General features: G+C 41.8%; 6 protein-coding genes across 10 annotated transcripts; 2 read left to right on the forward strand and 4 right to left on the reverse strand.

The window, feature by feature from the left end:
* Positions 1 to 2,312: 2,312 nt before the first annotated feature.
* trabd2a (TraB domain containing 2A) lies at positions 2,313 to 56,865 on the reverse strand. 2 transcript variants are annotated; one of them, XM_076758242.1, is made up of 8 exons: positions 56,821 to 56,865; positions 56,201 to 56,710; positions 54,689 to 55,249; positions 32,159 to 32,305; positions 31,412 to 31,586; positions 11,536 to 11,626; positions 7,926 to 8,198; positions 2,313 to 3,953 (listed from the first exon to the last, which is right to left on the reverse strand). In XM_076758242.1, exons 2-8 carry the CDS (start codon positions 56,303 to 56,305, stop codon positions 3,755 to 3,757), a joined length of 1,551 nt encoding a protein of 516 aa, XP_076614357.1. In that variant the 5' UTR covers positions 56,306 to 56,710; positions 56,821 to 56,865; the 3' UTR covers positions 2,313 to 3,754. The 2 variants fall into 2 exon arrangements, with proteins under 2 accessions (XP_076614357.1, XP_076614358.1); XM_076758243.1 differs by having other exon boundaries at positions 2,313 to 3,950; positions 56,201 to 56,842.
* Positions 56,866 to 72,634: 15,769 nt separating this feature from the next.
* hook3 (hook microtubule-tethering protein 3) lies at positions 72,635 to 91,746 on the reverse strand. 3 transcript variants are annotated; one of them, XM_076757354.1, is made up of 24 exons: positions 91,586 to 91,746; positions 85,553 to 85,638; positions 85,258 to 85,330; positions 85,101 to 85,151; positions 84,817 to 84,949; positions 84,640 to 84,707; positions 84,274 to 84,336; positions 83,861 to 83,944; positions 81,421 to 81,584; positions 81,195 to 81,335; positions 80,739 to 80,826; positions 80,458 to 80,571; positions 80,205 to 80,315; positions 79,970 to 80,054; positions 79,784 to 79,853; positions 77,567 to 77,707; positions 77,074 to 77,161; positions 75,718 to 75,752; positions 75,541 to 75,623; positions 75,314 to 75,414; positions 75,132 to 75,236; positions 74,923 to 74,994; positions 74,366 to 74,502; positions 72,635 to 72,796 (listed from the first exon to the last, which is right to left on the reverse strand). In XM_076757354.1, the coding sequence occupies exons 1-24, from the start codon at positions 91,640 to 91,642 to the stop codon at positions 72,781 to 72,783; spliced, it is 2,166 nt and encodes a 721-aa protein (XP_076613469.1). In that variant the 5' UTR covers positions 91,643 to 91,746; the 3' UTR covers positions 72,635 to 72,780. The 3 variants fall into 3 exon arrangements, with proteins under 3 accessions (XP_076613469.1, XP_076613470.1, XP_076613472.1); XM_076757355.1 differs by lacking the exon at positions 72,635 to 72,796 and adding an exon at positions 74,045 to 74,189; XM_076757357.1 differs by lacking the exon at positions 72,635 to 72,796 and having other exon boundaries at positions 74,228 to 74,502.
* A 462-nt stretch (positions 91,747 to 92,208) lies between these two features.
* rnf170 (ring finger protein 170) lies at positions 92,209 to 98,697 on the reverse strand. 2 transcript variants are annotated; one of them, XM_076757359.1, is made up of 7 exons: positions 98,475 to 98,682; positions 97,583 to 97,746; positions 97,358 to 97,433; positions 96,664 to 96,778; positions 96,352 to 96,425; positions 96,002 to 96,133; positions 92,209 to 95,606 (listed from the first exon to the last, which is right to left on the reverse strand). In XM_076757359.1, exons 2-7 carry the CDS (start codon positions 97,720 to 97,722, stop codon positions 95,337 to 95,339), a joined length of 807 nt encoding a protein of 268 aa, XP_076613474.1. In that variant the 5' UTR covers positions 97,723 to 97,746; positions 98,475 to 98,682; the 3' UTR covers positions 92,209 to 95,336. The 2 variants fall into 2 exon arrangements, with proteins under 2 accessions (XP_076613474.1, XP_076613475.1); XM_076757360.1 differs by having other exon boundaries at positions 93,982 to 95,606; positions 98,459 to 98,697.
* Positions 98,698 to 98,901: 204 nt separating this feature from the next.
* gpn3 (GPN-loop GTPase 3) lies at positions 98,902 to 101,512 on the forward strand. The gene is made up of 8 exons (XM_076757358.1): positions 98,902 to 99,107; positions 99,265 to 99,373; positions 99,762 to 99,929; positions 100,076 to 100,200; positions 100,351 to 100,466; positions 100,743 to 100,839; positions 100,934 to 101,062; positions 101,161 to 101,512. Exons 1-8 carry the CDS (start codon positions 99,060 to 99,062, stop codon positions 101,224 to 101,226), a joined length of 858 nt encoding a protein of 285 aa, XP_076613473.1. The 5' UTR covers positions 98,902 to 99,059; the 3' UTR covers positions 101,227 to 101,512.
* A 60-nt stretch (positions 101,513 to 101,572) lies between these two features.
* Positions 101,573 to 104,921, forward strand: arpc3 (actin related protein 2/3 complex, subunit 3). The gene is made up of 7 exons (XM_076757361.1): positions 101,573 to 101,686; positions 102,077 to 102,176; positions 102,815 to 102,891; positions 103,279 to 103,347; positions 103,657 to 103,783; positions 104,174 to 104,268; positions 104,661 to 104,921. The coding sequence occupies exons 1-7, from the start codon at positions 101,681 to 101,683 to the stop codon at positions 104,721 to 104,723; spliced, it is 537 nt and encodes a 178-aa protein (XP_076613476.1). The 5' UTR covers positions 101,573 to 101,680; the 3' UTR covers positions 104,724 to 104,921.
* A 180-nt stretch (positions 104,922 to 105,101) lies between these two features.
* ube2g1b (ubiquitin-conjugating enzyme E2G 1b (UBC7 homolog, yeast)) lies at positions 105,102 to 108,281 on the reverse strand. Its single transcript, XM_076757231.1, has 6 exons — positions 108,056 to 108,281; positions 107,554 to 107,656; positions 107,359 to 107,456; positions 107,001 to 107,179; positions 106,440 to 106,550; positions 105,102 to 106,259 (listed from the first exon to the last, which is right to left on the reverse strand). Exons 1-5 carry the CDS (start codon positions 108,096 to 108,098, stop codon positions 106,464 to 106,466), a joined length of 510 nt encoding a protein of 169 aa, XP_076613346.1. The 5' UTR covers positions 108,099 to 108,281; the 3' UTR covers positions 105,102 to 106,259; positions 106,440 to 106,463.
* Positions 108,282 to 138,684: the final 30,403 nt, after the last annotated feature.

The raw sequence follows: 138,684 nt of genomic DNA on the forward strand, positions 1-138,684 counted from the left end.
GCAGGTCAACTCTCACATTTCCAAGAATTGTCCATAACCAAAGGAATAGCCTGGACATGATTTCACGTGGTGTTGGAATGATTGGAAAAATGAGGTCTTGAATGGGAAAATTCACATCAACAACATGTCAAGTCAGAACAACAACTCAACAAAAATTTTGGTACACAACTTATCAGCTTTGACATCGTATACACAGAAACATGGTGGACGAAAGTAAATGTTTAGCTGATGATAATTCATGTATGCGTCAGTTTTTTCGCTCACATGTACTTTGTAATATGATATTTGGTAACCATTAGATGCTGTCTGCGTATGAGTGACCGAGATTGAGATACAACACAACTTCTCTATGTTGTTTCCACATTCTGACTTCGTGAATACACAAAAGTTGAAAGCTGGAAAATGGGACCGTCTGAGGAGCATCTGCATGCATCTCTTGGTGGAGGGAAAAAATAGAACAAGAAATACATGAAAAAAATACCAAAAAACATTGATTATATCCAGGAGTTTAAGGTAGATCACCTGTGTTCTCTCGCAACGTTGTAATGCAAGAAATCAAACAAAGCAGACAGAGAAAATACTCAGTTACATCTTAGTCAAGACGTTGTGGACCAAACCGCCTTCCTCTCATACCTCACACCTCATTTACACCGATAAATCTCGTGTTTCCTGTCTCAACGTTGCTTGTGCACATCAGTTACACACAGACCTCTCTGGCCTCTTCCAGCACACAGTCACTCCTAAATCAAAGCCCAAACTAGCAAGTCAATTAGCTTTCTTTTCCTGTTGATATAACAAATCAATTAACTCTCATTTCCTGTACATCTAAAGAATCCCTTAGCTCTCTGGTTTCCTGTTTGTTGCCTGCAGGATCGACGTGCGCTGGCCGAGCAGCTGCCTTGTTTTTGGCAGACCACATGCACACATCAAACAGTCTCTAATAGCAGCCTTATCACAGCACATTAACCTCGCATAAACATGCCATGAACCCTGGGTCAGGTCAGGAGGGAAGGACATGCGTGTGTGTGTGTGCGCGCACCCACCCACACATTTGTTCAGGACAGCGAGAACACACGATCAGTGTAATGCTGTTGTCTAATGGCTTGTATTAGCTATTAATAATCTCTTTTAAAGTGTCCTGAGACACATTACATCATTATGTGATGTGTGTATTTAATCTCCTATGCTGTTAACGTGTATTTGGGATTTAAAGATAAAACTCAGAAGACTTTTCTTGCACGTGCAGGGTCGCACTTGTACAATAAAACAACCTGCTACATCGGTGATCTTTAAATATTTGTATCCCCACCATCTTGCTAATATGTGCAGTCTCACCATGATGGATTTATTGTTTTTCACCCTGTGAGTCTGTGTGTGTGTGCGTCATCATGGCAAAATGTGGTCCTGGAGACACATATTGCAGCAGGAACTACCACAGAAGTGGTTTCAGGTGTTTATACGTCCGTCTGCCTGTGGCCAGATTTTGTCAAGTGATAGCATCACAACCGTGCAAGATACAGTCACAAAACGTCAGAGGCGTGTCGTTGAGATCAAAGCGAAGGCTGAGTCCGAAGATGGATTTGGTCAGTGTGTGGTGCAATGGAACGCATGACATGCATGAGAAGCGAGTTTGGCCAAACATGTGAGCTGTGTCAGATGCCTAAACATGGCCAACTTTAAATCAATTAAAAGTGGGTTGTCGTGAACGTAGAATGTGTCATTGCGGGCAAGAGTTACGATCAGTTGTTTGACAAGAATATTGAATGTCCAACAACACCTGAAAGCTGTTCATGTGTGTGTGGGTGTGTGCGTGTGTGTGTGTCAGAGGCCAAAGTCAAGTAAGTAAACATTCATTTCCAGTAGGATCAGTGCTGTATTAAGCTGTGATAGCATAGCTGGTATTGTTTTCGCCTTGGGAGTCTGTGTGTGTGTGTGTGTGTGTGTGTGTGTGTGTGTGTGAAATTGTGGTTCTGGAGAAACCTACTGCCTCAGTGGTGCAGGGAAGTACCAGTGAGGCAATATTCAGTACTTTGGCAGATCTGTCAGTCAAGAGGCTTTGCAGGTGTGTAGATGAGATCAAAATGAAGGTACTGAAATTAATAATGTACACGGGTCAGAACGTCAGCATGGTCACTCCCCAGGAGACGCCATGGTAAAACAGCAATGCATTTTTCTAAAAACGCAAACAGAAATGTAATGACTCTCAAGGGCAGGTCCTCAGTGACTTCTCACGGAGCCAAACATGAGCAGTAAAGTCCGATTTTAATCTAGATAAATATTTTATTGTTGTCATGGTAATACTATTACAATCATCTCATGCCATAAGTGAAATGTGAAAGACCTAAAGCACTATGCTGTATGCGGTCTATCTGTGTAGACAGCTTCCTGTACTGAAAACTGAATTATTACTGTTACCGTCATATGCAAATGGGTGAAATCATACTGGAAAACATCTGAAAAAACACATCTGGACATCATAGTGACTGCAAAAAAACACAAAAACAAAAAAACTGGGAATGTTCCATATGGCCTACAGCAAAACTATAGTAGTTAAATAAATTAAACAAATGATCTCTATGTGGAAAAAAAAAAAAAAAACACGCACACACACACATAATGTATCCTTTCAGCAGACACATACAGCAAAGCAAGTGATAACACTGATACATAAAGTACAATACGATCATACGTCCCTTCCAAAATGTCATTTCAGTGGGACAGATGACGCGGGCTATGGTGGTTAGTTCCTGATTTTCTTTTCAAAAAATATACTGCATATCTATTTATATATTTATATAAACAACCACAAAACTTTTGATAATTTTCATTTTTGTTTTTATAATTCTAAAATACATCTATAATATTTAGAAACAATATGTACAATTTCCCCCCCTTCCCCCAGCAGGCTTTTCAGGAATTCTTCTAAAATGGAAGAATAAATTAGGGTCTGACGAGGAAGGCCTCTGCTCGCGAGGCCGGGGGGTTTAAGAGCTAATAGACTTTATCTCACACTCACACACACACACACACACACACACACACACACACACACTCGCTCTCTCTCTTTCTCTCACACACACACACACAGACACACACACACACACAAAGGACATATGGTTCCAGTTGTACTTATTGAAGGTATTTGATATTCAGCAATGGTTTCTACAACGTTCTCGTGTTCAGTCACTTCAATGAGCTCTCATATTCTCAGAGGTTTGATGAGTATCTACTGTAACACTGTAATCCATCAGGGAACCAGCATGTTCTGTAATGTCAGTGAGATGTCCCAAAACACTTCCTGTTTTCTTTCCTGCTGTATTCCGTCTACTCGCTCCTGCTGTGTGTGTGTTTGTGTGTGTTTGTGTGTGTGTGTGTGTGTGTGTGTGTGTGTGTGTGTGAAATAATGGAAACCTTATGAAATGTTCCATTGTTGTATAAACTTGCTCATAAAGGCCTCAATTTGTGAGAGACATGCCCTGTTGACACGATTTACCATCCAGTCCCAACAACATAACATCATCACACTTAACATCCATGGAGTGCGGCGTTACCCGACAGCTAGAGCTGATTTCACATCGTTTCTCCATGCTTTTTTTTTTTCTGTGAACAGTCTGTGAGACTCCTTTGCAGCCTCCTCTGGATACTCTGAAGCATGATCAGACCTCGCTTTACATGAGCTGATACACGACACCACCATATGTGAGAGTTTCTCCTCAAGGAGGCTGACTGTTTTTCTAGAGTCCCAGCTGATGATCTACCAGAGGAGCGCAGCCCACGACTGCACCGTGAGCAATGCGCAGAGGAAGACGAGGGCAGGCGAAGAGGACGAGGGGGTCGATGGCGAAGATATGTGATGGTAGTTGTAGTGGCTGTGGACTCTGTCAGGTGGCTGCACTGTGATGTAGCCATTGATGATGCGAACCAGCGGGGGAGGTGGAGACTGGAAATTACTACTGTGGAGAGAAGAGAGCAGAGATGATGACTTTATAAAGAATCAATGGGCTGAGACAAACAAGGTGTGTATTTAATTTTTCTGGACCTTCACCAGCCTTGAATTTGTGTGTGTATGCGTGTGTGTGTGCGTAGACAGTATAGATGTACATATACACACACACAAATTCGGCATTCTGCTCTGTTTGCACTGCTAAACCACAATACAGTTGTTTGTAATTGAAAGGAAAATCATGGTGTAATCTGTGGAAGAACAGGACTCTGTCTACATCTATCATCCCCTTCGCCAGAGAAAACATGCAGACTGCAGGAGAAAAACAATGGAAATATTAATGATGGTGAAGCCTGCACGGGAAAATTATCTTTACAGAGGAATCCGCCGCAACAACACTGGCGAATCAGCAGAGCTTTCGCGAACACAAAACTCCTGGGCATACGACTCATTGATCAGCTCGTGGCTATATATCAAAAGCCAATCCGCCCGCCCGCTTCTGCTCTCTTTTTCTTCCTTTCCCAATATTATACAGTCTGTCTGCCATCCTTTGGCTGTCTCTATTTCTCTCTTTATCTGTCCTTTTCTAAACAAGTCTGGCAATTAAATCATTTCTGCTCTCCTGTTTGATGCAGGGACTGCAGTGCTCGGGTGGTTTTGACTGGGACGAGGCCAGGCAAAACAAACACGCCAGTTCCTGAAGTCAGTCCTCATACCAGTGGGCTGCAACAGCACTTTGACATCGCATTATAACATTCAATATTAAAGAAAAGCGATTGCAAGGTAGTGTTTCCATCTTGCTGGATGTATGTTTTGTTGGGCAAGATATTTGACAAGCATCGATATGAAGAAAAATGAAAACACGCCTATCATAATTTTTGAAAATGGAATTAAATCCTGTCCCAGTCCTCGTCCTGACTGCAGACAAATGGGAGTACGCTTAGAGGCAGACTGCAAACTCTTTGGCTGAAGGAGGGACACATTTGGAAACGTTTGGAGAGTTTCGTGTCAGTCAAAATTAGATTGCCAAAACATGCTGCGTTAGAGGCAGTGATAGATGAGAGAACCAACACACAGAGAAGCAACAGCGAAGAGATCCCAGTGACAAGCTTCATCGTGTAGTTTCTAATAGAAAGGCATCGTTTTTCTGCTCAGACAGAGGCTTGTTAATGTGCTAAACTCTTTTTGGTGCTCAGTGTGAAATATTTCCTGCACAATTTCTTGAATCGAGCTGATAATTGAACCTTTTTAGCAAGACTTACAGCAGAGTTTCCCTGAACAGATACTTAAATGTTGAGAGAATGAGGTTCTGAGGCAGGTTTATTTAGCTTTGAGGGCAAGCAGAGTGGAAGGAAACCAGGTGTGACACATTGCTCTGCCGCCCTGCATCAAACACAACAGAGGACTGTGGCGCTGTAGTCGCTTCTGTTTCCTGGCCTCCCTCTGCCTTTCTCACTCGGCCACCTTTTCAGACGTTAAAATATACAAAGATGTGCACCGTGTACACTTTGTAGCGTGTACACAAACAGTCTGTTTCCTTTCCGTTCAAAATGCAGAGTCTCTCAGAAAGAGAGAAAACATCTCTGCAGACATAATGTACACAAACGTTCACAAACCCCCTCTGTTCCAGTGAAGAACAGACGCTACATGGTGGGTTTTCTTTCCGTCAGTAATTTGGAACAGTGTATACTGTACATGGAAAAATACATGTTCATACAGGGGTAAATGACACGACATGTCTACGACCAGAGTTCTGCACGGGTCCAAACTCTTACCCACCTTAGCTGCAATTATTCCTAATCCAAACCATTCATAGTGCCTGATACTGATAATTTAGAAATCACTGGTACAATTGTAGACTGTCCATTTTATTCACCTCACTGATTCTGTTTTTTCACACTCATGGACCTCTATGCATTATGCTGTTTTATGTGGTGTATTTGCCGTTTTGTGATGCCCAGGGACAACAGATGCAAATTAGCAAGCTAACAACGGTGCAATTACTTTTAATTGTGTGCTGTCGCTGCAAAAATAAACATTAAAATTAATGAATTAAAAAAAAAAGACAGGTTAGAATTAGAATAAAAAAATCATCTGTTTCTTTCATGCACGCCCAGTGCAGGACTCTGCTCAAGGGTCTCATAGCATCAGGAACTGTAAACGAATGACTGTATTATATAATGTCTCTAAAATGCTTTCAGCAGTCTTAGCCGAGGCCGATCCCAGCATGCAAGTCAGGGAAACATGCTTCAACTTACAGAGAAATACTGTGTATACACACCAGCGGATAGTTGAGATTCTGTGGGAGCAGACTACAGCACCCACAGGAAAATGCAACCAAAGGCGAAGAGAATTTAAAGCAACGTGTATCAGCAGTGGAAGACGGAGTGTCGGGAAAACTAACATCAACACAGAATGAAAGGAAAAAAGGTCTGCATGGGATGCGCAGCTGGTAATTCAAGGCCATGTGCAGACATCTTGGAAATGTGAACCACAGATTTCAAATATTGGACTGATTGTTGTCCTGAGTTTACGCCCCTGTGTGAGCACTCCAAGTCTCCGTCTGCATAATGTTAAAACTAGCCATAGCAAACAAGCTCTGTGTTCCACACGAATTAAGAGCCTGGGAGGTTTGACTCCAGCATGCAAAGACATGCTCATTCGGGAGACAGATACAAGAAGTACACACATATATAAAACGGCAGAATTTAAGGACCACTGTGTAAGATTTAGAAGCATCTACTATTATAATTATAATAATTATCATTATTATTATAATTATTATTATTATTAGTGGAAAATGACATGAAAATAAGAAGGGTTGTGTTTTTGTTGCCTTAGAATTAACTCTGCAATCTGCAACCTCACTGCGAGAAGCCACTAAATCCTACATACTGGTCCATTAATTAGATTCATCTAAGAAGCTAAATCTGATTTTCTGACAGTATTACTTATCAGCTTTGGTAATTCTTTGATTAATTAAGATGTTACCTTGACCTTTAGGCTGGTGATTGTGCAATTATTTCAATTTCCCTAAATTAGAAAATGGCTTGTGAATGTAGCTGAAGCGTGGTGACTCAGTGGTTTGCTCTGTCTCCTCACAACCAGAGGGTCCTCCAGAAGTTTGGATGTTCTCCTTGTGTTTGTGTAGGATTCCTGTAGGTGCTCCGATTTCCCCCCGCAGGCCAAGGATGCGCAAGTCAGGTGAAACTCGAAATTGCCCGTAGGTGTGAATTAATGTGGCTGTCTGACTATATGTATGCGCCTTGTGTTAGACTAAATCCTCTCGTGTGCTGAGATTGCCTTGAATGGATGGATGGATGGATGGATGGATGGATGGATGGATGGATGCAAGGTCGAGTAAACCTCTTTTTTCCTGCTCACGTGCGGAATCACATCTATGAATACAAAATATTTTGCCCTTACAGCAAACTGGGAGAAGTTTCAACACAGCAGACCACACCTTGTGCAGAGGTCTCCATTTTGTCTGAAAGGTGAGCTTGTTTTGTTGTCCGGTTAGTCCCTGCCTGGAGCTACTGTGAGACTAAAACCGGATACTTAGTAGGAATTCCCAGGCTGCTATTTTCACATCCAAGACACTTATACCAGTTAGGAACTAGTCTGGACGCATACCACACTGCAGGGTGTGTGTCTGTGTGTGTGCAGACTGCATGAAGAGTGTGGTGATGTGATATGGTGGCTGTTTGAGCCCGCGGCGCCACACCAGGAAGTGTCAGTTTTATTCTATAGACAAGTGGAAAGACTGCATTACACATTTCCAATTTCCCCTCTCACATCCTCTCTGTCTCCTCTTGTACTCCTTTCTTTTCTGCTCACCTGTGACCTAAACTCTCACCCTTTTGACATTTCTCCTCATCCCCTTTTCACAGGACAAGAGACAGACAAGTCACTGATGACAGATGTATTGAAAAAACAAGACCCCGTGCACCCTCATCGTCTCATCCCCCCGTCCTCCTCTTACCTCTCCTCGATGCGAACCCAGAGGTCGTTAAAATGCCGGTGCCTCTGCTTCTTCTGCTTGTTCCTCCTCTTTTTCTTCAGCATTTTCCTCTCTGCTTTCTCCAGCAGCTCCAGGCTATCCGGTGGCAGAAGCATGTGGGGTAACAGGTCATCCTCTAGGGGACGCCCCTGATCGTCCTCTTTCTGGGGGAGCTCGTGGAGGAAAGGCTCCAGGAGAGGGGACTCATCGTGGTGCTCCTCTGAGTCTGCCGAGGCAGCTCTGGATGATGACCTCCTAGAGGATGCACATCACAGGAACTTAAGATACTTTCAAAACGAAGAGGAACAGGTAGATTTTTACACTTAGCTGTTAAATGTGACCTTTGATGCAGCATATGTGTGATGTAACCGCACAAAATCATCAGTAATTCTTGGGTAAAATGGTACGAGGGCTTCAAATAATTTAGTGTTTTCAGCTTTTCTTCTATAGAAGCAGCCTCAGGAGTTCAGCAAAGACTATAGATGTGAGGCTTTTGTTGCTGGCATGCACAATACGGCAGACAAAGCCATACTTGTTTTCCTCTCTGCATGAAGAGAAGAATCCTAAACCAAAAATCTGTCTTTTACATATCAGCTGCCTGTGAGTATTAGACGCCGAATCATTGACAGAGAAATGGATCATGGTGCAGGAGTGGTTTCTATGGATGTCATTTAACATTTTGGCATGTTTCCTGTCTTGTCTTTTCTTTCCTTTCTTGCTGCGACTCTCCCTTTGAATCCATTGTAACTGTTGTGAGTCTGGCCTGATTATAGCTGCCATTCTCCATTAAGGAGCTTTCAGAACTGCAGTATCTTGAAAGTCTAAAGTCAGTCAGCTTTAAATGATAGATGTTCTGTGGGCCTTTAATGTGGCCTGGTGAAAGCAGTTGTGACATTGAAAATGCCATTGGTGTCCCATTCAGCCTGGGAAGGACAGGTGAAACCACGGTCGAATAAAATCAAAGGAAAAGCAAGGAAAGGAAGGAAGGAGACGAGGAATCCCTGCTATGTAAGAACAGGATGCTACGGACCTTCCCAGAACCAATAAGCAGTTTAATGGAGAACACATCCAAGATTTTCTGGAAAAACAAATTAAAGCATCGGAATGGGAAGTATGGGAGAAAAACCGAAATTCATCTTTTGATTAAAGACACTCTCGCTTCTGATGAGCTGCTGGCCATCTCTAATGAGGTCAGCTTGAACAGTCACCGCGCACGCGGACGCACACGTTTGCCTTGGTTCAAATGCAGGTTCATCACAGACCCGTAATCCTGCACTGAACACGGACTGTGTGTGTGTGAAAGTAGATTCACTCCCTCATTCACTCACACACACACACACAATAGAACAGAGATTTGCAGTGAGATAGCCACCCGCACAGTGTGCCATGGTAGACTGCACTACATGCTTCACAGCAGGAGGTATGAACTCTGCAGAGGTTGGCCTTTTCAACAACACTTCAGTGGTGGCTGGTGGAGATTCTGTCAGATTTAACTGTAGTGCGATCTACAGGTCTCAGTGAATAAGAGACATAATAATAAATATGAGGTCCTTATGGCAGTCGCACTACCACACCACATGCCTTGACTCCACATACTCAGTCAAACATACCTTTACAAAAAGCTCGAGCTCGGTTTATGATAAATGTTGGAGTTCTGCAGGTTCATTGCCACAAATCACACGACTAAATGTTTTGCTAATGTCTGCTAACACTGAATCATTTGACAAATGTTTTAGTCAGTGCAAAAGATACTTTTTTATGAAGGCATTTTACTTTTACCGCCTGCTTTACTGCCTCTTTGGCTGCACACACATTTTGAAGCTTCTCGTTGAAAGAAGCCCCACCCTGCAAGTTTACGGGATTGGTTCCTTACGTATGTAACGTATGAAACCCTGGCTGTCTGAACTTGTCATTGATAGAGGGCCGTTCTGAGGTGGAGATGCTCAGCCATGGCGCTGACTGCTTATTTCACTCATTATATATTTGTTAACATGTCCATATGATGTTTTTTTTATATGCTACAAGGTTAAAAACTTGATTTTCTTTGGGAGGGGTCTTTAACATCCAAATTAAGAATGCATTTTTTTGAAGCAGCAGCAACATTAAAAGTCAGGCAGCAGTAATTTAACACAGCTCTGGTGGTGCAGTGAACAGAGAGGCTGATATCAGTGACATAAAATTACAAATAGCACCGTGTGCATCGTTCCTTTGAATCCCTTGTGCATGTGAGTAAAATCAGAATCACGCACAGGAAGGATGGGCTCCACTTACAAAAAAAAAATAATAATACTGTTTATAAAGATGTAAACACACTAAACGGCTATTGCTGAAGCGTTTGATTGCATGAAAATCTTAAGGATTGTATACAACAGTGAAGTTTATCATCCTAATACTGAAAGTTTAAAGGCAATGAAGATCCTTTTATCTACTGTAATAATGAGAGTTCTCATAATTTGGGGATTATGTATCTTCTTTTCTGTTATTACCAACTTCCACATTAAAATGAACCTCTTCTGTTGTTCGTAGAGGAAGTGGTTCAATACCAGTAAATCAACAAAAAACTGACTCTCCAGTGCCAATAGTGCTAGTAAATTAAAAGACCTCACAAACTGAAATAAATACTCTCGTTTAGGGACATTTGGAGAGAGTGCGTTCTCAAAAAGGGAGAATCTCTCAATGGATGACTTGTGAGTGCAGTTTTTGATTTGCAGACAACACATTTCTCACAACGGCTGAGGCAGAACTCGAACATCTGTTTTGGGTCTGCAAATGAACACAGACCAACTATGGATTTGTGCTTACTTGGAAAATGATTTCCCATTTGAAATCCAGTCAGTGAAAAAGCTGAGAGAAACATATATTCCTGTCAGGGCCATGAGGCAGCGGTTGCCCTGTATCATGTGGCCGGGACATGAAACCTTACACCCATTTAAGTGATAAAATATGGGCCTTTGAGTTCGACAGAGTTTTTTAAAGAGTGTTTTCGGAAGAAACCATAATGTGCAACAACTACGGCGAAACATAACATTTTCTGTCCAGTTCTCTATCCGTCATCTCAGTGTTTCTCTGCTGTTTTCTTTGTCAGTCTTCTCGTGTCTTTCAAACATTTCTCCGGCATTTATGGGAAATTAATACCTAAAAATGAAAAGGTCCCAGACCGATCTTTACTCCGAAAACTTGCTGAATCAGGAAAGGTCCTGAGAAATGTACTCCTTTATCTTTGTCTCCTGGAAAAACTTTAGCTATTCCGGTAAGACTTTCATAATGAATCATCTAAAGAAAACTCGGTCTCAGATTCAGCAAACATCCATCTGCACTTCAAAGTGTCTGAAGGATTTTTGCCAGTTTGACTCATGAGCAGAAAAAAGTTGCGTAAAAGCAACATGATAAATCATTAATATATAGAAAAACATTTTGATTTCAGAGGAAAAACTGCTGTAATTTTGTAAAATTAGAAGCTCATATGATATTGCGGGGGGGCTCATTAAACTTGCACAGTGTGCTGTCATGATAAATCACAAACTCCAGTGTGTTAAATGTGCCACTGGATGATGTATGTGTGTGTTTAAGGCTATTTTAGCAGTAAATTTACCTGTTTATGGGCTGCCCAGCAGGGGTGTGCTCCACCTCGAACCCCTGGCGACGAAGCACATCAATGACTGTATTGTTGCCAAGAAAGTGACCTGCGACCAAAAAAAAAGAACGAGAAAAGTGATGACCTCCATGTCTGAATGCAAGTGATGAGTTACTGCCAGCAAACTGAAACAGACGTTTATGATTCCTCTAACTGCACTTTCTCGGGAGATGGTAGGAAAAGTCCTCTGTGTGGTTTTAATACAGAAATAAAGACTGTGAAGACTCGAGAGGACACTTTGTTCTGTGCTGGAACAATGGCACTCACACACACACACTGAACTCAGGCAGGGGCCATGAGTGTCACTTGACTAGCAGAGAGAAGATACTGGTGGACGCTTTACAAAGCTTTCTGTTTGAAGGGATGAAAATGAAATGAAAGGTTTGAGATTGTTTAACACACAGACATGAGAGCAGTATCGACCTTCTCGTCTAAGTCTTCCAAGAAAGGCAATCTAAAAGGCAACCATCATCAGCAGGGTGAAAATCAATAATCAGTCCACAGTGTAAGGAAACGTATTTGGGACCGCTGGGAATATAAAGACCGTCTGTGCTCCCGTTCTTGCCATCAGATGATCTTTTCCTCTTTCATACTTCTGCTGCCTCCTAAATGCTTCGGTGCTAAACTTTTCTCTGCACCCATCCTCTCTTTTTCGTGGACTGTCCTTTGTTTCGTTCCTCCTCACCTCTTTATCTCTCTTCCTCCATCCTCGATCATATCTCAGCTCCTTTCTTCCGCTTCCATTTTCATTCCTCCATTCTCCCTTCGCTTATCTCTAACTTCCCCTCTTCTCCCTCTTCCTCTCTTTCTCGCTCTGACCCTCTCAGCTACATGAAGTGGGGGCATTGAGGCTTCAGGTTGCCATGTCAAGAGGTCTCCATTCTTCCCCTCTCTCTGACAAGGGGGAGCAGGGGCCCATTGTTTGGGCCTGCTCAGCCGTGGCACCACAGAGCTGTGTAAACAATGAGCCCCGGCACTTTAATTTGGCCCTGAGCCATCGATAGAGAGAGGCTGGCCCAGACGCAGTATGGATGCCATGATGCTGCCTCATCTCTAGAACTAATAGGTGTTGGCTTAAACTATGTCCCAGTATGTAACAGCCATGGAAAAGCGTAATGTCAATGCTTGTTCTGGTCGAGTGATCAACTGAATTTTGTCCTCCAAGTGGCTCTGAGAGGAAGACTGATGGAGCTTTTGAAAAAACTGACAAACTTTGTACATGCTTTTGCCTTCTATTTGACCTGTGTGTATGTTTAAATAGGAAAAGTTAATGTGAGTCTCTAAATCATAGGAACTCCTGTGTGAGAATAACTGTTACCGTGCAAAAGAGCCTTTATGCCTTTATTCTTACTCTGAGCTGAAATCATTATCAATACAGGTGGTCAGTTTCATGAATACCCAGCAGCTCTTAAACTCTCCGTGGGAGTTGAAAACCGGAGCGAGACAGAGAGACAGAGACCGAGTTTTCCAGCCTGCCCACGTTTAGAAACAACTCAGTGTGATTTATGTGAGTTTACGTCAGGGGATTAAGGTGGGACAAATGGAGCTGTTCAGCACAATGTAGGGCCACAGAGGGGTGGGCGGGCTCCAGGAACTTCAAAGGGTCATACACACACACACACACACACACACACACACACACACAGAGACACACACACACACACACACACACACACAGAGACACACATGCATGGAAATGCACAAATTCTAGTAGGAGGTAAACCATCAATTCTAACATGTCCCCAAAGGCTTCAGTGTGTTTTTGGGGACAGAGTGTGTGAAGAGCTGGGGAAAAAAAAAAAGGTTTGAAACGAACGCTGAAGAAAGAAGATATTTATAAAAAAAAAAAAAAAATGCCACAACACAAAAAAAGACAGAAAAAAGCTAAAATCTGACATTTCTATGCACCGCAAAAATCTAAAAATGAGATCAAGCTATGATGAGAACACAAACTCTTCTTATAGTGCACTTCCTCCAAATACGTATGCTTTCAATTTTTGGAGCAGTCTGAGTGTCATTAAGCAACATCATAGAAAATCATAGATGGACTACACCAGAGTCACAACATGTTTCATACTTAGAAAAAAAAAATGTTTAAAAAAAAAAAAAAGGCCAATCCTGCTGCTTGCCGGTGCAATGAAGTCATGGAACTACAAACAAAAACATCTTTAATTAAGAATGATTGACGATGCAGAAAGAGGCAGAGAGCAGGAACAGAAAATGATGTTTTATTAGAAGGTCTGTACTTTCCTAATATATGATGTAGCCTTTGGAAGCTGACCTAAATTTTGAGGCCACTTGATTTGTGACACTATTACGGACATCAATAATGAAGCTCAATATCATATAATATGTATTTCTTAATGTGAATTTAATAATTAATATATAGAGGTGCATGCTTTTCTGCGTTTTCCGCATTGGAGGTGAATTCATTTTCTCTGCTGAATGCTCTAAAAAGACAGGTCCATCTTACATGTCTCAATCCCACCGGAAAAAACTTATGGTTTCCTCAGCATTTCTAAGTTTTACATATGCCGTAAAGCTCTAAATGGGGCTCACAAAACAAAGAAAAGACTTAGTACTGCAACACAGAGAGCATCGAGTGAGCATCAGTGTCTGGGTAACACGCGACACTTTTAGAGTTTTGGCACTCGAACGCAGCAAAACTACTTCCATATTACATTTTCAATTTCTTCTCCCATTCTTCAATATTTGTTTTAAAACAAAGCACACATGATAATTGGGAAGAACGCTGTCGGCGTGGCGCTGACACATAAATATTTAGCATTCTGTATTAAGTCTGGTTCTGCCACGCTGCTTTCACACATGTTTTCATTTCAGTGCATGTTGACTCACACAATCACCATCAGTTTTTGTGCATATTGGTTGTCTCACAGCAAATCCAAATGAAAACATTGCTTTCTTTGATAATTTCATGTTCTTACTGAGTCTAATTCTACTCCTCACCATGCCACTTATTACAGTTTTCCATCCTGAGGACTCACCTCAGTGCTGCTTTAGGTTCTCTACATAAGGAACAGTAGTAGACATGTTCATTTAGGCTCCAGCTAGAAACCTGCAGGCCATGTTAGGCCCCCAGCCCACACTTTAGAAGCACACTTCTGGAGTAACATCTGGAGTGACATCTGACAGAAATTTCCACAGACTATTTATTTAGGGCAATTTCATACATTTTAAATCTATGAAACGGGCCAAAAGTATGTACATCAATGCACAATATGTTGACTGTATGTCTTTCCAGCGGCGCTGAGAGAGGGGAGATGGTAGAGATAAAGAGTGGGGACGGACCTGAAAGCTCTCATTCACAGCTACCTGCCCACATGTAGTGACATTCACACATGGGACCACTGAGTAAGAGGGTCACAGATTAGCTCGTGTCACGGTTATAAAAACTTACAGAGTTTTTAAATGCTTACTGAGCTTTTCAATGAAGTGATGGCCGCAGGGTCTAATGATCAGGTGGCACAGTTTCGATGTCTATGCTGAACGGGTGCGAACTTTGAGTAGGGACGGTTTGCTACTTGTTGTGTAATACAAACACAGCAATAACTACATCTCCTAGAAAATGGGTTTGTGAGCTGCTAATTTGCTTGGCCAAATGTATTTTGAAGGAAACACAACTTGATCCAGGAAGTGGGCCGTTCTTATCCTGAGAGGAGGAGGAGGAGGAGGAGGAGGTAATGTTGTTCAGTTATGGGTCCTAAAACATTTGATTAAGGTCAACATGGTGGCTTCAAGTCAACGTCCTTTAAGGTAACGTAACCATAAAATCCTTACACAAGAAATATGCTGACCACAAACATTTAGATACTGTACATTTAATGCAAGAGTCTCCTTGTTATGCTGTTCCCAAACATAATCTAGTTGCATTATGTTTCCCACAATTTGCCAAATCAGAGTTGTTGTATATGAAAGGGAGACAGGTTCGCTTAATGCAAATAAGGCAGCTGCTCTTAGTCCTCCTCTTTTAAGGTGAGAGAAACCTTTCTTGCACACCTGTACTTGGTCAGAAGAACAGCATCCTTCAAACGGCATCCAGTCTCCACAATCAGCGGCTCACGTTATTAGAACATATGGTGAGCTTTAAATGGCGTTCCTTTTCCCCACACATTAATATTTACATTACAAGTTGTAACCAGGGCTCAAGCAGCAGTTCTCATAACATTACAGCATGTTGGATAAACAAACGCTGTACAGGCAGCACTGAGGCCATTCTGCCCCATATAGCCTTCGCTAGCTGTTTATGTACACACGCTCCCTGCGAGTCAGCTGGGCTCAGCAGCACATAATCGCCACTAAGAAGTGAATGAAGCCTTTTATTGAGGAAGATGACAGAGAGGTGTCTGGTACTTTCTTTAGTCTGTACTATGCAGTGTTTTAGTTTGTTACTTCCTGGAAGTAACTCTTATTGCCAGTGACATAAAGCCACAAACACTTGGCTTGAACGTACCTTGCAGCTGGCCAATTTTTTGGGGCTTTCGCTTGTGTAGATATTTGACACGACAGTGGTTTTAAGAACAGCAATGGGGCATAAATTACAGCACACACAAGCAGAAAAAGAGTTATTAAAAGAGAGACTTAAGCTATTCAAACTATTGTCAAAACTAAATAATGGACTGAGTTTTAGGACTTGACATTTCTAGGACAATGGAAGCACTAACCAGGCAAAGATCTGAGTGGAAAATCACTGTTTTGGCTCGCTGGGCTGCTAACAGACAAGCAGTCTTCAACAGCGAAGGAGACGCAGCAATCCATAAAAGTGACAGTCATGTCAGAGACAAATAACAGGAAAATTACTGGTTATCCACTGGTATAAAGATCACACAGCCGTCCTGGTGTTTTGCACACAATGCCAGATCTATATTAACACACATATCAAATGTCTGGAAACACAGGCTCTGCTTACAGAGCACTTCTTCATGTCCATTTTTTAGATCACACTGCGTTCTGTCTGTGATGGACAGTCAGTTCCTCCCTGTATTAAATTCAAACCACCTACTATACTAATCTATTACCAGTCAAGTGCAATTTGTTTGAAAAGAACAGGACACTCAAAACAGAGACAAACGTGATTAAATGCTGTCAAGCTGGTTGAGAATAATTAAATGTGGTAGCTTTTGTTTTCACACGTGTAGTGTACTGCTCAAATATTCAGGAACATTTCCTGCATGGGGTCAATATTCAGGGAAATCCATACCACCAGTTTCCCAACTCAAGGCAGAGTAACATTTCAGGGAAAATGCCGGGACGTCTGTTGTGTGAATGAAAGCAGTAATATTGCAGGAACAAGCACATAAAGGGTTTCGTCTGCGTGCTTTCAACGTGGAGCGAACGAACCAATCGCAAGATTCCACTGATGACGTACATGAATCCGTGACTTGTTTATGGTTAGAAGATCAAGAAAAACATCGTCTTGCCGACTTGCTGAATATTAAATACATCCCTCGCTCCATCTAATCCAGCACTGCCATGGCATGTGTGAAAAGCCACAAGATGGAACAAGTACAGCTGCATGCATGGTTCACCAGTCAGTCAGCAGTAGGATTCACCCTCCTGGGATCATGAGCTGTGGTACAAAATTTCAAGGAAATTTCAACAACTAGGCCTAGTTGTTGTTGATATTTCATTCTGGACCTCCCAACCGACTGCCACCAGCACCCCCAGGACCGCATTGCTCGAGTGGCTAAACGTTAGAAGGGGGCGAAACAGGAACGCAGCACAGCACTGTTTTATTAAAGAGATCTTTACCACAATTCAATTACTGGACAGCAGCAGCTAATGTTGTTTTTTAAGCGAAACTTACATAATTTATGTAGCGTAGCCAACTTGTGGTGTTGAGTAGAGCCTCTTAATGTTAATATAATAGTCATCCTAGCAGGCACCAAGATTCTTTACCACTGGATGAGCCATGGAAAAACAGCTTCAAAAAATGGCTGTTCTCGCCTGGAATCAATTTACTATGATGTTACTTGCAGCTATATGTTGTCATTTTCATCCAAACTCCCTGCAGGATGAGGATACTCTTAATATAATAGCATAGGAGAGAAAGTCAGTAGCCAAAACCAAGACACGTTTGGTTAAATGCGTCTGCATACAAGCCCACAAATTCAACTTGAGCGCCCCCCTCAAAAAAAAAGAAATCTCATCATCAATGACAAAAACCAGTCCAAAACCTATAACATATTATATTTAGTTCCAATCTGCTGCATTTCTCAATTCTTCTTCCTCTGTCTATATCATAAAAATAAATGGTACGCTCTAAAAACACAACCACATATGATTTAGCCCACTTATGTGTAGAAGGATAGAAAAAAAACATAGACTGCTGCAGGACCAGAGAAGTCCGGTTTAATGGTGAAACCAGCGACTGAGCCAAACCAAACCTCCAAATGTTGTTTTAGTGCTTCTGCTGCTCAGCCGTTAATGACCTACTGTACGGGCCTTGTTTGTGAAGATGATGTCATAATTTCCTTCGAATCTATGCAAGAGTTAAAACTTCGAACCCACATTTAGGCTCGATCCTGGATGAAATGTATTTAAAGTATCTGTAAGCAATTTATTCTGAGTTGTCCAGGCTTAGCTGCCAATTCTACGTTCAAGAAATTGTGATCCAGTGTCCACGACATGATGGTTTGCGTTGTTTTCTTTATATTGAAGCCTTGAATGACGAGAAGAAATGTCTCTCATAAATGGCAAAACGAGCCGTGATGTGATTTCCAACAATAAAATGCATTTCACCTCCTGTTACGACTTCCCCGTGGCCCCAAAGTGTTAAAATCACTGTTATAGTTATTGGCACGTCTTGAAATGGTTCAATATTCTTGACAACTTATCATAAGGATCGGACAGCTTTTCCATTCCAGTTCCTCCAGGATATGGTTTTGAGTGTAAGACACCAGTGATGTGAGAAAGCTGTGATAAAAGACAGCTGTGATATGGCTGTGTGAATTTGAAAGACACAAATACGCCTCTGTTTCATGAAATAAGGCTTTCTTAAGTCAAGCCAAAGAATGCTAACATCTGAACCACCACCAAAACATTTGTCTTTCTATCTCTCTCAGCCAAAGTGAGGCGCACAGTTCAGAAACAGGAATTCAATAGGTCACTCCTTTATTGTTGAGTTGATACCGATCGCCATTTCGCAAACACGCACAGGCTGGCGAAGGAGAGATGGAGGGAAGACGAGGGAAGCGGAGGCAGAACAGACAACAGACAAGACGTAGTTGCGGACAAAAAAAAACGAGACAATTCAACAGAAGCGGAGACGAGGGAGCGGAATGAGCGCTGATGTCAACTGCTGCATTTAACGTGGAAAGAAAAACATTGAGACAAAGGGAAAAACATGCAAAACAAGGCAGGAATGTTAAGTCGTCAGATGCCAGACTGTGATTGCTGAGGATAAGAGCATCCTGTGAGGCCTTCAGTGTAAGGCTAAAACACGTCTCTGCTGAGACCATGTAGACTGTATCTTGACGTGGTGCCCATGTAAAGTCTGCCACATTAAACAGGAGCGGAGCCTCTTTCAGCCAAGCCAGTGAATCTGGGTGTAGAAAAGGCAAATCTTTGAAGACATGCAAGCCAAAGGAGGTGAGCAACTCCTCCTCATCTGCCGTAATCCTCCATGAGAAACCTCAAACATACAGTAGTTGGTGTTGCGGGAGAGGAAATGTGAGCTGTGGCTTTCATCACTTGCACCTCATCTGTAACTTTCACCCATCAGGACAACCTGTTGTCTACCTGAGCGAATTTATTATCTCACAGCAGACGCGTCTCAAGGCTTCTGGCACTAATGTCACTGCCCCAGACAGAAGTTTAAGACTGATGATCTGTTAGAAAGCATCTATTAGAGATTTATTAAAGATAGTATTTGGGGGGGTGTGACAGGAATGATGGGAGAGGTGGTTTGTTGCATGCAAAATGTTTAATTTGCGTGAAAAAAAGGATTAAAAAGACGGATGATTAGACATGCACACATTTTAATTGCTTTATCCTGCCCCGGGCCTTTTCTTTTTACATGATTTACACTTGTCCGTGTTTATCGTTAGAGTAAAAAAACGGCTAAACTGTCTACACGAGTCTTCTTGGGATCGTGCTGAGCAGCTTCAGCTTTGAATTTATGCTGAGAATAAATGAGAAACAGAGCACATAAGAGGCCTGTGGTGTGAGGTTGTTTTTTAAATAAACCCTCACTCAAACTTTGTGGTGGCACACAGCACTTTGGAGCCGTGTTAGGGATTACATCTGTCAGGCTGCAATAGTCTCTACACTCCCTCTCAGCGCAATGCTCAGTTTGGCTCTTTCTGCCAAGAAATTACAGCATGCACACACACACAAACACACACACACAAACACACACGCACACACACTGGCTCATTCGCTGTGGTCGTATGAAAGAGTGATCAAAGTTTGAAAATTCTGTAAAAGTGAGCAGTTTTGACTAAATAAACACGGGCACCGCCAGCTCCGAGTGTCCCCGCCACTGAATGTCTAGAATGACTAGAAATACTGTCTCAGAGAATATTCTTACTATAAAAGCAAGTGAAAAGAGATTTTATGCAAAGTTTAAGGGGGGTGGGGGGGGGATACCTGCCCACCTGACCTCAGGTTGGCTGAAAAGAGTTTTCCAGGTTGACCATAAATGTACCATATAAAAGCATCATATTATTTGTGTGTAAAATCTTAATTTTCATCGTAGCTGTAGTTGTCAAATAAATGCAGCGGAGCAGAAAGTTCAGTATTACACTCTGAAATTTAGCCAAATGGAAGTTTAAAGAAGTATAACTCCTCAAAATTGTACTACACAGAAATCTATTGGACTACAACTTAACCTGTAAGGGTAACTATTAGAAACACAGGTAGCATTCTTATTTCCTGTAATACAATGTCATTACTATTATCATCCTTATTCATACATCTGGTTTAGTGTGTTTTCGATCTCAGCAGCGTGAGTCAGCAGCGAAGAAAGCAGAAAAACACATTTCTGTTCCGCAAAATTCTGTTTATTCTCTCTGACTTTAATCTGTGCATTTTTTCATGTGAATTACTGGATAGCTTTTACATCTTTTAGCCCAAATAAAACAATCTGAATCCATCTGCGATAAGGGACCGCAAGCAGACAAAGCTTTGTTTTAAGGGGTCACAAATCAGCATGGTTATGGACCCCTGTGACTGGCCATACTGACTGAATGAGACCATATGGGCTCCACTTAGTGCAGAAATGAGGGATGAATTGTTGGTTTCGCAGCAGTTTTCAATTGTTCAAAGACAAATTCATCCAAAGAGGACTGAAGTAGGAAACTGAGATTGGTTTCTACCAAACAGCGCGACCGGCCGTGTTGTACTTTAGATCAGTTGCAGACTGTTGTGAAATGGGGGTTTGATCACGATCATTCCGCTCTTTCACCCAGCAGGAGCTCTGAAGCTGTAACAGCGTTTCTTTTGCGTTTTTTTTTTTTCTTCCTACAAATGCGTGCTTTTGCTCGTCCCGACCTGCCAAAACGTACTCCTGCAGTTTGCATACTGCGGCCTCGACACTGCTTCCTCGGAAAACACGCGTACCCCTGCCAGCCTCGGATCCTGCTGCGAGTCTCTGCTCAGCCTTTCAGCTGTCTCGGTCCAGAGAAAGGGGTTTCGGAGGGGAGCCGGGTGCCCGCTCACTTCTTAAAAAGCATTCCACGTCGTGCTTTTTCTCCAATGTTTTCTCACAGAGCTTCCATCTTAAACATGTGGCTTAGGGTGCAATTTTGTGCCTATTTAGTTTGAGTAATCTGCGAGAGATCTTGTAGATGTCAAATGAGGCCTGTGCATCATCAGTGATTTAGGTCTAGGTTCTAACTAGGAGCAGATCCACAGGATAGAGGCCTGTAAATTCACACAGGCTCTGTTTTTGGCTGTCTTATCTCACTCTATCTCTCCCTACATCACTGTGTTAGCCTTTGTCTTCCTTTATTCCTCTATTTTCTGCCAGATTTCTCTCTCTCTCTCTTAGTTATCGAGCATCCGTTAATCCCATTTCATCCCTAATCATTCGTTCCTCTATCCCTCACTGACTAGTTAACCGGAGTGTGTTGTGGATAGAACCGAGGGCTTCGTTTTCCAGGTCTTCTGCCTCCCTGCAAATACTTCAGTGTCACAACGAAACATGGCCAACTTTTACATCTGCACCCACTAAAGCATCTGAAACAGCCTCAACAAAATCGTGTTTTTTATGATTACAATCTCTCATTTGCTCCAGACCTTCAGTGACGTAAAACAGAAGTTACAAACGGTCATTTCAGCATGAGGTAATTAAACCTGGGTCTGTTTGTGTTAATCAAGAAGATTATTTTGTTATTACAGCATCAGTGGATAAAGAATTTCACAAAGCTTTCTTTTTCTTTCATTTACTTAATAGACGGATAAAAGCTGAGATATATGGATATAAAATGAGTTCAATCATTAATTTTAGGATTCTTGCGAGATATGAAAGAAGATATGATCAAGAAAGGAAGCTGCAATTTCAAAAACATCCATTTCTGTGCAGACATACACCAAAAAGCCTATATCTAAAGAAATGATTCTTTAACATGCGCTCTCACCAAGACGCCAAACAATGAGGTTTGGATATATGACTATAATAAAGCTCGTTTGAGTCTAAAAATGGCTGCTCTGTGACATCCCAGAATCCTGCACTCTGGGTACTCACGCAGCTTGTGTGACAACGCACAAACGCTGTGTACGGCCAACAACACAGGCTCATTCATACAGTGAACCAGAGCACGCCCCGCTCCAGTGAAACAAAACAGTATCCAATAACTCCACAGTGAAGCAGAGGGACAGGGTGGAAGCCGCGAATCACACAAGTCATGTTTTCCTCTGTCTCCTCATATCTTCATCCCCTCTGGGCAGTGTGCTGCTCTCCTTTATGTTCTAGCCCCCAAAATGAAAAGGGACAGCTCCTTCATAACAATTCCCACTCAGGATCATCAATAGATGCATTGCTGCTCACCAGCCACATGTATAATTTTGCTTCCCCTTTCCCTTTCATATAGGAGTGAGGTATTTCTGGTGCAAATGAAAGTTTAGCCCCCGGGGCAGGCATGTTAACGTTCCAGGTGCATCAGGAAATACTGCTGGGTTTGAATGGGGTCAGGGGTGAGGAGTTCAACTCTTTCAATAAATCACAACAGGCTGTTGTGACAAGCATTCACTGCTGTGACTGGGAGAGAAGTGTGGGCTCTATGAAATATGTCTTTCAAGTACAGAGACTGAGGCCTTTGACCCGATGAGTGCAACAAAACGTATATGTTTAGGTGCTTTTCACTCAGCAGCTTAACAGACAGTTAGTTATTTGGAGGGGCTGACAGGTTTATCCTCCCATTTAAGAAGAGACAGAGATGTACCAGATGATGCATCGCAGACGCTCCTGACATGTTAACGTTCCACCGGTTTCGTGATTTTCATGTTTATCTGGCTTGTAAGTAGGATTGTAAATATGGGACATTACGCTTGAAGAGGAGACTCCGAACTGAGGAGAGCGGCAAACAGCGACAGGTGGTCAGTAAGTCAGTGTGTCACATCCCATAAAAGAGAGGACGACCGACGCTGTCATCGCAACTCTCCATCTGTTGCGAGCAGACGTATTTTAAAGCAGAGCGGTGAAGAGTGGACAGCCGCTGATAAGCAGGGGCGGACACTGACAAAGTGCATTTACATTTCACTACATTTTTCGAGTATCTGTGCTTTACTTGGAAAATTATGACTTTTCTCACTATGTTTCTATGGTTCTTGGTTCTATTGCCACAGTAATGAACAGGCCCTGGGGCTAAATTATCAAACGTCTGCCTTTTTTCAGCAACAGCCATTCAATGTGTTTACCTTAATATATGGCAGTTTTCATTGTTAGTGGCAAGGTCCGCCATTTCCCCCGCTGGACTCAAATGGCCTTCACATGCACATGGCATTCATCTTTCCCACCGATATCACAGTTTACTTTCACTCTCCTACAGCTGAATAAGTCACGTCATTTTCTTTGACTGTTAGTTCACATTAAAAGCACTGAACTGGTAAATCACCAGACTTTCACCGTTTCGCAGTCACCGGAAACTCTGTCTATTTGAGTCTGTATTAACGTAATTGATGGATTATGGACCCACATGTTTCTAGGATATGTAGTATTTAACTGACCTTGCTGTTAGCATCAGTAACCACGGGTGTTGGCAAATCAACCTGGACTGAAATCTTGAGAATTCTAACTTCCGACCGATCGAGCACATTCTTCCAAAACCTTCCAAAACCATTACAAATGACCACGACAAAAATGAGTCCCAACTGATTTCTGAAATGCCGCTTTCAATAGTTTAGACACAACAACTGCTTGGTTAATGTCAGGGGAAGATTGTGGTCATGGCTGAAGGAAAACAGTTGTGAGCAGCGGTCTTCTGTGTCAACCACGTCGCGCGTCGCGTTCATCCACTCTGACCTCCTGATTAGACGTTGCGGCTTCACGCTGCCTCCATCTGTTCTCGTTTCCAGTAGAAATTAATCCTACAAGATGTAACTTTTCAAATTGAAAACCTAAAGAAAAAGCTGGAGCATAAAGGTGTCATTCAAATTTAAATGCGGGCCTTAATCCAGGTTTGGCAGACGCTTCGCCGCCGCCTGCCCGCTCCCTTACCAAGCGTGTGGTGGGTCTGCTCTGGATTTTAATGGTGCTGCATGACATGTGTGTACTCATGTCAGCGACTGCCCCAAACAGTTGTAAACTGGCTGTTTATGAGGGTGAGGTGCTGTGAAAAAACACCACATTTTTGACTTTCACACCATCTGGGGAAGGAAAAAAAAAAGGCGAAGGAGGGCAGCGACCGCAGTGATGTAGTGCTTGGTGTGAAAACACACTGCAGGGATGTGGGCCAGGTATGTGTAAGGCTTGGCCTGGCGATTTATGACAGAATTTGAATGTCCCATCAATCAGCTATAACTCCAGAATCCAAATATTATGCACACGGGGGTAGTTAAAGCATAGTTTGTATACAAAAGACATTAGAAAGATATTCATTTAACGTACTTTCAAATTCCCGGAATTCTATTTAGATTCTTTAATAGGGTTGAAATGATCTATTTCCTGTCTGACAGTATTATTTACTGTTCTGCATCAGTTTGTTCCAGCTCTTTACTGACGCTGTACGATGTTTACACTGAGGGAAATACTCCATGTTTTTTTTTTTTCTTTTTCAGTGGTAGAGAAAGCTCTCCACACTGCAACCGAAGAAAACACATTTAAATAGACAGAACACGAGAAAATGACAAAACATCTTCATCAAACTGATGACACATGTGCTACAAATACACACAACATAACCAAATACACAAATGCGCCGCAAACACTCACAACACTGCCTGCATGACTCAGATATTATTGCAGATCTGCTTGTTATTAGCCTGCCAATTCACATAATCCAGGTTCATCACTCATTTCTCCCCTGGAGACAGATCAGTTGCTGTCTGAGCTACTTGCATTGCGTTTCTGTTCTCGTCTTTTGTTTGTGTTGCGAGTATTTGCACAACATTTGTCTATTTGGTTGTGTTGTGTGTGCTTCATGTGTTGTCAAAATGATGAAGATGGGTTTTTTTTTATCATTATTTGCTTGTGTTTTCTCTATTTGCATGCGCTCTCTGAAGCTGCAGTGTGTCGAGCTCTGTCTGCCACTGTACATCGTCCAATCCAATGGAGTCATTCTAGATGTCTTGGGCATCCTTTCAAACACATTTCCCAACACTTTGGCCTGGCATATTTGGTATCTTTATAAACTTTGAGACCTCCAGTAGAAATCAAACCAGAGTTCTGTGGGTTTGAACAAAGTTTGGAAAAACGGTTTGTAATGATGATATGCAGGATTTTGTGACTACCGAGCTTAACTTGGTAGGTTTTGCTGTCGTTTTACTTTTAGCACAGTTTACCATGGTTGCTAATAAAACCCAATTTATTGTGTTTCCTGGGTATGTTTCACCAGTGATGGACAGTATGACGCAGTACATTAAAGCATGAAAGACTAATGTTTTACTGTCTTTGCTTCTTTTGTCCCATTTATATGATCATATTTGCAGATAACATATGAGATCAACCAGGAAACACTTAAAAATGTACCACCTTTGCCAGCCATTAAGTCAAATTCCTTCCTCAGTATTAAATGTGGCTCTGTCAGCACACAGTGCTGGACTCACTAAGTACAGTGTATTAAGTGACTAATTCCCCGGTCCAGTACCGAGAGCTACCCACATACTGACAAGGCAAGGTGCTCCGTGTGAGTTATGAGTTCATGTCAACCTCTGTCATGAGCCACAGTGCACGGGCCAAGCCATCCATTTATTGCAGGCTACCCACCGCACTAAACAGCTCACTAACCGAGGGGTATTCACTTTAGCGTGGCCATACCAACCTAAATAGCAAAAGATCCAAAAGCAAACCTTAATTGTCTGTGAAAAGAGTCAAACATTTCAAAGTACAGTAACCGTTAGAGCCTGTCAACCACACTGGCAATTACACCACTGCAAATATTTAAATTTGTGGTTTGGGAGCGGAGTTTGAGGGGAATCATGATGTGCTAAGCAGCTTGGGGCTGAGACTGAAACATGGATGCATTCAAGCTCAGCCTGGAAAAAGACAAGAATTAGTAAGAGCCTGCAGAAACGGAGCCCTCAGCCTTCAGCGATATGTAAACACATCATTTTACTAAAGTCAAGAGTGCCAGGGCATGGCAGAGATTATAAAAGGGAACATGGGTTCATATTGTATACATGGATTGGGTTACTGTACCTATGGAGCGCAGCAATAACCGCTTCCATATGCCTGTCTGAGCATATGGCGCTTTTTCAACATCATCATTTACGCTGAGTGATGGCCGTGGTATTTCAGACAAACAGATGGGGGGAAAGACAAATTTCTAGGAGGTATTTACTTACAGTACAGCAAAGTATAGCGAGGCATGACAATACCTTAAACTCAAAGCAGGGTGAGGCAGGGCAGCGGTTTAGTTACACATTGAAAAACTGGGAAAAAAAAACCCTTCACATCTCTACCCTCACCGATACGACTGAGCACTTTATGTTAAATTTTATCGAAGTTACTCTGCAGGCCGGCCGAGATTCAAATGCTTCCTGACAGAGTGTAACAACGGGCCAATTTTATCTGTCAGAAATACAAATCCAGCCAGCAGGCACGTCTTGGAGTAACACTGCCTAACAAAAATAAGCAGATCTCTGAAATCTTGCCAAATTCCGAAAAAATTGCCATCACAGCATTTTTATTCACAACCTTTTGAATGTGTCAGCAAAGGTGGAGGCAGCGGTTCTGTTCTACTGACCCCCTTTTGTTTCATTTAACACAGAGAGGCTGAAGGCTCTTCAGAAAAATCTAAAAAAAAAACAGATAAGAGACTTTGTGTGGCATGTTAAGGTTTGTTCTTATTCCATTAATCATCTCCCGCCATGCTATCATCACCCGCCGTAATCAAACAAACCGGGTGGTCATCGCGGGTGTGCGCTACATAAACATGACATTATTGTAAGCAGCCCTTATCATCTCCCAGTCTCTCTAAAGACTCCGGAAAAGACGACTTCATGAGATCTTAGACAGACAAAAAAAAAATGACGAGTGTGCGGCGTGCAGACGGAGAGGGAAGGAGGGATCCAGAGGAAGATGTGTGTGTGTTCCTCTGGGCTGACCGGTGACCACTTCTGTTTGTTTGACTGCTGCCTTCCTGACCACTACTCCGACCAGACCGCTGGAAAAACAGCAGCGAGGGCTGGGAGGTGAAGCTGCTCACGGGCCTCATCCAGGCCAGTCTGGACACAAGCAGGATCAATATCTCAGAGCTGGTGTGACGGTAGTTTTCTAAAGGAGGTGTTGACTAATTGAGTGCTTGATTTCATTGAGAAATCTCTCAAATAGCGTCGCATAAACAAACTGCATCCTGCAATGTGTTATTCCTCTTCCAGTGTGTTTACTGACTTGGCCTCGATGTGTAAATGACTCTTGATTAATGGCACATGGTTTCAGACAAAAAAATCTCATCGAGGGCGTGCTGCCTAACCAGGCGCAGCCCTGACTTACTTGGTAACAAATATCTTAAGGTCACGGGATATCGAGACGTATTAATTCAAGATTTGTTGTTTTATGCTTTTTAAGCCAGAAAGAGAAAGATTCTTATCTAATGATGGGTCGAGACTTGGTCCACCAAGAGGAGACACTTGTAGAAAACGAGACAAGACAGAGAGAATTTGTGTGTGCGTGTTATTGTGTGTGTGCGCATGCTGTAAGCACATGAGAAATCATTTAGGGTTAGAGAACGTTAGCTCTGGTTTGGCAGTGTGTGACTGTCGGCCATTAATGCTTTCTCCATAAACAATTTCCAAAACCCCCCAAAAAATCACTAAATATTTCTTCCCCATAAACACAGAAAACAATGAAAAGCAGCACATTCACTTGTTTTTCTTCACTACTGTTTCACTTTTAACGCTCGAGGATCTCACTGTTGCAGCCCGAGTTTGCAGTTCAGCTTCTTTCAATTACGATTTTCAAACATTTCTGCGAACACGGAGAAGCTATTCAGCTACAGACCAAGATTGATGATCTTCTGGGAGCATTTTGCTCTACTGCAGCGGCAACAAATACAAATCTATTTTAATTTAAAAAAATTATTCACCATGCAGGATCTTGTTTATATGATGGTCTATGCAAAGAAGTTTATAGCATTTGCCTTAATGGATTAAAACTTATTGCAATGTACTTATTCAGATGCTTACTGTCATCAATCCCGAGACAAACAAACACGAACAAGGCTTCCATAAACATTAAATCACCCAGATACCAAAACACTTTTCTGTCATATCTTAAGTTTCTTTTGGCAAAGCCCAATCCGCATCCGACCAGGCAATTTGACAGGGGATAAATTACTGTGTATAAACTGTTTTGTTAACTTGTTGTGGCAATAAAGCTTATTACAGGGAAAAATGAAAACCCTCAACAATTTTCCACATAGGTCAGTCAGGAATCTGCAGGCCAACTCCTGCAGGCTAATGGGACCATTACTCGGGAAGAGAAATATGCTAAATATGTGGTCGCTCTTTCAAAAAAGCACAAAGCTAATTCCACTGAATCCGATTTGAAGTCAAGCCTGGATGACTTTCAAGCAATCGTGATTTATCTAAAGCTTGCGGGACTGCAATTTAAGGGCCCGGTTCTTTCCGAGCTTGCAGCACGTCACCGGCAAAATGAGCAGACAGTCGTCGCTTCCTGAATGTGTCGAGACGTCGTTCAGTGCGGATTCAGAGAGACATGAGATGGTCACTGATAAGACTGCTCTCACACCTGATTGGAGCAGGGAGGTTGAGTACACTGACATAATGGGCTTCATTGTAGATTGTGTGTGTGTGTGTGTGTGTGTGTGTGTGTGTGTGTGTGTGTGTGTGTGTGTGTCCTCTGACCCCTCCAGGGATAATTAAGGACACATTTTACCCAGGTCTGTCTTGGGTATAGCTTGGGGGCTGGTGAGTGTCTGTCTGTGTGTGTGTTTGTGTGTGTGTGTGTGTGTGTGTGTGTGTGTGTGTGTGTGTGTGCATTTTTGTGTGTTCGTACATATGCACATGTGCATGCACCCTAATGTGCCCCATCCCGTTCCTTGTACATGCCGACCCAACCTGCCCTCCGTATGTCTAAGACTAGTGCTTCTGGGCTGATTGCCCATATCACTTTCACTCAGCAGCGCTCACACACACACACACACACACACACACACACGTAAATACACACAGAGACACACACCTTTTTAGCCCTTGTAAAGACACCTCCTCAGGGACACGCCGTGAAATGTAGTCCTTGTTAGGGCTGCAGTGTGTATGTGCATGCTTGTGTGTGTGTGTGTCTGCTTTTCCTCAGCTGTTTCCTGCCAGCTCAGAGACCAACAGACTGTGAAGGCCTCTCTCTCTCTGCTCAAAGTTCGCTGCTTCGTTGCCTCTAAATGACCAAAGAATCTCTGGATGAGGACCCTTCTGACGATGCCATCGCAAGAAATATCTGGCTGTGAAAGTGATGGCACTTCAGTTCCATCCTCTGTCCTCCACACATATCCCTTAATGTACTAAATCAAACTATAGAGGAACAAATTGTATGCGTTTGTGCCCTTCACTTTAAAAATATCATAAACTTTTTTATGGCTTTTCTGGTTTCAGTGATGATAAATTGATTTGGTTAGCTTAAGAGTCCATATTGCGCCATTTATGAGTGTGTTGAACGACGAATTTATGACAAGCTAAATGGACATTTTCATTTAAGCATTTAACTGCAGTACATTTTCATTAAATAAGAGTGTTGACACGATTGTTTTTTTTTTTTACATCTAATGATAAATTTATGACTGATGGTGACAATTGCTTGTTCATTATGTATAATATGACAAAATTAGTAATTCAGTTATACATTAAAAGTGTTGGATTGTTCACAACAGAGGCATAAATGCAAACAGATTAATAAATGAAAAATAATCTGAGCTGCGACGATTGGTCGAGTAGTCGGCCGACAATAAATTAAGTAACACTTATTTTTAAAATCAATGTTTTTGCACATAAAAACGGTACTTAAAGCATTCAAATATAGAGTTATGGTTGATGTTTTTCTTCTTGTTTTGTATGTGTGTTTAGACATGTAGGGAAGGGTTAAACATTAGAGCACATCATAAAAACTAACTAACTTAATCTGGACTGAAAAGCCACCTGAGCCAATGATTAGAAAATAGCCTCGTCTTTATTAGGTGTGAACAATGCTTTGATTAAACAACCAGAGGACACACAAACCAACACGACTCCCCCAGGACAAAGACCGTCTGCCTTAGATACACATCAAAACATGACTACGCACACACACACGGAGGCGTGCATGGTTAAGTAGACAACTTTGTGCAGTCTTCTTTGCTGTTATCTGCTCTCTTTATCCTCCCCGCTTTACGCCAAGTCTCTTACCAGGCGGCTGCTACTTATGAGGTTGCTGCATAGTTATAGAGGAATTTTAAGTATTGAACTGACATGTCTAAAACTATGTGAAAGGGCTCCACATGTCTGTTTCTGGTCAGTCCTCAACTGATAAAAGGATGTTTTATTGAGCCTCTGCTTCAGAGAAGGACCCGACACAACTGTGTTTTATTTGGACCCTAAGCTGATAAAGCTGTAGATCAATGGTTTAGTCGAGTCTGCTTTAGTTTAGTCGGCTAAGCCATTGATCAATTGCAGGGCTGCGTATTTCCCAAACTGAATCCACAAACAATCAGAGAGGAAACAGAAAAACAGGAATTTGTCATAAAAGTTAAGTAAAGAAGCATCCTGGGAAAAATCCTGAGAGACAGAAAATCCGATTTGTCACATCTAGTGCAGAAAAAGGGCGATTGTGGAAACGTGCTTCTTCATATCTCCAGTTTTATTATATCTGACTTTCTTTATCTGAAAGAAACTGTGTTGCCATTCTGACTAGAAAGACAAAACTGATCAGCTGGGATTTGTGTCCTCGCAAGTTGTCTTTGTTTCCTCTTTCTCTGCACGAGTTTGTTAAGCTGCTCAGACTAAGACGCCTTCTGTCGCCTTTGCAGAAGTGCTCTCCAAACAATAAGCGGAATTTAATTCACTTTGCTCCAAGGATAAAAGTAATCTGAGTGCTTAATAAAGACCTATTTTTTTGTCTGACATTTTAGGTCGAAATGTGCGGAGATGACACTTTAATGTCACAGAAATGTCGTGTTTTGCTTCTTTGTCCTTTTTCATGCCTTTATAGAGTGTATTTAACACCAACCTGCTCCAAAGGCGAAGAAGAAGCTCTTGTCGGGGTGTTCCTCGAGCAGCGCCTTGACCCTCTTCCCCATCCTCTCGTTCCTCTTGTAGATGAGCTCCTGTCGAAAGTAGCTGTCTATTTCCTGGGCGGTCACCTGCTCGCTGGGTGGCAGTGTCACGTTATTGAAGTTAGGGACCTAAGGTGGAAGGGGCGATGGTTCAGTCAAGGCACGAAGGTGAAAAGGAGAAGAGGGAGAGGGGGTTTCTTTTGTTTCGTCTTCTCCAGAGCTTTCATTCAGATTTCACAGAAGAAAAGGGAGAAATTCTGACAATACAGTCCTCAAAATTCCCTCAATTTTCTTGCCAAATTACAAAATTGACAATCAAGCTTAAAAAAAAAGGGAAAAAGAATAAATGTAAGTATGTGGACTGGCCAAGGATTGCAAAAAGAAAGAATGGCAGATAATAGAGAGAAGGTCACAGCAAGGATGATGAAGGGAAGAGCTGAGCAAAGAACAGAACAACTAAATTGGCAATAGTATAAAGAAGCTGGAAGAAGGGAGGGTGTAGGAGTTGGTGTGGGGGATGAAAGGTCAGTCAGAGGGTTAGGGGGTTAAGGCAAAAGGTCAAGGGTCATGTCACCGGGACACTCCAAAAGGTCAAAGGGTCAAAATGACTTTTAGCTTATTAACTAGAGTGAAAGTAGCTAAAGTCCACTCCTACATAACATAAGATAAACTAAGATGAGATAGGATATGATAAGGCTGACCTGTGAGGTGTCATGATTGAAGATGATGGAGTTGAGGTCTCCACAGTTGTAGTGCCTGATGAGGTCCTCGGTGGTGTAGGGGACCTGCAGGCTTCCTGCTCTTAAAGACTCCTGCTGCAACAACGTCTGGTTCAGGGCAAAGATCACCTGCAATGGGACAACTTGTTGTAGATCAGTCTGTTTCCACCCTGATGGAAGATCACAGCTGTACTGATCGCGTGCATGTATGGTAGAAGGATTCATCCTGAGGGGAACATGAATGTATGCACAAAATTTCACGACAATCCATTTCACTCATAACCTCGAGTTTGTACCACATGTTGGAAAAGTCAGGAGATCACCAAAGTCATCAGGATACATCATCTGGGGACCATGACTGTATGTACCAAATATTGTGCCAATCCATGTAGAACATGTTGAGATATTTCCAGGATCAGTGAAAAGCTTGAACAGCACCAAACAAAAAATAAGGGGATCACCAAAGTCGGTGGGATTCACCCTCTGGGGACCATGAATGTCTTTACAAAATGTCACATCAATCCGTCCAACAGTTCGGTCTAGATATTTCAGTCTGGATCAAAGTAGTGGACGCATGAACACATTAAGTTTAGGCAAGAACAATGAGAGTTCATTTTTAGACATTTTGACTTTCTATGTTTTCATTAAACCTTCTTGACTGACAGAAACAAAGACATGAGCTCAAACCCAAATAGCTAATTAACTGAGTGAAAGACTTCGATTGACTGAAGCAACTATTACAGCAAAAGACAGTTTGAGTTTCCCCTGCCAAAACGCTCCGCTGCAGAGATTCAGCTTTTGTGCGAGCGTGAAATCAGCCAGTGTTCGGTGAGAGGGCCGTGGTGAGCCTGCCACCTATGATCAGCACCGCAAGGACACGCATATGCATACATGCACACCGACACACATAAACACACACACACTGAAGGTCCTACGGGTCCACACACGGAAACCACTGCTACTCACCTCAGCACATGGTCTCCCTCTGATCTCTCCACCAAACACACACACACACACACACACCCCCACACACCAACACCTTTCACCCTGCGAGCCATTGATGTTGATTCCCATAAAGGAGGAAAGTTTGTATGGTGTATTTGTTTCTCAATGGGAACAATCAGTCAGATTGAAGATGTGTTTTGTCAGCTGTGGAACTATGTAAATGTGTCTACAGTATGTCTGCACGTTTTTACAATTCAGTGTGCGGTGTGCGCATATGCGTGCGTGCGCTTGTGTGTGCGTGCATGCGTGCGCTCAGATCTTTGTCGGATGAATTCTGTATTGATATGCATACCCCTACGCCGACCGGGCCGACCCAAACGGCTGCTTCTTTTTCTTTTCCATGTTCTGTTTTCTAAGGTGCTCTGATGACACTTTTCTCTCTCCGCTGGCCCATTGTGGGAGGCTCGGTAATGCAGCGGAGAGGAGGAGAGGAGGGCAGCGTGGAGCAGATGCCTTCTTGTCAGGGGACAAAGAACCCCTCCGTCACCCTCTCTTCTCCTCTCCTCTGCGCTCCCTCCAGCTTTCATCGGCCGCGCATCAAAGTGGCGCTCTGCATATGAAAAGGGCCCCGTCTTTATGCCACGCAAATTAGCCTATCGCCGCCCCTCCCCGACTCATTTCACAAAAACACCCTCACATCTGTGCCATGTCCGTGAAGGAAGGCCCTCATCTGCAGGGTCTCCCCTTTTTCTCAGCTCCCTCTTCTCCTCTTTCTCCACTCGCCGTGCCTTTCAGCCCCTTAAATTATGGCTGTGAAGGGAGGGAGGGGGAGGGAGACGAGGAGCGGGGGTAGAGGGGGGGTATCAGTCATAGCCAGATAAAAAGAAAGAGAGTAAAAAGGTTTGGGGAAGGAAGGAGAAAGACGGCAAGAAAGCACAAGCGAGAAAGTGAGGAAGGATACAAAAAACAGGAGCACAGAGGAGGAGTGGAAGAAAGAAAACCTTGATGAATGATTTCTTTCTTTCCGCTATGATCCTCCTCTTCTGTTAGTGCACTGTGGGTCAGTGGGTGCATTTTCCCACTCGGCTCCTTTCATCAGGTCCCCCTGTTTCTTCTCCTCTACTGCTGCCCCCATCCCGCCCCCTCCAGCACGCACACACAGACACACCCCTTGCTGATATCAAAGCAAGCGGAGCCAATGAAAGTCAATAATTGTCCTTTGTCATGGAAATGCCCCCTCTTGTTGAGATGGAGTGGGGCGGGTGTGTGCATCCAGAGCAAACATCATCACAGTCAGATTCCCACATGTGGAGATCTGGAGTGTTTCGGCGGCTCGGCTGAAAAAACCCTCGCTGCTCTCGCTCTGAAGTGTGTTGGCTTAGTTTAGGATTAGCAAGAAAGAAAGTGGCAAGCATGCTCGGTGGAGTGTCTTTGAAGAGAGGTTACATTAATTGCATTTATGAAACGGCGGATCACTTTCCAATAGTCCTAAAATCAGCCCGTTGAGAACTGTAATAAAAAAGAAAGATGGCAGCAATTGTTTGAAACTGTAAAAAACTGTAAGCATCATCAGAAATGAGGCATTTCAACCTGTTTCACTCAGTTCCACAAAAGCAGACTATGCACCGAACACAAGCACCTACACCTATCCTGCATTTTTCTCTCACACACATGCAATAAAAATGACTGAGCTGATATCATCTTTGACGGCGGCATGACATTTTCATCGCCAAGACAAACAAATCCAAGGAGTCACCTGTTCCGTGAACGAGCAGGACGACGGCAGTTTGGCGACACAGTTTAGAATCAGGGGATTACGGGGTTATGACTCTACTGTATGTTTTAATTCCAGTTCATTCAAACTAGCTTGCTTCACAACTGACAGCCCCATGGAGGTGAGGGGGCCCTTTTCACAGCGGGACGGGATGACGGCATGACAGCGCGCAACGTAAACCGCTGCTCGACATCGGCTGCTTTTCAGTTTCATCTCCACTATATTTCAAGCTTAACGCCGCCGTCTTATTCACCATAGACATAACAAGGGAAGATAAGACAGCCCGAGGTATTTAATCTCGGCAAGAACGTGTCAGCAACACATTTCGTGTGTATATGAATGTATAGTGTGTGTAAACTGTATGTGAGGTCCTGTCACCGGACAAATCTGCTGCAACGTGAGCAGCCGGTAAACACCGAGATAAACTCCTTGTAGGGTAAAGCTCATTGATGTTACAGTGATCGTCAGTGCTGGCACTGGAGCTGGGAGCGTTTCAGTAACTTCATTATAACCGAGTTTTGATTAGAAACTAAAGAGGAGCGTGTGTGTGTGTGTGTGTGTGTGTGTGTGTGGGCCTGCATGTAACTGTCTTACTCTTGGTGTGTGTGTTTATTTCTGGCTGATGTGTGTGTGTGTGTGTGAGTAGAAAAGCATGTCTCTACATTGAAACAAGTATTTGAAGTGTAGCCTGTCCACACTGTTGACAGACCATGTGCGCGCGTACACACACACACACACACACACACACACACACATACACACACACACACACACACACACGCACACGCACACGCACACACACACACACACACACACACACACAGCACTTGCAGCCAATTCAATGAGCTTTGGCCATCTCCCAAGTACAAATGAAGACTTCCAACAGCTCTTCTGTTTCCTCCTGACTCCTGATGTTATCTGAGTAACACAAGTCTCTCTCTTTCACCCTCTCTCTGCCTCTGTCACACACACACACACACACACACACACACACACACACACACACACACACACACACACACACAGTGGGAGAGACCTGTCTACAAATTCTACCAGAAATCAGCACAGAAAGAAACACAACAGGCAAACCAATAAGAGGGCGGGAAGGACAGAAAGAAAGCAGACAGATAAGGAGAGAAATGGACTCTCGGTGCTGATGCTATCAGTGAAATCTCAGAGGAGGAGAGCACAGACAGAGATGAAGGCAGACAGAAATAGACAGAGATAAGGATTCTGAGTTACTTATGTGTGATGCTATCAGTGAAACCTTAGTGGGAGCAGTCAGCCCTAAAACAAGACCCATCAGGAGCACAGCGGCACTGCCAGGGTTTACAGAGCAGTGACTCTGAAGATCAGCCTGACCTTTACCCACCAGCACCTGCTTACTGGACTACATTGTTTAGTTTGAACTGCAGGAAGCAACTTGTCCTTTATCTCATCTTCCAGACAAGTTTTGATGTGAGTGATTTGTTTAGGACTGATTTTTAGACTGATTGTAAGAAAAAAAAACCTGCATGGGACCCAATGACTGATGAGGCCTGAGGTCACAATTCTACATGTTGACAGTTTTCGAGCGCCTTCATGTTTGCAAAGGTCTCAAGAGAATCACGCTGTCTTTGAGTGTGGGAAGACGTGACAAATGAGTCGGTTTTGTGGTTGTTCACCTTGTCAGAAAACTGCAAAAGTACTTATGAAATAATACTAAATACTACACCTGCCAAGGCACGGCTGATCCCTAGTTTGTCGCATTGGGACCCTCAGTGCAAATGCTGTTCAACTGTCTCCTAAATGAATATTCCACTGAAAATCGGATCGAGGACAGCAGCTGTGGCCAGCCTGGATTTACAGCAGGAAGCAGTGTATTTAACTAAGATGTGCTTGAACCGCACTGAGCATGCAGATAAACAGTGGAGAAGTTGATTATGCTGCACAAGTGCTTTGACATTTTGATACATTTTGCCATTTTTTTTGCACTGATATTGGGGTCAGCACTGGAAACCATTATCATCTAAACTGACTGCAGAAGCCATCCACTGCAGAAACATCTGTCAGCTGCTTATGACGCCTACAAATGATCTGTGAATTTGCAGTTCTACATACATTTCGGGTGGAGCATTACTTTAAATCCACAATCCAATGCCATCGTTTCCCATGCTGCAATGCAAGATCAGTGTTTTCATGTGTGCGGACATTTTCAAAATTTCAAAAAACTACTCTTTTTGGTGGTGGAAATGCTGGAAAATTTATCAAACTCCACATTAATACAAAAATAGCTGTTAAGAGATGCTAATGGCTACGGCAGCTGCAAAAAAATGGCCACAGGTATTCACTGACACTCCCCACACACACGCACACACACAAACACATCCGCACATACATAAATCTTTCACCACTGCACAAGTGAGCTTTCACTTTCTGGCAGAAAACTCACTATCTTAACACAGCCACACACACACACACACACACACACACACACACACACACACACACACCTGTCAGTTTGAGTTATCTATATTGTTTTTGTCCCTCTATCCTACCTCTACCTCCTCTTTTTCCCTCCTGTCTTCCCTTTTCTCTCTTTCCAACTCCCCCTGAGCACATTTTCTCTTACTCCCTCCCCCTACCTACACCTCCAATCTCACTCCTCCATTCATCCTCTCATCATTTCAGTCTCCCTTCCTCTCCCCTTTGATCCCTCCCTCCCTTTCCTACTTGCATCTCTCTCTCTCTCTCTCTCTCTCTCTCTCTCTCTCTCTCTCTCTCTCTCTCTTTCTGTGTCCTTTGATCCCATACATCCCCTCTATCAGCCAGGTCTTTAAAGATTTGACCCCTGCATTCCTCAGGTCACTCATGACCTCCTCTCTGCATGTGTGTGTGTGTACGTGTGTATACACCTGTACAAGATTAGATCTTTTCTCTGTGTGTTTGTATGTACATGTATACAGTGTGTGTGTGTGTGTGTGTGTGTGTGTGTGTGTGTGCGTGTTTAAATGCTTCATCATTGTGGATTACTGCAGCCTCTGCAGACCTCTAAGCCCACCTTTGAAGAAAGCTTTATTAATTTTCCAATATGAGACAAAAGAAAGGAAACATGGGGACTAGATTTCCCACACAGAAGAGAAAGCGAGGAGAGAGTGAAAAAGACAAGAAGGAAGATGAGGGCGTCTTCGCCAAACCACACAGAGAAAAAATCCCCAGGCCTACATCTTTGACAATGATGACGACTAAAAAATAGTTTTTCCCCCGTTTTTGAAAAGGAAAATCCATCCTCTGATATAATTGATATATCTTATTCCTTTTGATCTTGAACAGTTCGATCAATGAATGCTGACATGAACAGCTATCTCATAGAGCCAGACAGCTGAGGTCTGTGTGCACACAGAATGTTTCTTTCTCTTCAAAGTGTACATGAAAAAATGTGTTTTCACTGGACAGGATAAATCTAAGCAGGGCTCATTCGTATATGTACTTTACCGTCTACAGCGGCATTGACATGGAGCTGCAGCTAATGATTGTTTTCAACAACTGTTCCCATGATTTGATTAATCTTTTAAGCCATAAAATGTTAGAAAACACTGTCACAACATATCCAAGAGCACACAGTGGTGTCTTCAGGTCGCCAGTTCTGACTGATCAACAGCCCAAAAGATAATCAAATTACAATGAGAGGAAAAAAAGTCACAGCTCTTGATATTTGAGAAGCTTGAACCACAGCATTTTGTGCCAACAAGGTGGGAAATTATTGAAACCCCTATGCCATCGAAATCTTAATGCTCATGATGTGTCAGATATAGAGTCAGGTGTCGACCACACAAGACAGGACCCCAGGTGCTGGCTGTGCAAAGGTGCCCCTGAGACAGTTCAGCACATAGTAGCAGGGTGTAAGACGCTGGCAGGAAAAGCGAACATGGAACGCCACAACCAAGGCGCAAGCATGGTGTACAGGAACATCCTAAAGTGGTGGAGAATGGCCAAGCCAAGATCCTGTTGAATCTCCAGATCCCGACTGACAAGATGGTGGTGGCGAACCAACCAGACATCGTGTTCATAGACAAACAGCAGAAGAAGGCAGTAGTGATAGACGCAGCGATCCCGGGCGACATCAAGAAGAAGGAACATGAGAAGCTCAAAAATACCCCGAACAGTTCGATCAATGAATGCTGACATGAACAACTCCCTCATAGAGCCAGACAGCTGAGGTCTGTGTGCACACAGAACGTTTCTTTCTCTTCAAAAAGTACATGAAAAAATGTGTTTTCACTGGACAGGATAAATCTAAGCAGGGCTCATTCTTATACCTACTTCACACTCTACAGCGGCATTGACACGGAGCTGCAGCTAATGATTGTTTTCAACAACTGTTCCCATCATTTAATTAATCTTTAAAGCCACAAAATGTTCGAAAACACTATCACAACATGCACAGTGTGCTCAGTAGGGTGGGTCTCCTACAATGATCATTTGATCCAGTGGATCATACTGAAGGCCAACACACAAACCACATTTATATGAAGACATGGATACAGTTCATCTTTTACTGTGTTGTCTGTGTTTCTCTCCCCTCTCTCTCTCTCTCTCTCTCTCTCTCTCTCTCTCTCTCTCTCTCGCCCTGTAAAAACATTCTTGTGGGGTGCATTTACCTTGGTGCCCGGACGCAGCCAAATATTTAGGCTGTCACAGGGAATCAGCCTCAAACCAAATGGCTGGAGGTCTGTGCTGGTGTGCATGTGTGTGTGTGTGTGTTGGGGATTGTGGTGATTGAAATGTCAGTCTCTCAAACCCCCCACTCTATCCAGCTTCAATACACCCCGAACAAGCTGTACATGAGTCCCAGCCAACTCACCCTGAGACACACACATGCCACACCGGTACATTAAACGCTGGACGACGAACGAGTGAAAGCTGAAAGAAATAAAGGGTCGGTCACAGTCGGTGATTCGCCGATCAATCCCACCAAAAGAAAAACGGATCGCCAACAATTCCAAATGAATCATCAGCAAAAATGCCAAATATTTAAACGCTAAATATTTGCTGGTTCCAGCTTCTCAAATGTGAGGATGTACTGTTTTACATCATTGAAAATTGGAGTCTTTGACAAGACAAGCTGTTTTATGATCATCTTTTTTAGTCACATTTCATTAGACTAAACGATTGATCAAAGTTCAAAAAAATCATTGGTCGGTCACTCACACACACACAGAGAAACTCACAGACACTCTGACCAAACAGGAGAGAGTTTGTGAGAGCTGGCAACCTAATACATCCAGATTCCCCTACCTCTGTCGTTCTGTTACACTCCCTATCTCGCTAACACACACACAAGCACATACAAACCCCACAGAGCAGCCACTCAGTCCATTAGTCCACTAAGAAACAACACGAGGGTCTTGAAATCGCAGCGGGCCACAAGGAAAACAGCCATCAATCTCTACGACTTGTCTGTTGACTGAAGGAACGCTGTTAATCTTCAGGACAGCGCGAGTCAAGAAAAACACTGCTGAGCTGTTTCATGCCGAGATTCAAACCAATACAGCTGCGAGCACTTAGTATGGATACACACTGACCGTCCGCGCACACACAATATTCACACTGTGTGTTTTATCGTGCAAACAGGGAGAGAAGTGTCAATAAGATCAAGATTTTGTGCAAGTAGCCTCGTTCAACATCAGCGTCACTGCATTGACTCTCTTCATTGCATGTGTCTTCAGAGCAGCACATGAATGTCTGCACCAATATCAAACATGTGTGTGTAAACCTGCTGTCTCAGTTTACTGACACCGCATTTTCCATTTGTGTTTTTCTTTGTATCTCACACACTCCCAAAAACACACAAAAATATACAGCTTGAGGCTCTATGTCCATCTGTTCCCTTGTTCTTTCTGAGGCTGGGCATGGCCCTCCTCCACTCTCTGCTGTCTCCTGCCTAATTACCTGCGCACCTGCTTCGCATCAGGCTCATCAGACCAGCAGTATGTAAGCCTGGCTTTCTTCTTCACCTCTGTTTGCCCGTTCGTCCTGATTTCTCCTGTGTCAAAGCGTATCCCCTTTGCCTGCCTGCCACGTTTCCAAACAGCTCACCAGGAAGTTTGCCTTAAGTTTGAGTTTTAAGTTTTATTTTGGCCAATTTTCAAAGAGTCAAGGAATGACCTATAATAATGCAATTGATCAAACTGAATTAAAATCACATAAAAGCAACATATATCATCACTGTCCAATGAAAGTCAGACATAGGATCTGGAGCTTTGATGATTTTTAGGTCTTTAGTTAATGAAAACCTCTTGCATTTTGATTTAGGAGATACGTGTTCTTTACTGTGTTAAATATTTTCTAATGTACAATAATACAAAGACATATTTTTATATATGTTCATATTATATTCATATTCTTTTGTACATAATGTACATAGCCTCAACAGTTGATTTCTTTTGTGCCTTCTTGTCATCTATTTGTTCTTTTTCTACCTCTCCTTTTTATTTCTTGCTGTTGTAACGTACATGTCTCCACCATGGGATCAATTAAGTCTTATCTTTTTGAGGACATTTGTCCTTTTGGAGGTTTGAAAGATGCTCAATTGTATCAACTAAAACTTCGATTAAATTCATTTGCATGAGTTATTGATACATGATGTTTGTTGGATTTATATTTCATGCCTTACATGATCCTTTAATAATCCTTCTGCGCAGGCTGATGGGTACAGTTTTGTTCGGATGCGTTCTCAGCGCTGGACAACAAAAATAGCAGACAGCAGCACCAGGAATAAAACTCTAACTTTTGACTATGCAGGAGTCAGATAGAGAGAGACAGCAGGAATCAAAAACCCACACAGCGCTATTTACGAGTATCTGCAATTCCCTTAAACCACTGGCCCAAACTCAGAACCAAGGCATCGCTGGCGGACCAAGCTGAGCAGGCCGCGCACACACCAGCACACAGCCAGGGACGTTCACATTAATATGCATGTAAACAGTTTTTGTCAGCTTGCATCAATTCCCTTGTTCTAAACAAAAACACAGACTCAAAGCACAGTATGCTCACACTGGACCTTTAACTTACCAGTACAACCCCTAAACCTCACACGCACATATACAGAGCGAGTCTATGTCATGGAAAATTGGACTTAGGCTCTAAACCATCTGAGAAACGCATGTGTTTGTTGTGGTGAAAGACTGATCAATAAAGCAGACAAAGGGGATTGAGAGAGAGATCAACAAAAGGCGAAAACAGCGTTGAGAGACAGACAGTGGGAGGAAAGATAGAGCGATGCCTGTAGGGAAGGAAGAAATGACAAAGTGATGAAGAGATAGCTGGAAAGATAGAGAGACAGAGAGGGAAGAGAGAGACAGTTGTTGTTGTGCAGACGTCTGCCGCGACCCACAGCCTCACAACCACAGACTTATAAACAGCCGACAAACTATGAAAAACATCCAAACATCCGAAATGTGTTGGGAGTTCAGTTTTTAGAAAAGTGTCCCTTTCCATTCACTGGGGATGGGACACGCATAAACATGCTCCTGTCATGTGAGGTTAAGACCAAAATAACAACTGTCAAAGCTACACAAATGGTGCGACATGCACTAAAAAAAGATTTCTGCTGAGAGGACGAAGTGCTGTGGCGAGAGAAGCAGCAAATGAAAGACACACACTGAGAGCTTTGGGGACAGACAGCGGTTTGCCTTTGATTTGAGATCACAAATTGGGGATTCGGCTGCAGACCAGGTTTTACAGTCCTCCCCAAACCCGAAGATATTTCATTTGCAATACAAAACCTCACATTCCACAAGCTGGAATGTGAGAGTACTTTGCATTTTCTTTTGATAAAGGAATTCAAAAATAGATTCACTTACTGTCAATCACAGCTAATCAATTAACCCAGTGTCCTGTTTCGGCACTAGATTACACAGAACTTTAAAGGTGCAAAGTCTCTGTTTTCTTTTAGGAAGGGGAGGCTCAGGCAGCTTTCACAAGTGATGCAGCTGCAGATTTCCCCCTCAGACGATTTGGCTTCTTTAGCACTTTGCTAGTTGTCTCGAGTTTCAGTGGAAACTCGCAAATCAAAGTGCTGACTGTCCTGAGCTCTTTGACAGCTGAACATTCCTGTTGATTAGCATTACAGCTGATACGATCAAAATTTTTGGCAAGAAATGCACTCATGTACAGAAACATTAAAGTTTTGGTGCATCCATCCAAGTGACACTGGACTTGTTTAAACCCTGTAAGGTCACTCATGTTTGCAATGTCCCATGCAATCCAAGGTAAAACTGAGTGAGGTGTGACCTTGTATCTGCTGAGTGACGTTCGCACTCGTGTCTCTGTGAGGCTATGCTTAGGTACAGCAATTCTTTGAACTAAATGCTATTTACAGCATGCTAACATGCTCACAATGACAATGCTAACACGCTCATGTTCAGTAAGTACGCTGACCATGTTCATCATCTTAGTATCTTAGCATGCATTTGCTAATTAGCCCTAAACACAGTGCAGCTGAGGCTGGTGTGAATGCTCTTAATTTTGTAGGTATTTAGTCATAAACCAAAGAACTGGACCAAGTCTTGGCCTGATAATGGCACTTAAAATAATTAATTTCACTATCTCCTGATGGCACTACAGGAAGTCAGGGGATCACCGACGACAGTGTGATTCCTACTCTGGACGCACCATGAATGTTTGCACCAAATTTCATAGCAATCCCTCGAAAGGTTGTTGATGTGTTTCATTCCGGACCAAAGTGGCGACCAGCCAACCGACAAACCAACACCGCCATCCCTAGAGCTGTGAAGCTTGCATGGTTGAAAGGTTATCATATCCAGAAATGGTGCCCAAAGCTGTGAAAATAACACCAAGGTTGTAAAAACCTCTGTAAAAGGATCAAAACACAGAGAAGACAGACAGAGAGAAAGAGAGAGAGAGTGAAGCAGAGTGGTGAAATGCGCTGGGAGGCCAAACAGTGGCGTTGCTGTTAAGCTCTCACAGGTTTTATGATCTCAGCTACCGCAGGCGGACAAAACCCCCAAAACACAAACAGTCTTTGGGTTGAAACAACCATGAAAACCTTCATCCACAGCATGGAACTGACTCTGGGTGGTGGGAGGAATCTGATACACATGTTTATGTATGTGTTGGTCTGACGTGTGCGGACGCCTGCACGAATGCTTAAAAGCATGTGTGCATGTAATAGCTTACATACACATCTGTGTGCTCTTGATTGTTAAACGGTGTGTGTCTGTGTGTGTGTGTGTGCACGCGCGCATGTGCCTAGCTTGAATCCAAGAGAGAATGAGATATAAGCTAACTATGCAGCAATGACGCCCTACGGTCATTTTTATCTCTGCAGATTCAAGCACCCTTCCTTTGGTTTCACACTTAATTGGGTTTTTAAATTCCATCTACATATTTCATCTAATTTAACACAATATAGTTCATTGTATGTAGTGGAAGGGAAGAAGCAAGAAGATGAAAAAAAGATATAAAAATGTCTCTATCAGAGGTCATGAATATTATTTGCTACTACTTGCTTCATCGGAAACTTCCCAGATAAAAGACCACAGACGCAGACACACGGAGTGCCAGAGAGATGGACTGCCATGCCGACAGAAATGCATCACACACAAAAACACAACCACACACCACAGGTTTATACAACTTCTCTCCTTTTCTCTCCTTTATGGATGCAAAACAAGTCCGAGCAGCAGACCATCACATTTCCAGTTGTGTTCAGACCAATATCTGTCAGTCATCCAAGGAGCAACAGCTATTAATCAAAATGAAATGTGTTCCACTGAAAAGATCTTATCTGGAGGCTACAACTACGGGCTGTTAGAGCTGGCAACACTGTTTTCTATGTGCTGCAGGGAAACGGCGTGTGGAGCACGTGATATTAAAATCCTCAATTAAACTGGTGTGTTCTCTGAGGCAACAGCTGATGAAAGATGCAAAACGGATCTATGACAATGAGAAGACTGATTTTGTTATCGGCCCGATCAGACAGATGCAGCCACACCATGAGGTGACTGGTAAATGCTGTAGGTGGCCCTGCTAACCGTCATTTCGCTTGCCGGTCGGGCTACTGCTAGTCAGTCAAAATAGCTGAATACCTGATTGAACTCCTGGTTTGTCCAGGCTAATACACCGTGTCAAAGTGACCTCCATCTGCCACTGCAGTACATTAAAATTGACCATTGTCCTGTAAATCACCTTAAAAGCACAGACTAATTATTCAAGCAACCTGTAGTAACGAACACTAACTGGACATGATCATATGAGGAATTGCAACGTGTAGGTTGAAAAATTAACTGAGCTGAAAGAAACTCTTGTTGCTGTTAAAGTTGACTCTCTATTTTACTGCCGGTACATGTGAAGATATGTAACGCTGTCGGGATATTTGCTTGTCTGAGTCTCACTCTGGTCAGAACATCTGTGGAGAACAGCAAAGGCTCACAAAACCCTCCTGTGTGGCGCTCACCTGTGAAATTCCACTAAAGCCACCAAAAATGTGGACCAGAGCCAGAAAGACACAAGTGGAGTTATGGTGAAGTTAGCTCAAAAACTATGTGGTCCTTCTGACTCTAGTTCAGCTCTCTATGGGCTTAAAGCCGGGAGAAACAGTTTAACATTGTTTGCATATGTTTAAATATGTTTTATCAGCGTCTGCACAATATGTGAAATCACTCTGTTTTTTGCTATGTCTTGTTATTCTTAATATTAAATCAATGTTGCTATGTAAAAATAAGGTTGCCTCAAAGTAGGTAATAGAAAAATGAATGTTTTTTGAGATCATAAATTAGAAAACCAATTTAATCCCAAATTGCACAGTGGCTGCTGCACAAAGCCTTCCCATGAGTTCCAGGTGACACTCAGTGAGGAAGCAGAAACTATTAATCCTCTGTGTTGGAGCTTGTGGACAGCTTTGGCTTCATATTGCTCGGCTGAAGCCCAGCTAGGTTTGGCTCATTTCTACCTGCGGTGGAGAAAGTTGTTTTAATCCAGATCACCCGCAAACCTTACCAGTACAGAGAAAACATCTTTATCTTTCATTTCTTTTCATTTTAATTCAAATCAATACAGTGCAGATGCAGGTTTCCTTTTTCAAGTCTTACTTATACTATATATTATTTAGAATAAAACAGGTGTTGGCCTCAGGTGTGTAATTTCCTGTCTTTGAAATTATATGAACTGGAAGTTTAGGTGGTCTCCTGCATGTCTGCTCAGAGCTGAGATGATAAGATCACAGTCGTCTGATTCAGTTAACATCAGACTGTCAACATTTCACTGCTGATGTTTATCCGCATGCTAAGAGGATCATTACTCCCATCTTATCTGATAGCTATCATGTCTGCAATCACCTCTTTCTGTTAGCGTGTAGCCACGACATGCCACCACTAATTTAACAGGTTTAATTAAGTGGTGATGAAAACCCCCGAAAAGTAATTCATTAATGTTCCAGTCTGCTAAAAATGCACAGATTCTTTATCATTTATGGCAAACATTAATTGCAGGATGAGATTTAACCACAGTGCAGTCTGGATTTCTCATCACATCACAGTCATTGTAAGTTGTGCCCTCTGGGTTAAAACATGTTAAAACGCTGAATTGTGGTGTATTAAATGAAGGTTTTAGCTGAAATCTGAAGTGTTTCGATGTAACAGGAGCTGACCTGAAACAGGATCTGTGAGTAAACTGATCGACTTGTTTTTCACAACTACTCATGTTGTATGTTCTCACTACAATTACTTTAAAAAAAAAAAAGAAAGAGCATGTATGGAATTCCTAAATTTTCATCAGTCATATGCTAATTCAGTGCCAATTGGTCGAAGCTTAGCATTAGCAATGACCCTGGGGTCTCGGCCACATTCAGCCTGCAAAAACCTTAACTTACACAACAATAGAGGGCATGATGGGCACCAAACAAATTGAAATTAGCATCTTAATTACTCTAATGGCTCTTACGTATAACTTACATAAGCTTTCAGTATGGGAAGGCCGCCGTTAGTGAGTGCTAAGTACATTTGTAGATGCTGTGCTTTTCTTACTTAAATGAAGGTGGAGACACACTGCGAGATAGCACAATCACAAACGCGTCTCTCCACGGGCTGTTTGCCCTCTGCAAGATTTCACAATCACATGTTGGAACAGTGAATGGAAAACGGCCTGCTGAAACCCAGCAGTGGCAGACATATCTGTTATTCCATCTGTAATTACACTCAGTAGAGCTATTTTTACTTGTCTCAGTTGAGTTATTAAACATTAATCTTCAGAGCAGATCGAGTCATTGATTAATTAATTGTAATGAACTGTGTTCAGCTCGGGCCCATTTGGCTCAACTAAAGCATCACTGTGAGTTGTATTTTGTGTAATCAGAATCTATTTTAACAAACTGAGCGTTTACAGTAATGCACATTAAAAAAAACTATTAACAGAGGATGTGATACAAAATATTGACTGGACATCTCATGGTGGAGGGCTATTTTAGGACAATCTGCACTGATCTTGTAGCAAAAATGTGTGTTTGTTCTTTGGTCTATTTAGAAATAATGATAAAATAACATGAGTTAAAGAGGACCATGTAAAAACTGCACGGATGCCTTACAGATGCCTTACTGAACTGTGAAAATTCCAAAGCCAGCAAGAGGCTTTAAGCATGCAGGTTTAGTGTGCTTTCAAAGCACAGATAAATCATGGTGATAGGCATTGACTAACATGCATTAAAGATTATTTTAGGGTATCAAACATTAACAGGGGCGCAGAGCGACGATCGTGCTACTCGGCCGGCACACGTTTTCATGTCCTGGTCTTAAGTCAGAGAGACAAGCTATTAAATCCCTATTTGAGCTGCAGAAGCCTGCGTTACACCACCAGGAAAAGCCTGCAGCAGTCTCCAGAAGTCAGACTCTCCTCCACTGGAGTGAATCACTGTATAGACTTTCAAGGATCTAAGCTCTTTTTCTTGGCACACGGTTGGCACCATCCAGCTGCATCTGATCCGCTTTCACTCGAATGTGCTTGAAAAACAAAATGTTGACTTACACAGCAATGGAAACTCAAATTTTGTGAACTTATTCTACCCTGATATGACAGTAGCAACGAGTGGAGATTTGCTCATGATCATATGAAAAGTCTTTTGTGGTTCTCCACAGAAATGTTCAAAGGCACTTATTAGTATTTTAAAAAGGCCAAAAACCCAAACATGCAAGGGTTTGTGGCAAGAAAAATGATTGAAGAAACTCAAAAACATGGTTAGTTAATATGTCTAGAAAGATATTGGTGCCTTTGTTGACTTGATACTCAACGTGATGAATTTTGTGGCAGCTAGGTGGTTAAAAATGTCGCCTGAAACCGTGGGGATCTTGGGTTTGAAGCTTAGACGTGGTTCTTTCTGTCTGGTATTGAATGAAAAGGGCCAAATGGTTTGGGAGATCCTTAAACGACCCAGCACACGTTCATCTCCTCATCTATGGCTTGAAAAGCAAAATCTGTCCATGATGTATTGTTGACAGACTTTACACTTCAATTTCTGTCTATAAAGCTCTTGAAAAAAAAAAGGTTTGAAAGTGAGAGGAGCTTCGCATCTTTGTCTCCGGTGTCATGTATCCAGACAGATGGACAGATAATATCTGAGGGAATGTCAGACATCTAATATGGAACTGTTTGGTCAACAGTTGGGAGGAAATCAAGCACCTTGGTGCCACTTGAAACCAGGGACTCCAAAGAAGCCGTGAGGACAGGTTGAAGATTCAAGCACAAAACGCATGCACATACACTGTATGCACACGTACAAACGCTGAGTCATGCACAAACATGCACAGAAGTGCACATTCATGCACAGACAGACCCAAACAATAATAAACAGATACACGCAATTACATGCACAAATACACACCGGACAATTACACGGCGCACTGCAACTAAACATGCAAAGTTTACTGCCTTTGATCAAAGAAGAATGAACAAAGATCAAAACTATTTCAAGACCAAAAAACACCAAACACACTTTCTGAGGTTTGTAACACTGTGTTTGAGCTTAGGTTTCCTGCAAAAAGGGAGCAGCTTAGCAGGTGTATCTGCTGAAGTGTATGTTGACATATTTCACTTTAATCTTCCTTCCTGACGTCTACTTTTTCTGGTTTTAAGAAATTACACAGCATGTTTCCTGTTAATATCTCATCTGACGGCATTTACTTGGAATGACTCTTTCATCAGTTATTTCAAAACGTCCACACGATTCATCATTTGTCTAAATAACAAATGGATATTCTTTAACCGAGACAATTGTCTGGCAGAGCATTAAAGCCCAATTCGAAATACCTTAATGAGCTTAATAAACTTGACTACCGGTTAAGATTTATTGCTGTTCTTGTCATTTTTTTGGCTGTGTCTACTCAAGTGAGTTTCCGTATACATTTCATCACTGCAGGCCATTCGGCTCTGATGAGCGCTAAATCAATTGACCGGAGAGTTGGGGTTCTTTCCAGTGGGACAAATGAGATTTAATCAGATTTGCTGCCTGTGTGTTGCTGTTTAATGCTGTCATCATACCAGCATGTGTTCACTCCCTCCCTTACACACATACACATACATACATCCAGTATGTGCAGTGACCAAGAATTAGAAAAGACTGATGAGGCTGCAGCGAGGAGATGGTTATCTTAGCTTCACTAAAAGCTTGGAAACAGCGAGCACAAGTCACCTAGCAGAACCTCTGAAGCTTGCTCTATGGATCGTGTTTGCAAAAACATAAAAATGTTTTATTGAGGTTGGCTATTTCCTGGGTGCAATGACTATGGGAAGTCACAAAAAACATATAACATATTAATTAATGAGCTTTAGAGGTGCTGCCAGGTTAGCTATTTCAACCTCTTTCCAGTCTTTGTGCTAAGCTAAAAAGCTAAAATTGGCAAAATACTAAACCTGAATGTTTAGGAATTTTTCTAACCAGTCCACTACAATGTAAAGCATGAACACACTAGGCGCTCCTGCAGATGGAAGAGTGCAACATGCATCAGTCAGAGAGTGCCTGACTTCATGACCAGTTAGTTATGTTTCATATTGCAATTGTAAGAATCCCAAAGATTTCCACCCCAACTAATCATCACTGTCGTCATCATTCTCATTTTGCCATCTAATCTCATTACAGAAGGGATTGAGATGGATTTTCCTCTGCGGGCTACCTCTGGAAATCAGCGGCAGCTTGCCCAAAGCGCTGCCCATGCCAGGCTGGAAAATGAGGACACCGTACTGTCCGTGATGTTGAGCTCCGCTTTTCATCGAATCTACAAAACCAACACACTTAGCAGTCGTTAGGATCGGGACAGTGCTGAGTGTGGGAGCTTTCAGATGCTCACGCTTTCTGACAGCGTCTGTCCCAGCCAATGAGTTTTGGTTTCGTTGAGTTTAGTGAGCCGTCTGTTCGCATGTGACCTCTGACCAGATCTGATTTATGGCACTAGACATTTTCCCACAAATCTGCTGAATCAAGAACAAACTGTACTTTGATTTATTCAATGTTAAAGTTTAAATCCACGAACCGAGAGAGCTTTGCATTTTCGCTGTAATTGAGAACAGACTTCACTCCCTGTGTGCAGAGAGTGTTTCAGGACCAAGGGGTCAAGATAATGTGTTTAAAAAAAAAAACAGTAACTCAACCTTTTAATCCCAAATCTTGAAAGAAGTTATGTAAGGAGACAATATCAGATGTAAAAGTCTGCTATGAGCCTGATATGCTGAGAGTCATATTTAAGGAGGAGCATTCTTCCGAAATTGGGAATGGAAATGTCTAAATTACAAACAGACAGTGAGATATGATAATTGAGTTAAAATTGCCAGTGCTATTGAGCCTGGCTTATAGTGAGTTTTACTTCAGGCAGAAGTTATGTTTGGTTTTGGTTAGAGAAATACCTTTGCCGTGTCTTATGTTTCTCCTCAGGCAAAGGAAGAGAAGAAGAGAGATGAGAATTGAAAACGTAACGAGAACCGAATTGCTCCATTAAATGAGAAAACAACTGTATCTTCGGGCTGACAACCTTGCATTTCTCTCAGGTTATAAAAGTGGGTTTTGTTTGGATTTCAGCAGACCTTGCCTTGTGAAACCCAGCAGATCCAGAGCCCCGTCAGTTCAAGTGAAAAGAAAACACCACAACTGAAGTTACAAGGTTGTCAAACAGAGGTAACGTCATGATACCTTTAATGGAGACGGAGTCACGCCTTCCTTCCTTAATGGCTCCTCTACTGATCTCAGTCTGCATCTCAGCGCTCCTTGTTCCAGTCCCTCTTCGTCATGAATGAACCAAATGGGCTTCAAACATTCCTTCCCTGTTCTCATAGACGTACACTGAGACCTGCATTCATCACCTCTCCATGCACCATTACTCCCAGTGATGGGAGGAAAGAAACAACACTGTCATTAGCAGGTCCGCTCCACTGAGGTGTGGAATGTCCCGCGGGTTTCCAACAACAGTGACAGAGAAAGCCGGCCTTCATGCGGCTATTGTTGTCCTCAACAAGCTCACTTAGTGTAATGGGCAAGGCTGAGCCCGCTCTTCAAAAGACGAGGGGCACCACCATGCAAGAATAAGAGCAGTCATGCTTAGCCAGATTAGAGATCTGAGTAAAGAAAGTATAATTCATTGTAGTTTGAAAATAATGAGCTCAATGGGCTTAATTTATTGTGGCAGGCAAACTCAGAAATGGACACATCGCTTGTAACATGAGATTAAAAAAGTACGCTATTTTTTAAAGTTATTTTATAGCCTAAATCCAAAAGATTAAGCACTTGAGTACAGCTGCACGAAGCCAGAACTACAAATTTATAACAGGTACAATCAGTATATGGGGACATAATGAAGGTGGATATGATGAAGATCTTAAACAATAAGGGAATTTTCCCATTAATAGAGACTCGTCAGAAGCAACATAATGACAGAGAGATTTTTTCTTATAGTGGAGGTGCACTGCTTTTCCTGAAATAAAGAGCGCCTCTACTTACATCAGAGGAAATGATTTTATATTTATTAAACACAATATTGTGCGTCTAATCGAGCTGAGCAGTTGATTAATTGTTCGTTTTGCAGTAATTTATCAGAGAAAACCCTTTGAATTTTTAGAAGTCAGGGAAAATAGAGACAAACAGCCCCATCAGTCACAATCAGGTGCTCATGTGGGAGAAAAACCTCACAGCTGCACTGCAGGTCAGACACTGAGCTGAAGTTAGTCAGATAATCACGAGCTGGACACTGGTTTTCCCCAAGGGCCTGAACGGAGCTGAAGTCAGTTTAAGGTTTGCAGTGATGAGCTGGAATTGAAGCCAGCAGATGATGGTGGGATTCACCACCTCTGAAGAAGAGAACGTCTGCATGAACTCGGGCTAGAAATCCGCTGAAAATCAATTTGTATCATAACCACATTGAAAGTAAGCCGGCAGGCGAGCCCTTCAACGAAGGCACGAGGAGAGAAACTTTCACGACTTCAATACATGAAGTACTTTATTTTCCATTTGCCCGTCCCTTTCCTTTAAGGTCTGCTTCATGCCAAATCTAAATGGCCAGTGAAAACATTACAGAGACTATTACAGACCATAAATATGGTTCTCCAGTCGTAGCCTGATTAAACAGTGCTTTCAGTCAAGAATGGCGGCTGAGGCGGCAGCATTGTTTCGCCATCGTGTATCTCACTCATCACACTCTATCTGGACATCTCACAGTTGAGTTGAGCTAAAAGGCTTTAAATGGAATTGCCCTTTTCAACTACACTGCAGAGCTGTGAAAAAAATATTTACTGAAATATTAAGCGGGCTGCTTTAAAGCCAGCGGGGTTAAGGCGTCCATCAAGCTGCTGTTGATTAGATTGAAACGGAGTGTGGAAATTATGGAGTGCCAAGCTGTGTGCTGTGCTGGTGCAGTGTCGGGGTAGGGGTTGTTTCTGGGACACTAGAATTCATTGTTGAGCCTGCTGGAGGCTTTGTGGACCTAATTCAATGAAAGCTGTGATGATGGGAGGTTTTCTCTCTTTATAGCCCTGTTGACAAATCCAATTTGAGCCACCCACTTTCTTTCTCGGATATCCATAACAACAAGTCTCCATGCCTAAATGACAAGGTAAGTCGTTTGCCAAAAGAGTCCAGTGTAACAAAAATGGTCTGCTAACTCATACAGGATTAATACAGTACTTGATGATGATCAAGCCTCATCATCAGGCTTTATTTATGCGTCTGCAGTGGCCACTTCGTACCTTTTCTCCTTTTCAGAAACACACAGCTAGCAAACACTGCAAAAACCTTCTACCTCACACAAACTGCTCCATATCACATTGAAAGAACCTGGTTTACCATGATGTACATCAATCTGATGCTGACTACAAATTAAAACCTATGGCATAAGTGACAATGCCGAGATTCTTTGTGTTAAGCATAAATCCACCTTTAAAGGAAACCAGTGAAGGATATGTGAGGCAAACCCTGGTCTCAAATCTTGAAGTCAAACATCCAATCATCCACCCCAACATCCCCCGAGAAAAAACAACCATTACTCGCACAAAAGGTCAACCAGCGGTGATGCTGCGGTAATTCTGGTGAAGACAGTCTCATGTAACACCAGTCACTAGCACATCAGATCTGCCAACCTCGAGAAACGAATGAGGATGTGGGAAATTATGATTTCATCGTGTGAAAATGCGTCATCATCAGAGGTGTTTCTAACATTTAATCATCTCATCTGAGTCAGAGACAGAAAACTTCACCAACTCTTTATTAAGACATTGCTGTGGGAAACTGATTTCTATTTAACTGCCGATGGAAAGAAGTGACAAAAATCATCGGTAATTTTAATTAGGCTAATTATGCCCCCATTATTCCTCCACATCTCATGAGGAAAAAAAAGTGCTACTGGGTGGTTTAGCCAAAGACTTGTAGTCTGAGGGGCCAACAAGGCCCGCTTTAAAATAACAACATTTCAAGCTTGTGGGTGTTAGGCTAAATGGTCAAGTGTAATCCCCTTAGCTCCTGACCAGCATTAACAGAAATTCCTCAATAATACGTAACATGATTTCATAGTGAGTGCTGCCTTTGAGAGATGTTTGTAATGCTGAAAGGGTCACCGGGGGGCACGGACAGACAGACAGACAGGCAGACACGGGGACTTAAGTGTGCTGTTGAGGAACAAGGTTCCTTTTTTTTCTGGCGATTTCAGACTTGAGTCATTAGGATCCATTTTTCTTTAATAACAAAGTACGTGGCGGAGCACGGCTGAATGTTTGTACAGCTGATTATTAACACCACACCTTGCTCTGCTCGACCAGCCTATGGGAAAAAGGGGCAAAGATAAAACTACAGGCCTCTGTGTAAAAAGAAAAAAAAAATCTGAATCTATACATCTGGTCTTTGTCATTTGTATTACACGTCTTAGTCTCTAGAGCTGGCTTATTTTCAAAAGAGCAGATCTGACTTTGAGTTTGTTGAGACAAATTTTAAAAAGACGACAAAAGCCACAGAAACAATCATAATGTGATATGATACTAGCTTGTTGGCTGGTTTTGTACTGAACTGAGTATGACAGCTTGGACTGGCATCAGACTGAACGTACTACCGACGCACTAAATGTAGCAGCTGCTTGAACAGTGATGCCTTCACTTTCATGGTATAATTCAGGACATAGTATATGAAGCCCATATGAGCAGTGATGACTTCAAATCTTTGAACTGAACAATATGATACGAATGATGATTTCAAGCACCGTGGAGAAGATGTAATGGAAACAACCAAACAGCCAAACCTAAGGCCTGAGCACCAGTCAGTCCAGTTTCAAACTCACCTGTGAAAAGTTGAGCCCGTTGAGCGGATGGCACTGTTCCTCCACCTTCTCGACAGCACCCGTCCTCTTCCTCATCCTCTCCGCCTCCTGAGCCAGGTACAAGTCCAGCACCGGCACCCCTCGAGTCTTGATATCTGCCTCAGTTAACGAATTCACCATCAGCATCACCCAAACGGGTCGCTTCCTCTCCCAGTTCCCAGCGATGGCATTGAAGAGGTAGTCCGCATAGAGTCCCTTCCCTCTCTGATCCGGCGTCATCCACGAAGGCATCATGAGTTTTACATACTCAAGGTGCCTTTTAAGTCTCCGGTAGATGTCCCTGGGTAGGACATCCTGCAGGTTCTCGCCCTGAGGAAGCAGCTGGCAGCTGGTCAGAGCTGAGATGGTGTAAGGGTCCGTCAGGTCCAGCTCAAAGTAGACGATGTTGCTCTCCTGGAAGGCCTGCTTGGAGTTTTCAGGGATGAAGTCCCAAACACGCGTGTAGGGAACATGGATTGTACCATAGAAATATGAGGGAGGGTCCCGCTTGATCGTCCACAGGAAGGAATTTAGATCAGTTTGCTGAAGGGAAAGATAAGAAAATTTAGAAGAGTGGTGAATTCACAAAAGCAACAAAGCAACACATTTTTCATTTAAAAGCTGCTTCATGCCATTTACTTTACATGAGCCAACACTGGGCCTGTCTGACACCAACCAGCGACTTGTCTGCAGCAGGCTGTTTATTACACAGACTGCTAACAGACTGATAATGACTTATTAACAGGCCACTTAGGACCCAAGTGCCAAACAAACAATATACATGTCAGTGATTGTCAAGACTACCAGCTGAAAGTTTTGCCTTCCTGCTTCTGCTGGATCAGACCTGAAACGGTCTGTGTGAGTTTGAAGAGCATGACAGACGAGCTAAAAGCAAAGAGAGATAAATAAAAGGGAGGTCAATCAATCTCACTCGATTGGAAAGAACAAGGACAGAGTGACCCTTGAATTGATGGCATTTTCCCAAATGCACACACCTGCATGGACAGTGTCTTAAGACCCGCATGTTACTCAAAGCCAATACACAAAATCAGTCGATTCATCAGAAAATGAAATACTCTTTTCTTTATCAAGCAAAAAGGAAAAAAAGGGGGCTATGAGGACTTGTGATGGGTATCTGAAACAGTTTTACGCAGTTTATGGACTGAAGTGTCAATGGATTCATTGACGAAATAACAGACGAATCAATAATTAAAAGAGGGTTCAAAGGGTTCAAGGATTAGAAAAGTAGCCCACAAGGTGATACAACTTTACACTGAGAAGTTGGACTCTATATAGTAAAGGAGAACAGCATGTCAAACAGCAAAAAAAGGAAAATGGCACTCCCTTACTGACACTTCTACTACAATATAAAAGAGAATGTGGCACTTTGGAGAGGTCCAGTTAAGACATCATAGCTTATAAAATCATTATAGTTACTTCTGCAATGCTTAAGCAGTGTGTTTACTCTTTTATTGTCGCTTCACAATAACTTACTTTCCTGTTCAGCTCGCAGTTGCTGGAGTCCTTCAGCCTCCACTGGTCAGCCCGGACCAGCAGTATCAGACAGGACTGAATGAATGCGCCCAAAGTGCCCCGCATCGTCGCGCTCTCTCCAAAGTGTGCACGGTAGCTCGCTTGCTTCACAATGTGTTGCACCCGCTATTCCCCAGAACGCATGGATGAAGTCTTACTTCCACAGCTCCATGCGGTCGCGTAAAATGAGCTGACAAGCATCCGACAAACCGCCGGGCAGAGTCATGCTGGCTTGAGCCCGGACATGGACGTGCTGCTGCCGTTTCACGTGTGTTGGGGAGAGAGAGAGGTGGTCATCGGAGTTTACGCATGGTCACATCACCGTCCCGCTGCCGCTCGGGCTGCTTCCTCCGCGCCTCCTGCCCTGCATCGCCTCCTTCGCGGTGTTCTGCGCAGTTTGCACGAGTTTGTCCAAAAGTTTGAAGGTTTCCAGCTACAAGGAACCAACAGGTCCGCGCCGCGTCAGCGCACCTGAGGCCAAAAAGGAGTAAAAGTCAGGGTTATACTTCAAGCTGTTTGGTTGGTGACGCTCAATCTGGTGTGAATAAGCGACGAGTTGCACTTTCCTTCAACTTTTCTACCTGTGTGTCTGCCAAGTCTGCAGTGTTTGTGTCCGTGGCTCTCTCCCTCCCCCTCTCTCTCTTTCCGACGTGTGTGAGCATCTCTGTCGGGCCACTCCACTTTACCTACCCCCTGGGTTGTCTGCATACCCCTCCCTCCATCTCTCTCTCTCTCTCTCTCTCTCTCTCTCTCACACACACACACACACACACACACACACACACACAGCTGTAATCTGATTAAACAACGACCCGCCCGCGCGACACGTTAAGTCTCCATTCACATCATTCATGTCAATAAACAAGGTGTGGAAGCCTGCAGACCATTAGGACCATTGAGATTTACAATAACTGGAAGAATAAAAGCCGTAGTTAATGCCAATAGATGCCTTAAAGCTCTGTTAATATTGTAGGCCCGATTTCAATTCTCACCGCCTTTTTTATTTTCAGCGTCAGACTGATGGAGTCTCCTGTTGTCCCCCCTGTAGGAGGCCTGCAGGCAGTCGAGGGTGGATCCCGTGGATAGATTATCACGCCCTGGTAGGTAATGCCTTACAAACTGGGGCATTAACATGAAAAACCCCGCGGTAACAGCGCATCTCTGAGTTACATGGGAGCACAGAAGTGCAGCTTTTTATGAAGCTCTGCAGACTTCATGTCATCTGTTCATTTTATCCCCATACATTAACAAGGAAGCGAACCTCAATCATTTGGTGACCTTTGTGGAGCCATACAAATAACAAGCACTGCTCTTTCCTATTTAGGGTCCAGGTAGTTAAAATGAGCTCAAACATCTACCACAGTAACATGCAACATACACAGTAATGCAGCACTATATTCAATAGTAATAACCAGTTTATTATTATTATTATTATTATTATTATTATTATTATTATTATGTTTTTGTTTGCTGTCCATTCAGAACATTTGTAATCCAGCAGATAGCTGTTAGAGTATACTATTTGTGCATATTACGTGAAAAAAAAAAAAAAAAAATTAAAACAGCTTTGTTCCAGTCAGGTGATTTGTTAGAAACGGGTATGTTTAGCATGAGGGAGGAAAAAGAGTTCTGCTCATGATGGAAGATCATTGCTCAATGTGTTCTTGTTCTGTATCCTGTGATTGTCATTTGGTATTGTGTTGTAAGCCCATAGATGCAATGTGCAATGGAAAAAGTGCTTGAGTACAGAATCAATACTCGATTGCTGAATTGCAGATTTTGGATTGAAGTCAAGTACACGTGGAGTCTTTTGACTCATTGGTATGTATCCGCTGTGACTCTATGCTCAAACTCCTGGTTCACAGAGGGGCAGCGGACACATGTTGATGTTGTCAGACGTCTGAGTAAATACAAAAGGGTTTGTTGACGCGAAGGACGGCTTTGGGTCGTCATGCCTGTTGGTTGTTGTTTGTAGTCAAAGAACAGGCTGGAAAAGATGAGGATGAGGCCCGGCTGTCTGGCACAGCAGTCAGGATTAGGCTATCACACATCAGTGAGAACTCACCCTTGAGAATGATATTAACTCACACACAGTTTTAGTAGTGTTTTTGCTGATATGGGGAAGACATTTAGCCATCTTAAAACTGAGCTGAAAGTAGAAATGGTCCAATTAAATGCACTTATGTATGTATAACCATTAAAATTGTATGGAAGATACAGGCTATGCATACTTAATAGCCAAGTTCTACAGTGTTTCTGCCCACATGTGTGTAGTATGGCCCCATGATTGTAATGTAAGACAACTTTGCCAATGCCCGTTAAAGCTCCTCCTAGTGGAGAACATTATTTTTGCCACATGCACTGTTCCCCGTCCAGCTTTGAACACACAACCTAGCAACGCTGCAACGCTGAGTTCAGTCATGTCATGCAGAGACATTATTGAGAAAAGAAGAAGCAGAAGGAGTGAGTGATGGAGGGTGCGAGGAAGAAACCGTCAATCATACATATACGACCTTCTCGAAATGATTTCTGGTTCAAGCTAATTCATCCAACCTGTTGACCGATCCCAATGAAAAAAAGCCAAAAATAGTGTGATTGTTTAATCAGAAAAGATGAAGGAGAACTACGTGATGGTGGTGTGTGTGTGCGTGTTTATGCTAATCTTTGTTTGTGTTGTGCATCTGTATAAAGGTAAAAAGAACACCTGCAGCTGCTTCCTCTTTAATGTCTGAAAAGGCTGAGATGCATGTGATTTGTAGGCATCTGCATGCATGCACACACACACACACACACACACACACACACACACACACACACACACACACACACCTGTTCTTTATTTCCATTATCTGCCCACTTGGCCCACAGAGGTTATTCTATATAAATACTCATCCAACATACATCACCCTCTGGAGCTCTGTGTAGCATTACACATGTCAGCAGTGCGACCTGTTAGCTGCTGCTCTTTTTTCGTTTATTGTGATTCATGGCAGCAAACTGAAACCACATATATTAGCTCTCGACTTACGCTGAATGTGGGATCAGGACCGGGGGTCAGGATCCTCAGATAGTCAGGAATCCATTAACCAGCGTACCACCCTGTCACATCGCAGAGCAAAATGTTTCCATACTTAAAAGCATACAGAGATGATGGGTGAAATAAACGGTCTGATAATATGAGCTGAAGTGTTTTTTTTGTTTTGTTTTGTTTGTAATATAGTTATAACTTTCAAATTCTGTCAGGTGGTACCCTTTTAATGGAGTTTTTACTTTGATACTGAATGTTATGTCAAGATTATTTTGACTGATAGTTACTTAGTTTTCAACTGAAGGTTAACTGAAGGTGTGTGTCAGGGTTTTACAACATATTGTGCAAATGATGGACAATTTTTTTGTCCACTTCTTCGATGTTCAGTGTTTGATTATTTCCTTATTTGTTCCATTTTGACTGAATTCTGTATTTGCATGACCCTTCATTGTGATCTGTCCCCCGTTTCACTGCGACATTTTAATGCAGTTGTATTATTTCATGAAAGAGAATCTGTTTGAAGCCACATATGGATTTCAGCGACCTCCGTCGATACTGATACTCCAGCAACATCTGTACATTTCCACTTTAAAGTGGCTCTGTTTGTGAAGATCAAACAGGACTGGGGTCTTCTGAGGGTTCCCGAGCAAACATCTGATTCTGCCTCTATAGAGAAATCTTCAAAAGGATTTCACAATATGGAAATGGCCACATATGGTTCATTTTATAAAGACTGGACGGTGGATGTATTTGATCCTGTCAGGTGACCCATACAACGCCGTCTCTTTGGAACAGTAAAATATGACAATAGTGACAAACATTTGTCGGTTCAGCAGCACAGGCAGATTATTTTAAGTCTTAACACAAAGCCAAAGCAAAGATGGAAAAACATAAATAGCTATAAACAGTATGTATGTGTTTGCAGGCTTGCAAATGCTTCCAGGTTGCCATCTATAGTTTATAGTGTTTGTATATCTGCGTGTGCACTCAGCTTAACCACAGAAGACAGGAAGTAGTGCGCTGTTGGACAGACGTATCCATTCATGTTACACATGGTCAGAGAAGAGAAGAGAAGAGAAGAGAAGAGAAGAGAAGAGAAGAGAAGAGAAGAGAAGAGAGGAGAGGAGAAGAGACGAACTGTGTAAGCCTTCCAGTAAGAGTTTCAGTTCATATGACTCAGTCCATTTACAGATGGTCAGTCACATTGACCATGGTCCACTTCCTTCACAGCACATTAAACTCTGATTGAAAAGACCTGGCACCAGTGTCTGCTATTCCGTCTTTGTGTGTGTGTGTGTGTGTGTGTGTGTGTGTGTGTGTGTGTGTGTGTGTGTGTGTGTGTAGATCTATGTCTCACTGCATGCAGCAGTATGCCTCTCTGTGTGGGTTGGTCAGAGGTGAGACTTGTCCTCCACATGAGGTCGAGCCACAAAAGTTGCACAATAATGTTCATCTGCCACATGTCTACATCCTTATTATTCAGTCAATTAAATGTCATTTAAAAAAGAGGCAGATATTATGGTTATCATTTTTATTATATGTTATAGTCTGATCTAGATGGTGTATTTAAAAAAAATGCTGTCTTATTACTTAGGACAGAATAGGTCCTTTGCCAGTGACTCCCAAAATGACGCATATGACCATTGCAGAGTACCAGCGACACGTGTACTGGCCCTCGGTCGTCACATGGTTAATGTTGTGAAATAGTAGCAGTTTGGTTAGATTTAGGCACCAAACCTACTTGGTTAGGTTTAGGAAAGATCATTGTTTAGGTTAAAATAAGTATGTTATGATCTGAACTGGATTCGAAACTTATTTTAACAGCATTACCTCTGGAGACATTTGCTAGCAGCATTGTTTCCTGTGTCTGTCAGGCAGGGGAAAAAAAAACCATATATTTACTTTGTGTGAAATGCTAATCTGACCTGACTAGTGTTTTAGTGTTCTTACAGTAATCCCCTCTATTCTAATCTGTGACTTCCCAACACAAGCAGCCCAACCGTCCAGATAACTCCGCTTCAGTGAGTTCCATACACTGACCTTCTATTTTTAGGGATACAAACCACATGATTGCTGGTTTTGATATTCGCAACACACTCAGTGATCTGGTTCTTGTAAACATGTATAGTGTCAGATTTCAAAAACAAACATGACATTAACGCCGGCCGACACGCAGACCAGGAAAGTCATGACTGCACGGTTCGTTGTGATGGAAGTGGTTGTGTGACTGAGCCGTTAGTCACAGCATCAAAGTGAAAATGGTGTTCATGGTAAAAAGCATTTACTGGAATCCAGGGTGTCCTGGCAGCTCTGTGGGCAGACACACATACCACGTGTGCTAGATCCAAAGGTCTGCTCCCAGCTCATGTCCTTAATTACCAACCCCCCACCCCCAATCTCCTGTTTCTCCTCTCTTTATTAGGAAAAAAAAAAATTCACATGTCATTGGTTTGTGTTCAAAGACATAATGATAAAAAACATGGATCTATTTTTCATATTAGGTGTAATTTCGGTTTGTTGAGGACGTTGTTAGAATGCAGTTTCATACTCAACACAAATACTGACAAAGACAGTGGTTTGGTTGCACTCAATGAAAAGGTCATATCACATTTTTCAAAATTCATTTTGCCAAAGTCAGAAATTAAGATGATAAAACAGGATTAGGATGACAGATCAGGAGATATTGCTCTCTTTTCAAAGCTCTGATAGGCAATGAATGGCCTTTGTGGAATGATATGTATGATGGTAATGACAAAAAAAATAACATGGCAACTGAAAGCTACATGAAATTCTAAGCTAATCACTTTCATCCAATAGACTTATTTCATCCAAAAATAACTGAAAAACCCAAAATCAGCAGGTTAAAGGAAGTCGTAATCATCCAACAGTGTGTTCTCTGTTATTGTGCATCACATGACATCGTCATGACCTCACGTGCCGTGATGTGACATTCAAATGTGCAAACGATACCTGTGCAGCTTGACAATCTGTTCCAGTGTGGCTTAGATTTCTGAGCTTATTGGTATGTTTGGCATCAAATCACAAACAGCCCAAAACAATTACAATGAAACATGTTCAGTTTTGTTCATTTAATTTGCTGAAAACAAAATCCAGTTTAAATGTGAAATGTATCCCGTTGCTTTTCCAAGGACCGTCTCCAGTTGAGGTCAAAAGTTGATTGTGAGCTGTTTATTGCTCCCAGACAGTGTTAGGTAAAGAAAAATAATAATTAGCTTTCCTACCATTATCATTCCAGCTCCACCCTTCACTTCCAGCCCATTCCAAGGGGAACCTCTCCCTCTTTCCTCTCGCTCTGATGTGCAGTATGCATGTGTATTCAGATCATTAGTTTTTATGGTGACATGCTTAAATTGATGTGTCAGTTGTCACTGCCAGAGGCTTCAAAGTGCTCAAAAACAACATTTCTTTCCACTTTTCAAAAAAAGTAGAAATAGAAGTGGATTGTTCAGATATTGATTTTGACTCAGAACTGTACTGCAACACACTGCAAACACCAGTATCATGCTTTTTTATCATTATTATGAATCATTTAGTCCACTCTACAAATACTATGGTAGTTAAAGAAACTCATCTAGATTTCTTCCAAGCAGATTTATAAAAATAACCACATGCAGAGCAACATCCAGTTAATTCCTCTCGCACAATGAGGACAGCGAGGACACTCTTCTTTGATGGCTGCTGATGTTGTGCATCAAAGGACAGATTTATTGACAGGCTGGTCCTATGTCATCTGGAGGAAGCGAGGCAGCGGTGAACATGACTGACTTTGCAGGGAAGTGATGTAAAGCAAAATGTCTGAGTATTCCTTTAAGTTGTTGACCACAACATCACTATGCTGAGACACACAGTATTCTACATATCAAGCAATTTCCAATCAACTGTATTGCTTTCAGTAAACAACTTTCACACTTCATACTATCTGCTGACTCTGCACAAATTCAGAGGACCCACAAAACCTAAGATTAAACCAAAAGAAATGTTTCAGTGCTGGGTTTGTCCATACAATTGCAATTACCATGCCTGTCTCTGAAAACTATCGGCCCAACAGTGTATGACTCTGGAGCGAGGCAGGAGTGTGTGTGCAAAGAAATGAAAGCTCCATCATGACTCACTCAGGCTGTCATGGGTCCATAAATCAGCTGCAGTTGCTGCCGTGAAGCCTCACAGAGTTTCTCTGTCTCATCTTTACGCCCAACATCTAACAGACACCTGTCGACAGTCTAAAGGATGACTTACCTCACTCCTGCACTCTTTTTCCATTAAGCGTGATCTGCGTCACGCCAGAACATGAGTGGGGAGGGGGAGTGGGGTGACCAGCAAAACCAGAATTAGTATTAGTGCAGAGAGAGGGAGGGAGAGAGGATGAAGCGGTGTGAAGGAATGCAGCTGTTCAAACAGCTCTTTGATATAGTGGTCACAGCGCCCAGTGTGACTCACTCTGGCTCAAACAGTGTGGAGATCACTCAGACGTTCATCCCTCCGGTCCGGCGGTTTTCTACTCTCTGTCGGCCTGTGTGTGTGTGCGTGTGTGTGTGTTTAAGAGAGCTTAAATGTGTTTAAATGTGCACAACATCGGCTCCGCCTAAACTTCATGACCTCATGCCAACATGCACTGTATTTATGAAGCATGTTAAATTCAGATTATCCAGCTGGAAGTGCAGGTATGAAATGGGAAAAAGTTTCAGGTGCTTAAAAACATCTCAAGTGCTGATTGTTATCTCCAAGTTTGCATTTAGTATCATTTCTCCTGCGTGTTCGTCATGCTCCTCACGAGCATCTGCTCATGATAGAAAACCTGAATGCCCAGAGAGACAGTGAGATGAAAAAATGGATATGGAAGGATATGGCAATTTTCTAATTTCCCTGTTTGTGCCGTAGCCTTGAGCCTGCGATGTCCCACACATGCAGAAATAACCCAACAAACCCAAGAACAAGTCAAACCAATTGGAATGTGTTACTAACTGTGAAAAATGCACGGGCTTCAGTGGTGAAAACCATGTACGAGAGCGTCTCTTTTCTTTCCCGGCAGTGATAAAACACGTGTCTTTGGAACAACTCACCATCAGAAAAACAATAGGCAAAAACTGCATCTTTTTTATTCATAACCAGTTATAAGAGGGAATTAAAAGGTGCCCTGTGGAGTTTTCTGTTTACATCCAGTGTATTTCATCAAAATTCATTATGTGTATCCTTGAGGCCTGAAAAACATGCATGCTTGTGTGTGAGAATACACAAAACAGTTGTGAAAACAGAACATTGCAAGTGGTGCCCTCATAAGTTATTGTTGTAAAAGGAAATCGTCTTGATATATTTGAGAGTCCGTCACAATAACAATAAAGTTCTGGCTTCAATCTGATGGTCATGTCATGTCAGTCATTTTTCTGTCTGTTGATGGACAATATTTAAATGCTTCATGAATCCATTCAGAAGACATTTGCATTTTAATGAGCCATCGCACCAACAGCAGCAATTAAACTCAAAACTAAAAATTACAATTGCAACTATCAGAGTGTACAGATCTCTGTAAGGTGTGTCTGGGGGTGTGTGAGTAGACTATATGGAGATAAACCTCAGATACAGTGTCCATATAAAGTCAACAAAAGAATCTGCCAACAATAATACAATAATATAATAATACAATACAGTAAGTTGACCGCCACGTACGCTGTCCTGAGCAGAAACTGAAGCAGCTGTTGATCACTTGTGGCCACTAAAAGCCGGTTAAGAGGAGTGAGGAGTCAGCATTAATGGTGGTATAAAACAAAGCCATCACAAAATAGCTTTTCCAAAGATTGTGAATCACCACAACCACAAGCGGTCCTTGAACATGCAGTCATAAATGTGCACAAGAAATAATAGGCTGATGGATCCAGTGGTGTGCAAGGTCAGCGGCAGACACACACACAACCTAACCCATGGTTTATGCTTGGTGAGGATAATTAGGCAATGACAGTACACATACAGTGCCCATAAAAACTCCTTTTAATGTACGTCAACTTTGGCTTCTTTCACTTTTCTGTGCTACTGGAGATCAAACCGCCAATAAATACAATTTATAGTCAAGGCAGAGATGAATTCATTCATGTTAGACAGACACTTTAGCATGTTGTCCACTGAGTCTGTTCACTTCTCCTCTCCGTGTGTGTGGAGGAAGCTCAGCTAAGCTAAATATGAAGCTGGAATCAGAAAATGGTTATCTTAGCATAGCACAAAGACTGGAAACAGCTAGCCTGACTCTGTCTGAACGGAACAAAATCTTCCTACCAGCACCTCAAAAGCTCACTTATAGACATATGAAATCTTGTTTGTTTAAGTTGTACAAAGACTGAAGTGTGAAAATTACAATGTGTGACTTTAAGGGGGTTATGTGCTTGTTTTTTTTTTCAGCTTTCGTTACACTTTGCAGGCTGAAAGCTAGTTTACATATGGGCCAGTTCTGGCTTAGCAGGCGTCCATTGTTGGGCCAGTTTGCATGGGCTAGTTCTGGCAGTTTGTTGGGTAGATCGACAAAAAAAACTCAATAATATCGTAAATATTTATAACTTTTTTCATGTGCCACGAAAAGACTATCCACCAACTTAAGAGTTAAAGTCAAAAGTCATCAAATGTTATCACTGTTGAATACGAGGCATTTTAACAGCACAACAAACCACTTCAAATAAAACTTCACGTCAATTGAAAGAGATCCGTGTCTCAAACATCATCACATCCCTGCTCAGCCTGCTCGTCGGCTTTGCTCAACCGCGGCCTCTTGCACACGGCGGCTGTCAGTCAAACCTCTCCCCTCGAACCCTGCGCGGATCCCCTCGCTCACAGGGGTCAACACAATCTGCAGAGCCACTCTGCCTTCCTTTTACTCTCTGACTGTGTCAACAGGCCGAGCATGAGGTTTCAGTTTCCCCGCTGCACTTCTCACCTGTGCCTCGTTGAAGTCGTGCCAGAAATGATCATGTAGGAGTGGAGAGGTCGCCTGCGTGCTGGCTGGCGGTGAAAGTGCTCTGGTATGTGCGTTGGAGGGCGGGTGTCCGTGCCTTTTGCATGTGCGTGTTAAACTCTCAGGTCAGGTATCTGCCAGGCTCCAATCCAAAGCGCTTGTACACCACCTGATCTGTGTGTTTCTGATTGTATGTGTGTGTGTGTGTGTGTGTTGCAGTGTGTGCATCAATGAGAGCCTTGTGTTTTATCAGGCCTCTGCCCCCCACCACACCCCCCCACCCACCCCCACCCACACCAGTCTGATTGAAATGTAAATTGAAAGTGTCATAAAACCCATATTGTCAGCCAAACGCTAAGTTATGAAGAAATAATAACAGGCTCTTTCATTAGGGAAATGACAGCTCTCGTTTTCTCTGATTTTCCTCCCGGTGGAATGATCCCGTAATTACTTCAACATTGAGAAACAGAGAGTTGAAAACACATCTGGGATCAATGACAAGATTTTCTTTACATATTAAAAACAATGTTCTTGCTCTGACAGCGTTTTCCTATAACAGCAACAATGTTCTGTAAAATGGGAGCGCTGTACAGTCTTTGCACCTACAGTGCTCCCATTCAGCCGAGCCTCTCCCGGCATTAAAGCCGTCAAACTATTCTGATCTATATGCTCAAACGTGCTCCACATCCAAACCACATGAAGTGAAACTCTCATACACTTTGACGCTGTGTGACATCTTGCATGTATATAATTCTATTTTTGCTGATGTTGGTTGTGAAGTTGAACAGATCTCTCTGTTATATTTGAGAGAATGTGCAACCATAATGGCATGATAATGAATCAGACCCCATGCGGTCATGTTTCGAACAACAGTCGAAGAATTAGGGGCTTTTGTCTGGACCACACGAGTGGAATCGTGTCAGTGCTGCTGGTTGGCCTCCCCATTCATAATGTTCATGACTCACCGTCTGCCTGTGGTGTTATTCTGTTTTCTCTTTGACTTTCCCTGACCTCTTTTTCTTCTCCTCTGATTTTTTTTGTGGTTGAATGTCGTTAATGACACAGCGGAGCAACAAGAACATGCATTAACCAGTAACCGGTCAAAATGCGAGGTTACATGGACTCAGCAACCCTGCACTCTGACACACTGTCAGTAATCACTGTTGCTTTCCTATGACGCCAATGACCTGAACTATTTTATCACCTGAAGCCTGAAATTTGCCAACAAGGACATATTGAAAACTATACTGCAAATTGTTTCGTTAATATATTGCTAATAATGTAAGTAACAGCTAAATATGTGGGTATTATACACAGATTAGCAAGACTCAAAGTCCACAGTCATGCTAGCAGCTCTTCGAGGCAGCACTCTAAATGCACTGCTAACTGCTAACATTTGCTAAGTGGTGCTGAGCACAAAGTAGGGCTCCAGCTGAGGCTGATGGGAATGCCATTTGTTTTGTAGGTATTTCATCATTAACTATTGGACAAATGAAACCAAATGAAAATCTGGACCTGGGGATGGCACTTTATGGAAAATGAAGGTATCGCCAGTTATTACAATTCATTCTGAGGGGGGCATGGATGTCTGACGCACCATGCAATAGTTATCGAGACATTTCACTCAGAACCAACCAACTAACACGCTGGATCAACCAGCAGATGGACATTGCTAACCCTATAGCCTAAATAAATAAATAAACAGAAATAAATACATGACTATTTGGCCAGGACACTTCTTCAGAATCCATGCATCTCTCAAAGTTCTGCCACAGGGCGAACAAATGTGCAAATGTCCTGTTTAAAAGATCACACTAATGCTCAAACAACACATGGCTGCAATTATATAGCACCCTGGTCCAAAGCGCTTTGTAATTTTTGCCTCTCATTCACCCGTTCACACGCACTGATGGCAGCGAGCTACCATGCAAGGTGCTGGCCAGACCATCGGGAGCTGTTTTGGGTTCAAGGAGCTGGGTATCGAACCGCCAACCCTGTGATCAGTGGACGACCCGCTCTACCTCCTCCTGAGCCACAGCGGCCCAACATCACAAACAGTCAAAGTAAACAGTGGGCGATATTGATGACAACTTACCATTGCTGTCTAAATGGTCTGTAAATTGTTTTTAGGACCTAACTGGGATAAAATAAACCATCAGAGCATATGACTTGACCCAGATATGGAACGTGATATAAGCTCACTGGACTGGATCTCCCTTTTGTTCAGTCAGGCCTGCGATGATGGAAGTGAGTGAGAAACCAGAGAAGTGTATTTTTATTGACTCTGGACCTCTGCCGTGAAATGTCAGGAGGAAGCACCCAGAGGCTGAGGCTGCACAGAGAAAAAGAAGCTTTCAGGAATGAAGGATGGGTCACTGATACAGGGAAGTTCCTGTTCCCGCAGCCTCGAGGGGCATCAGGCTTCATTTCCCAGGCAGAGCTGTGTTTGTGTGTGCACAGATCCAGTTCATTAAAGAAGCAGATACTGGAAAGGAGAATTCTCCATGATCCTTAGCTAATACACAACTACGACAGAACAGAGCCACATTAGAGAGGGTGGTTATTCACCATGTAACTTAAAGGCTAAGCCTAATCCTGCACAATGAATAGAAGAATCACATATCTATGTTGGTCTGTAGGATGTTTTTAGGATACAGAACAATTTGAATCACGTCTCCCATCATTTGCCGTCTAATGATCTCATGAAGGCAAAGACACAAAGTGCTCAAACAGGCCTAAACTTGAGTGTTTTTGTTTGTTGTGTGATTTGCTACCTAAGGGTCATGTGACCTTAGCCTGCCCAAAAGGTTTTTGTCCTGTTGTGTGACTATGTGTGTTTTCACCTTAAATAGTTAACCTATGACACCTGACACAGGAAATAACTCGTGGATATGTGTGGTATCTGATAGAGTGAGAAAAATTTGATTTAGTTATGTTGCTCATCATGTAAAAAAAAAAAAAAAAAAAAAAAAAAAACAGAAACGCAGCCTATTTTATACAAGCTTTATTTACAATGTCATTTCCAAGTTTCGCAGTGTAGGAAGCACGTTTTCATCAATAGGTCCTCACCGGACAGATGCTATATGAAATCCATCAAAGTCGACACAAGTTTTATTTTCTCATTCTCAAATGGTCAAACACCTCCTCCACCACTGTTACATAAAGTATGTACATAGTGTGTTTGTATACAAGCGTTATAAAACTTGGCAAATGGAAGGTTATTTGCTACTTCAATATGTAAAGAAAAGTTTGCCAACGAGTAAAAAAAAAAAAAAAAAAATACAGCAAACACTGCACGCGTATTCTGACCTGTTAACAGCCGCATGTCGTTTGTTTCGTCTCGTTAATACGCTTTTGACTGGCCCACAGTGCAAGTAGCAGTCAAGTAACACTCGGGAACACTGGGTACTCATTTTAGCTTCGGCGTGTAAAAGTAATACAACACATTCTGACTTTCTCTGAAGATTACTGCAATACTCATTTAGTAAATTGTTCTCCAACATAACAATTCAGGAAAGATTTGGATTATATCTTGAACACTACATCAAGATGTCAACTTTCCTTCTTTTTTGACAAGAAATGTGTATTAATAAGGTCTGAAAATGGCCCAAACTTGCTGGCTTCTGAAATCAGTTTCTCTGCTTAGATTAGTGATAATCCCAATGATAACCTCTGCCGCAGTATCTCAGTATTTGCCAGTAATATTGAGTATTTACAGACATAAAAGTAACAAAATACAGTGGCTGACTTGATGGGGAATAAAAGGGGACAACATATTATATTTTCTCTAAGGGAGATATTAAATAAAAAAGATTTCCGCAGCATCCCTGATGTAACTTTAGACAGGCCGACCACGATGTGGATGTGTTCCATTATATACAGATTTCTTACCAGACCAATGACTGATGGGGATGGACGGCTGAAAGAGCTCTGTGTAATATAACTTACAGCTCAAACTGTGGATGTTAATGGCAAGTGGTTTACAAAACACAGATCTGGACAGTAACAAGCAGGAACGGGACAAATCACGTCATCTCTTCACTTTACTGAATTTTCACTGTGAATGTTTGTTCGACGCTCACGTTTTTATGTAGAATCTGATTTGCTAACTTATTTAATGCGACCACACATGCGTAACTTAGAGTTAATGAGCCTTTTCCCGCGAACGTGACCCCAGTCTTCATTGCTGTCACTAAAATACTGAAAATGTGATCGCTTGTAGGGTCACAGGAAATTCACCAACAACTCAGTGAATTCAAAGTGTAAAATGTGCTTTTTGTAGACGAGAAAACATTCAGTTTCAGACATGACACGTTTCTTAGCGCAGTCCAAGAAACCCCTCTTCCTGAACTGACCGGAGGTAAATGGAACCATGCCGCGTTTTCTCCTCTTTACACTGATCTTAACAACCTCTGTGTCATTTTCATGAGATGGAGACAAACGCGACACAGTTTCCACCCAAAGTCCTCCTTTTGTTGCATAAGACAAGTATTTAACAGTATTTTGATGTCCTATGAAAACTTCACATCAACTGTAACAGTATAAGTGATGATATAATAATACTACTAATATAAAAAAAAATGTAACAACACTGCTGTACAAGCGGCAAAAAGAATAAATAAGCCATTAAGATAAAAATGCACGGCATGAATGAAACCATGGTTACACAATATAACGTTTTATGAGTAAAATAGGTTAAAAAAAAAGAAAAGAAAGAAAACAGAAGAAAAGCCCTCATTAAACCTACTTAATCTAAAGTTTTTTGTCAGGAAAACTATAGTGTGGATGAGATTAAAGCTCATCTCAGGCATTTTTTTCTCTTTTCAAAAACACAATGAAACTAGTCTTAAAGGCAGCACATCTTCCTGCCTTAACTCCTATAGATGACCTATTTTTTTTTTAAATATATTTTAAACAAAGGCACTAAATTTGAGGATTCAACCATCTCTCTCATTTGAAAAATGTATGCACTTATGCCTATAATATGCATATATCCTTAAGTCTGGGTGTTTGTTTCTCGTGCTTTTTGTGAACATAATTCTCATAAGATCTGAAAATAAAGTTTAAGACATTTAGTTTAAAAAGCTACACAAAATCTCCAGTGTAACTTACAGCAACATTACGTTAACTTTCCCTGTTACTGATGCTATCATGTGTCTTGTATAACTCTGTATCGCGGTCAACACTACATGTTTGAGCAGTCAACTTCCTCCGTGAACAATTAATGCCAAAAAAACACACTGACTGCTGTAAAACAAGTGCATGATGATTTGGAACTGCCTGCTGTGAATGCTTCTATTGTATATAGGTGTATAGGTGAACAGGATCTTCAGAGATTGTTGCAATAAAATTCCCTTTCTACATTTTTAAAATGCTTCGTCCTTTCAATCCAACCAAACGAACGTACTGCACATTAGCCTACGTGAGCTAACGTACAGTTTCCTATTCTTACTTGCAATGATTCAATCCAATTGCTTTTAATTAGACCTCAGGTTATTTGCTACTTAGACAAATAACATAGGCAACATAGCAATATGTGTAAAATGTGCATTTTATGGAGAAAATGAGGCTACACTGGCATAAAATGTCATCAAAAGAAATTACAAGTAGGCTAATGGGGGCTTTTATCCTGTATAAAAGCATATCTGTAACAATGTTATTCATTTAGAAACAGTTATTTTGCCATCCTATGCTCCTACTGCAAAATGTCCAAAAGCCTACAGGGCACACAGTAATGCCCCATAAACTCTCCTTTCATCCAATACTTGTTGTACTCACTAATACTCGAGATAAAAAACACCGTCTCAGATGCCATCTGGCAACATGCTGAGGAGAGGCAGGGCAGAACCGCTGTTTAAAGGGGAGCCGACTCCTTTTTCTGTTATGCAGACTTTTCTTTACAGGTTACACCTCTCAAATATTTCTCACATGGATGCAAACTCTCCTCCGACCGTGTAAATAAAAACAGATATGTGAAAATATGTCATTGAGGTATCCTGGAGCAGCCAGCCGACGTCAAGTTACATACGAGTACTACAGAAAAGCCTTATTAGTCGATTAACTGCTTGATTGACAGACTATATCCTGCAATATTCTGCCCCTGTTCGAGCTGTTTGTAACATACTGGAGGTTGAATTGGAACAGTCTTGATGTAGAAGCACAAGTGGGTATGTCCATGAAGAGTGAGGAGGAGGAGGAAGGAGATGGAGGAGAGAACTGGAGAGGGTAACAAAGAGCAGGAGGAACATGAGGAGTAAGGAGCTGGAAGGGTGGAGAGGAGATTAACTGGGCGCTGGAGGGTGAGGGTTTGCTTTTTTTCTGACCTCATCCCTCCTCGGGCTTGTCTGGAGGTTACAATGCACGACCCTGCAGAGGAGTTGTTAGTGCTCATGCTGCTGCTGCTACGCTGGTTATTCGCAGGCTCGAGTCAATGCAAAGTCATGCAAACAGGAGGCAGGCAGGTAGTTCATGCATGGCGTGCCTCAGCCAGGCCAAGCGTAGGCCAAAGACAGGCCGGGCCGGGCCGCACCAGGCTTGGCCAGTTCATTGGTGTGCCAGTCATGCAGTGATATTGCTGTTGGGGGAGCAGAAAGAGAGATAACAGTGAGTCGGTGGGACCTGTTATCATGGAATTCCGGCCTTGATGTGGACACATACACAGCAAATGAACAGGGTTAATTTGAAGGCTTAAAGGTCTATCATGTCAGTCATGATGCGCCTTAAAAACAAGGACAATGTAAACAGAATGGAAGAAAAAACAGGTTAAAGAGAGGATAGAAGCAGCTACAACAAGAACACCTGTTCAAGATTCATATTTAAAGTGACATGGGCAATACTGTATAGTGCTTTTAATGCACCTCGAAACATCTTTTTTTACTACGATAACAATCAACTGATTCTAAAATGATAAAGAAAGTAAGTCCACTTCAGTGAGCTACATTAAATAGACGTCTCTTCTTTGTTGACTTACTGGCATTGATGGCGATCTACAAACCAAATCCCTTTTCATCCCAACATTTCTTTCTATGTGTTGTGTGGAGGGAAGCCTGCACTGCGGCAAGGATAATATTAACCAAATAGCATGGTACATACATTTAAATTTAACACTTTGGCACATGAGGTGTTGTCTGAGACAACCTGGTAAATGCTGGTAAAGGTAAAACCATGTGAACTGATGCCTTTCGCAGTTTGTTCGATGGCGATTCTTCAAAAAAAGACAATGGAGCACATTTGTGGACTGTAACATCTGAAACAACTCCAATAGCGTTCCTTGGGGGGGGGGTCAAGGTTCACAATTATTGCTGCACTGTCACTTTTTTTCCCAAATCATGTCGTCCTATTGGAGATCATTCAGCCCATTTAGCAAGCGAATGGAACAGTCACATGTGACGACGACACACCTTCCTGTGGCTCAATGTCTTTCCTGCTCACTATTGACCTAAACTCACAGATCCGAGACATAATGACATGGCAGAAGAGCAACATTTGAAGACTACAATTCAAACACCGACAGGTAAATGAACAACTGCTGTTACCTGCTTAAAGCTACATCGTAAAAGTTAAAACAAATAACGCAGGCCAGAAAATCTGACAGCTCCAGTCAAAACACAAGATGAACCTGTCACAGGTAGAGATGTGCATAAATACTGCATGAACGGGCAGAGTGCTTCCTCTAAACGAAAATGACGGGAACTTGAAAAGAGGATGCCATTCTTCTCTGCCTTGGGGTCCAGACTACATGCCTGGCAAAGGTTCGCCACAGAGCACAGGTTGAGGAAAGTCAGTGGTTGAGAGGGAGGAAGAGAGGCCATTTGGAGTGATTAGTCAAACTCTATCAAATATGCTGGGGTGTGAAAAAGGGGAGAAGCCTGGCATCGCAGGAAGTCAGGGTAAAATATGCTTAGTCAGGAAAAAAAAAATTGGTGCAAGATTTGGGCAGCCTTGCCTGGAATCTCTACCTCATGGATCTGATCAAGAAAAAAAAAAAGGAAAATCAATATGCAGAATGCAAGGAAACAAGAACGTCCATTAGAAATGAATGGAAAAGGTGTGCCTTAAAAAAAGGCGCATCTACTGTATGTGAGTTCAGGGGAGTTGTAAGGTAGTTTTTGTTGCAGTATTTGTCTGCCCTGCTGCCATCTACCTTGCGGTAGCTGGCTGGACGTGGCCTGGATAGGAGCGGCGTGAGCTGGTGGCTTGTCTCTGCCGGGCCAGGAAGGACTGACCGGAGCCGGTGCTGGCAAGCCTGTCTTCAGCCGCCTTCTTTTGCAGAGACATACCCTGGGAAAAGCACAGAGTGGAAGTCTGATTAACGCTCTTAATGATCGCAATCAGTGTAACAAGCAAGAAGAGGAGACTCAATAGCACAGTGCGAGCCAGAGCTTATGCACGAGCACTAAACTGTTCTAACAAGAAAAGAGCAGGAGTCAGCAGAGAATTGGCTGTCATCACTTCGCTAATCTTGATGCATGAGAAAGCAAATTAGCTCAAGCACAATATTAGTGGCGATTTAACAACTCATGCACATTAACACCCGCTATTGATCAAATGTCTGACAGGGCAAACATTAACCGTTAAGCTTATACAAAAGCATATGCTGCCCTCCAGTGGTTAAAATGCTTTCATGTTTGAATGATGACTGAATACTGGGTGAAAGCTGTGGCTGGTGGCCCAGTTTCAGGCCGTGCACGTCCTTCTTACCATATTGTACCAGGCGGACACTATCAGTTTCTCCTCGTAATCTCTCTGGCCTTTTGTCTTGTCCATTTCTTTCTGTTTGGAGGAAACATAAAGCCGCAAAACAGTTAAGCAACACAAGTACATTTTAAGCTACGGTATGCCATTTTCCACACACACTGGACCACACTGATCCACAAGCTGCAGAGTCCAGAGTCAAAAAACTTGACTACCTCCAGTGAGTGCAGCATCCTCTCCTTCTCCTGCAGCTGGTTCTTCAAGGCCTGGACCTCTGGACCTGAGCCCTGGTTTTGTTTGGGGTCCAGGGTCCGGATCACCTGGAAACAACATTGCTGTTTACAGTAAATTGTCCAAAATAAAGTCCACTTGAGTTAGTAATAAAAAAGGTACTCACACTCTTGGCTTTTTCCAGGTACTTCTTATATCTCTCCTCCATCTGTTTCATATCTTCATCTTTCTTCTTCAAGGCCTCTTCCAGCTCGTCCACTCGTTGGCCTGAGAGGGAACAGCATCAAGGTTTTTTTATTCAAAATGATGAGAACAGATGGTGAGAGAGGATGGAGGTCAACGGGCTTCAGCTGCACTTCACACATTTATAATTCAACAGCGGTCCAAACTCACAGCTGGCGTTGTATTTAGGCTCCATTTCGTCGATGAAGGAGTTTTTCTTCAGTAAGTCGTTGTTTAGCTCTCGCAGTTTCTCCCTGACGAAGAAAATTAATGAAGGGGACATGTCACATCTTTTCATGTCAATATGTTATCCAGACAGAGTTTTGGGTCTGTAAGACAATAACTTACATGTGTTCCTCGTATTTCTTCTTCAGAATGGAAGACTGAAAAAAGAAGAAAAAAAAAAAGGCATTTTTTTTAATATTAACATCATTACAACCTTATTATTAACTTCACTTCAATCCTCTTCACCTTTATCCTAGTTCTTAACATTGTTCACACATTACCAAAAGGTCTGCCTGTGTGAAGAGGATCGATTGTGTTTAAAGGCACCACAACGCAACAGAATCCTGGACATTCCCCTTCTCATCCAGCAGGGGGAAGTGTAGAACAGAAAATGTTTGGATAAGGTTCCCATAGCGGTGTTGTACACCTAAAAGATCTCGAATGACTGTAAAGCAATCACTCGAAATGTAATGTGGACCTCAAACCACAAAAGCACATTTACAGTTCGAGGATTGCTCTATTTCATTTTTCAAACTACAAACCAAACAGCATCAAGGAATGAGGAAAGCTGGGTCTCAACAGGGAGGAAAAATCTACATGTACAGGATCTAAGGGCTAATTAAAGATGCCTTTCTGTTTCTAGCAGGAAAATGCAGAATTCCAACACCTAGCTAGGAAAAAGTCTTGTGTGTACCAACTCAGTGTAACAGATGCATAAAAGGTACTAAAAGTTTGCAAAGTTTGCAAAGAACTACATTGTATTTTGGAGTTCTTACGTAATTCTCTACAAATGTGTGATGTATGTAACACAGTATTAGCACTGCATTATGTACAGTTTTTACAATATGTATATTTATTACATTCTGAGTTGTTACACATTTGCTTCAGGAAGTCAGAAAAGACAACAAAAGATAAACAAAGCAAACACCCTAAGAGTACAAATTGTCAGGAATCACAAAGTTATACTTACTATAGTCTGACAGTGGGAGCATTTTATGAAAAGGAAATGGAAATGTATTTTACTGACTGCAAGAATCATAGACCTGCCATATGTGGATGCTTTTACATCTGTGTGATCATCTGTCAAGGTGTCTTTCCCGTCTTTGCACCTGACGTTTGACACACCAGCTGCGTCCCCAAATGACAGAAGCATACTAATTCTGCTTAAATAAAGGTAGTTCCTACATTACCGGAATAATACAGCACGGAAATCCATTTTTCCATTCTCTGTTTACTCTGTACTTGTTTTTTTAGAGACTGCACTGCATCTATAAATGCTGAAAACCCAAATTACCTTTCAAAACAAAATATCAAAGACCTTCAGCCTTTAGGAGAAGCTGTGTACTGCAGTCTTGTGGACGACCTTTATTAATCCCAGTGTGGTATGATGGGAATTTGACTTTCTGTGGTTGTTGACATCGTTTCAACTGGTATCAGAGTTCTACACACACAATACAGATCAAACAATTCATTACTTACATCGTCTGCTTTGGAACCCTGTTCTTGAAGATTCTTTTGCAGCTCCTCCACCTGACTCTGTTCCTCCATCAGGCGCTGATTGATTAGCCTAGATAAAAAGCACAAAAACCAGTTTGACGAGATAGTTTTAGCACATCAATGAGCAAACTTCAAGCTACACAGTGGTAGATAAGACAGCAGAGTGACCGGCATCTGGTTGAAAGGTCATTGCCTGAAATTCCAGTATAGACAAAGAAAATCTCTGTGGGGAAATAAATGGGAGATTGATCCGTGTTCCAACACAGTGAAACACCATTCGCCCACACTGAACACGTGGCTCTCAAAACTACACAAACAGACCAAAAGATTCTCAGGAGTAAAACAATGACTTTGCTGTATTTTCCTTTAATTGCATTAAGATATTGAGCACCAACGAGAACAAATTTAATTGTGTATTTCTGAAGAAGCTGCTGCTAATGCTGCTCGGCTCTCCGTTTCTGTGCTCTTTGCTGACCTGTTCTCTGTCTCCAGCTCATTTTTTCTTCTGTTGGCATCCTCCAGTAGACTCTGCAACAGTGCAATCTTCTCATTGTCTGACCCCTCCTGGGCCAGCTTCAACATCTTGTTCTCATGTTGAAGACGAATCAAATGTTCTCTGTAAAAACATACGAGGACAGAAGGAAGTGTTAACTTCTACTAACCCTGATTAGATACAGTTGAAAGAACCAGTCGGACTGTTAAATACCTCTACCAAGTCACTGATTATTGTCTTCATAATAAAAATAGATTCTGCACAATCTGATCACTGTAGTCATTTTTGACAATATTGTGTTAGCATTACTTTTTCATTTAATTCTAGACACATGCAGACAAACTGCTTTGTGAATACGCTAATCTTTAGCAAACCTGTCAGCATCTAGTTGATAAAAACACTCACTGTGATGGGAATATAATTTTGTTAGCACTGAGGAAACAGCTCTTATGCAAGCATTATGCAATCAGCTGACTGAAGCCTAGTTAATACTAAAACATTTGCAGCAACTACTGTAATTCTGCTGTACTGTAATACTACACATGCTGGACTGTCAGACTGACTGACACTGCCACCTGCAAAGCTAAAAATATGTTTAAAACACTCATCAGGAAGCCATTGTTGTTGCACTGTTCACCGGACTGGACTGACTGTTTGCTGATGGTGATAAACTGTCTTTATACAACTTTATTTCAGGTCTATTTACCACTTTCCATGATTGGTAAAGATGGCTTTTACAAGAGTTTTGTGAAAGGCAGTTAAGAGGTTTGTATTTGTAGTGGCAGCAGGTTAAATATACTTATTGTAGAAGGGTTGAGAAAGTTATGTTTTCACTGAGCAGTGCTGTCATCTTCTCTATTCTAATTTAAGTGAATTACTGTGGAACCGGATTGTCCACCCACTTTCATTTGCCCACGGATTTATCTTCTCTTCATATAACAAAAATGAGAAAAACTAACAAAACAGAGCACTGCAGACAGTGCAGAAACATTAGGGAGAAAGACAGAGAGCTTTGATCCCCCTTCAATCAATCTACTTAACATAAAAGACTGGACACGTTGAGCACAGCCTGTCTCAGTCTGTATTCCTATTTATTTTTCAGGGTGTGGCTGCTGACTCCTTTCCAACAGGAGAACTCACTAAATGCTTCCAGGCGGACTCACAGCTGCTGGCTGGCAAAGATTAGGCCAGAAAATGCAACCTGACGAGAGATTCCACTACGGATTATTGGGTGAAATATTCCACCAGCATGACCGGATTTCTTCTGGTGGAGTTCTGAATCCCGCTCCACAGCAAATCAAGAGGTGAACTGCATTTCAAGCTGTTCTGGCTGTTTTATAGTTGGAAAAAAAAAAAAAAGATGGACTCTAATCAGTCCCAGATGCTGCTTGTAAAAGCAACAGGTTGAATCGGGCAAAAAGATAATGAGCATGAATCACCCAGTTACTAAATTTGTATTTGGAGTTCTTTTCTTTAGATATCACACAGGAAATGTCAACATCTTATTTCCATTTTTAAAAGCTTGCAGGATATGACACCTCTGGGTACAACAGCGTTTTCGTCATTCCTCCTCTAAAGGGTAATGAACACCCTGGACTGGGGTAACTTGTGTTTTTTTCCCTATTAGTAGGCTTTAAAGGATTGGAATTTCAAGGTAAATCCACATTCTTCTTGGTTCACAAGGCACGTTGCACTGCTGGCAGAAGACCTAGCCCTCTTGGAAAGCAGCAGTCAGGCTGATGTAACTCATATAACTATTATGTAACTCGTGACAGAGACGGCTCTTTTAGGCCAAACTCATCTAAAAACCTTAAAACAGCAGAAAGACTGAGAGCAACAGGCTGGAAACACCACGTGGCTACAAAGTGAGCAGCAGCACCACAGACATCGTGTGCACACACACACACACACACACACACAACCACACACGTACGCATCTCGCACATCAGCAGAGACCCAACTGTCAGCCCCTATCACCGTAAATCCCTTCTCAAATCTTATCCTTTAGCTTGACTGGTGTGTGTTTAGCATGTAAGTAGCAACACTGAGTGCCTTAAACTTCAGACAAAAAATCTTACCTAACCAACTTAATGAACATAACATGAATACATTAGATGATCTGATATCTGTGCTCCATCAACAGCTCTTTATCGCTGCAATCATCAAAGTGAAACAAAACGTAGGGTTCAAAAGTCATACCGAATCTCTGGGGTGGTGATCTCTGCAGCCAGCGAATCAGAGCCGTCGTTGCTGGCCAACGGGAACAAACCTGAAAAAAGACAAAGACAGATAGCATTTAGGCTTGACCAAGTAGACTGTGATTAGCTTAAAAAAGCCAAGCTCAGCTACTCATATTTAGCCACTAGTGACAGTTATTTACTTTACCTGATGTAAGCCGTCCCTCCTGTGCTTGTACACAATGTAGCTCCTCGATAGTCTCCTTCAGAGAGTCTCTCTCCGTCCGCATACGCTGCAGAGGGAGACAGAAATGTGCGACAGACTGGTTTTGACATCTATGTGAGACATTTTCATGAAAAACTTATATTTTCTGCAGAGTCAAAAGAACACTGTTGTTAGAGTGTACCAGTTTTATACTCAGAAAAAAATGAACTGTATTTACATCTTTTTCTTTCTGTAGAGAGTCCACCTTCTCTTTAACGCGTTTGTACTCAAACTCCATCTTGTCAGCCTTTTTCGACTCTTCGGACAGTCTGTTCTGAAGTTCGACCACCTGTGCAGACGAGGGCAGTTGATGAGAGGACAATTAAAAATATTCATATGTGTGTGCAAGGGTTCCAAGTTGTTGCTCAGTCAGGGACCACATACATGATGAGTACTGCATGTGAAAGTCAACATGGCTGCTGGTTGGCTACCTGTCTCTTGTATGTCTCCAGCTGGCCCTTGGTGGCATTCGCCTTTCGTAGCTCTTCTTCCAAACTGACGTTGGTCTGCATTAACACTGTGTTCTTCTCCTCCATTAGCTTATTCTGGAATATAGTGACAGAAACGTAAGCTTCATTTGTGCCATTGAGCTTTGCCAGTTGTTAAACTATCATCAGCAAAAGGCATCAACAGAAACTAAATGTTGTTTCTTACAAACCAGTGGACATTGTGTAATGTACTGCAAGAAGAAATGAATACACTGATTGAGTACCTGTCTCCTGAGAAGTCCCATGTCCTCCAGTTTCTTCTTGTAGTGTTCCACTGTGCCCTCCAGCTTTGAAACTTTGTCTGATGAATGTCTGGGAGGGAAAGAGTTTATTTTGTGATGTTACATTCAGAAAGGAAAGGAGGGGGAAGCTTTAGCAAGGCTCTGTTTGTGTAGCAACAGATGATTAGTCTGAAAGAACAGGAGAGCGGTTCAACAATACATTAACTGTCTCGTGTCTTTCATTCCCCTCAGGCCTCTTACACCTTTAACATTACATCAAAGCTTACTGAATGCACTTCAACTTTAAATAAGCTCTAAACAAACATCTGTAAGATAACAAATGCAAACATTAAAACTTGTGATGCTTTAAAGCATAACCGCATTTTTATGTACAATAATTCCTTCAGTTTGTTTTACTCAGGTAATGTCAGTATGTTGAGAGCCAAGACCGCGTCTTACCTGAGGACATCCATCTCATCCTTGAGAGACTGGGCTTCATCAGCCAGTGACGTGAGGTCTTCATTCTGTGACTTCACATCCAAGAGTTCTTTTTCAAGCTCTTCACAACGGATCCGGTAGTCATCTTTTGCCGCCTCCAACCTAAGCAAGCATTAGCAACAGTAATCATCCTTCAAATCCGAGCATGTTTGACATCAGCATCAGCATCCTTCCAGCAGCTCCCCACCTGAAAGTTTCTTCCTGTAGTTGCTCCAGTTGTGTCTGCAGCTGGAGGTGTCTGCGTCCAGCGGGGCTGTTTATATCCTCTATGGAGTCAGACTGGTTAAGTCTCTCCATCAGGACCTGGTTTTCTGCAAGCAGACTGCTCTTCTCCTCTTGCAGAGCTGCCACCTGTGCGAGGGAAGATAGTGAGAAGAAACAAAAAGAATGGAAATGCAAAACGAAAAGGGATGACAGAAGGATAAAAGGGAGCGTGAGAGGGAAGGATAGATGGATAGGATGTTCAGATAGACAGAGAAGGGAAACAAGTTAGAAGGTATTTTCACATTTTAGCTACATAAATGCAATATTTTCTTCACAGCATTCAATCCAATAGGTTATTACACAGTCAGTGCAGCATTGATTTTGGTAAGCAAGCACAAACCAAAACACACTTCAACAAGGCAAACCAGCAAACTCCAACATAGCAAAGAGGGCTACATATGGTTTGATGTTGCCTTCTAAATGTGATAGACAGGGTATCAAACTGCACACAAAGCAAAGCAGAAGCTGTTTTTTGTATTGTGTCAGAATACTAATTACTAAGGCTGTAACATCTCAGAAAATATGAGATGTATTGTATTTTTTTTGGCAGCTCTACTGCATCTAGATTCAGACACTGAATTGCTTTGACACCTGTAGAATTTATTGTGCACTTCTCTTTATTTTCTGCATTATATAAGGCTTTACACTGTGCTAGCTATGTGTGCTTTTTTAAAATCTTTCACACTCCCATGTGTAAAACATATGTCATTTAAACATCAGTAACACTGTCATGTGGAAGTGTTTTGGGAGACCTTGCACCAGTGTGGAAATTCTCTCACTGCAACAAGCCTGCATCACATCAAAGATGTGATCAAGACAGCTCAAAAAGAAGAAAACAGAGTGGGACTCAGCAGCATCCATTCTCAAAAACAAAAGATGGTTTCCTTAAGGCATAGTTAATTCCTACAGGCACTGAGTTACTTTACTATTTTGTGCATTTTTTATATCCAAAAAAGGGAGAAAATATATGAATAATATAGTATGTGTAAATATTTGACATATATTCAACAGTCCTGTCAAGAAATAACTCCTTCCTGCATCCAAAAGCCAAGTTTTTCCTCTACTGTTGCTGTGGGAAAGCATGAAACACACCGAGGTAAAAAGACAGAAGGTTATTAGTGAAGGGGTGACAACTGACATGTCCACACAAAACTGCAGTTGTGGCTGGTGTGTCCCAAAAGGACCACGTGTATATGTGTGCACAAACACTTGTGCACAAGCGTGTACACACATATACACACATAACCGGGAAAAGGGGAATTTGGATTCCAAAGGGGATGCTGGTGCAAGCAGACTGAAAAAAAAACAAGAATAATCCAGGACTTTTGGACACACCACACACCATGGATGGAAAAAAAAGAGACAGGAAGAAAAGAAATTTTGCATTTACCCTCTCTTCTAGCTCATTAAACTCTAACCTCAGTCTATCACGCTCCTCTTGGACATGGAGGGCCTTTAAAGCAAGGCACACAGTATTGAAATAGTCAGGAAATAAGAGGACACACAACAGGAGAGCAGTAACCCTTTAAATAACAGCTCCGTTTTTCTGCAACATCTGTGTCATTAGCAGGAAGTTAAATGCAAAATAAATATGTCCATTACAATCAGCTGCTGAGTGCAAAGATACAGAAAGTGTGTTACCCTCTTTTTGCGACATTTTTAAGTATAGGAAAGGTCCGTGAGTAGCAGCTGGGTCGACACCATGTATTTACAGTGTAATTAAACAAAAAAGGGAGCTGTTTTTAAAGTGTAACCAAGAATTATAGCTGTAAAAGTACAAAGTACGACACAGTAAGTTAGATAGCTTAAGAGCTACAAAATGTATCATAAAAAGAAAGAATAAAACATTTAATTGGGTGGATGTGGGAACGCTATGTATTCATATCATGTTATTTTCCTGTGTACTTTGAATATGTTCAGCCTAATTATTAACTACATGACTACAAACAGTGTAGCTATTGTACATAAGTACAGATTTATCAACAGTGTGTTTCAGTTTTTTAGATAAAAAAAATACTGAATTGCATTGTCTGAACACAATTATCATTGCTCAAGGGAAACTATTGATGCCTGGCACTCAACAGTTGAAATGATAAATTTAACCAGCTGCATTTTCCTAACAAAAATGAGATCTGACTCATATTTTTAGCACTTTAGAACTCCTACAATTTTAATCACAGCACCATGAATATGCAGCCAAACTGGTACTGTCATAATAACCAGCCACAAATAATATGAGCCGCTGCAATAGCTAATTGACCTTCACAACCTCGCCAAACACAACCTTATTCAGACACACGATAAGAGTGCCTGCACACTGTGCTACGATGTACAAAAACGCAAAATACAAAAACTAAACTAACCTGCATGTCAAGCTCACGACACCTCTGGGAGATCTCTTCCTTGGTAGCCAGAGCATCATTTAGCTCCTCGACTGTCTTCTTCAGCTGAGAACAGAGAGAAAGAAAAACCAGATGAATACCAAACAGATATTACTCATTCACATCTCAAGGGCAATACAAATACAATTACCCAAAAATGACTTCTGTTCCACAGCTCCAGCTGTTTTATCGTGACGGCTTTGTGTGTCATGACATAAGTGTTGAGGTTTTATTGGAAAATCCACATATCTGAGGGTGTCTGTCTGTATGTGAATGTTTAATATTGTACTTCAAAAGTCAAGTCCATTAAATGTACAAATGAGCAATCATGAAAATCCACAGAGGATACAGTACATCAAAAGACAACACGGTGAGCTTCTATAAAGTCTGCATACCTGTCTGTCCAGATCCACATATGAGTCATTTCCTCCCGTCACTGGAGTCTCTTTACTCATCAGCTGCAGGAACACACATAAAGAGGTTAATGATTGGGTTGGAAGATGTCAAGCGTACACAGCACCAACACTTCGATTCAGCAATGATGACAATTAGCAAGTTGGACTGCTGTGTCAGTCCTGCGCTGGCCAACTCCCACAGGATTATCAGATGATCCTGCAGATGTGGAATCTCAATCCATCCCACAACTGTATTTCTGTCAAAAATCTACCCACCTAATCCCATTTTATTCTCAATATTAACCAAATATCAGTTAGCAGTTAATGCAGTTAATTTGACAGTGGTCTAAATTTCATGTATTTCACCTCTTGGATGGCTGTCATGACAACATGCTGCACTGATTCCTCCATCATCATTATGGTCTGGATGTATTCTAGAGAACACACAGAAACAGGCAAACGTGTAAGTTGTTCATGCAACGTGACATCACAATATCAAATTATATATCACACATACATTGACAAGAACACAGAGATATGCACCTTGTTTCTGTTCACAGTTGACTGCACAGCCCAGTATAAGCTGCAGCATCCTCCCAAGCTCTGCTGCGTCAGAGTGCTCTCCAATGAGGTTAACATCTGGTAACGTGAAGTCGTTAATGTGCTGACCCAGCACCTAGATGTGGACAAAAGGCATTTTAATGTTTTCAGAAAGAATGGAAATATTTCATTTCCACCCCAGCAACACAACTAACACAAGCAATGCTGGGTGCTGGATGCTGCTGATCAAGTCTAATTTTAAAATTAATACAAGATAGTCTTCTTACTTCCTGGTTATAGTCGAGGATGCCTTTCAGGATTTTCTTTAGATTGCTGATCTGAAACGAGAAAGAACTCATATTGAAAATAACAACACGACTAACACAAAGCTTACTGCTGTACTACAGCTGACTCATGAAAAGGTTAACACGCACACATTCTTACCTTCAACCTCCAATTGTCCCCAACCTCTGGTTTGATTCTGCTAATCCATGCGTCATTAAAATACACTACATCTCTAGAAAATGTAGACAGACAAGACAAAGGGGGTTACAAAGTGTTTTCTGAAGTGTGATTAAGTAAACATACAATTCAGATTTCTATCCTTCACCCAAACCCCAGTTTGCACAGGAACGCCAAAAGCATGCAAGAAACAACATACAACGTAAATTTACATTTAAAAAATTGCAGCTGATAACAAATGCATTTACTAACACACCAACCAACAATGAAAACTTACATTTTCTGCAGAGCTTGGGCCATGACGATACCACTCGTTAAGTCTTCTACTGTCTTGCATGGAGCCTCCACGCCAAATGTTTGGATCTAAACAAAACACACACACACACGTTGCAGTATAAAAGTATGCAATTACACTGAGTTACCAGTTTAAGTGCAACTGCAAACTAATCTGTTTGCAACACTCAGCAACTATTTTACATGACAACCTCTCCTCAAGGTTTCAGCAGGTCAAGTGTGGGTCTTGGGTGATCAGCTGGACACCATGTTGAGTTTAAAATACTGAGACATTGATATTGTATATTTCAACACTACCTTTAAGCATTATTTTTTAGATACAAGGCTTGATAAGTCTCTGCAAAGCACAGTGCAGTAGCAAATATAGTCACAGTGATCCCCTGAAAACTTTCTCTCGCTTGTCATCATTGCTCAGTTTCTCTTACATCATCTCTGTCACGTTTTTCAGACCTCACTTGGCATGTCTGTTTTCTTTCTACCCTTCATTTTCTTCTCTACCACTTCTCCCCTAGACTGAAAGTCTGTTGCCCAGACACAACTGAATAGTTTTCAGTCTGCATGTCACCAGCCCATGTGCCAAAGGAAGAGGAGAAATTGAGAGCAGGAATGTTGGAATTCTGACAGGAAGAAAATGACAGGGTTGAAACTCTGCCTGCACATCGTTCCGTCTGTCTCACTTTTCATTTCGTGGCAGCTCTCAAGCCCTCAGTCATGGATCTGCCAAGAGCAGAAGGCAACACAGAAGAGATTCAGCAGGCTGGCCAAAAATTGAGAGATTGCCTATCAACCAGGAGCACAGGTTAAATCCCCGATGAGGTGTTTATCCTGGATCCACATGAACTAACAGGGATGAAATGAACTGAGTGCTTTAAGTCAGAGCCCAGCTGGACTTGAATAGATTCACATATATTTTCAGCTTGTCATGGCTTCCAACATAAAACCCAAAGTTCTTATGACTGGAACAATTTTAGAGTGAAAAGTAGCTACAAGCTTGGGTTGGCAACAATTTGTCATTTCATTTAATGCTGTCTCAATCCACCGCCATGTTTCTTAAAATAAACATGATGCAAGAACAACACAGCCTACTGACTCACCATAATCTGTTTTGAACAGGTTCAAGTAAGTTTAAAAGCAGAAATGAATTTACAGTGTGTGAATTATTTACTTATTTCATTCTTTAGAATCAATTCCCTTGATCTTTGAAATGGAACATCGTTTCATTAAGCTACAGAAAAGGAAGATAAATCAGTGAGCCCTGTATTATCATTTCTTAGCAGAGGCAGAGTTCAGTAAACACGAAGACATTCAACACTGTGCTCAGTAAAGGACAGGCTTCACATCACAAGGCCGACATGACACTCAGAATAACATCCACACCATCACCTGATAAATTCAGCTCTTGTTTCCAAAAGGTTTTAAGCTGCTGGTTTACTTTCGAGTCACAGTTGGACATTGAGTTTAATACCTGCTCTTTAATGTGGACCTTGAAACTCTTTTCTTTTTTTCACGCAGCAATGACCACCAAATGACCTTCACAGCGCCAATTAGGCACCCAAAATTCTGTCAAGAGTTTCCACAAGTGCACCTTTATACTTTGTGTAAAACTCATCCAGCTACAAAAAGCAGTTAAAAATACCCAAATAGAAGTCAGATCAACTTCTAACCAGGAACTTCCACTCAAAACATCCAAAATTGCTGCTGTATGACCGTGTATATGACAGCTTTCAAACGATCAAATGACACTCAGCCACCCATAATCTCAAAATGTCTTTATTATCATTCCAATTTCTACTAACTAGCCTCCAGGGCCAAGGGCAAATAAGATATCCTCTCCGTGTATCAGTCAAGCAGCGAGCAGCTAACCAAAACAATACCCCTCATTACATAACACCAACTACAAGTCAACTACAAGTGAGAGAAAACTTGACCTGCTTCAATTACTTACACAATGTTGACTTCATTATCTACCAATACAGCCAGACAGTACTGCCAAATGTAGACTACAGCGCAATCAATTGATTACACCATTTCCTGTGATGCTGCATTACCTTGCAGAGTGGGTAATACGTTGGCTTCCTGTTTGAGATACTATGATTACACAATACTGGCAAGTGAGATGGCTCTATTTAAAATTATTATGATCATTTGGTAAATACAGTGCTAAGACTGAAACCAACGTCTCTTTGTGAAAATAGTGCAAAGTTTAGTATTGGTGCTGAACCTCTAAGCTGTTAGTTCTGGGCTTAATGTTATGCCAATGGCCTATAGCCCACAGTGTAAAAGGATTAATAGGAGCTACCCACACTTTGTTGATTTCAGTTGTAACATTAGACCTCTTCACGGACAGCTCCGAGCTAAGCCGTGTCCCTCGCGTCATCAGGGTCACCTCCAGATCAGGTTATTATGATTACATCAATCACTGAACCTTGGAGCACTGACTGCTGAGTATGAAGAGGTTAAACACTTTTGCATCCACTGGAATAATATTTTCTGTATTCCCTTATTGTATTATTCCTATTACGGAACAAAACAGGTTGAACAGCTACTCTGTGCAGCTCATAGCTAGCAGGTTTAAAAATGTTCCTTTCAAGTTCAACAGCAACAGCCGACTAAACAAACAGCAGTAAATTTTGTTTTTTTGGAATTGTAACTTTCATTGTAACTTTAGTGCTTCAGCTCTTTCAGCCTTGGTAATGCAGCTTCTTATTAGTTGATTTTAACATTTTACTGTGTCACTGAAATCGCACAATACCGATTAAGTAGCATATACATGCTTTCTCATGGACTGGGTGTCCCTCACAAAACACCTGGTGCTAATTCTCTGCACAGTATCTGAGGTCAAGTTAGTGTTCCATCTATGTGTGTGAGCTGGGTGATTGAAAAATCAATTAATTCTAATCAGCTAATCTGGAAACAAAGCCTCATGTGAACTGAGGAATTCTAATGCTGTAGTATGATCAGATTAGCTCCCGTTCCATGGTCACATCCTCCATAGCAATTTCTATAATGCAGGGATATACACAGCATATCACTTTCAACCAGGTGTCTGATTCTGACCACCTAATTGCAGTCACTTAATGTAGAAACTAGTTAATCTAATGCTTGTTGCCTGACATTGTAAAGCAAGTGAATGCCTTGTGGTGAAACATTTTCCCTGCAGCACACAAAGGGCAACAACATAGAAAACAAACTCCAGAAATCTCTGATGTCAACAGAATTTCTTATCTATTAGAAGTGAGTATGTGTTCATTTTTGAAAAATCACTGACCTCAAACAATAAAAACATAAACAGTAACTATTCTCTTGAAAATACTGACTCAATTACACCAAGTAAGTAGGGACATACACAGCATAGCCAGGGCGGACTGAGGTCAAAGAAGGAAATCCACACCTATTGCATTGTGGAAACAGTTGGAAAAGGAGGCAGCGGAGCAGTGGAAAAAGCATGAGTCACATGACCAGGACTAAAAAACTGTGCTGCAAAAGCACTGGCTTGAACTCACAATGAATGTGATCAGTGTGAAGAGGATACTTGTTCCTCTAAACTATTATTACCTCAATTACAGCTCTTTGGTTTGATTCTATGCGTTTCTCCTAAAGGATGAAGAGCATAGCAATGCCATGCCAACCTTGTGCAACCCTGACAGTCTCAGTGAACATGCAAAAAAAAGAGGCACAATGCAGCCAATGCATCCAGTAGTCTTGGCAATATGAAGCCAAGTGCATCACTCCCATGTAAGGCACGAGAGAGCCATAAATGTCAGATGTGATTATTATTTTTGTGGTGCTGCTCTATACTGTATATAATCCAGTTAGTTTGAGCAGTTGTTTACCTCTATATGATAGAGGTTGTATGAAATGCTTCATGATATTAATATACATGGTAATGTGCCAAAAAATTCACCATCCGTACTGACTACCAAAATTACAAGACAGCTCATGCATAAGGTCATAGTGACAGCTTTGCTCAACTTAAACCAATAATTTTCTACGCACAAAGGTGTTTATGTAGGTTAAAAAAAAGGAAAAAATACACATTTAAATTATTAAAAACTAAAAACCGGATTTCAAAAAAGGCTGCCCGCAGATAAACCCCAAAGGCACATCAAAAACTAACTGACATTTGGCTGACATTTGGTTATTTTTCCCCACTGGTACCATGGAATATTTCATGCTACACACATGTACACATGTATGCTTCCTTGACTAAAACCCCTAAAAAATCCTAAATTCTATTAACCCTTTATTGATTTTCACTGCGAATGGTAATACAATGAGCATTCACATTTACTGTGCAACAGTACAAAGACAAAGCAGTTACTTCATGTTTCTCAGTATCCTTTAAATCAAAATCACTTGGCCTTCCTGTTGCTTTGACCTAAAGCAGAAACAGTTGTGTAGACATCTGCATTTCTATTTCATAAGAAGTACAGTGTCCCATGTTTCAATGACAATCCGTTAAACTAATGTTATGACTTCACAGCTGACAGGTATGTGAGGAATGTTCACCCACCACTCCATTACTAGGAACAACGAGAAAGGCCATTCTGAGCTGTCATACATACATGTAAGCCAAGCTCTGACAATAAGAGGTGGACAGGACAGACACAGGAAGCAGATTGGCTGCAATTGTGCGTGAACTGAATTTACCAGGCTGCTGAATACATTTTGTACCAAACACTCACTTTGAACGTGTTCTTTCCTTTCAAAGGCTTCCGCTTCCAATAAAGAGTCACTATGCAAAAACTTTCAGTTTTCGTTTTCATAGTTACATTTTGCTGTTATTGCATTTTTTTTCCCAAAATGTTCACATGTAATGCACAAGATCTGAAAGGCCAATTTCACAAAAAGGAATCCACAAATTGATTTCAACCATGATCACACAACATGCGAAGAAGCACATGATGACACAGAAGCAGGGTAAAGGGTGGCTTGCGTGTACTGAACTCTATTATAGCCAGCACCAAATGCATGTTTTCACTACATACAAGACACTCATGTCAGGAGTGTCTAAGCAGTTTCCATTGTGTCATCTCAGCCAATGTAGTCAAAAATATTGTTTACACATCTGAGTAAGGCTTTGTTATGCAAGCTGGAGTATCATAAATATGTATATTTGATTACTCGTTTCCTCGTCTAGATGTCTACATTAACGTCACAGTTAAGAGATTCTGGATTTAATACACTCTTAAGATGTGTCACATGTACAGCAAATGTGCATCAACTTAGTTATCATACACACATCAGCATCACCCATCTCTGCTTTAGACGAACTGTTGCATCAAACCCAAAACAGTGGCATATTTTAACATGTACAGGGAAAAGCCATGGTAAGAAATGTGTGATCCCAGCTCTAGCCACGTCGCTGCATTTCACCAATGTAAACATGTACTAATCGGTAGCATGTGATCCTACAATGTGATGCCTTATTCCACCTTGGCAGCATAGATTCTGTTTCGGGCTTTGACGATCGTTAACGTTATAACGTTAAATCCTAGCTAGCTATCCTGCAACACTTTAGATCAAGATGAATGGGTGAGGGAACGCGGATATAGTGATACATCGAACAACAATGTCCGGAATTCAGACTCAAAGCAGATACCAAGCTGTAACGGTGTATCCTAAACCCAGAGGAAAGAGATTTCGTTAAAGAAAAAACGTTGGATCATAATAAGGCCGACGTCTGCTGTCTGATCCCCTTACAATATACGACAGGGCATTAGCAAAGTTGAGCTAGCTAAAGACCTGATTGCAGAGGTAGAACCAAAATTATACTTTTCACTGGGTATGCGGTTTACTGGCGGCTAGGAAGCAACACATCAGCAGATAAAGCAGCGAACAGCTGGCCCGCATACGTAACCAACATGAGCCCGTGTCATTTTCCTCTAGCCTGCTAACGTTACCCCAGCTAGCTTCTCGAGCTAGAATTAGCCTTGTATGCTAGCTAGCATAGCCGGTGCCGGAGAACTGTCTGTCAGCTAAAAGAAGCCCAGGAACTTCATATTTGAACACCTACCCATGTCAGGAGGCTTTCACAGAGTTCCATTCGATCCAAAGACTCTGATGTACTCATCGTTACTTAGCGTAGACCGACTTTGTGATGTGAACAGAGCCTGAAGTTACCAGTCGGCTTCATGTACTCCCGAGGTCTCTCGCTCTCTGGGTGTCTCTCAATCCGTCGGCCAATCGTCGGGTTCGCTGCCTATCCAGTCCGGCGTCTGCCAGTGGAGGGCTGGGTGGGCGGAGTCTACAGTGGAATATAAAGGGAAATTACCACCATTGCAGAAAAAAACACAATTCCTGTGAAGAATATGAATAGAATATGATAATAATCGAATATGTTGAGTACATTTTGAAGCTAGGTGAGAGAAATATGACGCTGCGTGTAGAAGTTGTATATACAGCCACATTCGAGTGTAGACACAAACCAAAAAAAAGGACATTTGCTTGCAGGCTCGGATTAACCTGAAGCAAACATGTTGGGCTGTTGGCCCCCTCTTAAACCTCTTTAAAACAGTCTTAGTTTAGCCTTAGTTTTGGGTAAAAATGCTGAAGTGCGGCTTCATCTTAGGGCTCATTTCAGTTACCATTACCCTTGAGCTTGACTTGTACATATCAACAAACAAATGTATCTGATTTATCAATTAATCAAATATTTTATTTAAACAAGGAATGCTTTTGAGAGCAAGCTCTCTTTTGCAAATCACCACAAAGTATTTGCCACACAGACAGCTTGGGACCTTTGGGGCCCCAGACCACCAGGGGCAGTGGCAGCTGATCTCTTTGCCCTGAAAGTCATCCAGCCTTGCTTGCTTATCACGGGAGCGGAGAAAGACAGGGCATTAGCATTAGGTGTGTGGAAACAAATAATATATATACGTGAAGAGCCATCTGTTACATATTTCTGACATTATACAGTAATTTCGGGCAGGCGTTTCCAACCTGGGGAAGCAAGTTCAATTCCAGGGGTCGTAAGATGATAGCAAAGAAAATCAGTAACCATGTACTACGCTACACCAAATTATATTCTTCTCATTTCTTTTTTCTTCTTCATATCTGAATTATTGTACCACTTCGGGCCTCTGAATTAACTCAGTAAGACTGTTGTTGACTTGCAGCCGAAATGGAAGCAGACTACAGTGCGATTCGGTGTCTCATCTACCCCCCTTTCACTGAACAACGTCAGAACCAAGTTTGGGAAAGTGCACGGCTGAGTCACTTGTGCAGAAAGGCGGAGGCGGGGGTGTGCTCAGAGAGAAGCCTGCGTCATGCTAGGACAGATTTGTCTGGAGCATCACAGGAGCAGAGACACACCACCAAACTCAAGAAATGGCAAAAGTGTCTTGACTGAGGGTTTGTTCTGTCAATGTTTCACATCCTCAGTCACTTCGGGGCATTTTTCTGTGGGTAACCCTTGATCTTAAGACAGGCAGAGAGAGAGAGAGTTAGGAAATACAATATAAATGAGTTGTGTAGGTGTAAGCTTGTATGAGCAGAGAGGAGTAAATCCTTGCATCCAATTCCACATTTGTGAAATCTTTTGATATGTACTTGGACAATATCGCAAATAGAAATGACATCTTGGAAAATTCTCATGCAAATCGCACCAAAGCCCTGACTCTTCCAGTATTTTCCCACCAGGGTAAGACTCTCACCTAACCGGTTCTCAGCTGCAGAACAGCGGAAGCATTTACAACAGTTTGGCTATCCAAAACAAAAGGGTGGAGAATGCTCAAACACCCCAGAGACAAACTGGAGGAGACATTAATCAGTAAAGACAGTAAAAAGGTATGACACAGCTCGGCATGTGCCACGCCTTTAAATGAGACATTCCTAGAGGGAGCCGATGGTTGACTGTCTTTTTTTTTTGGTGTTCTGAAGCTGTCAAACTGCATCAATTTGACAGTTGAACTGCCACATGAGCCTCAGCCCCTCCCCTCTGCTATTCATGAACACTAAGGCCAACATAGGCTCAGCAAATAGATCCACAAGAAAGCAAATTGGACAGATACAGTTTGAGTTACAGCTCTGAAGTGGCCATTTTCAGCCTGAGGGTCAGGACCCCTGTAACTTTAGGGTGCCAGGAAAGGCTCAGCAGAAACAGGAAAAAAAAAGCTCTCTTTCTACAAATGGAAGATATTAGCTACTCTTTTTTTTGCTGTCTTGTCTGATAAACACAAAGACCAGAAAATGGAGTATCTCTCTTTGGTTGGACTGGCCAATAAAAGCTGGTTCATTTAAGGGATAACAAGTCAAAAGGGTTGAGAAAAAAATCCTCAAGAGCTCCTCTTGATGATGACTTCAGCTTACATTTCACATCCATGTAGTCCCCATGAAAACATTACTTCTCAAAGTAAGTAGTTACAAAAAATGATCTGAATTGCGTACTGAACAACACATGAACTTCATTTTCAGGTTTCAATTTTAGATTCATTTTTTATTTACTTACAGATATAAAAAGTCCCAAAAATAACTGAAGAATTTGAAAAGCTTTGTCTTGTGCTTGTTGTTCACCCACTGTCTCCGAGCCTGATTAGGACTGTAACATCTGCACAGGAGATAAACACCCACACAATTATTAGAATTTAGGTAAACTCAGAGATGAGTTTGGCTTCGGTTTGGCTTCCTTTTCTGATCGAGGGGTTGCTCCTCTCAGGGGCGGGGCTTACGGGCAGGCAAGCCAGGCAGTTGCTTGGAGCCGCCGGCCACTAGGGGGGGTCCCGGCCACTTATTTACAACGATTATTGATAGGCCTGGGCTTTCAGGGACCTCTGTTGGTCCCTGGACCTCACTTTGAGAACCACTAATCTATTTTTTCAGTATTCATCTCAAATGTCCTGGAAATTGTGCATTTATGTGCGCAAAAACCAAATTTTTGCAGCGTGCACAGGTGGGGTGGGGGCTTCAGGGATTTCTTGCTTGGAGCCCCAAGAGACCCCAGCAACACCACTGGCTACTCTTAACTCTTGAATTAAAATCTGCCAATTGAGAGGTTATTATTGCAGTGGTCAGGGTGTCCTGTACGGCTGCAGTTCATGTGGATGCATGCAACGAGGTCCAGACATCCATCAGATTTTATCAATAAATGTCAACTGTTGGAGGTAAAATGATTCAGTGATTTTCAGACAAGCATGAGAAGCTGCGTTTTTCAAGTCATCGTGAATATGCATAGTGACGGGTTACTTACAAGCAGGCTGTGAAAACCACAGTAAGATGTTTCCAGTAATACACATTTGTCTGACGCAAAACAATCCAGATGCAGACAGCCAAATCTAAATGCATATACATTAAGACACTGCCATCAATACAGTACATTCAAAAAAAATCACATTATATTAAATTATTGTCTCCATTATAATCATATGCACACTAACCAAATGACTGGCTTTTGGCAATGCTGTCATGGATTTGGCTGGTAGTAATGTTACTCATTGAGTCTGTGCCTGAATGGATCACAAAGATTGTCCAGCCGGTCTCAGAGCAGATATACACTACATCACATCCCTCCACAGCCACCCTTGCGCTGTCCTGCTGTTGATCTTGACCTCATTCAGCCTCTGAGCCATAAATGGTGAATTCTATGTACAGAGTCAACATTCAGAGGTCAATCTCTTGCAAACCCCTCTCCAGTGATGAAGTAACACCCCACGATTCAAAGTAAACTTCTCCGAGAGAACCAGCACTGTTGATCAACTGTCCTTTGAGAAATTATTCAGCCTCTACTTGTCCACCTCGGGCGCTGTGTTCACTTCTTCCCGAGAGAGCGCCTAGCCATTCAGTCTCTGTGTGACCACCTCTCTGTACATGATGGAGATGTACACAAAGAGGAGTAGGATCACGAAGAAATCGTCCATGAATCCCAGGAGACCGAAAAGTGCCTCGGGGAGGATGTCGAGCGGCGAGGCCAGGTAGGTGAGTGCACCAACTAGGCAGAGGAGAATCCGAATCCTGAACATCCAGAAGAGGCCACCCACAGAAAACATCTCTCTAAAGGCATGACGAAGCAGGGTGGGCACATCTCGCAGCCTGTCCATTAACTGAGAACACAGAGGAGGGAAAATATTACGAGAGAGTCTGTTCTAAATATACTCCTGCTTATGATGCGCTGCACATGTCAGTTAGCTCATTTGCACACTTGTGTGTTTTACCAGCAGTGCTACAGATCCTACAGTTTGGGGGGGCATTAAAACGAAAATTATCTTTACATTTTAATACTCAAAACAGAGCAACTGATACTGCTGTTAACATATTTTAAATTACATCTATAAGAGGTCATTAGCAATGTCTCTAGTAGCATCTACAGCCCACTTCTATTTCAGTAATAATTGCTACTCACATATATGTACACATAATTTAAATCTCAATATAAAGCAAGTCTGGGCAAGCCCGTAACTCTGCAGCTTAAATATGTATCTGGCTGTTCTATACTCACAGATCTTGGCTGGCCCGAGAACCTGCGGTTATAATCATTAATGTCTCTTAATATCAGCAGAGGTTCTGCATCTCCATCCTGGACCCTCTGCGGAGCGGCGTGCTCATGAAATAGCGGGAAGAGCAACGTTACCTGGACAAGGGAAAAGAAAACTTAACACGTGCCAATAGCGATGCCAAACTTGAATTGTTTGGCGCACACCTACATGGATAAAAACAAATGGGGAAACAGGAACACTGTAACCAGGGATAAACACAACTGAGGGTAAATTTGGAGGCAAGCAATGCTAAATGGTGATAATAAAAGCTCAGGTTAACTATTCTACATCCAACATTTATTCCAAGTCTCACCATTTGTCTGCAGATGGGGCAGTTGATAGCACCCAACCAGGTGCCATACCTCCAGTAAGCTATAATGCAGGAGCCTGAGCAGAACATGGACACAGCACAAATTAACTGTACAATTAATTCATCAGTAATGCTTTGATTAATTTGAATTTTTATATCTGAATTCTATATTCATTCTGACTTCTGCGTATCATAAAAAGCTAAGCTATGTCAGAATATGTCAACAGAACAAAGCTAAGAAAAATGTGACGAACATCTTCACTTTCTCTCTGTGATAGTGTGTTTTGCTTCGTGCACATCACTGAACAGTCTTACCACAGAAAAGGTGTCCACAATTGGTTTCCACAGGCAGAACGGCCTGTTGTAAACACACTGGACAAGACATGTCTGTGTAATACTGCTGCCTGGTCTCCGCCTGAGAATTTTCATCCTGACAGATTGAAATCAAACACATAGATTGAACGTTTGATTCGTGATCACAGAGATCACAGTCAACAATCCTGCAAAACCATGAAGGGTACTACCTTATTTCAAAACTGCAAAACACAAGGTGTAAAGTTATGTTTGAAAAGTGCAGAATTTGTTTGTGGTTGTTTGACTTTTATGTCCCCAACATTCTGCTACTTTCTGGCCCACTTGAACACAAAAAAATGGTTCTAAAACTAAAAAATTTTTTATACATTTACACAAAAACAAGTATTATTTTAAAGCGTTCTTCCTCCTTATACAGATAAGACACTAGCTTAATAATACATTAGGTAATTTAGTTCAGCTGTAAGTATGAAAGCGTCTTTAGCCTGCAAATTACAATATGACTCTCACTGAATCTATCTTTTCTAATTTCTTTTTTCACGCAAAACACAACAGGTACTGAAGTCGCAATGCTTATTAAAATTCTACATCCAGTTGCGAATTCATTAAAAAGATAAATGAAAGTTTCATTGTTTGCATGTTATCTTTGTCAACCACATTTTGCTCAGAATGGCTCGAGCTGTATTTGTGTGCCTACCTGCTCTGTTTGGAGCTGCTGTCGAACGGCTCGAACGTGCTCCTGATTCTCAGGATGGATGTTCTGCTCGTCTTGTCTAAAAGGTCAAAAGGCAGATATTTGGCATGAGAACAGTCCTCTGTTGAAACAGCCCATAAAAGGTTTGCAAAGTGACCAGATGAGTTTTATGTCCAAAGTTTGTCATTCACATAAATATCCAAGCATCATCCTGAAATTGCTGCTTACCTACAGAGCAGAGTGAGGAGGCCTGCGAGGAAGGTGACACTGAGCACCACAACAAACAAGACCTGGTTGCTGACACCCTCAATGAGGGTGTCCTCATCTTGGATCAGGTAGTCCAAGTCCCCACATTGATTGTCCTCCATCACCCACACTCATAGCCTACAACACTGGAGGACACAGAGGTTAGCATTTCACTGGACACTCTCCTGTCTTTAATGTGTAACTTCTCTCCTAGAAAAGGGGAACTTTGACTGTGTGTCTTCAATGACAGCAAAGTAAGAGAAGTCCTGTCATGTCTAACTTTACAATGTTACAGCAGATTTAAGGTATTAAAACGAATGGCATTAAGTTTCAAACTAGGAACCATGATAGGCTTGTTTCATATCAATTAAGCCAGCTGATAAATACACGTCATCCAATCACAGAAGATGTTCACTTTCCTGACATTATGAGCTCGCGCTGACGGCCGTACGCATACAATGAACTAGCTTCTCCCTCCACTGCTAGCTAACTTTAGCGATGGCGCAGAGAAGCCTTGACTCGCTACTACTGTAAAGTACTTTTGGACACTGCTGACGTTGATTTAACCGTAGTTGTGTCGTTTCACTGTCGGACGCTCCTCCGCCGTTGGACACTAGCTGGAGTTATTACGCACCGATAAGTTATAATGAGACGAACGGCTGGGCTTCTAAATCCGGGCTCAACCAGTGTTAGCTGCCCTTTAGCCTGGTTAGCCAAGAGCGTCTTGGGGCGAGCCGAAAAGCCACAGTAACGTTTGGACACATGAGCATAATACAGTTAATAAAGTATATGTCTCCTCCCAGTTACGTTGTATTATATTGCAGTACAAGACGGGGCGTAACGAATGACCTCACCTACCAATAAGAAGTCCTACCTTCCTGTCGAGGCTTCGTCAAGTCCATTCACTGTCTTCACCTGGAAACATTTTGCTTTCCAGCAGGGGCAGATGTTAAAGGCTCAGTCCGATCACCACGTCGTAAACGAGTAGCCAAACAGTCGCTTAATCAGGAAATATTTTGAGTGCTGGTGCGGCTCTGTCAGTTTGTTGATTACTCGTTTCTATTTTCTTTTTCTCTTCTTCTGGGTTTTGGCAACTTAAACGCTTCTAGGCGCACTATCGCCCCCACAGGGTAGTTGGTGGTTGGTAGACGTCAGATATTGACCAAATTTTAATACAAAAAAAATAGCTCTCAGAGTATCTCAAACAGTGTGTTATATATATCTATCTATCTATCTATCTATCTATCTATCTATCTATCTATCTATCTATCTATCTATCTATCTATCTATCTATCCCTTGTGTGCTATTTTACATGTTATCAATAGGTGGCAGTGGAGGGCGTTACAACGGCTGTGAATGTCGCCAAATACAAGAAGAAGTACTGAGGCGTCAGTCCAGAAAACAGCATGCTAAATTTTCTAGCCTAACTTTACCACAACACATTTTCATACAGGCGTAATGCCTCGTTATGCGCAGCTGGTGATGGGCCCGGCGGGTAGCGGTAAGGTAAGCTATCATTCAGCTATACGTCTTGAAATGCTTTCTTATGCTATTCGGCTCAAGCGCTAAGCTAAGGCATGAGGTTGTTTTCCCAAATACGCCAAGTTCAAGTTATTGCCTTCTTTTATTTGTTTATTGTTGGGTGTATTGTTTTCCATTTCAGAGTACCTACTGCTCCACCATGGTCCAGCACGTAGAGAGCCTAAACCGCTCAGTTCAGGTGGTCAACCTGGACCCGGCGGCTGAGCACTTTGACTATCCTGTCATGGCAGGTGAACGCAGCATGTTTTTAAGCTCACAAAAGCATCTGATTACAGAGAGTGAATCGTAGCGAGAACAGAAGGGTTATAAGATGAAAACACTAGAAGGTTAATGTAGAAATAGATTCAGATAGTTTATTATTACATGCTCATAGTGGGTTTGATTAGTGTTTTATGTCTGATTTGAAAACAACTGTGCACTGACATGTGGTTTGCTGATAATAGGTATGTAGACGGATAGATGAGTTGATCACATACAGTGCAAAAATACACTAAACTAGGACTTGTGTTAGAGTGACCACAAACAATCTAATCTTTGCTGTTTGATATTGCATTTAGTGCACTTACGGTCAGTGTGATTTTGTTCTTCAAGGCAACCTTATTGTTTCCGTGTCCTCAGACATCCGCGAGCTTATCCAGGTGGATGATGTGATGGAGGACCAGTCCCTCAGATTCGGCCCTAACGGAGGCCTGGTCTTCTGCATGGAGTACTTCGCCAACAACTTTGACTGGCTGGAGGAAAGCCTGGGTCATGTGGAGGATGACTACATACTGTTCGACTGCCCAGGTAAACATCATGGCAGAGGCATGCTGAAGCCAGTGCAAGATGGATTTCTCTCTCCTGTTTGTGCTGCATATGGCCCAGTATGTCGTGTTGCTGTGTTATGTTTTCACAGCTCCAACACAGTTTTGACAAGTGGCTTATTGTTGCAGGTCAGATTGAACTTTACACACACCTCCCTGTCATGAGGCAGCTGGTGGAGCAGCTCCAGCAGTGGGAGTTTCGGGTGTGTGGGGTCTTTCTGGTAGACTCCCAGTTCATGGTGGAGTCTTTTAAGGTAACATTCGACCTTTCCAGGATCTTTACCTGTTTATTTGAGTCCCTGTTGTGTCTGAACACAGATCATTTCTTCTCTTACGTTGCTTAATGTAGTAATGAAAGCAAGCCTGAAGTGATGTGAGACATCTCCCCTCTTCTCCCACTGCAGTTCATCTCAGGAGTCATGGCTGCTCTGAGTGCTATGGTGTCATTAGAGATCCCTCAAGTAAACATAATGACAAAAATGGACCTGCTTAGTCCCAAAGCCAAGAAGGAAATTGAAAAGTAAGTTTCATATATTCATGTTCATATGTCAGTTCATGAAACCTGCACCAATGATTCTCCTCAGTGTTGCTCAGACCAAGGAAGGAAGGGTTCTAGTGACAAGTGATATATCCTTCAAGTTAGCTTATTGAAAATAGTTCTTTAATAGTCCCAGCCTTAGCTATGTTGTTCTTCAAAAACTAAACCTGAGTGAAAAGGTAAGCTATTTTCTGAATTCTTGTAAAGCTTGCTTCATCTGGCCGCAGCATTTGTTATGCTTGCTTTCTTTTTCACCAGGTACCTGGACCCAGACATGTACGCAATGATGGAAGATAACTCCGATACCATCAGAAGCACAAAGTTCAAGAAGCTGACTCAAGCCATCTGTGGTCTGGTAAGTGAAGCACTTAATTTGATACTGCATTTCATTTTGGACTAGAATTTAGGATCATTTTAACAAGACTTTCTTTCTCTGTCTGTGTGTGCAGATTGATGACTACAGTATGGTGAGATTCCTGCCTTTTGACTGCACAGATGAGGAAGGTATTAACATAGTGCTGCAACATATTGACTTCTCCATACAGTATGGAGAGGACCTGGAGTTGAAGGAGCCAAAGGTGAATCTAACAATATAGTGTCAAGTAATTGCAATGCATTTTGCCATTTTTATATTATCATTCATTTGCTGTCATTCCCACCCTTCCCTTTTCCACAGGAGGTTGGTGAAGAGCCTGGTGACCTAAATTATGATGAGATTTTTCAAGACAAGGTGGACAGCTGACTCCAGAAAAAAGGACACTTGTCAGAGCTTAAAAAGCAAACAGTGGAGTCTGAAGAGCCAAGCTTCGCTATTGTCAAGCCCAAGCGGAGAATGGCTTGGGACTGCTAGGACACTGACAAAAGACTGACTCTGAAGATCTTGTATTATCTGGTGTGTGTTCAGAAGTTTTTAGTTTTGTATAGCTAACTCATGTTTCATTATTTCAGGACAGTGTTAAAATTGAGACGAGTTGTTATTAAATACATTTATTAATGCTATATTTTTAAATAAAATATTACATAAAGTATACAGCCTGACTGCCTGTGTGGTGTATTAGCGCCTCCGTGTGGCAGCTACGCCTCATAACATGTAGCCACTTCCTGTAAAGCTGAAGGGTGGGACAGGCGGAAGCAGAGGACTGAGGTGCTACTATTTTTCTGTCGCTGAGCAGTTGGACTGATATTTATCACTCAACATGCCGGTGAGTAAGTTCTACATTAATACTGACCAACAGAAGCGCGTACTGTGCGGTTTAGGGCAAAAAAACCTGCACTGAAACTCGCTGGGTGGTAACACGGGCCTCCGAGTTAACGTTAGCTGTGGTGACGTTAGCATAGTTGGCTAGCCGTGTTAGCAATTTGCTCGCAATTAAACGCTAGTGATGTCGAACGTGTCAGAAATTAGAAATTCGCCGTTGTTTACTGTTATGCAAATTCCTCATAGTATAGCATCTATTAAGTATATTGTTTGGTATCGTGGTAGCATACCCGGTACGTACATACGTAGCGGTAGCAGAGATGTCACCAATGCTATCTGATAGAAATGTAACCAGTTAAAAAGATGTGACAGCAACTTTTCCTCTCTTTTTAAGGCGTATCACTCAAGCCTGATGATCCCCGACACCAAGCTGGTGGGGAATATGGCTTTGCTTCCCCTTAAAACCAAGTTCAAGGGACCAGCCAAAGGAGACGGTAAGGCTGCATGGTCGTTTTTAATAACAAAGTGGAGTCAAATCCTCCTGATCTCTCACACAGACGCGTTGTGTTCAGGTTTTAATGGATTATTCACTTGCTCCAGTCATTTTTGTGAAGGGTTCATACATTGTTGTGACACGTTGCTCAGTTCCTGATACGTGCATCAGCTTCACTTCCATATATGGCCTAAAAAGTGCATCCTTTAGTTAAACTTCTTCATTACGGTCTCGGCATTGTTTCCAGCTTTGCAGTGTCTGTAAAACGAAGTGAGTGTCCCACATCTGAAGACTGAAGAATGCCCTGAGCAGAAAATTGAATTTACTGTTATAATTTCCCCATTGCAAAACCAACAAGCATCAGAGTATGCCACTTACCAAGTTGTTAAAAACTGGATGTTGTAATTGTGTAATATTTGACACAAGAAATGGTGTTTGGCAGCTCAAAGTGGTTTCTCAGCAGTTTATATGTCACAAATCAAAACTAGAGCATCGCAGAACAAAAAAAGATGTGCGTGACCCAAACAGGAAATGACTCCCTGCATTGATAGACATGCATGCTTTAAATGGTAAAGATGTATGCAAACACTAATTGCATTGGATTAATGTATGTCTTTATTACCTTTTTTTCCATTTCAGGCATAGAGTCAGACATCATTGATGAGGCGATCTACTACTTCAAGGCCAATGTTTTCTTTAAGAACTATGAAATCAAGGTAATACACGTATTATCACTTGTAAATTTAGCAAAAAGAAGAAACAAAAATGAGAAGAAACTTTTTATGACAGATATGCCATTTGGATGAGGGTCAAGCATTTAACCCATTCATGGGCTTGTTCCTGCATATTTTCTCTTCCCCATCTTTCTCTCTGTCTCTCTTAAAGCACCTGGGCATTTTCCACATGCCTCAGCTTGCTTCTTCCTGTTCCCCTCAGCCATGCATAGTTGCTCAGGATCTAAACTATGCAGCTTTTTACTGTTTAGACCTGGATGGAACTGTAATAATTACATCATGCTCTAGACAAAGTACACATTTTTTCAATGTGATTCCACATATTTCAGCCAGTAATGTATATTTGTGTGTGTAATGTTTTTCTTTCAGAATGAGGCGGACAGGACGCTGATCTATGTCACACTCTACATTTCTGAATGCCTCAAGAAGCTACAGAAGGTAAATTACATGATGTTCAGGTACAAGGTGTGCAGTGGTGGTTGTCTCCACTTTCCACTGACGTCTTGCAAATCTTTAGATGTGTAGCAACAATTAAAAAGGCTTTTGTTAAAGTAGGTGTTTGAAACCAAGAGCAGACGACTCACAGGGGCTTACTAAATGGTTTTTAGGGCGTCATTAAATGATAAGTAGAATGGTTTTTTTTGGTCAAACACAGGAAGCAGGAATTAACTGCTTGAATGCTTATTCAAATGGGTGTCAGAGAAACAGGAGACTAACCCTTTGTACTTGTCTATGCGCCCTTTACAGTGCAGCTCCAGGAGCCAGGGAGAGAAGGAGATGTACACTCTGGGTATCACTAACTTTCCCATTCCAGGAGAACCTGGCTTCCCACTGAATGCCATGTATGTCAAACCTGCGAACAAGCAGGAGGAAGGTAAGAACCAGTGCCATAAAGTCTCGCCCAGCTGGACATTTCCCCATTCATACTGATTGTGAGCAGTGAATGTTTAAGGCCCATTAATGCTGTACTCCGAATTAGCGCCAGTTTCCTTGTACCCTTCTCATATTTCATCTGATTCCCGGCTTGAAGTAATATCAAGCCAGAAATAGCAATGCTGACCAGAGCTGCTTCAGCTTGAAGCGCCGTTTCATGCTTGTGTGGTGTCCCTCAGCCTCGCTCTTATACAGTATGAGCTCTGTTGTGTTTTCTACAAAGAACATATTCAAGGTATGAGGTCAGCGATTTAAGCAGTGTTCAAGGACCCCTTTCCTAGTTTTGATGTAGTGGTAATGATCATAACGCTGCTTCTGCAACCACTTCCAGATACTATGAGGGCGTACCTCCAGCAGATCCGTCAGGAGACCGGCTTGAGGCTATGTGACCGTGTGTTTGACCCCCAGACAGACAAACCCAGCAAGGTGAGTCCGACTTCTTTATATGCACATAGCATTCACACCAGGTATCTGGCAATTCTCCTAAATTATGAACTGGTTTCGTGAGGCAAGGTGCATCGGTCATACCGGCTGCGACCCACATTTCCTGCATTTAAGCCAAATTAACCAGGAAAATGTAACCTTTATTCATAATACAATCACGAGTTAACTGCACCGAAGACTGTTTACATTGTAATGTGAAATTAGGCTTTGTTACTCAAGAAGAGGACATGATAGAAAATTGAGCCATAGCTTCTGTCCAGCATCATCAGCACAGTGATGTGATCGTCTGGCATCAAGGTTTTTTTTTTTCCCTATCTTGCCACAGAGTGCAGAAGCTTTGGACACTTGTCATAACTGAGCTTTGTCTCTTTCAGTGGTGGGTGTGCTTTGTCAAGAAGCAGTTCATGAACAAAAGTCTGTCAGCTCCCGGACAGTGAGCGACTCAGGACCCCCAGTTTCTATTCTACACCTGCAGGATGGATGGATGGAGTTTTTCTTTGGGTGGGGTGTGCTTTTGTGTTCCTCGGATGATTTTATACTCTTTCAGTTTAAGGATATCTCTTCGGTTGTCTGGATGTTGACCATATTGAGCTGGTACTTAATTCAATAAAGCAGTGATGGAGATTGGACAATAACATGGGTCATAATGTGTTTTGTTGTTATTGCACCTCACACTGAAAACGAGGCAGACATCGAGGCCTGATTAACAGTAACACTGAATGAAGTTAAATCTGAATTCAAGCACTGAATACATCTGTTAACTTAAGATGACGACTTAGTGGAGGGGTAGAAAGAGTTCACCAGTCAGTCAGCACTGTCCACAATGAGATTTATTACTTGTTTTCACAATGTAAAATTCACTGACTTGAAGAGTGGGTGCAACTGCATACCTATTATTCAACAAATCATGTCCTAACCAGACATAAAAATTGCTCTTACTGTTGTTTAACTGATAGCAATGATGGCTGCATTCTTTTCCCAGTAAGCTGCGTCAGTGAGCCAGAAGCAGCAAAACGGAATTCAGCCATCATTGATTTAATCACGTGCACCTGTGGCTTGTGTGAAAAAGGCCTATTTAAAGTGCTACTGTTCAGTATCGACACAGGCCCTCTCCCACAGGCAAGCTGAATGCATTTTCTCCGTACAGGTGCACTGTTCAAAAAGGTTTGACAGTTTTCCAAACAAAGACAAGTAGTTCATATTTACACAGGTACAAAATGTAGCATGTACATTAAAAATATATCGGATTATTGTCTTTGGTTTGTGCACAATAGTTTATCTAGATTCAAAACGAGCCTTCAGATGCAGGCCTTACTGGAGATAGGTTTCCTTCGCTGGCAGTCAAAGTTAAGGCAGTGCTGGGTGTCAAGTTTCCCCCCTCGGGGAGAGGAGGAACACTCTCTGCAGAACACTCAGTGTCCGGGGAAAGGAAAAGTTGTATTTCCATCCCTTTCATGACTGCAAATACTCCAAAATTGCATAATTGATGAAATAACTGTAGAATGGTTGGCTCAGTGTGGCAGGCTGAAAATAAAAATAAAAACCTCCATAACAGACAAAATGCATCTTAAAATAATCTCACTCTAAATAAATAGGTAAAATAAAGTAAACTAACTTTAGAAAATGGGGCATTTATCAGAGGCGACCGATAAGTATGTACATAACAGAATAAGGATTAGTCTGTATAATTCGCACTTGCCTTTAGTCCACCAGCTGCGAATGGTGGAAAATGGTGCAAAATCAGAAAGTAAAATTGAACTTTTGGCAGCAAGAATGCCACTGCCACTCAGCAATATTCGGAAATATCAACAACTCTCAAACTGCAAGACACAAATTAGTAGAGAAAAAAGGGTTTATACATGTTCGTCTCTGTGAGTCTTCTTCTTTGGGAGGCTAGTTGATGTTGGTGAAGTTGTGCCCCGTGGTCATCTCGCCCACTTCGGAGTAACCAGTTGTCAAAGCTCCTGTGCAACCTGAAACAAAACGAACATCTCAGTTTGGGTAGCACCACTGGTTAATGCTGTGTACACCTAAAGCGTGACACTTATATAGTTTTACAAGGAAAGACATCATCTTGATGAGCAGCAACAGTAACTTCACACATCCAAAATACCTCTTCAGCGTGATGAACCCTGACAGGTGGCTTCACTTACTGTGTTGACGACTGGAGTGTGACCTTAGTCGAAAGCCATCTCTTGACTCCTCCGCACACAGCGTGCCACCTTTTTCTTAAAAACTCCTCTAGGATCCTCCCTCCACTCTTTCTGTAGGACAGAACAAACACCCTTACACTTCCTCTTCTGCTTACTTCTTGACCACACATTTTGCACATAAGTTAGCAGCACAGCAGACAGACGCTTACTTCACTTCAAATTTAACTTTAAACTATTGCGTTTTTCTGTCCCAAGGCAGCACCTCTGGATAATAACATAAGCCCATTTAACCCAACCAAGCATCAACGGGGCTTTGACAGGCTGTGATTTGCACACCGCAGGGATCCACGTCACTCAGCCCACTTGTTTGGATTTCCATTAGAAAAGCAAGACTAAACGGCACTGACTAAATATTGTCGGCTTTTTGTACCTTTGGACACATTGCACAGTTGTCCACGCGTATACATACATTACGGACACACAGATGAGGAATAAAATGCCCTCTACTGCAGATTAAGTCTGGGATATACATCACTGGTAAAACAGACAGTAGGCACTTACAGCTGCATCCACATTGGCAGGAGAGTCTCCATTGGGGTCTGCCAGCATGGAGATAACGCTGATCATGATGGTCTCTACTGTATGGATTGGCAGCCAGCGCTCTTCGGGCTTCTCATAGCCATACTTGTCCTCGCCAGGTTCGTGCAGGATGGAGATGCAGACGTCGCCATTTTTTGCCACTGGCAGAAAACAAGAATACAGAGAGATTGCAGACCTGTCTGTGATCAGATACCATACTGCAGCTCTACACTGGCTGACAACTGAGAAAACTCAAACTCAACACATTTACTACAGAAGCCATTTAAGAGAATTTGGAAATCTTTTCATGGGATTTCAACCATGTGAAGGTAGTTCTTACCATTTGGATGCCAGATTTCTGTGACAAACTTCATCTTTGGAGGCCTCAACGGATAGTCACGGGGGAAAGTTAAGGTGGCTTTGAAGAAACCTCCTTCACTACAAACGACAAACAGATGCACAGCAGGGATTATGAGAGGACACAGAGCTCAGCCACAGGGTGAATGTGAGTTCACTGGTAAACATTTTCACTCACAATAACGTGTCTTGAGGCCCGATGACGACCACTTCCCACTGATAGATGTCATCATCGTCTACAAGACCGGCAGAGAAGCCTTCCACTGGGTTCTTGTTGAGCTCTGACATAGAAATCAGAATCAGACGCACCAGTGACCAACAACATAAAATTAAATTGAAATACATATAGACACGTATACATGTCTAGAAACAGGATCCTTATTGACAGTGATAGTGCTTGATGACATGTACTTTAAAAACGGTGTCATCGACCGATGATGGTGTGTGTGTGGTGACTGAAATGCTTTCAGTGGTTATTGAGCAATAACAGCTAGCTTTAGTCATATCCTCTCGAACAGCTGTCTGGTACCAAGTTACGCTATCTATAACGTTACACGTGCAGTTCAACTTTGTTGTCACGAGCTGTTATCTGTACGTAACAACGTAAGCCAAACAACTAAAACAACGGACAAATGAAGTACAGTAAAACAAGCTCTAGTAGCAACAGTTAGCCAACTTACCTGCTAATTGTTTACGTAGTAACAACGAGGACTGTTCCGTCATTTTATAGCTACTGGTATATCTTTCTTAACTGTTATTTGTGTAAATTAATGCCAACTAACGGTCAAACTGTCAACGCGGTTAAATTAATCATCGGGTAAAGAAAGTAAAGCTCACGGTCCACGTTTTCTTCTCGTCTGTCCGTCTGTCTGACAACACCAATAATATCAGTCAAAAAAAAACGGCAACCCGGAAAACAGTTTTCCCTCTCAGTAATCTTTCAGGCAACTTCGCTTCCTGGCTTGGTATTGTCCTCAGTCCGGTCCACCAATTAAATGAAAGTTAAAGTTAGGGCCATGGGTGGAATGTAGGGCTGTTGATTTTGTCAAAAGTGGTGTAATTCTTTTGTGTACTTCAGCCAGTGAAGGAAGTGCTGCCTGTTAGGCTAAACCCAGGAATTAACTTTCCCATTATAATTCTTCCTCTCCGTGTTGCTTTGCAGCAGGCTATTCCCGCTTTGTTGCATTACTGCCACTAACCGGTTGTAATGAGTACTACACGTTCTCTGTTTTTATTTGTACACGAAGAAATGGTTTTCCCGGTTTGGTGTGGAGGAACTTCACAGGCCTGCACACAGGACCTGTAGTTTACAAAATCTGCCATGCTGCCTATTTTACAGATTAAGTGTGCAGTAGTTTTAGACGCTATATTTAAATTTGACTACCTCTTAAATGAAAACTACCATAAAATCAACCAGTATTTCCCCACCACATTTATATTCCTGGTCGTGTATGCTTTAATCACCTGAGCAAATATAGCCATAGCCTATAAAAAAAGGATCCTATTCTTTACTGTCTTTATTACCTCACCACTTACCTACAAAACATGTTCCCTGCTGAAATGATGGCATACCATACTTTCCTTCTCTCGCTCCCTCTGACATCTCCTTGTTGCTGTTTCCCGTACTATATACCACTTTCAGATCCCTTTAAGACAGCATTCAAATCCCCCTCATCTCACTCTCTGCTTTACTCGTGACATCCAAAACCTCATAGCGTTCAATGGCTAACTTTGCTTGAATCTCTAAAAACACCAAAGCACTCCCTACATCCACTCGATATAGTGCCACCAAACGCTCTGAAAAGATTTCAGGCTTGACCAAAGCTCATCCCCCCTAGTGGTGCTCTCAGTGCATCGACTGAAAGAAAATACCTGCTGTAATGTTGTTTTACTGTGGTGAAAACTGACCTTCCCTCAGGCAGCAGCCTTTGCAAAATGATTATACTGTATGCACTGCAAATCTATCTGTGAAAATCTGTAGTTGCAACACCCAATTCTCCTTTCATAACCTCATCATCATTCAGCCTTCCTAAACTTCTCCATTACAGATTTATTTCAGAATTTGGTAACTTCCATGATGCAACGCTGCATGAGCTGGTCACAAAGCTGTCTTCTTCTCATTTACTTCAATTATCACTGGGTGAACATGCAGTTAATGTTGTACATCTTGATGCTTTATATGTATGTATGTATGTATGTATGTATGTATGTATATGTATGTGTGTCCTACACACTGGTATTACAATATGCAATGTGCTTATGGTCTTGGTGAATAGCAGTACAGAGCTCATATGTTGGTGTTATATACTCTCATATCTGTCTTCTTGAAGCTTTTACTTATTCTCACATGTTTTAGCAGACACTGGTAGAGAAATCAAACCTTGTCTAAAACTCTGAACCAGCCTTGCTTCTCCACCTTGTCGACATTTACTACCCTCTCTACAAGTAGCCTGTGTGAAACTGCGTACATGGCATGCTTTCATGCCTTTAAAGTGGGAAAACGGCATGCTTTCCCCCTGACATTCAACACGACATCATCAAGTCTCTAAAACATCCCATTGCTAAGGTGACTGATGGCTAAGGTGACGCAGTTTTTCCAGCAAAAATGACAAGTTTTAATGAGAGTTTTCCTAATTTATCGCACACTGGGTTCCCCTAAAATTGGATTCCTCCTCCCCACCTCCCTAATATTTATCAATTTTGACTTGCATGAAAATATATGTTAGTTTTCTCTGTCTTACATGTGGTAATAATCTTCTAACTTTTGTTTTTAATAGCCTTCTTTGGCCAACCATGGTTGGTGTTTAACAGCCTCCAACACTCTGATTTAGCAGATTTAATTATAGCTTTAAGGCCACTGCTCTTAACCTCTTATACTCTACCATTATTTATTCTACTTGATATTTTCTCACAGCTCTATAGGCTTTTTTTCTCCTTCGCAATTCACATTCAAACAAGTTTCACTCCTCTCCAACATGCTACAGACTGTAAAAGAGTTTATCCTCAAAAGTATCCAAATATGTGTTAATTTCTTGGCCTTCAGAAGCAAATAACTACAAACATCATACCCTCAAACACATTATTGTCTTGAACTCATCTGTATCCTGACTTGACATCCTCACTAGTGTCTTAAGATCTTCCCTGATGATCTTTGACCCCTCCAGAAACTTCTTTGCTGCTTCAACAAGCACTCCACACACTTCAAGTCTTTTACTGACTTATTTGTTATTTGCTCACAGGCACCCATCATAAATGCAGAGGAAAAAAAAAGGTTTTCTAATCAAATATGTATCAGCAGGAGTTTCTACTTGAGTTGGTCTTGAGGGTAGCATTTTTCTTGCACACTCACAGATCCTGTCACCCTCACTCCTTTTAAAAAGCTTTTTGCATATGATTCTTGCCACATCTCCCTGATCATCTTACACCCCTGCAGACTACAGAAGCCTCCAACATTTAAAAGAGGACAAGGGCAGGTGTCTAAATTCTTCTGTTTGATAAGTCGCGAAGCATAGCATTAATCCAGGCAGAATGCTGGAGTTATGATTGCAGTCGCAGGTTGGCATCAGCTGTTTGATTCATGCTTGACAATCATTGGTTCATCCTCCAACTGGTTGGCTATCAGCCGACTAGAAAGGTCCAGTCGTATTGTCTGTTTTTAATGGCCATACTTACAACCTGTCTCACCATTACTCTGCTGATATGATCATGCCAACACCACATGCTGCCACAGCTGCACCCAGACCCATTTCCTCCTTATGTGCTGTATTTTTCCTATTGTTCATTTAGCTAAAATTGAATGTTCTTATATGTGTCTGTTAAGGGGAGATTCGTTTTTCTCTCAGAGTCCTTGTTGCTTCCTAGAATATTTCAGAGTAGAGCCTTTCCAGACAAGTCTGACTGTATAACCACTTGATATAAATAGTTCCTTAAGATTTCTCTTTTGCATCCATGTTGTGGTCTTAGACTGGTACATAGATGCAGTCTTGTCTCGTTGTAAACTCTCTGAAAATTAAATATCTAAGGGAAATTCAATGTCAGCACCACAAAAGACAACATTTTGCCTTTAATACTGCATGGCCTGTAGCTGTAAACTATGCTTTCCTTTCATGGTTTTGGCCAATTCAGTCTTCCACCTTGTATTTGCCTCTAACTGTAACACGTAAACAGAAAGCGACTATAAAGAAGAAGAAATTGAAGAATGACAAACACACCAGGAATGATTATGGGGGCAATGTAGCCACATCTATCTTGTAACAGAATGCAATGGGGCTTTTGGGACCTGTGGCAGGGTCGTCCCTGGTTTGTGATTTTCATGGATGGGATCTCAAGAGGAAGTTGGGGGCTCTCTGCTCTTTGCAGATGATGCCGTTCCGCTGGTTTGACCAGACTGTGACCCTCAACATGCACTGGGATGGTTTGTAGTCAAATGTGAAGCGATCAGGGTGAGAGTCAGCACCTCCATGTCTTAGGCCATGGTTCTGTGCTGGAAAACAGGAGATTGCTTTGAGGGTGAGGTTGAGCGTGCAATGAAGTGTGAGCTTGACAGGTGGATTGGTCAGCAGCACTGCAGGTGCTGCACTGGACCAATGAGGGGAAGAGGGAGCTGAACTGGAAAGCTTTTGATTTACCAGTCCATCTACGTCCCAACCCTTACTTATGGTCTGTGGCTAATGACTGAAATGAGACTCTGGATACAAGAGGTTGAAATGAGGAGCTTGGACATTCGGAGATAGCTTGGGCTAGAGCTGCTGCTCCTTCTTGTCAAAAGGTTAGTGGGCTTAGGTGGTCCTGGTGTCTGATGAGGATACCTCCTGAGGGCTTTCCTTTCGATCCAACTGGTAGGAGACCTAGGGGTACAACAAGAAGACACTGGAGAGATTATATATCTTATCTGGCTTGGGAATGCCCCGGGATCCCCAAGGAGGAGCTGGAGAGCTTTCCTATGGAGAAGGATGTCTGAACTACCTTGTTGGATAAGTAGCAGAGAATGAATGGCTGTAATGCTGAGTGCTAAAAATACCACTGACAGAAACTATACTAACTCTATATATACTGGTCTCGTATAATGTAATGGTACTATGAAGTACTCTATCATCTGGCAGTGATGCATTTCCCTCTGTGCATATCATTAAGCGCTGCACTGAAACCAGACGAGGAAAAGACAGAGCCCTGGTCAGTAGCTAATAGCAGGTAATTTGTTGCATTGATTCGAGCTGTCTCACTGCTGTTCTGAGGTCGAAACCACATTTGAGTATGCTATTGATACTCTTTAAACTTAGAAAGTGAATGAGTTACTGACCTACACATCCTCACTTCAGAATGAAATGGAAAATTAGACCTCTTTAAAATGCCTTGAGAATTGCCCTATACTGATGATTACACTGTAAATGTAGCAGCCTGAAACCTGAAAGTCACGTATATGGTTGCTGTACTTTCACGAAATATCATAAAGATCTGGTGTGAAAAAAAGATCAAGTGCAGATTGTGACCAGCTTTGAGAAATGACTTCTATTATTCATGTTTGTTTGAGCCTGGGTGAAATTTGATGAAGGCCATTTACAAACACAACCAGTTTTCGGTCAGGTGCGTGTCACCTGAATACCACTTAACGTCTTTACAGTCACAGACCTTTGCTGTATATTCACCGACCCTGTCAAGAAAAGCTAAACATAACCTTTGAGCTGATTCTGATGCTCATGGAGCGTTTGGCTCTATGAATTCAGTGGGTGACACTGCGTCTTTGAATGCTGACAGAGAGAGAGCCTTGGGCACTGCTGTTTATAGAAACCAGCCCAGGTGGACCAGCGCTTGCTGATTCTAGTACTACTTGAATGGCTGTCATTCATGAAAATTTGATCAAAGCTAGATTCCCAAACTTCGATCGGAACGGATCCAGTATCAACTGTGAATTTTGACGCCGTGTACTGTTGTTTGTAATGTGTTTTGAAGTGAACTGCAGATATCTGAGCTGCACAAACCCAATGCCTGATGGCTTTTTTCTTTAAATTTGTGCCATCCCGACAGTAATCAAACATGGTATTGTTTTTAACACTCCTACCACATAAATGTCTTGCACACAGACTGCCTCGTTGTAAGGCTGCATTGGTGTATCACTGCTGGAAAGAAATATATTATACAACTACTCATGAAACTAGTAGTGTGGCAGGAGAAAGTCACTGTCATGGTGCTAGAGCAATTAGCAGAAAGGTTGATACGACTGCACTGAGGGCTAGTGGGATTACTCACTCCCTCAGGACTCTGATAGTCGTAAAAAGAATCACAACGACTTACTGCCCTAGAACAAACAGTGTGTTTTTTCTCCCCAGACCAAAGGGGATTCTGTTCACTTTCATATCTGGGAAACCGAGTTAAGTAATAATAGATTCAAATCTCAAGGGTGCGGAGATTATATGCTCATCTACATCTGTTTGCTTTTCAGTCTCTGACACACATATGTCAAAACTACTGCCATGAAATTTGCAGTGCACATTCAAGCATCAGCAGGAAGAGGACTATTGATTCTGATGACCCCTTGACCTTTCCCCTGGCAGTGTTTGTTAACTACGTCTGCTACAAGTACTGCGGTTTCTCGGCTCGGGATCAGGAGTCCCAGTAACTGGCTAGACTGTTTCTGGCAACAGAATTAAAGTGTTCATCAGCAGACATCCATAAGCCCACGTATCCTGGCTGAAAAGAGCGAATAATTTAGACTAAATACTGCCTGTAATACCGAATTTAACCAATGGCCTCTGATTAGAATGTAAATGTTTTAACCACTTTGATGCTATTTATTACTTGCAAACTAATATGAAACAAGTTTTGCCATGTGATTAAGTAATTTTAGCACTAGATACAAATATGAATGTGTTACTCATGAAAACAAGTCATGTGGAAATCCAGGCAATTTGTGTCTCTCTTCCCCTTTGGTGGCTGTTTGGTTTTGAAGTGAGAATGTTTGATGAGTCCCTCAGAGTTTATCCACCTACACAGAATCCAGACTGAATTCTATCTTTGCTTTTCATCACTGAACCTTTTCAACGTGTGCGTTTTAATCACCGGGGAGGTCTTAACGGTGACTGCCGCTGTTCTTTGGTGCAAAATTGTTTATTTACAACGCTGCACTGTGGCTCGTAGTCAAAAGAGAGACAGGTGAAAATATCTCTATCATAATCGGGGAAAGTTTGAACGCTTCCTTTGACTGGTTGGAGAGACAATTTTGATTTCAATGTCACTTGCTTTCGTTCTCTCTACAGCGGATCCGAAGGACTCACTTTATGTATGTAACACATTTCACCACTGCAAAAGCTCACTAAAGGGGGAACTGTCGCTTTAACTGAATGAACCATTCTTCTGTTATACAATCAACACAATCATCATCATTTTGCTTCATGACTGAAGGATGTATTGTCACATAGCAATAATTTCCACATCTATCCAAGGCAAAGCATTATGATTCTTGATTGTCATAATAATAACCTTCCTTTCATATAAGACTGACTTAAATATAAGCTCTATACAGACTTGAACGCTTCTGTTCACCAGTGGTCAATCAACCGGAGGCACTTTGCACCGGCGCAGGGAAAAATATTATGTGAGAATTATCTTTAAAAAATACTCACTATTTGTTCAAAGGAATTCTATTTCCTTTCTATGGGAAATTATATGGTGTAAATAGGAGTTCATTATTGTGCCAACTCGGTCACCAGGAAGAATAAATGACAAGACAAACTGACAAGTTATCCAACTCAATGGGAGTCATGTTTTCATAATCATATATGTTGTTGCAAAGGAATTCAAATGATGGGAAATTAATTTAAATCATTAGAAATCTTTTGAGATGTGAAAAGGAAACACTTTCGTTTACATTTTCCAAAGGTCCAGTGGAGCCTATGCACCGTGGGTTGATGTAAGCTTTCAATAGATGGCAGTGTTAGACGCTTTATATAGAAAGCTTCGACACTGTGCCTTCAAATATGGATGAGTTTAAAAGATTACAACCTGCAACTTCGCTGGTTTGATTTGTTTGATAGTTTACCTATTTATCTATTTTTTTTTTTTCCATCCAGAGAAAGTTGCTGAGCACGCAATTCGGTACAATCTTGCTCGACAAACACACGAGAGAGTGGCTTACTGCAACCGCTACTGATTCCTGTGAAGTAAATGTGTGAGATAAGAACATCACTTTCCCTCTCTAACATTCCTCCTGATCATCTGGGGAGGTGCATCTGTAATCTTACAGTTGCACGACTTTTCCCACTTTCCAGGACACAGGCACTCCTGTTATTCTGGAAATTTAGACCATAATTCAAGGTTTAAAGGCTCATTATTTAATTATATTATATCCAATTATATGTATGACAACTTTAATGGGAACAACACAGTTTTATTGGACACATTCAGCAGAGTTTTAGACTGGATTTATGTATTCAGCCCTTATTTAGGCTGAAAATGTGCCTGGTTTTCTGGTTAAACTGTGACACCATAAGAAAAAGAAAACCATGACAAGGTTAATCATTTTCATGATAAAATTGCTGAATTACAGTGGTATCTATAGAGCAACTTCCAAAGCAAAGTGAAACAAGAAAGCAGCTAAAAAAAAAAAAACCCTAATGTGATCTGTGCTGAAATCATGAATTTGGCAATTTTACTTTGATGTTGGACAGTTCTGTGTAACTCTTGCCAGTGTGCGTTTTATTTTCACATTGATACGACCTGGTTTAAATAATGGAGTATTAAATCCCCCAAGGACAGCTCCACACCCTGCATGGCTGATTACATCCTGCTTTGATTTAAATGCACTCATCCCTCACAAACATCACCGGAGTCCTGCCCGGAAATTAGTAGGCCAGTCAAAATGATTAATAAATGGCTGGTAAATAAATCTAATTTTGTCACTGTCCAGCTGACACATCACACCGGGGCTCCGATATCACCCTGCCTGTCCAAATTAGGGCATAATCATAATAGACGGTTTCCCAGCATTCACAAAAATCTTCAAAGAAAGGCGTCTTTTGGAGTCAAGACCATTAAAGTTTGCTTGTTTATTTGTTTGTTCAATCTCAGTGTGCTTTCTGCTGGTGAGTTGTGAGATTTAAGACAGGAAATAAGTGAAAAACTCTCAAAAAGAATGTTATACCTTGAACGCTTTGGGTCTCCATAACTTCAATTTAACCAATCTTGGGGGGAAAGAAATCACTCTTTTGTTGCACGGCTCACAGCTCAACAATAAAGCTATAACCTGATGAGGGGTCACAAGCAGACTTTGCTTCATTTTAAGGGGTTACAAGCCAAAAAGGTTGAAGACAAGTGTTGTACACAATTTCTTATGAGCTTGTAATTTAAGATGAATAATAGGTTATAGGAGAATATGACAAATGAATGTATGCGTGTGCATAATAGGCCTGTGATGTGTTGTTTATTTCCTGTTGACAATGCAGTGTTGGACCTCTAAAGCCGCCACTGTAAATACATTCTATAGAAAACTGGGACAATACTTGCTGTTTTGCGCTTATAAAACCCAACTGCCCTAATGCTGAATATTGTCTAGTAAAGTAATAGGCAGAGGCCCCCCTCAGGCTTACGGCCAAGAATAGCTGTCCTGGTTGTCCTCTCAGTTGGTGGCCATGAATGAGAGACTTCATGTGTTCAATGTTCATCAGTGTCCCTATTCATTCACTTAACACAGCTGCACAACAAATATGACACAGAGGAAACTGATTGATTAACAAGACTACAGGATGAAAACAAGGTCGGCCTGGATAAAAACATCTGACAGAGATCATCTATGCACGCAAGTGGGTTGAAAGAGACTCTGAGCGTGTAAAATGAGTCTAATATTCCCCTGAAAGAGCATTACCAGTTAAAATATTTATCTACTGTTGAAAAAAGTATGATTATGTGGTAACACATGTGGTTTTCGAGGAGGAAAGCTCTTGATCCGGGGTGTGCAAGTCCCATTGATTTAAAATGGAAGACTCCACTTGTGTTTTATACCAAATCCCTGTTAATGGAGAAGATGATAGAAAATATTCTTACACTTGCTGCAGGATTCAGAAGACATTTGTTCCAGTGGGTAATGATCGTTCTGAAGCATTTTTATTTGTCTTCGCAGAAAAGTCGTTCTTTGTTATTTGCTCCAAAATAGGCCCAATGACCAATTCTTAAAATTACTTTACCATTGATGTTTCGGAGTGCACACATGGGAAATTCTCAAGTACAATGAGACTCGGGAGGCAGAAACCAGGTTACTGATAATCTCTGTCTGAGAAGCTGAATTTTGATTTATTGCTCTGCAACGTGACTGTAATGAACACAGGTGGTGCAATCAGAGCAGCGGTTGGAATAATTGCGTTTCGTTTGTTCCATCAACATGTCTGTGTTCAACATGTTCTCAAGATTGGAACAGATCTGACGATTTCTTATCATATTTTCGAAAAGTACACAAAAAAATCACACTTCTTATATATCTCCATAGGCTTTCGTCACTTTATTCTGAAATATTCTGTTGTTCACGCAGTCATTATATTTGCCTTTTTCATGCTATTCATCCAATAAGTGCTCTCTGCTCTTTTTATATTGTTACACCCAAATCATGAACAGAGCGATTCACGAGCGGGGATACTTGTACTTGAGTAGCTCATCCAATCTGATAAAACTATGATTTGATTAAAAAAAAAAATACATTCACACATTGAGTCAGCTCAACCTGAACACCACTTGGCGAAGAGAGTGTAATTGCTAGTTCACTGAAACCAGCAGTGGAATAAGTACTCAGGTCATTTACTTAAGTAGAAGTAACAATACCACACTGTAAAAATGCTCCACTACAAGTAATAGCCCTGCATTCAAAGCCTTATTTCAGTAAAAGTATGCATTATCAGCAAAATGCCATTAAAGTATCAAAGTAAAAGCACACATTGTGTAGTAAAATGGTCCCTGTCAGTGTTCTTGGATTAGTATTATGGCTGCAGTAACGTGCATGTTGCATTTTCAATAAAGTAAAGCATAAGTACTTCAGGTACTTAACAAGTACAACAAGAATTAAACAGCTAAAAGTAACAGATAAATGACTGAAATAGCTATAATAGTTGAAATAGATTGCTAAAAATGAATGGATAAGCATTTCAAACAGTTAGCCAACAGCAACAGATAAATGACTGAAATGGTAACATTGAATTACCATCAACATACACATACACATACACATACACTGTCCACATGTCCACTATTGTTTCAGTAATTATTAGTATTAAGCCTGACAAAAACATCAGGGAATCACTGACGTACAGTAAGAATTCCACTTAATGACCTGTGGCCACACTAAAAGCAATCTCAATATGCAAAGTCTCGGAGCTCCTGGTGATTGAGGATTTTGTGTGTTTTTGTGCATGCAGAGATTCCACATGAACCCTGTTACCTGTTACTCTGCCTCACATTTCAAAATTTTGTCAGCCAGCAGCTTTACATCCTCAAGAGCAAGACGATCGCAAGCCTCAAACATGATTTACATATTTTAATGTGCTGTAGGTGGATTGTAACCTCCCAAAAAACTCTTAAAGGGTGAGGAAAAGTAACTTTAGGACAGTTATGCGTATGTGGGCCTCGCACTGGCATGCTATTTATTCTTTTCCTTGTATTACAGAGTGCCCGGCATACTTGCAGTGATGCGAAGGTGTCCCGGACTTCTTTGTCCTCAATTCTGCCAGTTAAAGCACATATGATCCTAATTACTATGGAGACGTTCTGAGACTGAACAAAGAAGTGGATAGTGCTCCCAAAGGCTTTTGGCAATTTTGGGTGCTTGACTTCTTGAAATTGAAAAGATCCATATGCAGCCTCTAGACTATACATTTCTCCAGAGATTGCAGCCATGCTAGCTCTTTCAGTGTAATTTGGAATCCGGGAGCTTGATACAGGTACTTCAGCAGTAATGGTGGGCATACTCGCCATCCTGCAGTGCATGATTAGAGTGGACTATGCATCAAATCTGTAGATTTCTGATTGGCAGCCTGAGTCTGACACTTGTCCCCACTTGTCATTAAGAGTTATCCAGCGTGAGCTTTAGTCTAGAGGGAGGACCGATGGCCGACTGAAGTCTTATTCTACTTCAGCTGGACTGGGCCTCTCGATTGGGATAGTTAATATTCCATGTGTACTGTTGAGCTGTCCTCACCCAAAGCCAGTTTTATTTTATCTTCTGCCATTCATATGCTGTTTAAAGAAACAGGATGTGTGCTCATGATCAAAGACGGCCTCACTGTCTGCCACAAGTCAAAGAGCAATCGTCCACCCAGCTCTGTTTGTACTGTGCCTATTTTGCATTATGTGGCTCTTCCCCTCCAGCCTTGTTTGGCTGTGGATTGAGGAGAGGACAAAATAAAGGCGACTGCTGCAATTTCATCCCTATTGGCCCCGTGGCAAATTGGCCCTTTATCAAACAGGGGCCTCATCTATCAAGCCAAAGACGGGTATTGAAATTGCCCTACCGGCCACAAATCAGACCAATGGATCGGCCTTTATCTCAGACAAGGCCGTCATCACTCTGTAGTGGCTGGAAGGGGAGGAACTGGGCCATTTAAGAGTCTATCCTGCATTTCTTTGCTGATGGATGTAGCCTACTTGACCTCCCTGTGACCAAGAGCAGCTGGACGAGGGCCAAACCCGTGCTTAACCTGGATCATTATCTGGCTGCATGGGTGTGTTTGATTCTCTTTCACTCCTGAGACTTTGTCTTACTCTATCTTTTTTTCCCAACCCTGACGTGCCTTCACTGTCGGTTTTTCGCCTGCTCCTCAATTACTGTTGGCTCTACTTTTTCTAACGTCCCAATCTTGTCCATCTTTGTCTTTTCCCACATCTCTCCTTTGCTCCCTCACACACACCGTCTCTCCTTCCTTTGCACCATTTTTCCCCCCTAAATCTCTTTTCTCACTGCTCACATTCATTTTCTGTAGCCAATCAATGTAAATAGAGAAAGACCATAATGAAGGACAAGACAAATGGATGCTGTATTGTCAGCTGTGCCTGCCTAGGTTTAAACATTAGTCTGCCTGCTATGATTGATGGAGAGCAGTATTCTGGTAATACCTCACTCTTGCCATATTCCCCACAAGCAGCTATCTAGACTGAGCTAGATATCTAGACTGCCTGGCTGGCATATCTTACTGCGTGTTTCTGTCGATACGAATAACATAAATTGTATTGTAAATATTTCTACCTCTATATTAATTCTGATGTAAACCAATGGTTCCCTCTTGCTCTACTGATTCATATTGACACAAAGATCCATTTCCCAACAGGTCAAAAGTTATGGGAAAATTTCCAGTCGACAAGTTTTGATCTCTGGAGTGCGGCGGCACAGAGTGATCAGTCTGACCTGTGATCTATCATTCACTGGCCCTCGTCACTGGCAGCCGGCGTCTCTGCTCATCCTCTCTGATCAATTTTTGTGACTTATGGGTTTAACTAAAAGCCCATCCACAATCTAATCCTCTTCTTAATTGCGTTTTAACTGCTCTGCTTTTATTTGATTAGATTCAATCACAGTGCAATGAACCCAATCACAGACAGGGATATTATCTGTACGTGCAGATTCATTAACATAAACCCGCTTTTGTGTCGTTGGGCTGATTGGAAAGCATCAGAGACATCATGGAAAAATGCACGTTTGAGTTTTAGAGGGTCGCTTTAGATTATTACGACTTGGGTCTGGTTTTTATGGTTTTGGCCATAATTTCTATCGCTTACGATAACACTGTATTCACCAAAGTGAGATCAGGGAACATAGCTGCGTCCCTACTGCCTGATGAGGCATAAAACATAAGAAGTCCGACAGCTTCTAAACAAGGTGACTGTGCAGCCAGATTATATAACAAAAATGAGCACATCCCAATTGTTGATGTTAAGACCTCATTGAACAGGTAAACTGTGTGTTCGCATGACAATGACATAGTACAATAAGGTAAAGTAGAACCAGAAAATCCATTTGTAAACTGTGGCTGTGGATGGATGTTGATTAATTCTACTGTTTGCCTTTGCTTTTTTTTCCCTCCAAATAATTTTAGTTTACCTGCTGGTTTAAAACCTGCTTGATGGTCTGCTTGTGTTTCTTGCCCCACTGGACTTCTTTTTGGCAGTGCTGCAGCCTTCCAAGATGGCAGCAATTAACCTGGTGACTCCAATAATTTTATTGCCAACAGAAATTATGGCCAAAACTGCAAGATTGAGACCCAAGTGTAATGAAATGGAATTTCCTTTTAAGTCAGGCAGTCTAGTAGTCCTTGTATGGTCCAGCGTGGATAATGCCACTTTACTGGTGCCCACCAGCAGTTTAAAATAAATGCTAAGTATTTTTGCAAACGATATTTTTATGAACATCTGGCGCATACGTATGAAGTAGACTGCATAATCTCACTGCTTGCCCTTGGTGCCGGGTGAGGAAATGCAGCACCATGAAATGCTAATCAAATTTAGGAAACCAATTCTGAATTCTGAAAGCCTTATCCCACCCCATCCCCTTGACTCAGTATGTGTGAGGTGTTATCAGTCCCTTGGGGGAAGCAAGGGAACCTTGGCCTGCACAGTGTTAGGGATGGGAAAGAAGGAAGTCTTCAGGGGGAAGAACACCCACACACACAATGGATGCCTGCATAAAGTAAAACAGGTCAGGACTCCAGTGGTCTGATAAGGCAGAGGACTCATGAATTAAAGAGTGGTGGAGGAAATATGACATTTTTCCTTTCCATTCAGTCTATCGGGACTACTCGCTTGCCAGTGAAATTACCTGGAGAGAAGCTGGTCCGATAATGGACTGCCAGAGTCGAGATTCACTGTAGTAATTTCTCTCTGCTCGTAAGGGCAGATTGGCATTGAAAATTCTAAACACTTTTGCTCCCTTTTGGGAAATTTGAGAGACAAGGGAGTTACATTATCATAATAGATCATTTGTATCTGCTTAAATACCTATTTTTCTACGGTGTAATGGAACCCATTCTTCCGCAAATCATTCCCTATTGGATGAATATTGGATTTACAAGGCTCATTGCGCTTAATTAAAACAGCCAATGGGAGCCGTCATCATTCCCAAACGTTATGTATGTTCACTGATATTAAGGTTTCACAGTAACATTTTACAGCAGTTTTTATTCAAAGCAACAGTGCTTTCCAGCTCACAGCTCTAACCAAATTACTCATGCAGATCAAAGACCAAAAGAAACCTATGTTGTTGTTTTGGGGGTAAATGAGGACCTTTGTTCTTCTTTACTTGTTCTGCAGAGAAGCAGATGATTAATATGGAGGTGCTAATGGCGGAGGAGGGCAGGGATGCAATGGGTCTTCTTTCTCTAATGATTGGTTTAAGTGAGCGCTGTAATGGGCTGGGGTGCCAGGGCCTGTGATTTACGGGACCTCCTCCTGTTGTCATGGCATAGAGTCAGCCTGGAGGGGTGAACCAGAGATTTCAGCCCTTTCTAACAATATTTGGAAAAAAGCAAACAAAAAAAACTACATTCACACAAGATATATATGTATGCATATTAGTCTTTTTCATTCCTGCAAAGCCAAGTGTGGTTCTGCATATTTATTGCTGAGTGAAAGGGAGAAGAGTGGCCTTGTTCCAAGCTAACCTTTAACTGAGAGTGTGGGTGATGCCATGGACGTGTGCACCAGCAAAATGATGAATGGTGCTCACAGACATAAAAGCTGGATGCAATTTCTTACCATGAGCCCCAAAGTTGAAACTTTAAGACGATCTTCACTGCAGCGGTACCTCAAAACAGAACTCCTGAGTCCAGTTTTGTCAGATGCCTCTGGAGTAATATACATGAAGTAGTTATTTCTCACTTTGAAAAAGGTTATTCTGTCCTCCATGGGGTCTTTTGGTGGGCAAACAAAGTGAAGGGGAGCCTGAGGGGAGGAAAGGTGGGTAAATAGCTTCTCTAATGGAGTCCTAATCTGTGGAGGCAATCTGCAGAGCTGCCCCTGGCTGTGCCAGTTGGGATGATGAGACAGAGGTGACAGCGTGGCAGTTATTATTAGTGGTATCATTGATCAGACAGCCGCAGCGGCAGAGTTGGAGAAGGATGATGGATTTAGTGGCCCCAGCCCAGCTAAGACATGAAGGCTGTCAGGAGCTGGTCAGGGAGGGGCTCAGTGTGTTCATGTAGAAAAAGAGAAAGGATGAGGAGTAGGGGGCGTTGTTCTGTACTTTCATGTAAATCAGGTGGGGTCTTGGCCATAGTTCAGAGATGGGTTGGCTGTATTTGACAGAAGCCATCCATCTCAGGCAGTGGCAAGTTCCAGATGAAAGACTTTGTGTTTTAAGTTGGGGTACAGACAACTTACATTGTATAAGGGTACAGAGAAAAAGACTCATCATTATCTTTCCAGTTCTCTTTCTGAAGGTTTGCCTATTTTGATCCATCGCATTTCGCCTGACCTATCTCTCCCCTCTGATTTTGTTGGTCATGAACTGAACAGAATGAACTTCTAATCTAATTCTGGCATCCTCAGTACATCTCACCCTTTCAACTTCCCGAGGCCCCGAATAGAAAAATAAAATTGGGCTCAAGTTAGGATGATTGTCTGTTCATGTCAACAGTTCTCACCAACTTATTATTACAGAGGGCTTCCGAAGGATTAAAAAAGCGAGCAAATAGGAAAACAAGACTGTATAGAGTCAACAGCCATGCTCGGACATGCTGATGTTTAGCAGCCATAATGTTTCATTGTGTGTTCGCATGCACAAAGTACAGATGAGGCTCATAGGAATACCACTGATAGACCAACAGACCCTCACTGCCATCCTAGAACAAATAGAATAGAAGAATATTGCTTGGGTCTTCAGGTGAAACATTAAGAGGTACCTGGTTACCTCATTATAACATGTTTTCTTTCTGATATCTCACAGCATTATTCATGAGGTTTTATTGGTGTTTTTTTTTTTTTTTTTTGGTCTCGTAATGCCCTCTGGTATGACAGCAGGTGTTTCTCTTTGAAAGTCTCAAACACAAGCTTCCCCCCACTGAGACAACAGACATGGGACTAGAAGTAAAACAGAAATGACTAAATTAATTTAAAGACAAGAATTTTTCCTTAAATGGCCGCTTTTCATGGCCTTCAGTGGTGAATAACTTGTTCAAAAGGAATTCGATGTTTGAGTGAGCTTTAATGAGTGCGACCAAAGCCTGTCAGTGACAGTTGTTGCAGGGTTGATCTGAAAGGGCTGTTCTTTTGAATACACAACTTCATTTCCATTCATTTTCTCTGACTTTTGTATTATAGTGAAGGACGTTACACATTGTTCCATAGCCATGTGATATCTTTTTATCTTTCGAATTCAGTATAAATAACGCAATTTTCTGCTGACAGCTCTGGCACTTATGAATAATGGAGTTGCAAAAGTCCATCATATCTACTCAGTGAACTAAAAACAGGATTGCGGTGCCACAGATTCCGGCCATAGTGCCACATTATCAACTCGAATTTAATAAACTTATGGCTTCATGGAGCCTTGTTATCTCAGATTTTTATCTCTTTCTTTAAGTATGCTCCTAAAATCTGGTTTATTTATATATTTTTCTAGGACTGATATCTCCATAGAATGATACTGCTTTCTACCTGGATGAGATCTAATGTCACTGCTGGATCAAGTAGTCAGTGACCTTCTCGACAGGAGGATCTCAGAGTGATTACAGCTGACAGAATCTAACTTATGTGTAAAGCACAACTAGCGAAATAACCCATATTAACTGAGTGCAGTATTCTTATTGAGGCTCCACTTGCTCATGATAGTGTTTTGTCTTGGTCTGCCTCAGATCTCTCTCACACACCCAAACACACTTATCATTGATGTTTAGTCACACCCTGAAGTTCTGAAGAAAACTATGTTCATGATGTCAATACTTGTAATATCCTTGTCTTAATTGATATAAGGTAGTGTTTGAAAGAAGATCACTTGCGTTGCCACTATCAAACTGACAGACTGTTACTGTGACAACAGCATCTTTCTTGATTTCCTTTTTTTATTTAAGAGTCAGCGCAAACTCATGCTGTGCAGTTGAACGTTGGTCAAACCTTAACAGCTTTCCCACAGTTTCCAAAGATACCAGTTATTCCGAGCTGAATTTTGGGGAAACTTGATAAAATGATAAAAAAGACGATGAGAAATATTTTGAATTTGATGAAATGGAGAGGCCATAAAAACATGGAGCATTGAGTTGCAGCATTTCAGCCAATGTTAACACTGAGCCCGGTCCCATTCTGTTAGGAAGCGAGGTTAGTTACATTGTTTCTTCACTGTTTTGATGCCTTGTGGATAATCTCTGGATTGAGTTTCTTCCTCCTGTGTGGCAGTGGAGGTGTGGCCAGGTTGGGCAGTGGGGAATACGGCGCACCTGCAACCTTTCAGCTCATCATTCCCTCTCCATTTAAGCGGCATGCAGGAGAAGCTCCGTTGCCAGATTGTTCTCTGCGAAATGCAAGACTCTCCAGCACTCTTCTCCGGTTTGATCTCCTGGTTCTGTCCTCGCCTGTTCCTTATCTGTCCTTAATCTAAAAGCGTAAGTGTAACACATTCCCTGGGTGTCAAATATAGACATTTTGTCACACCCCTCTGCATCCCATACAAATGCATAAGGTACCCTTTAGACCCACATTTATATGTAAACCCAACGCTAGATGCTCATAGCAACTGCCCCAGCCAATGTAGTGGAGAGAGCGACAATGTCCTTAGAGATATGGAGATGGGGGTAGTGGTGGGGCATACACCACACTTTGACCCAGGAGACCACGGTTTGTGTCCCATGTAAGTGAAAGTAAAACCAAAAATCGATTCAAGACGGTCCAGTAAGCCTTGGCTGCAGCACGCGGAATGGGGTGGGGTCAGATGTAGGCGGGGCTGGACATCCCTTGGCTGGAGGAATGGATATCCTAATGAGACAAACAACACTGTCTGCTGAACGACTGCATGAAGTTCAAATTCAAATCTGTACATACATATATTTCAAATGTACCATTTTCTACCACATGTGCATTGTTTTACTACAACCACAGACACTATGTAAAACATAAATAAAGCAGAATGTGATCATTTGCCCCCACCTTTAATCCAACCCTGCCCCATTCTCTGTACCACGACGAGGACCCTCTCACTAGTTCTGGTCCCTAAACCTCACTCAGCTACGAGCATTTCACAACATTAACCGGCTTTCCAGCAGGAAGGCTTTGAGCGTTGCATACAGACACTACAGGGTATATTGTGCATCTGCATTGGATGCAGAGGAGCGTGACAAAGACAGACCTGGGATGACAATGTAGTGAAACTTCATATTGCTTCCACACTGATGTAGAATATGTAACACTGTCAAACTGAGTGAAATGATTTTTCCAGTTGATCAGGCTTCAGTTTTATTTCATAATTGCATTATTTCCCAGTGACATAAGAAACTCCCAAAGGGAAAAGCTCATGCCTGTCTGGTTTAGAGCTGCACTGACTAGAGGGCAGAGTCGCTCTGGAGCCGAGACTGGATCTCTGCCAACTCTGCACTGCTCACCACTGAGTCCAGGCACATGACAGTCAGCCCCATCCATTGCTTTGCTGGCTCAGGACCAAACACATCTGGGCCACTTTGATGTGATCACTGTGAAATGCATTTTGTTGCCACGCGTGGCAGACGTAAAGAGAAATCAAGAGCACGGATGGTTTAGAGCACTGTTTTCTCTTTCTCTGCTGACACCACCAATAACTGTGACTGCAGCCATCGGTGAGTGCAGCTGAATCTGCCCTTAATTGTTTACACGCTGAACTGCAGTCATGACAGTTAGGTGTTTATATTAAATCTGCCTCATGCTCAGTTGTAACATTGTCCTCTGTCAAAAAACCCCTTTAAACTAACCACCTTCCCAGCCTCCCATCTCTCTCCCTCTTTTCTTCTATTTTTAATGATAAGCACCACAGTTTTGAATTACTTGCCTGATTGTCTGACCATTTGTGTTCCCTGCTTGTTGGACTTTGATCTAGCGATGTTACCGCATCCCCAGATCAGTCAGTTAGCAAAATGTCACATACCAACCCTCAGCAGCAATGATGTACACTGCTACTGAAAATATGACCCATGTTATAAGAAAAAAAGAATTTCCTTTAACTTGCCAGATGGCTTTGACACCTCCGTGCCCTCAATTATCCCTTTGTATCTCCGACTGTCTCCTGCACAATCTCCCGAAGCCGCTCCTTGTCATTTAAGCTTCATGCTGCCTTTTCTAAGACAGTTGGATTATTTTCTCCTCTATACAGAGCTTTTACATGTCAGATTTCTGCTAACAAGAAGTACTGAAATAAAGATTCTCTTCATTATACTTGACTTAGCGTTTGGGAGAGGCTTAGGCTGGGCTCCAACTTCTAGATCCAATTTACATCCAGTGTTTGTTCAGTAACCTTTTGTACCAGATTCTGCATGTGATATGATTTAATCATGTACACCCTGCTGGATGGAAGGTGCAACCCTGACTGTAGCCTTTTCTGACTATGTTGCCCTTATGATTGCTGGAGGGGAAATTGTTCACTCTGTCATGATGCCTCTCTGCAGATGCTGCCCTTCTGTACTGAACTCTGATGCTATGATGCACATTTGAATATTTTTAAAATATGATCTGCCTTTACTCATTTTACCAAAAAAGTCCAAAACTCCTACAAGAAGTTATGTGATACTCAGCTGAAGGCACTGGCGAGTTCCACAAGTGCGTAACATGGAGATCTCTTTCCTCCACTCTGGACGATTGAATTTGATGCCAAACCATGTCGGTGTGCTCTATGTGTCAATGTAAAATCCTGGGAAACAATCCTATTTAATGTTTTCTTGAACCACATCATCTCATATTATCATCAACTGGGCAAAGTGCCTCCAACTCTTCACCGTAAACTAAACTGAATAAACCACTTCCTTTATGATAACCCCACAGGCTCCATCAAACTCTCAATTGATTTTTTTCTGCTTTACGTAACTGGCATAGGACTCTATTAGGGTGGTTGTGGATGACACATTTTTCACCTTTTCTCCACTTGAGTGGGTATCATGTATTTGGTGACCTTCCATCGGTGGGATATTTGCAGGAGAGGCATCCTTGTGCACAGAAAATGTTGAGTCACAATTGAGTTTTGGTGCAACTTTATGGGTGTAATTTGCTTTGCAAACATGCATAGGTGTGTTAATGAAGGCAGAGTTTGCTCCTGTAGGTCAGAAAAGTCAGCCTTCCCGTTGACAGTGTTTTCTGTCTAAGCATCTCTTTATCTACTGTTGATATCCTTGAGCCAAACTTTGGACAAGAATATGCATACTATCATCATATTGTCTAGGAACAGGTCACAGATCATTGCAATGCAAAACTCCATATGAAAAAAAGCATTTCCACATTGCAGTTTAGCACAACAATGATATTCAAAAGTCACTCTCAAGTCCGTCACCCAAGGACAATGTACAAATCACAATTAAAGGTCAAGACATACACAAGCAGAAGAAAACAATGCAAAAAAAGAAATGAAAAGTACAGAATACAAGACAAGTGGATGCATAAAGGATAGCCGGATGATTTTGATATATGGAGATTAAAAAGCCATGGGGAAAACTTATTTAAAAAGATGAATTTCCAGTTATGTCTTTTAAAAAAAGAAAGCAACAGATGTGTATTGATGCAAGAGCCAGAGGCGATGAATGGCATAGGACACTGAAAGCCTTGTTCCCTATGGAGGAGGAGCTCAGATTTGAAATTTTATAATGAGCGTGGTAGTAAAGCTCAGAGTTAGCATGTTGTGTGAAGAAGCCAGAAAACACTTTTTGGACAAAGCCTGCTCAGGAAGGAAGGCACACTAGTTTTTAATCAGCAGAAGACAATTTAAAGATTTTATGGTTTGACAAGACTGTGGACAACATGTCCTGAACAGGACATTAATAGATAGATAAATTGACAAAATTCATAAAATTCATCTTGAAGGGAACATGACTGTCTGTACCAAATCCCATGGAAATCCACTCAGTAGTTGTTGAGATATTGCTGTCTGGACCAAAGAGGTGGTGGAAAGACTGACCAACATTGTTGCTGGCAGGGCTAAAAATGGCCGCATGTTTGGATACCAGTGCAGCAGTTGAGTGAGGCTGCATGTGCACAAGACAATTTATTGCAGGATGTAAACCGTCATCTGTCAGATTCTATAGAAGACTACAGATGGTATGTTGTGAATTATGTCAATTAAAATCAAAAAGCACCTCAATAATAGTGCACAACATGGTACTGTTTAACATACGTAAGAGCGGAAATTGTGGTAATAGGTGTCAGATACAAGACAAAAACTACATTCAATTTGCTTTGTACCACAATGATTGAATGTTTTATCAAGAATGTAACATTGCATTTTAGAATATCAAATTAAGCACAAAAGCTGCTAAATCCATCAGTAGTACACAGGCTGGACGAACTGAAAAGAGGCAGTGAAGAGTAAAGTGTTAACAGAGAAGGTAATAGCACAGGATGCTGAATTAACTGTCTGATTAAATCTTGCTCTCGTGTTTGTGTCAGTCTAAAGCAGGAAACCTGTTTCATCTTCCTTCCCCAAGAGCCTCTATTTACTATTCCTCGTAATGAATGAGACTCTTAATTGCCCCGAGTCCTCCAGAGCCAAATGAATCATAAAATACATCCATATGTGATTGTGTCAACACTGTGCTGACTAAACAATAGGCTGGGCTGGCTGCTTTTATGTCAGGTTGACATGGTGAGTGGTTGCATAGTAACTTGTTTGCTAATGAGCTGACGGTGCCTCCTCAGTACATGGATGCTGGACATTTCTGTTGGGAATTTATACCTGCCTGAAGCGGAAACAGGGCATTTAAACTAAGTATCAGGTGATATTTAGATTAAAAAAGCTTTCATCAGTGAGCTCATATGCCCTAAATTCAGTCTCTTTTCCTCTGAAAAAGCAAAGAAACTTTATCATTTTATCTTTTTTTTTTGCATATTAACCTGATATTAATTTAGCTTACACAACATTAAAGTAATACAACATAACATATACATATATATAGAATAGCATATATAGAATTATACAAATTCGAGTCTGTGCAGAGCTACATATCATATAATACGTACAGTATGAGCCTTTATCTCTGATACTTTAAACACCACTGCAGTACTTCTCATTGTAAACGGTGACAAAACTAGCCTCCGAAAGCCACGGCCAATGCATATTTTTTGCAGATCAAGCATGACTGTATCAAAGTAATTTACATTTGTATCTGGCGAGATGAGAAACACACTTAAAATCTATTACTGCAATATCAAATCCCTGTTCAGCCTCTTTTTCTTCACGGCAGGAAAAGAAGAAAGATATATACTATTTATGAAGGTAAACCTCCATGATTGTACATGTTCATTTGCTGAAGGATAGTGCACTTCTGGCGAATGTGATTAGCTGGGGGCTTTATTACCCCCTGTAAAACATTCCAGACTTTAATGTGCAATAGAGATCTCCTTTCTTTATGCTGCTGCAGTGAGCCCCGTTCTTTTCTCATTACAAACATGCTGGTCCTGCAGTTGAACACCTCTCCAGCCTCCTCTTCAACGGCCCCGCGGCCTCCTCCAGTTTAAGCACTTTCATATGTCACTATGACATATGCGGAGACTGGAGGGTAAACACTTTGGCAGGCCATTGCGTCCACAATGAGACGTTTCATCTGATACTATTTGATGTCATGATTAGTGCGCTGAGCAGCGGGCCTTGAATCAGACTGTCTAGGCAAACTGACAGAAACATGGCAACACTATTTTTCCCTATAACACCTCTTTCTGAGAGCGTCTGACGTTTCAGGACACATTTTGTATCTCAGAGGCGGACGCGACTGCCCTGCTGCATAAACAACTGTGATGCATTTTCAGACCTGTTTGTTCCCATGATCCAAAGCATCTGCTGTGAGTGCAAAAATGTATGTAAAGAATGTAAAGGCAGTAGTGTTTGATGTGGCTGTCTTATAGGATTGATTGGATCATGATCGGATCAGTGCAAATGACGGAGATGCATAATGATGCCTTTTAACTTTTAATAACCAGTGCATATTTTGTTGTTTATAAGTTTTCAGGGAATTTAAAGGGGCCTTAAATGACCTCACATGACTCTGAGGCCACAATGAACTTTTAACTTTGGTTTTTAAACAAAAGGGGAAAAGAAATATAATATAATATAATATAAAATAAAATAATATAATATAATATAATATAATATAATATAATATAATATAATATAATATAATATAATAAAATATAATATAATATAATATAATATAATATAATATAATATAATATAATCCTTCTAAATACCCTCACAAATTAATCAGTTTATTATGGATGCATGCATTTTAATCATGCATGGCACAGGAATCAAAGTACCCCTTGTAGTATCAGAGATAATGTTTACCAATTACCACTGGAGCTGAAAAGTAATTGAGAAGGTAACTGATTCAATTTTTGGGAGTGCATCCCTGATTTGCACTGGAGGTTACAGGCAAAGTGTGTTGCGGTTAGCCTTCTAAATAGCTCTGAGTGGATCACAGTGGCCTTTAGTACTGCAGGTAAATGGGCTGCAAGGCAATCTGTTGCTGTCTATCCCACTTAGCAAGGGACTGCAATGGGGAGCTGATGTTTGGCGGCAGTGCAAATGGTGGGATTACAGAGACACTGAAGGGGTTTTAGCCACCTGGGTGGAAACAGCGATATTCTCCATGTCACAAGGCTGGAAAAGGAAATCTCTTGGCTGTGGGGAAAGCCTCCCACCAAGTCTCTTGTTGATCTATTACCAGATATGTCAGCGTTTCTCCCCCCTCCATTTTCACATGCTATGTGATCAGAAAACAATCAGTTTTCCTTCCTGTGCAGGGACAAGCACTTCCATGATACTGTCAGGCTGCTGAAATGTTATTAACAAACAATCCAAGTAGCTGTCCAAACCTTGTAGTTGCAGAAACACTGTCAGTGTGTCTGACTCGTCTTGCATACAAATCAAATACAGATGATTATCTCCTCCTGCCTGACGTTATAAAATGTTAAGATTCCTTTTATGACTCGATGAATGACCTCATGACAATGATTCATCAAGCACTTTTTAATTGAAGCCGACTGTTAGTCTCTGTCTCAAGGTGTGTGGAATCAGTCTGGAGATGTAATTTAATGGCTGGAAGATTACGCATTAATTCAAAAGGTGATGGGTACTTTGTGTCTAAAAATGATACCCTTGCTAGTCTGGTTAATTAATGCAGTTTTTCTTTAATTCCTATAGACAAAGCCTGGTGCACCTCGGGTGAATTTATGAATTAGACTCAAATGTGGAGATTGCATCGTGGAAATCAGCTAAAGTTGTTCTTTTTGTATCATTTTCCTTTATATTAGAGTTCGGCATGCACTGAAGAGCCAACACCGGTGGTAATAATTGTCACACATATCTGATCTCACTCACCAATCACTCAACAATAACCACTGATTTCCATAGCAGTCACTAAAATAATAGTTAGGCCTTCCATCCACTTTTAATAATACCTCAGTTCAGACATGCAGCAGTTTATATAGTGAGAGGAGCATCTAAATAAAATTCATTCAGGCTCAATGATGCAGCTGCTTCCTATTTCTGCTGTGTTGATCAATGTGACAAAGAAAGTGTTGAACTGACCTTTTGATGTTCATTAACCAACAACAGAGATCAGATTTCTGCACCTTCTCTATAGTTCTGTAAATACGCATTCAGCCTCATGAATAAAGTTGTTAACTACTGCAATCCTGCATGAGCTTCACACCCTGAAGTGCAACCTGACGATTGTACCATGTTGCATGAGCACATTAGAGACATGCGAAGTGGTAACGTAATCATGCATCAGAGGAGGGAGTCCTGCATTGTCTCTGTGGTACTCGGCATCCAAGCAGCAACCTCCAGGGCTGGAAAATGGAGTCATCCTGGAAGTGCCAAAAACTGTAGCTCCTCAAATTGCCGTATGAGAGGCTCTAAAAGCGAGTCAAACCCCATAGACCCCCATTTTAAAATGTCTCCAGCCTGGTACAAAATATGGTTTTGCTCTCTATAGCTAATTTCCCCATTCACGACAACTGTAATATTGAGGCTTAAAGGTAAGCATAATTATGGGCATGGCCACTTTGAGTGACAGCAAACTGCTCGGTTACAGCAACCAGGCTTCATTTGGCCCACCTCACCTCCACCAACGTCAGGCACTGCCAAGATGGGGACAGCCAGAGCCATTGACATAATGGCTCTTCAGAAACCTATGGGTGAGTGGCATGCCAGTGGGCCAGTCATTCTGAACTCATGCTGCACAGCCAAACATTGTTTAAACCCAAAGTTACCAGATGTTACCAAAGGTACCCTTGATGTCTTTAGAAAGGAAATTGTATTTAAACAACATATGGTGCAGTCAAACAGTGTGGTATAACATGGTTTGAACAATCTTAAGGAACCTATTTTCTAAGAGCACTCTGATCAGTGTGCAAAGCAACAAATTGCTGCACATAGACTGTAAGGCTCTTCTGTTCAACCAAAAAAAAAAAGAAAAAACAGCTAGACTGCATGTAATTAGCATGAGAGTTCATTATGATCCTGAAATGTTATCCAATTGTAAACTTTATTGCTCCTCACACTGCACCAGTGGTGGTAGACCCATTAAATACCCTGATGGCAGTGCGAGCATAAAGTAAGGTATTTATCTTTTATTCAGGAATGATCAGCCTTTCCTTTTTCTCATTTATTTATTTATTTTTTTTTACAAGATATCATTATTTAGGGTGGTGCGTATTAGATCTAATGGCTGTATTGCTGGTCATGAACTTTGCAAGTATAACCTGCCATATCAAATTGCCTGGTCGCTCAGTATTACCATGCTCTACAGCGTATAATGGCAGCTGATGACAGTTCTGCTTTGATCCGTGCTCTTTCCCTGACTGCCTGTTGTTGGTAATGGCTGAGGGAGCAGTGCAGTGTGTAAGTAAAGACCATGGCAGGTTACACATCATTCTCCACTTGTAGAGGAAAGGTCTCTCTTGGAGACTGATAAATGTTAATTACTCCACCCTGACATCAGCCGGAGAACGAAGCTGGCGCTGCAAGAAGAGGGCTTCAAGAAGGAGAATGGTAAATTACTGGCCAGGATCTGCTGTTTTTGCCCTTGTGGCTCGGTATTAGTTTGCATATTAATGCATGTATTTGTGATTGTATTTTGATCATTTTCTGGCATATGAAAACTATTGGACCAGTGGGATAAAGTGTATTTAAGTGCTTTTTTTTAATGATCACTGTCTTCCTTCTGTCCTTCTCTCATTTTTTTCTCAGTTATATATCACAAACCTGTGGTTTGTCATCCTCAATATGTCCCATTAAAGGACTCATCATAAAGCAACTTCAGAAGGAATGTCTGTGTCAGGGGATGTTCACTGCAAACCCACAAAACTCCATCCATCCATGCATCCATCCATCCATCCATCCGTCCATCCATCCATCCATCCTCTCTAACCACTATCCTTTGAGGGTCGATCTGAGCTGGCTTTGGGCGGGAGGTGGTGTACACCGTGCACCAGAGTGCTGCCCACCCTGCAATACTCAAACGTTTTAAAAATTAACAAAGGAAATGTGAATGAGACGATAAAAGAAGAATTCATTTGGTGTAACAGCATATCCTCCATACATTTGTGCTCATTAATCAATACAGATCCGCTAACAGTCTCGCTCCAAGTATGCCCAATGGCAGCGGCAAGGATGTAATACAGCTAATCAATACTTCAGTGATTTTGCCTGGAAGAGAACACATGCTCTGTGTGCGAACCAGCTGATGTATCCTCAAGAAATACTAATAAGAGGTGAGTTAGAATCGCAAGAGGAGAAGTCTTTTCTTCAAATGATCGCAATCTGACTGTATGTGTGTGTGAGAGAGACCATTAGAGTTGAATAAAAAGACAAAGACGAAACGATGAGCCATGATTGGAGACAATTATGATTGTTTATGGAAACAAATTATATAAAAAAAAATTGATGTGATATTGAGACCGCTTTTGGTAAAATGTGTTTATGTTGCCAATCAGGTTGTCATCAGGGCTGTAATTTCCTTATCATTATTTTCATAAACTACAACACACAACAGTGTCCTGATACATGGAAATAATGGAAGAGGCAGGGGGGGGAAGACACAACAACACAAAGCACTGTTTTATCCACAGAAGTGGTTATTTTTTTAAATCAGGAGCCTTGAATTTTCTTGTGATTGGACTCAGTTTAACCCATGCTTAAGTCTGTCAGAGATAACTCAGGACATGGCGCTAAGGAAAGGTATCGCTGCTGATGGTTATGAGTAGTTTAACATTACGACAGATGTCAACTATGTCTCCCAAGCAGCATCTCAGCATGAAACATCAAACCATTGAGCTGAAAAAATTGTGTTTAGTGCAACACCAATGGCGAGTGGAAGCGAAGGATAACACTTCATAGAAACCCGATAATACATTCTGTCATTGAAATCAGTTTGCTGTCCGATTCTGAGTCAATTCTGGAGAAATTTGGCAACTGTGATGTGTTTTGATCGCCAGCGCAACAAAGGAGCATTGTGAATTTGCTACAGCTCTGGTTCCACCTCTGGCTGGTCTCTTGTTCATAGTAATGGCAGCTGAGGCATGATTATTGTTGTGGCATTCAGAGCCATCTGCCGTACCAAAGTGACAGAAAAAACAGGATTTCTCAAAAACAGACATGAAATGGCTAAAACTGTAGTATAGTTAAACTGTCCAGGAAACTCTGCACGTATTTACCGTCTGCATTTACCTCTTTGTGGAGTAGTTTTGTTGTTTGTGGTGGAGTCTGCCATTCCTGCACTGCATTCAAATCCACACACAAGTGATCACAGGAAATGATGCATGCATGTAATCCAGCGTGACTGTTCTTGTCTCAGCCTTGTTCAGCATGTAGAGAGTGCCACCCACCTTCGTGGAAATACACTGGATTTAGTTCTTACTGGAGGTATTGATGTTGACATTTCATCCATTGCCAAGGACCCTGCTTCTGATCATTTCTGTGTGTTTTTTAACGCCACTCTTTTTACATCAAATTACTGTTCAGAGACTGTTGTTGGGAAGCAGGACATGTAGTTATTGACAGACATTCAAATCTGGTGAATACCTTTCCTCCATTCCCCACTGGGGGATTTTCCTCTGTGAGGTACTTTGGGCTGCATTAAGTTGAGTTGTTCACAGCTGTATTAAGTTACTGCTAATGTAGATCCAATATTTTCTACTGCTGCTGATTCACATTAAAAGCATTTAACTGGCAAAACAAGGAGTGGCTTTCTTTGTGCATCACTGACAGGAAACTGTGCTCCTTGATCTGTTTTAAATGTTGCACGGAGTGATGGAGCAGCCAGGGTGAGCTGTTGGATGAAGAGCTGCAGGCGACAGGCTGCACACACCACCTCCTTAGCAAGGTAACCAATTCCTTTTGCTGCTCCTGCTGTTGTGTGGAAATGTGCTCAAGCCACGCTCAACATGAAATCAGGATGAAGTTGCTCATGGCATGGTGGAAAAATGGTGGCAAATGGTTTTTTAAACCACAGTTAGTTTTACCACGTGTAAGTACAGGAGATGGCAAATCAACGAGGACTGACACCTTCAGCGATTTAACTGAAAGAAAGCTTTGAATTGGGGATAAAAAATACCTCTGAAACAAGCAATATCTCCCTCTTGCCTCCTGTATACCATGCAGGACGGTGGCAAAAATGTTAACCACAGCTATGTCTGACAGGTTCTGTTAAGTCATGTAAAAATGAAAACCTACCAGCCAATCAGAAATGAGAAAACTGCTGCTTCCTTGGGACTCAGTAACGCCATCGTGCATGCTGGCAAGAAGCTTACAACATGTAATTTAAAAGCTGCTTAATTGTTTGCCCCTTTATCAGCGAGCTGCAGGATTTGTCCCAGCACCGTTTTACAGGTGTGTCTTATAAATGAATTGCATGTACTGGACTAATGCAAAACTTTGTGAGATACGTCTGCATGCTTGACAACATGTTTACTTCACCAATGCCCCCCCCCCCCCAGCTGTTGCCATTTCCCAGTGAATTTCAGTGACACTCCTCTCTCTGACCTGTTTGGTCCTTCATGTGCTTTGAGGAATATCTAAAAGGTGCATCACATTGTGAAGGAAGATGTGTTTCACAGCAGCATCTGATCTTTTATTCATAACGTATCGCTGTCATTGTGCGTCGGCCTTTCTCCTCTCATTCGTCAGCACATTATGATATTGTTTTGTTTGTGTTGCTCCTGCTGTGAGAAGGGCATCAAACAATTTTCTTTTTAAGTCTCTAATCAGGTCAGCCTCTGGTGATGACCCTTAATTAACTGTGTATGTGTGTGTATGAGGGAGACACAGGAAGGATAAGGAAAGATTCGATAATAAAGTGGTGCATCGACTGACTCATTCCTCTGCCGTCCTTACTCTGTACATCGGTGAGTTCAGCATCTACTGCATTATGAAGGAAACATTTAAACTGCAAAATCTTTTTTTTGTAAAAACTTTAACAGTACAGCTGGGCCTTCAACTTACCAGCTCAATTTTCTTAGCATTTACAGAGAAAGACCAATGTGATTAGTACTTCACTCAACCTTTTACACTCAGCCCTTTAAAATTCCTTCCATGTTACCTCTTGTGTTTATGAAGTATGGGTCGTGGTGGAGGAGCCGCTTCTCCGACAGATGTATAAGTGACCAGACAAGCTGAACCGACAACACTACTTACTGAACTTCACCCACGGAAAACGCCACATTGCCTGTTTACCAATAGATCTCTGTGCACAGGCTCTTCAGTTGTCATGCCAGCAGTACACGGCAAACAGATCGAAGACGGTGCGTTATCCAAGGCTGTCGGAGTGCTGTCAAATACAGAGCTGCGAGCAAATGCTCATATTCTCTCTGCAGCTCGAGGTCTGTTCGTTTAGCGGTGTCCATGCCAGATGGAGGAGTTTGTAAAGTAGTGATGGAAGCAGACTGATGGGTCACATATACCAAGCTTGACTTGCATGCTCCTCAAAACAAAATGCTAACCAGAAACAGGCACGCCAAATGTATTTTAGAAAAACTGCAATCTGGACCAAAGTCTGAGAAAAGATTTTAAAAAGTTTGATTGAGCAGTCTGTGCTCGCTGCTGATTAAAGCCCACTTTCTTTTGGTCAAAAACCTGTGAGAACATGCCAAATTTGATTCTGTTTGCAGGTTCTCGGTCTTAGACAGTAATGAT

This window comes from Chaetodon auriga, chromosome 19 (genome assembly GCF_051107435.1).
Source record: "Chaetodon auriga isolate fChaAug3 chromosome 19, fChaAug3.hap1, whole genome shotgun sequence".
In the NCBI taxonomy this organism is placed as follows: Eukaryota; Metazoa; Chordata; class Actinopteri; order Chaetodontiformes; family Chaetodontidae; genus Chaetodon; species Chaetodon auriga.

Bases quoted from the DNA above. Each gene is read 5' to 3' on its own strand.
- trabd2a (XM_076758242.1), bottom strand. From the start codon at position 56,305: ATGCGGGGCACTTTGGGCGCATTCATTCAGTCCTGTCTGATACTGCTG. The intron at 32,306-54,688 runs GTGAGTTTGAAA...GTCCCATTGCAG, and splicing joins ACGGGCTCAACTTTTCACAG to GTGATCTTTGCCCTGAACCA. The intron at 31,587-32,158 runs GTCAGCCTTATC...CTTCCACCTTAG, and splicing joins TCAATCATGACACCTCACAG to GTCCCTAACTTCAATAACGT.
- hook3 (XM_076757354.1), bottom strand. From the start codon at position 91,642: ATGAGTACATCAGAGTCTTTGGATCGAATGGAACTCTGTGAAAGCCTC. The intron at 85,639-91,585 runs GTAGGTGTTCAA...TGTTTTGTTTAG, and splicing joins GTGAAAGCCTCCTGACATGG to ATCCAAACATTTGGCGTGGA. The intron at 75,624-75,717 runs GTAAGTTATTGT...TTTCTTCGTCAG, and splicing joins AAGAAATACGAGGAACACAT to GGAGAAACTGCGAGAGCTAA.
- rnf170 (XM_076757359.1), bottom strand. From the start codon at position 97,722: ATGGAGGACAATCAATGTGGGGACTTGGACTACCTGATCCAAGATGAG. The intron at 97,434-97,582 runs GTAAGCAGCAAT...TTGACCTTTTAG, and splicing joins CTCCTCACTCTGCTCTGTAG to ACAAGACGAGCAGAACATCC. The intron at 96,426-96,663 runs GTAAGACTGTTC...TGTTCTGCTCAG, and splicing joins TTGTGGACACCTTTTCTGTG to GCTCCTGCATTATAGCTTAC.
- gpn3 (XM_076757358.1), top strand. From the start codon at position 99,060: ATGCCTCGTTATGCGCAGCTGGTGATGGGCCCGGCGGGTAGCGGTAAG. The intron at 99,374-99,761 runs GTGAACGCAGCA...CCGTGTCCTCAG, and splicing joins TGACTATCCTGTCATGGCAG to ACATCCGCGAGCTTATCCAG. The intron at 100,840-100,933 runs GTAAGTGAAGCA...CTGTGTGTGCAG, and splicing joins CTCAAGCCATCTGTGGTCTG to ATTGATGACTACAGTATGGT.
- arpc3 (XM_076757361.1), top strand. The intron at 103,348-103,656 runs GTAAATTACATG...CGCCCTTTACAG, and splicing joins GCCTCAAGAAGCTACAGAAG to TGCAGCTCCAGGAGCCAGGG. The intron at 104,269-104,660 runs GTGAGTCCGACT...TGTCTCTTTCAG, and splicing joins AGACAGACAAACCCAGCAAG to TGGTGGGTGTGCTTTGTCAA.
- ube2g1b (XM_076757231.1), bottom strand. From the start codon at position 108,098: ATGACGGAACAGTCCTCGTTGTTACTACGTAAACAATTAGCAG. The intron at 107,457-107,553 runs GTGAGTGAAAAT...TGTCGTTTGTAG, and splicing joins GGGCCTCAAGACACGTTATT to TGAAGGAGGTTTCTTCAAAG. The intron at 107,180-107,358 runs GTAAGAACTACC...GTTTTCTGCCAG, and splicing joins AGAAATCTGGCATCCAAATG to TGGCAAAAAATGGCGACGTC.